Genomic DNA, 144179 nt, shown 5'->3' with positions numbered 1-144179 from the left:
CAGAAACACTCCATGGCCAGTTCGCTGGCCACAAACGGCCTTCCGGACAGTACAGAAAACAAAGAGACAAACTCACCACAAGGACATAGCAAAACAGCCAGGTAGTCTAAGTTTGCCATTATATCTCATTAGGGCTGCAACTAACGATTATTTTGATAATCGATTAATCGGACGATTATTTTTTCGATTAATCGATTAATTGGATAGAAATTAAATTAGATTTTTTTTTATTATAACTAAATAAAACCGTAAATCAGGGTATTTATGTGTAAAAGTGTACTTTAAAAAGTGCAAAAGCCACACATTGAGTTTTACTAATATCAATATTTGCATTGTTTTTAATGATAATTGCTGATGGCAAGTTGACAAACATGATTATTGTTAAAAAAATGATATCCAACATATTATGTTTTAACACAATTTTTGTTAAAACAAATTTACACAGACATGCTGTTCAGATGTGAATAACTGAACTAAAAACAAACTAAAACATCTAAAATATATAATTCATTTAATTTTTATTTAAAATTAATTATATATAAGGAATATAAGGATAAAGAATATAATATATATTATATATAATATATAAAAGAATAATATAAGGATAAATTGATTAAATAAATATAGAAAGACTGAAAACAATTGTGTGAATGTAGAGCCGCAGTAGATCGCGTTTGAAAAACAATTAAAACTTAGTAGACAAATGCTATAAAAAGAGCACGGAATGGAGGTAACGTTACCCAGCAAGCTAACAGGCTTGAGTAAAGGACAGGAGAAATTATGCATTAGTGCACAAGCATTCGCTGAAAACCATTGAGTACAGTGACTAAAAAACAATATTTTACTGCTGCTGTTATTAACTGCCTTTATATTTAGTGCTTCGCTTTGTAAAGACCGTTTTAATTTAACCTATTTCTGCGGTAGCGCTATTTTAATCCATCACTTACGTTGCGAGCGAACTGATTGCACAACCTGATGCTCGAGACAAAATACAGACATCCCAAGATCCCGGAAGTCCCGGGAGTCTTCCCGCATATTGATTGCGGCTCCCTGATGCCCGCGAATTAGTTCAAACTCCCGAAATCTAGAGCGCGCAAGCAAGAGCGCGCATGCGAGACATAAGAGACTGCTCCAAACCGTGTAGCGCGCGCGCTCGGCAGAGCGCCTGAGGGAGAGAGACCTTGCGTGTGTGTGCGTACCAGTAAACGCTCCCCGTGACGTAAGCAGACCAACTAATCGATAATGACATTCGTTGACAACGATTTTCATAATCGATTATAATCGATTTTATCGATTAGTTGTTGCAGCCCTATATCTCATCTTTCATGATTTTGTTTGTGTAAAATGCTGATGGTTAAATCAATGAACATGTTCACTTATCTCTCACATGATGAATAATTAAACGGCTTGAGCTTCAGCAGCCCAAAATTTCCTTTACATTAGAGAAATGCATAATATATCTTTGTGTTTCAGTGATGCATCTGTATCAGGCAATGGTGGGCCTCTCAGCAGCTCTGTTAAAAACAAACACTTAGATGATGAGGAAGATGAGGGAATGGAGGAGGAGGAACATGAAGTAAAGAGACTCAAATTCAACGAGGATGGCAATGAAGAAGATGAAGATGTAGACGAGCAGGTTGTCGAGAAACCCAGATCTACGTCGTCTAAAAGCTCCTCAGATAAGTCGGAGGATGCCGAATCACCGTCATCCATGTTGCAGGAGGGGAGTGAAGAAGAGGAGGAAAGTAAACCTCATGTTTCAGTTGAAGGCTCTGAGGACCAAGGTAGTGTAATCTGTTTCTCCACTTTTTGGGTTTTAACACTCTAAACAATGCTCTAATGTATTCTATTCTTTGCTAACATAGAGCCTTCCAGCACACAGCCTGAGTGTCCCGCCGCAGATTCCAGAGAGGCTTTTACTGAGAGAGAGGTTCCTTGTGGCTCAGATGACTCCTCAGAAGAGCCCAGTGATATGGACCAATCAGAGCAGAGAGCCCCGGCGGGTGTGGCCTCTAGCCCTGAGGTGAGAGAAGGGGAGGAGTCAAGCGAGCAGGTCAGCAGCAGTAGCACTGATGAAAATGCCTCTGGACCCACATCCAGCAGCAGTAGCGTAGAGTCACCCACAGAGGGCGACTCAGGGTCAGGGGCCCTGGACTCAGAGAGCGCAGAGGAGGAGCCTATGGAGCAGGACTAAAAGCCTGCAGACTACCGCCCTAAACAATAACTGCGTTCTTTTGTGGAGATTAAAACGGCACACACTTAAGTGGCCTTCCACAAAGGCCATCAGAAGCAACACCCAATCTACCACCATGCGCCTTTTGGTCGAGAGTCCACCTAACTTCTCCAACCTTCCCAAACGGACACTTTATGCAGATGTACATATGATTTTATTGCTGAAGTCAAGGTTTTAAACTTTTTTTTTTTTTTTTTTTTTACAGTTTCTTTCCTTTAATTTCATCCATGTCATCGGTTTCTGCCAGTCTGTCAAAGCGGTTTGACTGAAGTTCTTTGGTGTCCTGTAATCACACTGTCAATTCTGACCACTAAACGGCTAATTAAAATAATATTCATGGCCAAATACAAGTTGAAGTCTATTGACAAAGCTGTTGGATTGTTACTACAGGAAATAATTCCGACTCATTGTTCAGTAAGAAAAAGGATGTCGCTTGTCCATAGACTTCTATAATAAATGCGATTCAGAGACAAAATATTTTGTTGTAAATGACAGCATGTCTCAGCTGTTGTTAAAGCTTAACTTGTATTTAACCATATTTGTAGTCTTTGTTAAGGGGAGTTTAGGATACCTGCTAGGACGTGTCGTCTCTGCATTGGTGTATTAATATTTTAGTCACAGTGTCAAACATCAGGGCAGTGGAGTTTATCATCTTGCTCTCTGAAGAACCATTACTGGCTGCTTTTACAGTTATGTTCAAAGCAAATACAAGCCATAGCTATCTTTGTTCTGTTAAATGATTCGAGCCTAGCATAACATAATTTCTTTCTGGTCCTTTGTGTGTAACTGACAGGATGTAAAATCTCTTTTCTCACACGCTACCACCTTTGCTTTTGTATTATTGTGCAGTCTGCGCAGCATTGAAAGTAAGTGGTTTATGTCAGGTACATTTACCTCTTGATTTAAACTGATTTCATGATTCACGTTAATTTATACCAACATTTCGATCTTCTGTTTTATGAGAAGTTGTTTTCATTTGTTGTTTGGCAGGTGGTTATTGACTGCTCCAACTAGCTCAATTACAATGTCATTCGTGACAGTCCAACCCTGAGCTGTCCCACCGATAACAGCTGGCTGCCGTTTTGCAGCTGTGATTTTTGATATTTAGAATTTTTAAATTTCTGTAAAGTAGTGTTTTGTAGAGCATTGTGTTCACTGCCTTTAGTGCATCCATGTATAATTTTTTTGGTGTATTACTGAATGCGTGTGATTTCAATACAGTATTCAGATGAAGCAATAAATGTTATTGTTTTAAATGTTTGGAAGACCCTTTAATTTCTTTGTCAATGTAATTTTCATCAATGTAAGTTTGTGGGCTTTTTTTCACCTGTTTTATTGACATCAAAAGATAGAGAAAAATAACACGCCTCTCATCAACAAGCCACACAATTTGATGCAGCCATGTTCACAGTTTGTGCTACTGGCAAGTTCTACAACAAAGTTAAATACTTGGTAAGCACCACAAACTAGTAGGGATGTTGTTCATAGGAGGATTATCGTTACATAACGTCTCTTATTCTTTCATCCAGGCCTTTTCATAATCCTTAATCATGTTCCTCAAATGAATGCATGCTAATTCATTTTGCTGTTATTAAGCTCTTGCACAAATTTTTCTGCTTCATTTCCCAAATACAAGTTTCCTTTTCTTGTAGCAGTCATATGCCTCTTACAAGCTCATGCTGACTCAGAATAGAACAGAACTCACTTACCTGTGCTCGTATTGACTGGATAATTTCAGAGGTCGTATGAGTGTGTGCTACTGAAATTTACCCAGCCCTCTCGGAGGAAATAAAAAGTGGATTTTCTAAATCCTGCCATGATGCGCAGTGAGAGGTTACGTTTAACTGACGTATTTGAACGCCCGTCTCTTGGGAAATAACCCTGCACGCTGTGGGAATAGAAACTAGTATTAAGTAAATGAATTGTAATTTGATCCATGAGACCAGGACCCCTGCTTATTAATAATGAAGTCGAGGGACTTTAAGACATTTCTTGTGTTTTGTGTACTCGAGGAGCTCAGCTAAAAGATACTACTGCATGGCTGTATGTCCAGGTCATCTTTAACCCAAAATCAAAAGAAAAATATTTAAATAAAAATTAAGCCTATCTTTCAGACTACACTATTAAAATGGCATCGCTGTAAAAAAAAAAAAACACTTTTGGAACCTTTATTTTTTAGTGTTTTTTTTCTTATTGACATTTAACATAATGCATACCATAAATTAAGAATGAATTTGTACCATTAAGTATGAACATCAAAATGTGGGTAGTAAAAATTTGCCTAACTGTTATTAGGATAAGCATACTAAAAATAGGCTTCATTCTCTTTTCTAAGCAATGTTTTCAATTTAAAGGATGTTTCACTAAACAGGAGGACGTTCAAATAATCAATCCAATTAACTTGTCATCAACAATCATCATGACTATCCCATCAGCATGAGAGGAAGCATATATAGGCACTCAGTCGACTCACCTACATTCCTTGACCGTTTTTCAGCATCCTGACACCTCACTCTCGGCTTGTGCCTTCCACAGCCAGGAAAACAGGTGGAGTACTCTGGGTTCAGGCCAAATACCGAGCCTTGAGCCCTCTCCTCAGACAGCACATTGCATACCAAATGTGCATAACATTTATTCTATCTGACTTATTTGTAAGAGTGAACTTGTGAAATATGTACTGGGTATGTTCTTGTCAGGATTCATGAAATTATAGATTGAAATGATATGACATGAAGTGATGGGTACCCTAAAGCTGTATCATATTCTGTCATAGCAGCATATGACAATTAACATCAACCCTTGTGTGCTGACTCCCAGTCTCATTACTTGAGGTGGATAAAGGGATAAGAGTGTAAACAACCACAATAATGTCAGATTTGCGTGAGAAAACAAAACCATATGCTAAACATGATCTAAAACACAAAATTTTATAGTAATTGTTGGTCTGCCCCCATGTTATAACTCGAAATGAGATTTAATAACCCGTGTAGTGCCTGTTATTTACAAAGCTCAAGTAAAAGACAGATGTCAGTCATAATGTTATTGTCAATGGGTGGCAGCTGATGCACAGTGACAGGATATTGGTGGCCAGACACTGGATCTTGATTTTAAGCCTTCCTTACAATGCACCTCTGTAGAGTAACATCTAAGGTGAAACAACTTATGTGAAGTTCAACATTAAAAAAAAGTTGACCCCAATGCAAACCCGAATAATTTGGCGAAACTCAAATTTGAGGTAATCAGATACATACATTTTTTTAAGTTAAGAAATTCAAAGTTTAAGAATTTTATTTTGTACTCAAATATTACAAGTTAAGAGCAATTATAATGTATGAGTAAGCAAATTCATAAATTTTACTTAAAATTATGTAATCTCACTTAAATAGTTTTAGTTGAGGAAACTTGGCTAGCTTTAACTAGCTAATTCAGTAAATGCTAACTTGCAAATTGGTAACACAATGCTTTAATACTCATCCAGCAATTGCTATGCTTTTCTAATGCTAAGGCGATATAGAATATTTAGAATGTTATCAAACCAAACTCATCACCATGATGATAACCACTGAAAAAAGCCCATAACAGAAACTCTTCTAAATTATCATAGCAAAACATTAAACAGTACTAAATCTCCCACTTCACATTAATTTTAGCATTACCTCTCCCTTTAGAGTGCCATGGCAAAGCATGCTGGGAAATAGGAATCCCAGCCTAGTTTCAGTTCAATTTTAGTTTGTCTAAATTAAAAGAAACAAGTTCATACAACTCGAAACAATTCAGATTACTTAAAATGTGTACATTTTGAGAACTTGAAAGAAAAATAAAGCTCTAAATACTTCTAAAAGTTAATTAGTTTAATTTAAGTTAACCCTACTGAAACCAATTGATTATTTTGAGCATTAGGGTTTACAGCCCTTAATAATTCACACACTGGTGTCTTCTGTATTGAAGTAACCAAAGAGAGACCGTCTTTGATCCTTCTGCATAACCAATCCAGCCAAGTCATAATTTGCAGTTACCATGTGGGCTTTATAAGAGGCATGTCTAATTTTTTATCCCCAACAGAGGACGTGTTAAAAGAGTCTGAGACTCAGAGAAGACGAAAAGTATTCAAAAGTTCGAAACAGGTCATTGTGGTGAAGGGGTCCTGCACATCTCATATTCTAAAGCAGAAGCCATTATCCAGTAATGAGGACCAAAGAATAAATGCAAAATCATGAATGAATCGGGCTGTTAGTTGGTGTCCACAGTTCTTTGTAACGAGGTTAGATGTTATGGGAAGGAGTAGGGAACCGACGAATATTCAACAGATTTTAATATCAAAAATACAAAAAATACAAAATGAAAGTAAAAGACAGCAGCCCCTCACGGACGACTGTTGTCACAAACCAAAAACAACACAAGTCCAGGCCTGGCCTCTCTCTATATTCACTGTCGTCGCTCCTCCTTTTATGCTTCCGCTCCTCCATGAGAGATACGAGACCGGTGCAGTAATGACACCACTGGCCTCGTGCCCCTCTCTCACGGCCCTCGGCCTAGTCCTGCTCGCCACATCCTTTATGTTAAATATTTGCTTTCTTAAAGCAGGTTTTTGGTCTAATTGTGAACAATTCATCAGGGCATGTTATTGCAAATAAATCAAAAAAAAGTTGTCTTCAATAGAGATGAATTCTGGTTGATTGGGGCACTTTTTCCCAGTGATCTCACTGGGAAAAAGTGTCCCAATTAACCTGACAAATGTAATGTATATATTCATTGGCTTAGCAAAATCAAATTTAGACTGGACTGCTATGCCTAATTCACGATCCAGTTAATTCAGGATAGATAAAATCAAGTGCCAATTGTTCCCTTTCGTTCAGTCACTCCTACGTCAGTGAATGACGAAATGAAGGTGATAAGCCTCTAAGCGAAACCCCCGAGTTTTAGAAAACAAGCCAATGGCATGAAAATGCCTTGGGTCTCCGGAATTTGCATGCTGCGACTCCGCCCCACGGCGTGGGTATAAAATGAGGAGCGCTGGCAATCTCGCATTATGTTTTTGCTTTGGAGCCAAGAGCATCTCTTCACTCCTCTGCAAGCCTTTTTCTGAGATCTTAGATACAACAAGATGAGCGGCTCTCCAGTGTGTTGGTGTAACGGCGCGTTCCAGCGAGATCACATTGCCTGCTGCTGGTCTGTACAGTGATCTGCCATCAGTGTGTGTGCTTCTCCCTCTCACAAAAAAGAGCTTGCGCGTGGCAAAACTTTTTAAAGATGTCTCGCCCGTACACTTCTGGGTATGGTCGATTTGTTTTGTCATCTAATGGGCACAATCGCTGCCTTGCGTGTTTGGACTTAGATCATGCCCATTCTATCCCCTCCGTGAGAGGCGATACTTTGGCTGGTGGCCAGGGTGACCTAAGGGTTATGGTGTGGAACAGAGCCCCGACGATTCCTCCTCGGGCCACACCCCCCTCTTGTGCACTACAACCCTCGAACCTGCAGGATGAGATTGCCGGCCGGTCTTCGGACCCCTCCTGCGTCTCATTCGGCGCTCCAGATGATGAGACGATGTTGATCGCCACATCACAAGGTGGGCTGCAGTCTTCCGGAGATGAAGATGAAGATGATGCCTTCGGGTGTGCCAGTATTTGATAGCCATGCTTTCCCGGGCAGCCGCAAGCATCGGGCTAGAATGGATTCCTCCACCCTGTCCCGAGCGGATGATTGGTTTTTGGGGGCGTCAGCACCCGCCCCCAATACCTTTCTTCCCGGAGGTGCATGAGGAGTTCATGAGATCGAGGAAGTCTCCTTTGACTTCTCGCAAATACTCAGCGGCCTCTTCCGCCTTCTTTGCCTTCGATGAGGCCGCGGCCAAATGGTATACTGGGGTTCCCCCCGTGGAGTGTTCTGTGGCAACACAACTGTGTCCCCACAGCGCATCCACCTGGCATGGCGACCCTAAGCACCCCTCCAAAGCCTTAGGTCTTTGTCTACTCTGGTGGCAGAGACCTATAAAGCTGCGGGGCAGGCTGCCGCCTCACTGCATGCTATGGCCATCCTTCAAGTCTACCAGGCCAGGGTGCTCATTGAAATGCACGAGGGAAGGGCTGATCCAGGGCTCATGGATGAGCTACGTGCCACCACCGACCTCGCTCTAAGGGCGACGAAGGTGGCCAAACGCTGCCTGGGTCACGTGATGCCCCCATGCTTGGTCCAGGAAAGATACCTCTGGCTTAACCTGGTTGATATGTGCAAGGCTGAGCGAACCTGCTTCCTCAACTTCCCCATATCCCAGGCTGGCCCCTTCGGCAGCGTTGTCGAGGACTCTGCCCAACAGTTCTCGACCGCCCACAAGCAGACTGAGGCAATCAAACATGATCTGACCCCACGGCCAGCTGCTGCCACCCAGCCGCCGGCTCAGACACCTCAGTCCACTCGCCGCCGAGGGCGCCGTCCTGCGACTTCCGCCCCTCCCGCCCGGCCCCAGCAGCAGCCTTCACCCGGGCTGCGCCGCGGAGTAAGTCGCAGGAAGGCACCCGAGCCCTTACCATCCCTGCAGCCTGCCGAACACTAGGCGATGCGGTGCTTCCGTTACGGGCAGCTCAGAGATGGGTTGCTGTTCTTTCCAGGAAGTGGTTGCAGGGCCACTCCCTCCCCTGGTGGAGGGCCGGGGGACAACCTCTTCCTGCAAAGAACTGACATTCCCATCTCTGAGCCCTCAGAGGCCGTGGATGGCAGTGTGCGCCCGCTTACGAGCCTCAGCAGTCTCGTCCCGCTCTGTCGCCAGAACCCTATTAGAGCAGGCCCCAGTGTAACGTACGTCCTTCCCAGGATGCGGCTTATGACCGTGCCCCCACACCGGGACGCTCCGCCTTCCACGTCCGGGCCGGTCAATCCGCCCCGCTACCCCATTGTGGGTACGTATGTGGTTCGCATGACCCCGCTGGTTCAGTTTTTGGAGCTTCCCAATCTGTCCCACTGGCTCGCGAGAACCATACGATCCAACGATTCAGTTCGCACGGTCTCCTCCTCGCCTCCGGGGAATCCGCTATACCGTGGTGGGTGGCAATGCCCGTCATGCATGCGGAGGTCGCCACCCTACTGGCGAAGGGTAGGATCGATACCGCCCTTCCACCACAGCGGCAGCCCTGCTCGGACTGCTTCATATGAGACCGCTTCAGCACTGGCTTTGCGATCAAATCCCGAGATGGGCATGGCAACCAGGCACGCTCCGAGTACCACTTACTCGTGCCTGCCGTCAGACCTTCTCCCCGTGGCTGACCTCTCCTTTCTATGGACACGAGTACCCTTAGAACAAGTCTCCAGGCATGTTGTTGTCTCAACAGATGCCTCCACCATGGGCTGGGGTGCCATGTGCAAGCGACATGCTGCTGCGGGCTCCTGGACAGGACCCCAGCGCCTCTGGCATGTCAATTGCCTTGAGTTGCTGGCAGTACGCTTGACTCTGCACCGCCTCCGGGGGTTACTCAAGGACCAACACGTACTAGTCCGTTCAGACAACACGGCCACAGTAGCATACACCAACCGACAACGTGGTCTACGTTCCGGCCGTGTGTCGCAACTCGCCTGCCATCTCCTCCAATGGAGTCAAAAGCATCTGAGGTCGTTTCGAGCCATTCAATTCCTAGGAGACCTGAACCGTGCAGCCGACGAGCTATCACGGTTTCAGCCACTTCCGGGGGAATGGAGACTCCATCCCAACTCGGTTCAGTTGATTTGGGAACAGTTCGCCGATGCACAGGTAGATCTGTTTGCCTACCACAACTTTTCCCATTGCCACCTGTTTTACTCCCTGACCGAGAGGACACTCGGCACGGATGCACTGGCGCACAGCTGGCTGGGGTGCCTCCGCAAGTATGCGTTTCCTCCAGTGAGCCTTCTTGCACAGACATTGTGCAAGATCAGGGAGGACGAGGAGGTTCTTTTGGTTGCGCCTGTGTTAAGTAGGAGTCCTTCGTCCGTGCTAGTCTCACGTCAGGGAGCTCAGACATACACAGGGCACTGGAAGACACCCGATGTGGTGTGATTAGATTGGGACCGATAGATTGTGATTAGATTGAGATTCACTGACGTAACTCACAGTGACTGAACGAAAGGGAACGTCTCGGTTACGTATGTAACCCTCGTTCCCTGAGGAGGGAACGGAGACGTTACGTCCCTCTGCCACAACCGCTGTACCACTGGAACGGCCTGGAGTTCAGTCTCGGCTCCTCAGCAGGAAAACATAATGCGAGATTGCCAGCGCTCCTCCTTTTATACCCACGAGGTGGGGTGGAGTCGCAGCAGGCAAATTCCGGAGACCCAAGGCATTTTCACGCCATTGACTCGTTTTCTAAAACTCGAAGGTGAATGGCTTCTAAGCGAAACCCCCATTTCGTCATTCACTGACGTATAGGGCTAGGCGATAAATCGATTTTATCGATTAACTCGAATGTGTAGTCTACGCCGATTTTTTTGAATGAAAATCGGTTTTCTCTTTAACAACCGCCGACGCTCCCATCTGGGCTCCCGTAGTTCCGACCGGGCTCAGCGCTTGCCATGATAGAGATACACAAACAACATGGGAAATTAGCAAGACCGCGGCAGCAGATCACACCCGCCGAAAACATTTAGGCTACAAGCTGAAAATGCAGGGCCGCCAACTCTCACGAGTTCACTGTGAGAGACGCAATTCTGTAACTTTTTACACGCTCTCACGCCACACTTCCATTTTCTCACGCAGAGAAAAAATCGCGAAGCAAAGAGGACACTGACACCGACAGAAAAGACAGAGCAGGTTACTATCGATATGAAACAGATTCTCAGCTCTCAGATTCTGTCAATTTTATTTCAAAATTCAAACAATAAACACCGTTTTGGCGCTTGTAAATGTGACGTGAAAGAACGCTGACAGATCTCAGTTCAAGCGGCACGTGAACTGTTACTCTTTACTACAAACTTACCGAGATGTAATAAAATCGATCGATCAGTGTTTTTCAACCGCGGAAAGATGTCCATAAAACAGCTGGAGAACAACATATGTCACGTAACGTTACATTTACCTCAGGATGGCTTTTATTGACCCATATAGCACGCATGTTAGTTAGAAGCATTATAAAATAAAAAACGCATTATATTTAATTTGAGTTAGTTTTAACCTTTAATAATACCAGCTGACAGGGCTTTCTGTATGTTTACAGCATTAGGTGATTTTTTTTTTTTTGGGAGAACAATTAACACATTAACGTATCTACTGTACCTATTTATCCAAAGGAATTTATAGTGAATCAAGATCAGAATCAAATCACAAGAATTGAATTGAAATTATGAAATTTGTGTTAAGCAATAATAAAAACAGTAGCATACCAGTAAACTTAATAAAATTATGTTTAGTTACCAAACAATTTGACAATCACAATACACTTATTGTGATGCAAGTTTTTTTTTTTTTTTTTACACATCCCCCCCAATCCCAATCCACCCATTTTATTTTGTTACATTTTCATTGTTTTCAAAGACAGGGCCTGTCCTCTCGTCTTTTTGGCTTGTTGTTTCTGATTGCACTTTAATGGAGATCAAATCCCAGAAGGGAATATTAAAACAAAATAAAGTTAAAACTGGTTTTGAACAATTTCTTTGTCATCTGCAGATTGATTTTAAGTAGGGAGAGAAAAAAATCGATTTAAATCGTAAATCAGATTTTTTGTGAAAAAATCAGGGATTTTTTTTTTAGGCCATATCGCCCAGACCTACTGACGTAACAGTTTTTTTCTCATCATATAGCCTGTATCACTAAGAAATGTCAACTTCTGCACGTAAAACTGCAAAAAAAAAAAACAAGAACTTGATTTAAGCAAACAAGTTTGAAGAATTCTAAACCCATCCTGTATAATTTCATTCCAAAATGAAAAGTAGCTTATGTCCTTCATGCGCATTATCACATTTTGGATTGACTTGGATCGGATTAGATTGGAAGTTCACTGCTTCTCATTGCTGTAAACCTTACCATGGTTCAAGTGAGGGTCAAGCCTCACCATGCACAATCTCTTTGTCACCCAATAGAGGGTAGTGTTTAGTCTCCCAGCCAGGCCTAACAGGTTTACCCCTCCCCAGAATGAGGAGACCGACTGACAGCCCCGGGGCTGTAGATATGGGATGCCATCGTCCCCTGTTCCGCATCCCCTTTATCCTTCTCCCTGGCATGAAGTCTCGATGACTGCTCAAATGCTGTGGGCACCGTGTCCAATGCAACCGTCAGCTGAGACTCCCACGTGGCCATCAGCTTAAAGAGCTGTTTAAAGTATGTGAAAGCTGAAATGATGGAGCAATTGAAAACTCTTTTTTGAACTTGGTTAAAGGATAAAGTGTGTGTAGCCAGACTTTAGACTAAGTAAAGTCTGTTCCACTTTCCAATTGATCCTGGACAGAAAACACCAATTAAATAGCAAGAGACTGTTTGCGCAGCATGCAAAGTGACCAGTCAAAGAATGGTCAGTTATATAGTACATTTTTACATTACATTTAATATTGATGAATGGGATTTTTTTAAATGTGTGTCATATTCAGCACATGAATGACAATTTTGGCAAAGGGCAGGTGGATAGTGGAGAGAAATGTGTTTGCATTTGGCGGTTCTAGCATTTATGTGATATAGACATTTTAACCTCTTGCTAAATATTAATTTGTAAGCATCATTCTTTTTTATACCGTGTGGAGTGATGAGTTGTCAAGTGCAGTTCCCCAACAAAGCTTGAAGTCTTTGAATTGCCAGACTGTTGAAGAGGTGTGATGGAAAAAATACCCTTTCTCAGGTAAATGTTATTTGAACTACCACTGACTTGTCAGACAGGCATTGACCAAGACCAGGGTTCTCATGTTTTATCAAAAAGCTTGGAGTGAGATCACATGTGGTTAGCCCAATTTTACCCATTGTTCATGATTAACCAGCACAAATTGAAATTATAACAATTGGTAAATCTGATAAATGACAGAGCAATTCATCACATCAAATATACTCTTTAATGTTATATTTCAAAATTACAAAATATACAAAAATATAACAAATTGCTCCAAACAGTTTGGAAAAACAAATCTTTTGCATTTTGAATGTGTTGAATGATAAAATATCTTTTTGCTTTTTCCCTGACATCTTTGAAAAATACAAATGCAATGGCAATGATTAATGTAGCCTATGTTTTGACAGGATATACAATATTACCCAGAGCACTCTGCTTTAATACATGTAGCCTAAAGTTAGCCTTAATGTAACTAGAAATACTAGTAATATAGTAGGCCTATAATATATAATTTAAAATAAAATGAAGAAATACATCTTCATTCCTTCCCATACCCACTAACATTTCCCTTAGTTTCAGATAACGTAAGCTAGCCAAACTGAGCCAAAGCTTCTGGCCTGGTTGCAAAGTAGTTGTGGAGTTTTTGACTGCATCAATAATAATGTATACGATGGGCTATATATTAAATGTTCTAGGCTAAAAATGCTAGACGAGCTTTCTTCCAACTTAGCTTCTCCATCACGAGGTGTGTTCGCGCGATGTTGTTGGTAACCTAGTAACGAACGTACGGTGGCCGAGAATGTTCCGTCAACTTCCGTGTGTTCGCGCATCTATCAACTAGTAACGAAAGGTGCTGCCGAGATTAATTAGGTGCTGGCGGCAGGAAACTTCACATGTGCCTGCGCCTCGTATACAACGTTATAAAGCTTGCAGGACAACTTGGTTGGCATTGCCTTTTCAGCGTGAGAAATACACGGTGTGTAGGCTACTGGTTAAATTGCGGGAACCCTGCAAGACCGTTCTGAACTTCATATAAGCTTTTAGTATCTAAAGATATATCATTAAATGGGAAAATAATTTACAAATCTTCCCACGTGTGCTATTTGTAATTTGAGACCTGAAATGAAGCTTGGCGAGAGATAAAAGCTACAAGAAAATTACGGCTTTCATATTGCAAAATGCATCCGACTCCGACATCTGCTTTTTGCCATCTGTTTTCTTCACATAAACAGGTGAGGGAACATATTGAAAACAGTCTGCCAAGCCCATTTCCTTGCTCAACTCTGTACAGGCCAGGGTAGTTACGAGATGGAATCGGTGGCAAAATGCCTGTCAGGTAAAGTCCCCTGCCTATTATGCATGGTCCGATTGTATAAACCCTTACAAAAATGTACTATTGTAACCATCGTTTCTGGCTAAATAAATAAATGAACGGTATCTTCCACAAATAGAATGTTTCAGAATCTTTCTGTCATTATTTTTTGTCGATAATAAGTTGTTTTACAGTTATACCAGATAACTGTAGTGACTTATTTTGACAGAAGCTTGTTACCATAAGTTACTTGCAGTACTTTTTGTATTTACAAGTGCAATCTCACACTTGGATGGAATTATTCTTTAAGGGAAAACCAATTTTAGCAAATAAATATGAGTCTCTATGCACAGGGCTTTAAACAGTTCTATACAATGCATTTCAGACTTTTATCAGTATTTATCAGGGCACAATCTATTGGGGTTTGACTCTCACAAAGCAAACTGTCATTTGGCAACACTAGGACACTTAGCTAAATCTATACAGTTAACTTAACGTGTATGTATTTTGGCAGATTTTTTACAAAAGCAACTGTCATTGCATTTGTTGTGTGTATTATTAATTATTAAGTGATAAATGAGAAGACTTGTCATGTTTTTTGTTTGTTTGTACTGGCCTGATACGGTTTGCAACAGAAATTGTTTGTGGTGTAGCTAATGGTTACATCAGGTGAATGGGATATCTTGACATTAATATCCATTTAGCATCTGATAAAAATTCACACTATAACTTGTATACAAAGTTCTGTCATGAAACTCTAGATGACACAGGCTGATAGGTCCTTTCAATCACATCGTTCTCTGTTGGTTCCTGCTGTATCAGTAGCTACTTCATTTCACTATAAAAACATATATATTTCAAGTTTGTTTTATGAATTATACAGTATACTATATATATGTATATATATATATATATATATATATATATATATATATATATATATATATGTATATACACATATATTTTAAGTATACTTTATGTAGTAAGTATATTAATATCAATGTGATAGCAGGACACCTGTACTGTTTCAATGCTTGGGACCAAATTGGCGCCCATTTCAGTGTAAAAACAGTGCAACAGTAAGATTAAACAATTAGTTTACAACGTTTTCATTTGTACTGCCGCTATACTACAAGTGAATTTATAAATGCTAATAGTTTTCTAGTTAAATACTTGTAGCACATTTTTTAGTTTATGAAAGTACACTTTGAAGTACACTCTCATTAAACTACTAGTTTCTAGTTTAGTAGTTTTATACTGCAAGTATACTAGTAAGTTTTGTTACGTGAACCTAGCATCATAGTTTACTAATATATATATATATATATATATATATATATATATATGTATATGTATAATTTTTTTTTCACTTTATGTATACTACTATGTTCCTTTTTAGGTATTCATTTTTATACTTGATTTATACCTTTAAATGTACTATTTGTCCTCTTTACCCTGTAGCATTTTTTAAAAGTTGCCAGCCAGTGCTTTTGATCATATTCACAAAACTTTTATGGTCCCCAGAATAATTTGTTTAAAGCCCATCTTTCAAGTTGAAGATCCCTGTGAATAGACGTGTAGATAAATACTGTAGGAACTCAGTATTCCGATGTGTAACTCAGTCCTTTTGTCAGCCAGCAGGTCGTGAGTGTTCGTACGAGTCCCCCAGTCCTTCTCTCTCTCTCGCTCTCTTGCACCAGCCAGCTTATATGCGGTCTCCCCACGCCAATTACTGCAATCAGAGACAGGTGTTCGTCATTTTGCACACCACTTCCCCGTGCACACACCTCACCTTAACCATGCGGCTATTATCCAATGCCCCAGGTTGAAACAGATTTTGATGGATGGAGGTTTGGTTACAGCCTGAATTCACCAAAGCCTGAAAAGTACCCCCCTTTATCCTCACCGGTATTTGGTACAACCCAGCTCGATCGGGGGCGGCCTGCGGTGTGTCAGGGACCCTGATCAGAGTCCCCACCTCCATCACTGGACACTGATCGATAAAATGACCAGGGTCCCCGCAACGCCAACAGGCCGGCCCATTGGAGTGGCGGGAAGCGGGTCAAATGGTTGGCGTGGGTAGAGGGCGGGTGCCGGTATCGGAGGGAGACCGGACGGGGAGGTTGTTCCCCTAGACGGCGCTCTGGGTGCGGGGACAGGCTTGGCTCCGGTGCCAGTCCTCCAACGGGGCGCCGGTCTAGGAGGGAAGTTTCCCCGGGACCTAGGGAGAGGGACAGGGCGAGAAGAAACAGAGGGAGGGGGAAGAGGGAGAGAGAGAGAGAGAGAGAGAGAGAGAGAAGCTGCTGGAAGGGGTTCGCCGACCCCTGGGCACGCCACCATCTGGTCCTCCGCCAACTGGATGGCCTGGTTCAGCGACGTCAGACGGTGGCACTGGACCCACTGCGCGGTCCTCCGGGGGAGCCGCGCCACGAACTGCTCCAGTACCACCTGGTCGATGATTGCCTTGACGTCACATTCGTCGGCCATCAGCCATTTGCGGCACGCGTCCCGGAGCTGTTGCGCGAAGACGAAGGGCCGACCAGACTCCCCGAGCTCAAGGGTCCGGAAGCGCTGTCTGCTTTGCTCAGGGGTCCGGCCGACCCGCTGTAAAATGGCGCGCTTGAGGTCTCGATAGACCAGGAGGTTCGGGACTGGCAGCTGTTGTGCGGCGATCTGTGCCTCTCCGGACAACAGCGGGATCAACCGCACTGGCCAGTCCCCGGGCGGCCAGCCCCAGGCCTCGGCCGTCCTCTCAAAAAGGTCGAGGAAGGCTTCCGGGTCATCCTGCGGACCCATTTTGTGCAGGGGGATGGTCTGGGCCGAGGCTGAAGCTGGCGTTGATGGTCTGGCCCGTTCCTCCCGGTCCATCCAGCTCCGGAACAGCTGGGCTCGGCCTCGAACCGGCGCTCCTGTTCCTCCTTCACGGCCAGCAGGGCACGATGTTGTTCTTGGTGTAGACCCGCGAGCGCGTGGATGACATCCGCAAACGGGGACGGAGGCTGTCTGGCGGCGGCTTCTTCTTCCATCCCGGGTTTCGGCACCAGTGTAAAGATGGTTCTTTGTGTGGGATGAAAGAAGACAAGGGTCGGCGTAACGGGGACTCGTACAATTTATTAATAACAAAAACAAAACAAAGAAAAGGTGCGCCACATGCGCGTTCACCGTAGTAAAACTGCAGCACAATACAAAGACACTCTTTCCCACTGGACTCAGCTCTCAGTTCAGTTTTATCAAACTCTTCCCGATGTTTAAACTCAGTCCATTCATAAAAACTCTTTCCGATGTTTAACTCAGTCCTTTTGTCAGCCAGCAGGTCGTGAGTGTTCGTACGAGTCCCCCAGTCCTTCTCTCTCTCGCTCTCTTGCACCAGCCAAGACCCAAGCTTATATGCGGTCTCCCCACGCCAATTACTGCAATCAGAGACAGGTGTTCGTCATTTTGCACTTGACCCACTTACTTACCGCTCGGCTCCTCCCTCATTCTCTCGCTGCAGACTCCGCAAAACTACGCCCCCCTCATCACAATGATCAAAATGTAATTAGGTCCCAATCTCCACCACAGGCAGTTCCGATACACAGCATACAGGCAGGTTGTCCGCTGGGCGTACGGTATACTAGGCAGGGACATTAGGAAAGCCATACCTTCATGTGTTGTGTCAGCAATAAGGAGGCAGTTTGCAGAGGAGGGACAAACGTACAAAGGTATCCAGTGGCCCCACTTGGAAGACGATTAATAAATTCATAGTGAAACAAACTGTATTGGTCAAAGTTATCTTTTATTACATGTTAAAACGCGAGTGTCGTGCGAGATGGAGGCTGAATGCCTCATCCTTGGGAACCTTCTGGAGGGAATTGGTGAGGGGGGCGGGGCAGCAGAGGACAAGACAGCACTGCTTTCTTGTAGGGCCTGTGGTGACTTGGAGTATTCCTCTACAAGAGAGACCATAAGATTTGTTGTGTATCCTTGAGGAGAGATGTTTAGAACACATTTAATAACATGGTTGATTCACATTAAAAAAGATATAGAGAAACTAAGTGAAACTACTAACCGTAAGAAGGTTTCTCCTTGATGGGGTGGACTACCCAGCCACCTTTCCGAAACCGCGGGTAGCGAACGGCGTAGCGTGCCTCACCCTCACTGGTTCGAGCTACATCTCTGTTGCCATTACTATTGAAATGTAGGGCTGCCAAGAGAAGTCTGTAGGAGATAAGTAGATAGAACATTAGGTCTCCAAAGCTAACCCAATGCAGGTGAAATGCAACAGAAATACATGACATTAATGTTTTCAGTTCAAATGGGTCTAAGACAATGACTAAACTTTGCAATTATTTTTTTGCAAACAATATGTAATGCTGTTATCAATCAATAACATTTTGGTCCGCTATACAAGACTGCATTAGTTTTTAGCCATATTCATTTACCTGCTACAAAAGTATTGCAATATCCTGAATTTTTTTTTTTTTTACTGGGCAACGATTAATCGCATCCAAAATAAAAGTTTGTGTTTAGATAATATTGGTGTGTGTACTGTGTATAATAATTTTTTATAAATAAATATACACATATGCATGTATATTTAAGAAACATGTGCATGTATATACTGTATATATATTTATACATAATATTATACATAAATATAATGTTTTATATATAAATAACATATTTTCTTAAATATATACATGCGTATGTGTGTATTTATATACATAAAAAATAATTATACACAGTACACACACATATTATGTAAACAAACTTTTATTTTGGATGCGATTAATCGTTGCCCAGCACTAACAAAAATACCTATTTTTTTTAGTATCGATACTTAAGTGATAACACTACCTACTGTACATCCCAAGAAAAGAAAAGCCAGTGTGTTTGGGAGCAAAGTGCAGAATGAGGGAATGGTAGGCCTCCAGGGAGAATGTCTGATGCTGAGGCGACAATTGTCGAATATCCTTTACCAGTGCTTTCCTGGCAGCTACACTCTCCAGTTTAGTGGCTGCTGGTGATCCTGAATAAAACATATTCTGTCATATAGTCTGTTGCATTTCATAACACAAGTAATTATTAGTACACATGGGGTTACGTATTGATAAAACCAACCTAAACTTAACAAGCACTGAAAAAAGTTTAGCCTCAAAACATTTGACATCTTTTAACATAGGCTACTATGTTGTACCTGGTTCAAACCACTCCTTGTTTCTTGCCTCTCCTTGGTGGATGTGGATGTGCGCAGCTGGTAAATGCAGGAGTGCTGTGTTCATGTATGTCCTGTACATGATTTATCATACTCTGACATTTTGCCTGCATCTCATCTGGATCTCCTGTAGGGGTGGAAGCTGCGGTCCAGTCGAGATGGTTGATAATGGCTGGCCTCCACAGCTTCAGATCCTCACAGTCCCTCTCTTTTGCAGCAGCATCCAGTGCTTTCTGTACACCTGTTCCAGAGCAGAAAAACAGAGGAGAGCAAACTAATTATTAGGAAAGTGAACTTAACTACAAAAAACAAGTCTGTTATAGAACTACCAACATCACAATACATACTTTCCCCAATATTCCAGATGTCAAAGAAATGCCTTGTTCCTTCTGAACACATTTTCTCACGTACCCACTTGGCCACCTAAAACAAAGAACACACAAATTGATTTTATAGAATTTAGAATTTATTTTGAGTGATACTGTTCATGTCAATACTGTTCAGCTTTAGATCTCTCCTAGCATCATTACCTGCCGATTTCTGTCTGTTATCAGAACAGACACTTGCATGTCTTGGTCCATCAGGAACTGCATACTCCGCTTTAGACCCTCTAGCTCACACCAAGAGCTGCTTGGGACTTCTGAGCTCTGTAAAACCAATTAATTATTACTGAGCAGTAGCAGTAATATCAGTAACTAAACCAGACACAAGATTTCTGTGTGACATCAACTTACTTGGACAAGTTGAACATCCAAAACTTTGTTAATGCGATCCTCAATCAAGGAGTACTACCATATTTGACTTTGTCCAGGAGAATCTGATCTAAGAACGTCAAAAACAGTTACATTTAGAGGTTAATGCAAAAACACACTGACCTGTTCTACATCAGTGACGTGAGCTGGATCATTCTACCTGCAGTCACCAGACAGGATCAATCCACCTCCAGTCTCCTTCAACTCCCTGATGATCCCCCTCTGCTCATTCCTCCAGGCCTGCACGATAGTAGGTATAGTGTAATAGCGCTGATGGCAGAAAAAAGTGCCGGGACTTATGCACTGCAGTCCAAACAGCTTCAGCATCCTGTTGGTCTGAGTAGCCATGCAACCTGAGAAGTGGATGGCACCGCTGAGTAAAAGGTTGCAGGCAGGCATGTTTCAATGCACCTTTTCTTGGTTTTGCCAGTAACGCTCATAACCACAAGTTCCGCAGGCCTGAAAGATGAGAGAAGATTCAAGACTCAAGCAGCTTTAAGATGAGGCAGTGAAATGCCTATATAGTTAAGACACAAATAATTAATATACATACTGTACATTCACAAGACAATTAAGACATTACCTGGTTAACTTTTATGAAGGTTCCTTCTGGGTGCATTATGTGTCCCTGGGTTTCCCCACAGCATGCAGGGCAAACCGTGAACAAGGACAGCAGCTGCCTCTGGCAAACAATGAACTTGTCAACAGCACTGAAAACAAGAAAAGGAAAAAACACATTAATTCTGACTATGACAGTTTTGATACACAATCAGAAACAGTTTCCATTAATAAAAAGGTTTTTACTTTGGGTCACTGAGAGATTCCAGCTCTTCTGGTTCCTCCTCAGAGGACTCACTCAACATCTCCCCTGGACTCCATGACATATCACCAGAATGGTTGATGATATCAGAAAATGACCATTCATCATTACTTTGTTCAGGACTGGCCAGTGGAGTAGATCTGCGATGCTCACAGCCACCATCTGAGGCTTTACCTGAACAGCTTAGATGAAAGAGATTAATCTTAATAATTGTTCACCATAGTGCATGTGTTGTTACCAATGAATGTACAATCTAATGCAACCCAGTACAAAATATCTTTTTCTAACATTATGAAGTTCATAATTTTTAATGTTTACTTTCTGAAAAGTGTAAATTACAAAATTGTAACCATGGAGATCATGAAAAATGTTGACATGTAATCCTTATTTGTGATTGTATATGGCATGTATGGTGAATGCTAGATATAAGCTAACTACCTAATGAATGATGTAAACATCTTATGTTGTACTGTGATCCACGATGGACCACTACTGGCTCAGGGTCCATTGTAGAGATGTCTCCATCTCCATCATCTTCAGGATCTGAAGTGGCAGTTGCACCCGCCCTGTCTTTGCTGGCAACACTCTCTCCCAAAATCTGAAAACAGACCAAAATTACAACTTTGAACTTTAAAAAATGTAGTCACTTCATGAAAATCCCCCATTCGTGTATTATTTAAAAGACTACTAATCTTTTCAAAATAGTCCCGAGCTGCATCCCCTCGCATGTGCCCTGTTGATACCAGCTTTGATTAGTCAAAGAAAACCAAGGCAACTTCGATGTAACTAAGAAAACCAGAAAACTAATATTGTTAAGCATTACTTGGATGCGTTTCCAAAAAGATTATCTTATTAACTCAATAAAATAAGTGTCAGGAGGTAACTTAGAGTCCTGTGCTCCCGCCCGCCGAATTTCTGACCATTACCACCTGTTCCTGCCGGCGCCCGCCGAATTTCTGACCATTACCACCTGTTCCCGCCCGCGCCCGGCGAATTTCTGACCATTACCACCCGGTCCCGCCCGGCGAATTTCTGACCATTACCACCCGTTCCCGCAACAAATGTGTTACACTCCCGCCCGCAAATTTATTCGTGCTACATTTCGATGCAACATGTAAGGCATTAGAAGACTTACTGTGCAAAGCTCCCGTTTTCGACGCGCAGATTCTCTGCTAGTGCTAAAGTTAACGTTAGACTCTTCACTCCCGCCAGATTTTGCTGGTGGACTTGCATGCACCGATGGCACAGCTCCCTTTGCCAGCCTAACCCACTCTCTTCGTCGAAATCCCATGCGAAATTCCATAAGATCTCCTTGGTTGTAGCCGGTGTGAAGTGTTTTTCACATACCACCGTGTGTCTTGTCACCGAGGAGGCAGCGAAATTGCTTCTCTTTGCCTGGGCGAAACGTATCCAAGCACGGAAATCTTTGTGTTTCTTGTTTGGAAATCGGTGGACCCGATGACCAGAGAAGTTGGAGTGGTTGCATCCAAAACAAACACAAGAATTCACCATTGTGACAATTCAAACCAACTCAACTATAACGATAACTACAAGCTCTATTTTATGTTACCACCTCTCAGACTACGTAAACCCACACTGAGAACCAGGGCAGCAACGTCTACTTGTTTGCCTGTCGTTACGTCATATGAAGCGTTCTCTGGAAAAGGGCGTTTTTTTTTAGCCTAGCTTAGAATAGGTACACTTTTTTCTTAATTTCTGCCTATGGGTGTTGTAAAACATATGTATTCTTATGTATGTCTTTTTAAATTGACATTTTCATACAAGATTCTGTATAAATTAAGTTATACAATTAAATTGAAAGATGAATATCTGAACATGCAATATATAAAAAAATATCTTCGTTCAGAAGATTCACATGTTTGCAATGAACAAATAGAACAAATGCTATTGAAATAGCTCATCACAACAAATGTTTCAAGTGGTTTCCCCAAATCCAACTGAAAATGCAACTTTTAATGACTTTTTTGTAGTCTCAAAATGATATAACCCCCTGAATAGAACCCCTTACAACAGCACAAATCTGCAAAACAGCTGTTATCTCAAGCACACCTGGTGCAACTAATCAAGGGGTTCATTAGTTGCACCAGGTGTGCTTGAGCTAGAACACATGAAATATCTGAACTGGCTAGGTTGGTGAGTGTCACGTTTGACTGCATATTAGAAATATAGTCAAAAGAATGGTCCAAAAAGTGAAGATATCATCGCCCTTTGAAAGTTAAAGGAACAGTGGTTACACTACCTGGACGGGGCAGAAAAAGTAAGCTATCATCGGCTGCAACCAGATTTCTGAGAAGGCAAGTTCAGAAAAAGCCTTGAGTGACTGCAAAAGACCTGCAGCAAGACTTGGTGGTAACAGGCATTGAGGTTTCAGCTTGCATTGTAAGGTGAGTACTAAACACATGCCAGAACTCCAAGACGTACACCACTACTGACCCAAAAGCACAAGAAAAGTCGGCTCCAATTTGCTCAAAAAAACCATATAAATAATTCACAGATGAAATAAGTCACAGATGTTTTGGGATTCTGTTATGTGGAGCGATGAACTACTCGGCCCTCTGGATCAGCGGTATGCCTGGAGAAAGAAGAATGAAGCATATGCTGAAAAGAACACTGTCTACAGTTAAGCATGTTGTGGCTCAGTGATGCTCTGGGATGCTCTGAGACTGCTTTGCATCCTCTGGCACCGGAAAACTGCCGCATATGGATTCATTGAAGTATCAGGAAATCCTAGGAGAACACGTCATGCCATCAGTAAGGAAGCTGAAGTTTGAATAATTTTGAGACTGCAGAAGTTGCATTTTCAGTTGAATTTGGGGAAACCACTTGAAACATTTCTCTTGAGCCATTTCAATTACTTTTGTTTGATTTGATCAAACAGCTGAAATTGCCAATAAACCTGATTTGCAATGGGGGTTAAATCATTTTTAGTACAACTGTAATTCAAGTATACATAAGTGTAATTTTAAGTACATTTCTGAGAAGTACATAAAAACTAGACTGAAAGTATACTTTCCTATTTTAGTCTATAAGCAGGCTATAGGCTAATAGCACACTTGAATAAACTTCTTTTTTGTGAGGGTTTAGCCTTCGCATAATCTGACACTACCTTTCAAACATAACACTCACTTCATATTTTGCCATACTTTCTGGCTCATTATTCATCTTAGCATTAAGATCTAGCCCTGCTTCAGACAGCTGGTGGCTAATTCTGAGTAATACACACATTGATTGGCATCATTACTGGGTTCATGGGCCTGTGGCCTCTGTTGGAGTATTGCAGTCTAATGAAGTGCTTTAATTGACTCGTGTGGAGGATGTTCCATCATCGCTCCATTTATAGATGTACCCTCGGCCTCTCAGGCTAATAGCAGCTGAGGGCCTGGTTTACTACACAGCTAGGCTTTTAGCAGCCATTTTGTGCAGGGAATGCTGCTTTTTGCAAAATGCTGTTAAAAGTGTAAATGGGAGACTAATAAAGGGGCAATTTGAGCAATTTTGCCCCTGATATAACAGGAAAAAAGGTGCATGAGGACTTGAGAAATGGTGGGGAACATTGTGTTTTGTGTTTGTGCAACATACAACATATCATATGTTACATATGTAATAGATATGTAAAAAATTGATTTTTAAAGTCAAAATCTCTATGATATTCCGTGTCCCACCATTAATGCACATTTAGTTTTTTTGTCTGTTTTTTAAGTCCAATATCTTACAAACAACAAACCTCTCAGTAACACACTTGGCATGAAAACTGTGTGTTGTAATTTCGCAATGGAGAAATGAAACCCCATACTGTCAAGGTACAAAACAGGTCAATCGACTGATCTTGACATCCAATTTGAGCATGTGCAATAGTTAGAGCTGATTATTGCAGCGAGTGCACAATCATGTGGACAAGTCTTTGAATCCCTCATGCATTCAATCAATTTCCCAGTGTGATTGCATAGCGGCTCATACTGTGACTAAACAAGCTACATATAAGCAGAAGTTACTATATGATGTAATCATCACCATTACAGCTATATGTGAAATAGCAGATTCATCATAATAGAGGTTGGCAGGTATTAAATGACCTGACAAGTGAAAACCAATAAACTCAATAACGTCTAAATGCAGTGAGTGAATTGATTTTGAGAAAGCTAGCAGATTGTGCTGCTGTTAAGCTGGTCTTTGAACCGCTGTGTTGCCATCAGCACTGCATCATCCCCCGAGGGAGCTATTATTAGTTCTGATGGTCAATAAACCAAATCTCCCATGACATATAATGTTGAGTGACTCACTGTCGCTACACTGATCCAGGCCACCAAATGCGAAAGTCTCTAGTGTAAAGATATTTCTTAATAACATTAAATAAATAACTCTAAGATATTTTAGTAAAAAAAAAAATGTTACCCCCCGTTTAACAGACAAAGCTTTAGCCTAGTCCCAGACTAAAATGCAGTCTTGAGCTGTTTTAACTGAAAGCAACTTGCACTGGCATTTCTTAAAATATTTGAATAAAGTGCAAAAACAAAATCTAGGTTTTAGCAAACAGCACGAAATCATCCAGTAGCAAGTGCTCAAACTGATCTTGCCCTTTCAAAGGCACAACATTCCACTGAATCCTTAGAATTCCATTCTTTCCCAACTCACTCAAAGGCAGTAAATCTACAACACTTTTACTCTAACGTACGAAAAGAGGGGTAGTAAATTAAATGAGATGCAATACCACATTGTTACACTGTCAAAGACCTTTTAACATAAGCCACTTGTTTGTAGCAGTAAGGGCATTAAGCATGTTTCATTTAAAGCATCTAAATGTATCGATTTAAAACATTTGGCAACTTTGGAAACTTCATGCTAGTGATTTTTTTCTGCCAAATTATTTTGGATTCCATTACCCATGTTACCAATTTAAATTACCAACTTAAAAATTAATAGATTGGGTAAATAATTACTCAAATTTATTTGGCATCATCATATAATATGTTGGCTTGCTGATTTGCTTAACAAAACTGAAATTTGTTTGGGACAGCTCATCAAAACTCAATTATGGCCCACCAAGGCGTGCATAAGTCATTTGCAATGGGGACAAAGAACATCTGAAGGATCTACAATAGAATTCTCATAGCAACACAAAGGAAATGCATATTAAGCACTGTGCCTTTGAGGTTCAACATGATGTTTTGCTTCTCAAAGAGAGGGAGAATGCTGAAGAAACGGGTCTTGGATCGATGCCTCGAGGTACTCAGGGTAAACATGATGGAACAGCGCCGTACAGTTGGTACTGCCAGGGGAGAGCAGAGCGACTCTCACCACATTGACAGTTCCGACACAACAGTGCCTATGGCAGACAACAGTGACAGGAACACCAGGAGGTTGAGGGTAATGTTTACATTGCACAGCACTTGTTTCACCACTGCTCTCGCTTCCAATATTTTGATATTGACCAACAGGTGTTGAAAAGTGTAAATGCAAATAGAATATCAAGGGCTGAAATTCTCTCTCTCTCTCTCTCTCTCTCTCTCTCTCTCTATATATATATATATATATATATATTTTTTTTTTTTTAATGATCTGTGAACTATCATGAACATTTTTTTTATTAACTAACATTAACTAAGATTAATAAATGCTGTAAAAATTTTGTTCATTGTTGTTTACATTAACTAATGTTAACAAATAAGACCTTATCGTAAAGTGTCACTAGCATTTTTTTTTTTCCTGAATGATGTGCTCATTTAATAGGCCTTTTTAATGATGGGATCATGGGAATAGAGCTCTTCTGAAGCCCTATAGGTAAAAATGCACTATGAGTTACTGCAATACTAAGCCATAAACAACGTAGCTAAACAGACCTTTGAACCTAACAAGTCCGTGCTAAGTTCAAGGGTCAGGTGACTAGTGAGGGTAAATTTTGCTTGCGGTCATGCACAGGGTCAAGGCCATTCTTCACCATTTGTGTGTTCACAAAACAAATGCATGAATTGCATATTTTCTGACTTGGCCTCATTTTAATTTAGGACTGATGTGAAAGTCTCAACAGCATTTGAGATACAGGCTAATATATTGCAACAAAACCATCATCCACCAGGCAAACAAAAAAATGACCTGTGATGCTTGCGTTTATTTCTTACTTTTGAAACCACTGCCATTCATTCCCTGTAGTCAAATGGGAGAAAGCTGCTGAAAAATTATTGCAGAAATGCAAAGCATCACTATTGAGCGCAATTCCCCAAAGTCAAACAATGCTAAATGAATTGGTGGCAGGCATGTTTCTTCAAAATGAGAATCAAAGTGATTCAATCATCTTTTTCAAAATCTGTCATCATAGTCAATAGATCTAGAAACAAACACCAGATCTCACTTTTTGTTGGATGTGTTGCTAGGCTACAGCTGTCCTCCACACTTCCTACTGTTCAAATCACTGGTCCAATTGCGTCTACTTTCCAGAGGCTGAAGGATAATGGTGTGAGCTGTGTGAGGAATGTGTGGATAAGGAAAAGGTCAGTGTGACTGAAGTGTGAGTTTTTTTTCAGCTGATGGGAGAGTGACAGATCTGTGTTTAAAGACAGAAAGATTTCTACTATTTCTACAGTTTGGCAGAACTAGTGAACATCACACCATAACTAGAGAACAGAATAGAATGATTGAGACTATGGGTGGCAGTCCTATGCAGTGATGACTTTTAGTTCAATTCTTGAACGAATCATTCTTTTAAGCCTGTAACCTGTCGAGCCGGTTCACAGAATCGAACTGAATCAAACTTTAGTTCCGAGTTGATGACTCAAGATGCACATTCTCCTTGTGCAGCACCGAATGAGCCAGTGAGCATGTCCAGAAGGGTTATCCAACCAAAGAACAGGTTTGAAATGAACAAATCAAACCTACAGGCAGTTGAAAGTCAGCTTTTCGGTCATGTCCGATTCAAAAAGAACAATCAGATGGTTCTAACTGTTGAAGTTTTCATAGGTTATCCATGGAAAACTTCTGACAGAACCAGCTCATTTGTTTCTTTTTGAGTCTGTTTTTTTTGTATTGGTTCATTCTGAATCAGTTCTTTGTTTCAATAACCCATCTAGGCTACATTGGCTCATTCAGTCCTACTTCGAATGTGCGTCTTGCACCATCAACCCAGAACTAAAGTTCGATTCAGTGAATTATTCTTATCAAATAAACATTTTTTTTTTATCCCCAAGCACACCAAGTCAGTGTATCAGAAATCTATTAAAACTATGGAAGAATGGGTGCTCATAAAAAATAAATATATTTTTTTAAAAACCTCTCATAAGAGAAATTTGAATGTGTGACCTATTATTCTCTGTTCCTTTGAACTGAGACGCTGATATTGTCACTTGCATTCCTATACTCTTCTACCAATGCACTTTGGAAATTACACAAACTCTTACTGCACATTTCAACTGATTGAAGTGTTTCAGTACATTGACAGCTGAATATTGATTGCTTTTTTAATAAACTACATCTTAAAAATAATGAGATGTCTCTATTCAGAATTCATGGATCTAGTGAAACGGACAGCCCAGCTGAGGAGGTTTAATTGAATTGGGCGGATACTTCATGTTTTCTCTGACATCATCTAGTTGGATCGTCTGTGGGAGTTTTATATAGTAAATGATGAGATGGGAGTCTACATTCCTGCTATCAGTCATTGTTATGTCTGATGCCATTTCACCTGCATAATATGAGAAATGATATACAGTTTATGGCATCATATACTTACATACATGTTTTTATTTTCTTTCTTCTGATATGCCTGGTCCATTGTGCTGTTTTGGGGACATGACAGTGATGTTGTCTTCAATGTATATTTGCCAACAAAGAAATGTAAGATAGCAATAATCACATAATTAACAACAGACAATAAAAACCCAAACATGACACAAGTGCAGTTGCCTAGGGCAATGTTAAAATGAGTAGGCTTAAGTTAATTAACATTCACTACGTTTTCACATTTTCATCTTGTATCGTGACCTTTTTGGGACTTGGATAAGTGTGAAACAGAAAACCTACGGGGTTTGAAACGTGAACAAACTATTCATTTTGTTGAAAGTTGAATGTTTTTTAATTGATAGCCTATATATTATAAAAAGGATAGTTCTGACTTTTTGATAAGACCAACCATGTTTGAAGCAGTTGTGAATAAACATGACAGCATACATGGCACTATCAAGTTGATGTTGCTTGTTAACCTTGAATAATGTATAGTAGGCTACTATACATGACTACCATAAAGTCAATATTCAATGACAAGTGTGCATTTTGTCTGTTCAGTCTTTTTTTTAGTCTATGGTCCAGTGTGTTAAATGGGGTGGCAAGACGCAATAAATAACAAAGAGCCAATTAGAATAATTCTCTCCGTTTGCGCGGTCTAGCTCTCGCAATGCTCTACATCTGTGACCGGTTGCATAATCTGCTTAGACTAGTCTTACAAGTTAGTCAAATCATTTTTTTTCTTCAAGACTGGTCATAACTTTTTTAAGTCAGTAACATAAAAGGTAGATCGGTTTATTTTTATTGGTTAATTTGAATCTGAAAAGTAAGTGATTATAGATGGAGTGATTTTCACCTCAAGACCTTGTCTTACAGTGAGTTTACCACAGTTAATAGTGGTAAAACAAAAACAAAACAATAAGCTCACTATTGCCGATCTCCCAAGCGGAGGAGGCCCACCGGGGTTCATTCTCATTCTTAACACTAAACCCATCCCGCCAGACGGTTTCCTCTCACAAAGCTGAACAAGAGCCAAGGACGCAAACAGTGGTCTTATCGGTCAACGGACGATTTACTCTAGAGCTTCTCCTTTTCTTTTGCCGTGGCATTTAGACAAATGAGAGGAGCTCCAAAACTACCATCGGAGGACGGCCGGCCGTATCACACGCTGCCCACCTTCATTCATTACCAATATAAAAACAAACCAGAGAGTGTGATCAAAGCAATCTCCACTTCGCCCCTCTTCCTGGCCCGGGAAGGGAACAACTCAGAATTGATTGCTGTTGCTTCTTTTTGTTTGTCTTTGCATAGAACGCTGTTATCTCCTATTAAAAGTGTGTGTGTGTGTGTGTGTGTGAAGAGATCTCTGTGGACATAAATCACATAAGCAGTCCTCCTTTAGGCAAGCAGAAAGGCAATCAATTATATACAAGCAGACAGAGAGGAGGAGGGTGACAGCATGTTCCTTCTCCTCCCTTATTAACATAATTATTCCCTTAACGTTTGCACAAAGACACACAATGGTATGGGCCTTTTTTTTGTAGATTATAAATATTTATAGCCTACTGTATATAACAAAGAGACAAATAAGTGGCTTTGATACTTTATACCTTCATAACTGTGGTTGTGTGTTATTTTTGAGGTATTTGGAGAGAGGATGTCAAGGGAAGAAACAGGTATTTTCAGTTACATTTGTATTGACAAAGTCTTTAGATAATACAGTGGTAAATTTGCTTCAAACACACTGACTTCACAAAGTATACACTTAAGCCATATTTAAAAATGAATGAATGTTATTGTAATAGACATGTATGCGTCACTTATAGATGGCACACCTTTCATGCCAAAGAAATTCAAGCCAAACACACACACACACACACACACACACACACACACACACACACACACACACACACACACACACACACACACACACACACACACACACACACACACACACACACACACACACACACACACACACACACACACACACACACAAACTTTCTGGTTGTCAAACCTTGTGGAACATGTTCAATATAGTTAATTTATATAATATAAATTCTGAACTTCATCCCTCCACTAAAAAGACTTTGACAACAGTTGGTTAAAACAAACTACAAAATTAACTAAGAAAAAATTTCTGGGAAAAGTTTGAGCATCATTTGTTTGCACTCGATTTGATATTTTGTTATCAAATACAAAATTGACCAGAAAAAGATTGAGCTAGTAAGTGTGTTGGGAACAGAAGTCTGCGCCGCTCACTGCAGCTGTGGCATCGCAGACCTTTCAGTGTGATTGTAATGAGATAGAGGTCTGTTCACTGACCTGAGCTCTATGTTTCAGAGCTACACACAGCTGGGGACAGATAAGCAGAAACAGGGGCTTGGCTGGGTCAGTGGCCCTGAGGTCGAGTGGTCATTGAAGTGTGGACATCATCCACCCATAACCCCCCTAAAAGACTTAGACACTAACAGAAACTCACACACAGTCATTTCAATTGGTTTGAAGAAAAACCCAACTTATTGTGGCTGCAAACTGAAACCTCTTTTTAGTAAAAAAAAGATTTCAGTTTGCGATCTGTTTGCAAACACAGATCGCGTGCGATCTGTGTTTGTGTTTGGAGCTCCGTCGAATTGATTCATTAATCGCTGATTTTCTTCTTTACCACTCATTTATAAACAAGCACTTTCTATTTTTATATCATGTGAACTTATCCTCGACACTATTCCTTATAAAAAACAATCGGATTGCTTTGATATCGCTACTTAGATCCAACTTTCCGAATCTCGGCTACTAGCCTTTAGCCCGCTAGCATTTCACGCGTGGCCTCGCGCCTATCGACCCTCTCATTTTACACCCGTTTGACTGAAAGGATACGTGTTATATCCATCATTTCAGTCCTAAATTAGTAGTGATATTGGTAGTATCACTACTAATTTACTGTTCATCTGTTATAATGGCGAACATATCGGATGTGTGTCTAACGTTACCTCTGAGTGCAGGTGAGGACACATTCGAGCTGGTTTCGGTACGATTGGAGCTGGAGTCGGTGGAGAAACAGATCCGCGTTCTGCTGGTGAAGCAAGCCGAGCTGCGAGATCGGCGATCAACGCTCGAAACATCACGCGCCGATGCTCACAAGTCAGTGGTTAGTAACTTTTTGACTCCGACTTCGTCTACTCCGTGCGTTTCTCTGCCCAGGAGGACGCGATCATCTCTGCCTTCATTCACTCCGGCACCGAGGCAACACCACGGACCCTGGGTGATCCCACAGCGGAAGACACGAGCCAGGACCAGACCAAGGACTTCCCCCCCCCCTCCCGGTCTTCGAGATCTCCACCCGGAACCGCTTCTCCCCTCTTCGCGAGCCGGAACGTGACGCCGCCGTGATCATCGGCACTTCCATGGTCCGTCATGTCCGTGCTACCTCAGGTAAGCGTAAGGTGCGCACTCACTGTTTTCCTGGTGCTCGTGTTCTTGATGTCGCCGCACAGATTCCCGAGATCCTGAACGGTGACGAGCGCGTCGGAGCTGTGGTCCTACACGCCGGGACGAACGACATCAGGCTGCGGCAGACGGAGGTTCTGAAGAAGGACTACAGAAGCCTGATCGAGACGGTTCGCAGCACATCGCCTGAAGCAACTATCATCGTGTCTGGACCGCTTCCCACGTACCGACTAGGACAAGAAAGGTTCAGTAGATTATTTGCTCTAAATGAATGGTTAATGTCATGGTGTAATGAACAGAAACTGCTCTTTGTAAATAATTGGAATCTGTTCTGGGAGCGACCTAGGCTCTACCGTGCTGATGGCCTGCACCCCAGCAGAATCGGAGCGGCTGTTCTGTCCGACAACATCTCCAAGACGTTACACACCATATGACTAGTAAGTCAAAGTCCAAATCACAGTCTTTGCTGTCCCAACTTAATTGATATAAGTAGTGTAGAACATTATATAGAAACTGTGTCTATTCCTCGCTTAGTGAGGCCAAACAATAAATCTAGTGTAGGATCTAGCAAAAATCTTATTGTAATTAAACCAGAAAATCTAAATATCAGTGAACAAAAACAATTTCTAAAGCTAGGTCTTCTAAACATTAGATCGCTCACACCTAAGGCGGTTATTGTAAATGAAATGGTCACAGATAATAGTTTCGATGTACTTTGCCTTACTGAAACCTGGCTTAAACCAAATGATTATTTCGGTCTAAATGAGTCCACTCCACCAGGATACTGTTATAAGCATGAGCCCCGTCTGATCGGTCGTGGCGGCGGGGTTGCAACAATCTATAGAGATATTCTTAATGTTACTCAGAAAACAGGTCACAGGTTTAATTCGTTTGAAGTACTTGTGCTAAATGTTACGCTCTTAGATGCAAGAAACAAATCCATATTATCTCTAGCCTTGGCTACCCTATATAGACCTCCAGGGCCCTATGCTGATTTCCTAAAAGAGTTTGCATACTTTCTCTCAGATCTATTGGTCAATGTCGATAAAGCAATAATTGTTGGAGACTTTAACATACACGTAGATAATACAAATGATGCGTTAGGGACTGCGTTTACAGATTTATTAAACTCCTTTGGGGTCACGCAAAACGTCAGCGGTCCCACTCATCGTCTAAATCATACACTAGATTTAATTATATCATATGGAACCAATCCAACTGATATAAATATTATACCGCAAAGTGATGATCTCACTGATCATTACATGGTAACTTGTATAATACGTACTGCTGAAATTTGTCACGTTGCGCAACGTTATCGACCAGGCAGAACAATCCTTCCAACCACTATAGATAGATTCTCAAATAGCTTACCTGATCTATCTCAGCTGCGCAGTGCACCCAAACAAACAGATGAACTAGAGGAAATGACTAGCAGTTTGAGCACCATGTTCTCTAGTACACTAGATATTGTTGCACCAATTAGATTAAAAAAGGTAAGAGAGAAAACTAAAGCACCATGGTACAACAGTGCTACGCATGCAATCAAGAGAGAAACTCGTAACTTAGAGCGTAAATGGAAACAAACTAATTTAGAGGTCTTTAGAATCGCGTGGAAAGACAGTATGTCACGTTATAAAAAGGCTCTAAAAGCAGCAAGGGCTGAGCATCTCCGCAAACTAATAGAAAATAACCAAAATAATCCAAGGTTTTTATTCAACACCGTGGCTAGACTAACAAATAAACAAACATCACCAGAGCAAAATATTCCATTACAATATAGTAGTAATGATTTTATGAATTACTTCAATGAGAAAATAGAAAGCATCCGAAACACAATTGTAAATATACAATCCTCTATGATGTCTTATGATTCAGCCTCAATTATGGCCCCTCTAGAACAACTACACCGATTTACAACTATAGGACAGGAAGAGCTAAATAAACTTATCATTGCATCGAAACCAACAACATGTTTATTAGATCCAATACCCACTAAACTACTGAAAGAAGTGTTACCTGTAGTCGAAGAGCCTCTTCTTAATATTATTAACTCGTCTTTATTTTTAGGTCATGTTCCAAAAATATTCAAGCTGGCAGTAATAAAACCTCTCATTAAGAAACCGCAATTAGATCCAAATAACTTAGCAAATTACAGACCCATCTCAAATCTTCCATTTATGTCTAAAATACTAGAAAAAATTGTGTCCGCTCAATTGTGCTCTTTCTTACAAGAAAATGATATCTATGAAAAATTCCAGTCGGGATTCAGACCGCATCATAGCACAGAAACTGCGCTAGTTAAAATTACAAATGATTTACTTTTAGCTTCTGACCAAGGCTGTATCTCAATACTAGTTCTACTCGATCTAAGCGCTGCGTTCGACACTATCGATCATAAAATACTCCTGGATCGACTACAAAACTACACTGGTGTTCAGGGACAGGCATTAAGCTGGTTTAGATCTTACTTATCAGACCGTTACCATTTTGTCTGTCTAAATGGGGAAAAATCAAAGATAACGTCAGTAGACTATGGAGTGCCGCAAGGATCGGTGTTAGGCCCTCTGCTATTCTCAATATATATGCTGCCACTTGGTAATATTATAAGAAAACATGGAATTAATTTCCACTGTTATGCTGATGACACTCAATTATATATCTCATCACGACCAGATGAAAACACTAACTTATCTAAATTGACAGAGTGTCTAAATGATATAAAATGCTGGATGACGTGTAATTTCCTGCTATTAAATTCAGATAAAACGGAGGTACTACTTATTGGTCCAAAAAACTACCCACAAAATCCCTTACAATACAACTTTAATTTAGAAGGATGTCCTGTTACTTTGTCCACTACAGTAAAAGACCTGGGTGTTATACTAGACCGCAACTTGACTTTCGAAAATCATATTTCATATATTACAAGAACAGCCTTTTTCCACCTTAGAAACATTGCTAAGCTACGCAACATGCTATCTGTTTCTGATGCAGAAAAGTTAGTTCATACTTTCATGACCTCGAGACTAGATTACTGTAATGCTTTATTAGCTGGCTGTCCTACATCCTCAATTAACAAGCTACAGTTAGTGCAAAATGCAGCTGCTAGAGTTCTTACTAGATCAAGAAAATATGATCATATAACACCTATTTTATCATCTCTACACTGGTTACCTATTAAGTTACGTATCAATTACAAAGTATTCCTACTGACCTATAAAGCCCTAAATGGTTTAGCTCCTGTGTATTTAACAGACCTTCTATCGCCATACAATCCATCGCGCTCTTTAAGATCACTAAATTCGAGGCTTCTGGTCATTCCTAGGATATCTAAGTCCACTAAAGGAGGGAGGGCGTTCTCGCATTTAGCTCCTAAACTCTGGAATAGCCTTCCTGATATTGTACGAGCCTCAGACTCGCTGTCCCAGTTTAAAACTAGATTAAAGACGCATCTCTTTAACCAAGCATTCACTTAATGCTTAACCTTTGATACTGCTGAATCGGTTCGAATGCATTAACATTATGAACATCAGCTATGCTAATTATTTCCCATCTGCCTTTCTGCTGTTATCTCGGGACGCTAGTCCCGAGGTAAATAGCGTTCGTCAGCTCCAGTTTGTATCCAGCCTCTCACGGAGACTTCAGATGCCCCAACGCCTGTGAAGAGACGACTCGACGCCTGTGAAGAGACGACTCAAAGCCGGCGATATGTTATGCCATAAATTAATACTTGATTAACTAACTGTATTTTTCTATGTACATTTCCGAAATGCAATTTCTGTAAAGCTGCTTTGAGACAATGTGTATTGTGAAAAGCGCTATACAAATAAATTTGAATTGAATTGAATTGAATTAAAAATGTACTGAAAATAAATTAAAAAAGTTCACAACAATATTTTGAAAGCTCATCAAATATAAAACAATAATTTATTATTTCTCTCATTTTACAAGACATCAAATTGTATTTCTAACTAATGATTTGTTAAACTTTATTATCCTGCTGTAATAGAATGAAAACCTATACAAAAGGCTTTTTGTCTACAACAAACATTGATATCAACAATAATATGAACAGATTTAGATTTTAATAAATGGTTTCACTTTGATGCATGTCTAATGTAACAGTAGCTGAGTGAAGTATGAACTTAAGGAATAACAGCACCTTTTCTTTCAAATCTGCAAAGCAAAGTTATGGTTTATGTTGTAAAACCCTGTCATAATGACTGCAAAGTATATAATGACACATGCCAAATATTCTGTGATGACCATGAAGCTAAATATCTGCATTACTTTAATAAGCAATATGTATGCATAAAGTACAATACTGCTGACAGTTAGTTACTTGGAAGAAAATAAAAATGCTGATGGTTGTTTATGGTTTTTGTATTGTTTTCCAAAACTTTTAAAGAGACTGAATGGTCATGAATCAGTTCCTTAATATAATATTTCAAACCACAAGCTCAATATAGAAATGGACAGAGCAAATAAGAAATCATTTGTATAAATCCATCGTCCTATTCAATCTCTGAGACTCTCATTGTACCTACTCTTGGCAAATGGCAAAGTTCCTTCAGACAAGGCATTCATATTTCCTATTTACAAATGTTGCCGCATGGAACGAGGCAGGATTGTCTACCCCAATCGGTAGTGTCCTATATACAGAACGTTACAGAGCCTACACCGTGGTCACTGACAGTAGGGAGTTGTACACTCGTGTCCCATCGGGGGACTTTGTACCGTGGGTCAACAGTTCCTGGATAGTCATCCAATTGTCGAAGATTTTCTTGTTCCGCTTCTTCATCATCTTTTTGTGACTCAGTTCAATGATATTGAGCTCCTTCTTGTCTTCAGCGCTGCCTCCTTGCTCCTTCAGACAGTCAATACGGCTCTGCTTCATAAACTCCCTGCGCTGGCGCTGCTCTTTGGCACGAACGGCGTGTTGCTTGCGCTCCTCTTTGCTCCAGTAGCGACCCATCTTCATTTCGCTGATGGCATCGTCATCTGTAGTCATCCCGCTGCGCTCCTCTCGGATCCGTAGGGCTCGCTCTTTCAGGAGCTTGTCCCGGACGGGCCGCTTGGTAATGTAGCGTGTACCATCACTCCGGATCTTCACTTTCCATTCCATCTTGGGTCCTAAGTCAGCAGAAGCGACGGGGTCCCGGCACATGCTGACTAGGCTCATCTGGCTTTGGGCGTACTCCACTGATTTTTGCTGGATCAGTTGCATGTAGCTCTGGTAGTGCTGGGCGTGGGCCGGGATGTGTGCGTGTTTGTAGGGCGATTGGGGCTGGGCATGGCGACCTACTTTGCGCTCTCGGACTTCAGGCTGGATTCCAGCTTCCGACTCTTTCAACAAGGTTGGGCAACCCCTGCTGGGGCTACAAGCCTCTTGGACGGGCGATAGCAGAGGTTTAAGAATTCTGCTGCCCCCCGATGTACCGCTACTTGCCCCTGCCTCCGCCTGGTTATCATTTCCACGCCGCAAGGAGTTGTCCGGGGAGAGCTCTAGAGTGAGTGGCGTGCTACGGCAACTTTCTCCTGTGTTGTACGCGCTGGAGCTATCCTTGTCGGACTTTTCTGGGAGTTCGCTGATGTCCGTCAGCTCGTGGCGTCTTGCATCCACGCTCGTGTTGTAGTTGCGGAAGCCGCTGTTGTGCAGCATCCAGGACTGTTCACGGCACTGCTCACGCAATTGCTGCATGCGGTGCGCTCGGACTATGCTCAGGCACTCAAGCTCAATGCTGCGGAGCTCCTCGTTCAGAAGCTCCAGCTCTTTGTCGACGCCCTCCTCGCCGACGCCACCCAGTCCTCCACCTACACTGCCACTGGGCCAAAACAAGCTCTGCTCTGGTGTGCCACTGCTGCCCGTGCTCTGTATCTGGCATTTGAGCTCCAAAAGCTCACGAAACCGTTCACATTCGTCAGCAGGAAAGTCACCCAAGAAGTCTGCGTCCCCATAGTCTGCGGAAATGAAAGACTCGCTGCTGAAGGGGAGGTCGCCACTACCTAGGGTGTCTTGACTGTAGGCGAGCCTGCGCCGGCTGCCTAGCGTGGTGGAGGCGCTGGTTTGGTCGTCTGCAAGATTCTCCTGCTCAGAACTCTCATCGTTACGAGTGCTGTCATCAGTGCGGCCCACTCCACTGTCCTTCTCATGGTGGTGGGAGAGCAGCGTGGCAGTGTCTGTTGTACCTCCATCTTCCTCGCGCTTCTTCTGAAAGAAAACAAGTCAGGGAATGCCATTACCCTGATTTGTGTAACTACATACTGCAAATTTGATGTCAGTCAGCTTCATATTAATATTAAATACTAATAATTATTAGTTATCATATCAAATATATCCATATTGGTCCATCTCCATCAAAATATATTGTGTACATACACTGCCCGGCCCCCAAAAAAAGTCAGTGTTTGGATTTAAATAGGCAAATCCTTAAGAGTCAATGATTGGATAATTATTGCAGTGATTATTATGTTTCTAGCATTTTATATGTTTGGCAACAGTTCTTCAAAACCTAATTGATGGAGTGTGTAGCTTTTCATTTCTAAAACAACCATGTATGAAGACACATAATTGCCATATTCCAGGATGACAATGCCATGATTCATCATGCTCAAATTTAGAAAGAATGGTTTAGAGGGAGCATTAAGAATCATTTTCACACATGAATTGGCACCTCTGAGTCCAGACCTTAAACTCATTAAAAGTCTTAGGGATATGCTAGAGTAGAATTTAAAGAGTGCTGGACTCTTGCATTGTCAATACAAGATCTTGACCAAATATGGATGCAACTTTGGATGGAAAGAACATCACAACATTTATTTCCACCAAGAGATGAATCAATTTTTGATCAAGATCTACAGTTATGTACAGGATGTTTTTTGGAAGCCTTAGGCGAACTGGCAAAGTTTCTAGTTTTGGCATACATATTATAAGAGTAAGCAAGAGTAAAAAATAATTCATTACTGTTTGGGATGAATCAGTACACATTAGTGCTTACATTACAAAATTTAAAGCAGCCTTATGAGATCTGACACCTCTACATTGGTCAAGATGCATTTGACCCTGTTTACACATGTAAATTGCACGGTCAACTTCAGATCGAATCACCTGAAACGGATGTTAATACCAGGTCTAAATGGGGCCTAAAATATTTAAACCAAAGTTCTGGCTTGCCTGCTTTATCTCCTGCTCAGTGACGGACACAGAATTTATGATTCATATGTTAGATGTTATGCAATGACAGGCTGAGATATGATTGACTGATATGCCTCCTGACGGACTCCACAAGTGACTTTGTGATGGATTTACTGTACCTGCTGAAGCATGCTTGCGGTGAACTGCATCGCCTGATGGTGTTGTTGCTCCAACATATCCATGTGGAGGTCATCCAGGTAGTCGTTTCTGTCATCGTCCATCCAGCCTTCATCCAGCTAAAACAACAAGGGCAGGAGAAAAGCTATAAGCTGTCCTTCAAAGTTGGTGAACAGCATCCATGTCTGTAGAGTAGCTTGGGTCTCTGACCTGTATCTCTGGTCGAGCCAATAGCAGGCACACATTTGGGTGTTCTTCACTGGTTAAAAGAGCCACTGCTTCCTCACGGTTCTGGATCTCAATGCCATTGATCTGAATTGTGAAGTGGAGATTTTTTTAGATAATGCCTGAATATGATGGAATAAGACGAATGACATAAATGAAATAAAGCAAACCTGGATGATTCGATCTCCCTCTCGGATTCGTCCATCTCTTGCAGCAATGCTGTTCGGATCAATCTGCACATTGAGGAAAATTGGTGACCAAGAATATAAACCCGATAAAAAAAAAAAAAGTGATTCACAATTGAAACCACAGGTGTTTTAAAGAACGTGCCTCAGACATTCACAATCAAAAATAAGGCTATTTTCATGATACAACTCACCTCACTCACATATATCCCCGTCTCATCCTCATCATCGGTCCTGTAGCACACAGTAAACCCCAATTTATCCTGGACATTAGTTCTGTATAAATCCACTTCCTGAAAGAAGAGAGTGATATTTTAATGCATAGAAAAATAGAAGTCATTTGTAAGTTGACTTGCCGAACAGTGTAAACAAAGCAGTTTAATCAGAAAAATTTACACAATCTGTTGTCTTGATCTACACATTTGAATAATTTGCCCAGATTAAAGAGTGCTGCGACAGAACGACATACTGCCACAAACATGTACATGAACAGAGACTCGTTCATCTTGTGTCAACCCTTGTAATCTACAAGATACAAATGGAGATCACAGCTCTCATGGGGCTGGTATCACAGCAGACATGAAGGAAGAGGGTGAATGAAGCTGTTATCGAGAAATCAAATAGTTCACTACAAAAAATCCCCTGTAATCTACTACACCAACCAACAAATGCTCCACCATCAGTCTTCGTCAATGTAAATAGGTGACTCACATGAATACATGCCGAGGCAAGGAAACATATGAATATGCTACTGTTCAAAAATTTAGTGTTGGTAAGAATTTTGTTTTTTTAAAGTTAGTTTTTTTTTTTTCATATGATAGTAGCCTACTGAGAATAAGCCTTTTTTGTATTGTGGTAATGAGAATAGTTGGTAGAAATGTCACAATGTAAAAACATCTTCATGGTCCTAAACATAGACTTAATTAGTTTTTAAATATAACTGAAAAAAATATAATTCCTTATTATTTCCTATGGGTTTGGAGTGAAATATAATAGTAACATTCTTGACAAGTTTCATGAGATTTGGCCAAGCCATAATTGTCCATTATAAATCTCTCAGACTTTAAAAAAAAAAAAAAAAAAAAAAAATTTTCTTTGAGCATGGATTTGGAGCATGGATCTCCGCAAACTAATAGAAAATAACCAAAATAATCCAAGGTTTTTATTCAACACCGTGGCTAGACTAACAAATAAACAAACATCACCAGAGCAAAATATTCCATTACAATATAGTAGTAATGATTTTATGAATTACTTCAATGAGAAAATAGAAAGCATCCGAAACACAATTGTAAATATACAATCCTCTATGATGTCTTATGATTCAGCCTCAATTATGGCCGCTCTAGAACAACTACACCGCTTTACAACTATAGGACAGGAAGAGCTAAATAAACTTATCATTGCATCTAAACCAACAACATGTTTATTAGATCCAATACCCACTAAACTACTGAAAGAAGTGTTACCTGTAGTCGAAGAGCCTCTTCTTAATATTATTAACTCGTCTTTATTTTTAGGTCATGTTCCAAAAATATTCAAGCTGGCAGTAATAAAACCTCTCATTAAGAAACCGCAATTAGATCCAAATAACTTAGCAAATTACAGACCCATCTCAAATCTTCCATTTATGTCTAAAATACTAGAAAAAATTGTGTCCGCTCAATTGTGCTCTTTCTTACAAGAAAATGATATCTATGAAAAATTCCAGTCGGGATTCAGACCGCATCATAGCACAGAAACTGCGCTAGTTAAAATTACAAATGATTTACTTTTAGCTTCTGACCAAGGCTGTATCTCAATACTAGTTCTACTCGATCTTAGTGCTGCGTTCGATACTATCGATCATAAAATACTCTTGGATCGACTACAAATCTACACTGGTGTTCAGGGACAGGCATTAAGCTGGTTTAGATCGTACTTATCAGACCGTTACCATTTTGTCTGTTTAAATGGGGAAAAATCAAAGATAACGTCAGTAGACTATGGAGTGCCGCAAGGATCGGTGTTAGGCCCTCTGCTATTCTCAATATATATGCTGCCACTTGGTAATATTATAAGAAAACATGGAATTAATTTCCACTGTTATGCTGATGACACTCAATTATATATCTCATCACGACCAGATGAAAACACTAACTTATCTAAATTGACAGAGTGTCTAAATGATATAAAATGCTGGATGATGTGTAATTTCCTGCTATTAAATTCAGATAAAACGGAGGTACTACTTATTGGTCCAAAAAACTACCCACAAAATCCCTTACAATACAACTTTAATTTAGAAGGATGTCCTGTTACTTTATCCACTACAGTAAAAGACCTGGGTGTTATACTAGACCGCAACTTGACTTTCGAAAATCATATTTCATATATTACAAGAACAGCCTTTTTCCACCTTAGAAACATTGCTAAGCTACGCAACATGCTATCTGTTTCTGATGCAGAAAAGTTAGTTCATGCATTCATGACCTCGAGACTAGATTACTGTAATGCTTTATTAGCTGGTTGTCCTGCATCCTCAATCAACAAGCTACAGTTAGTGCAAAATGCAGCTGCTAGAGTTCTTACTAGATCAAGAAAATATGATCATATAACACCTATTTTATCATCTCTACACTGGTTACCTATTAAGTTACGTATCAATTACAAAGTATTCCTACTGACCTATAAAGCCCTAAATGGTTTAGCTCCTGTGTATTTAACAGACCTTCTATCGCCATACAATCCATCGCGCTCTTTAAGATCATTAAATTCGAGGCTTCTGGTCATTCCTAGGATATCTAAGTCCACTAAAGGAGGGAGGGCGTTCTCGCATTTAGCTCCTAAACTCTGGAATAGCCTTCCTGATATTGTACGAGACTCAGACTCGCTGTCCCAGTTTAAAACTAGATTAAAGACGCATCTCTTTAACCAAGCATTCACTTAATCCTTAACCTTTGATACTACTGCTGAATCAGTTCGAATGCATTAACATTATGAACATCAGCTATGCTAATTATTTCCCATCTGCCTTTCTGCTGTTATCTCGGGACGCTAGTCCCGAGGTAAATAGCGTTCGTCAGCTCCAGTTTGTATCCAGCCTCTCACGGAGACTTCAGATGCCCCAACGCCTGTGAAGAGACGACTCGACGCCTGTGAAGAGACGACTCAAAGCCGGCGATATGTTATGCCATAAATTAATACTTGATTAACTAACTGTATTTTTCTATGTACATTTCCGAAATGCAATTTCTGTAAAGCTGCTTTGAGACAATGTGTATTGTGAAAAGCGCTATACAAATAAATTTGAATTGAATTGAATTGAATTTGCTTGTGACCATGCTGATTAAGTATTTGATAAGCTGGTTAGTTCATTACATAACATGATTACAAATGTTTGCCACCACTACACTATGGTATGAAAAGACCTCAAAACACTGTGTATTATTGCATTTCTATCTCACAGCATCTGAAACTCTCTTTCCTTTGTCCTTCAAGTGCAATGGAGAGCATTAATCAAGGTAAACAAGGCAGGAGGGTGGTGGTGTTGTTGTTTGGGCATTCAGATTGGCCCCATCCTGGTCATTGATCTCTGTCTGCTGGGCCCCCAGTGCCGCACCTGGAGGCCCTCAGAGGCCAATGAGAGGTCGTTGAGAGGGCTACGTGCAGAGCATCTGCTGTTATAAGTCTCTGAACTTCATCTCTTTATGAACTCACTCGTGACCCCTCATGACTCACTGCCTTACCACTCTCATTACAGTGTAATCTGTCTATGCTCATTGCACATTCAGATCAATCACACCAGTCTAATCACAGATATATAAGTCAATGACACAAGTAAATAATGATATCCTTGTCTTGCATCTGTTCAAGGGAACAAGGCTAAAAAGGCTACTTGATATCGGTACAGCTGACCACTTCAGTGTCAGTGTGAGGTTATGTAGGGCATGGTTAGTCAATTCACCAATAGATCAGTGGAGACAGTTTGCTTCAGGCCTGGCGTCAGCATGTCTTAATTCATGTTTCAGGGACGAGTAAATAGAGAGATTCTGTGGCATCACCTCATATTCTAGCTCCTCTCTTTCCATCTCATGCTGCATTCCCTCGAGGAAATCATTGGGGTCGAAGTATTCATGAGCAGGAGAGTGACTAGAAAACACAAAACCAAAACCATATCATACTGTAAAGAACAATAATATAGAGGCACATTATTTATCAAATTAACTAGGGATGCACCGATACCACTTTTTAAGGGTCGAGTACGAGTACCGATATTTTTTTCCTGGTACTCGCCGATACCGATACCGATGCCTGTTGTACTGGGGGGTTTTCTCGTTTTATGTGGCAATTTTCTAAGAACAACACAATGAGACTAATGAACAAATCAGCATCTTTATTTTCAAAAACTTAAATAAACTTAAAAAAATAAATCATTCTTATTGTGCTTATCACAAATTTTCAAAGCCCAAATTTCACAGTGTCCAATAACCTCCAAAGGGCAAAACCAAGGACATAATGAATGTAATTTTTACCTGCCTGTCACAAAGTTGTCAAAGTTCTAAAGAAATCACAGACAACAAGACAATCAAATTTGTCATAAAGTGCCAAAGAAATCACAGAACAAATGTTTAACATAACACTGAGTAACAATGTAATCACAGCCGAAAGTGTAAAGTGAAATATTAGAGTGTACTATTAAATCTAGCAACACTATAACTGCAGGAAGAGTGCTCATAAGAATTAAGAAATATAAGCTAAGGATATACGTGAGGTATCGGTCTTTGGTATCGGGGTATTTTTACGAGTACGAGTACAAGTACATGAGCTTGGTATCGGGCCCGATACCGATACTGGTATCGGTGCATCCCTAAAATTAACCCTGTATTCAAATTTTAGATGGTTGATTAATACATACGTTTTATGAAATGCTAAAAGGCTGGCTGAGGTGCCAATTTCACATCTCACATCTAAGGGATTTTACTCTTAGTAAATCGCTGGAATATTGTCACAGTGTCTGGTTGTGTTTCCCTGGGTTATCACTAGAGGTCCTCGTTCTCACGGTGTCATTCACATTAGACTACAATTCCCAGCATTCTGTTCTGTCACTTATCTGATTATTGCACTCAGCTGTTTCCCATCACCTTGTTAGTTCTGTGTGTATATATTCCCTGTCTGTGTTAGTGTTTGTTACGGAGTCCTTGGTTTATGTCACCTCACTTTCTAGTCTGTATCTGCCCGTTTCTTGTTTTTGTCTTGTGTTTTGGATTGCCTTATTGGATTTTGACACCTGCCTGGATGACTACGAGTTTGGATTGCCCTTTAATTAAAAACTACTGCTCTTGGATTTTCTGCCTCCTGTGTGTGTTCCGTGACAGAAGGACTCCATCACACCTAATCCAGCGGTCTGTTTTGTAACATCTCTTCCCCAGCCACCGAGCGGGAGAGAAGGGAGTTTTTTAAAGGGACCCGATTGGTCAAGTTTCGCGGGACCCGTGGAGGTCTTAGTGGAGGAGGTGGTCGAGAGACTGTTCAGGTTCCGTCTGCCCAGTCAGAGACTGTTCACGTCATGTCTGCTCAGCCAGAGACTGTCCACGCCATGTCTACCCGGTCAGAGACGGATCAGGAGATGCCCATTCGCGAGGGCACGGATGGACTATTTGGAGCATCTAATTCGGATCCTAGACATGCCTGTGCCTGCTGTTCCAGAGCTGGAGCCAGTGTCCGTTCCAGAGCCTGAGCCAGTGTCCGCTGTTCCTGAGCCGGTGTCCGCTATTCCTGAGCCGGAGCCGGTGTCTGCTGTTCCTGAGCCGGAGCCGGTGTCTGCTGTTCCTGAGCCGGAGCTGGTGTCTGCTGTTCCAGAGCTGGAGCCAGTGTCTGTTCCAGAGCCAGAGACAGATCAGGAGATACCCATTCTCGCAGCCGGGGGAATAGCGAGCAACTATCTGGAGCGTCTGGCACGGATCCTGGAAGGACCCTTCAGACCTTTTGTCTCCCTGGTTCCAGAGCCGGAACCAGTTTCTGTTCCTGAGCCGGAGCTCGTGTCTGCTGTTCCTGAGCCGGAGCCAGTGTCTGTTCCTGAGCCGGAGCCAGTGTCTGTTCCTGAGCCGGAGCCAGTGTCTGTTCCTGAGCCGGAGCCAGTGTCTGTTCCTGAGCCGGAGCCAGTGTCTGTTCCTGAGCCGGAGCCAGTGTCTGTTCCTGAGCCGGAGCCAGTGTCTGTTCCTGTGTTTGTGTCTGTTCCTGTGTTTGTGTCTGTTCCTGAGCCGGTGTCTGTTCCTGAGCCGGTGTCTGTTCCTGAGCCGGTGTCTGTTCCTGAGCCGGTGTCTGTTCCTGAGCCGGTGTCTGTTCCTGTGCCGTGGCCGCCCGAGGGGTCGTCTCCGCCCTGGTCGTCACCGCACTGGCCGGCCGAGGGTTCTTCACCGCACTGGCCGGCCAAGGGTTCTTCACCGCCCTGGCCGGCCGAGGGTTCTTCACCGCCCTGGCCGGCCGAGGGTTCTTCAACGCCCTGGCCGCCCGAGGGTTCTTCACCGCCCTGGCCGCCCGAGGGGTCTTCACCGCCCTGGCCGCCCGAGGGGTCTTCACCGCCCTGGCCGCCCGAGGGGTCTTCACCGCCCTGGCCGCCCGAGGGGTCTTCACCGCCCTGGCCGCCCGAGGGTTCTTCACCGCCCTGGCCGCCCGAGGGTTCTTCACCGCCCTGGCCGCCCGAGGGTTCTTCACCGCCCTGGCCGCCCGAGGGGTCATCACCGCCCTGGCCGCCCGAGGGTTCTTCACCGCCCTGGCCGCCCGAGGGGTCATCACCGCCCTGGCCGCCCGAGGGTTCTTCACCGCCCTGGCCGCCCGAGGCTTCTTCACCGCCCTGGCCGCCCGAGGGTTCTTCACCGCCCTGGCCGCCCGAGGGGTCATCACCGCCCTGGCCGCCCGAGGGTTCTTCACCGCCCTGGCCGGCCGAGGGTTCTTCACCGCCCTGGCCGCCCGAGGGTTCTTCACCGCCCTGGCCGCCCGATGGGTCGTCTGCTTCGCCCTGGCCGCCCGATGGGTCGTCTGCTTCGCCCTGGCCGCCCGATGGACAGTCTGCTTCGCCCTGGCCGCCGGATGGACAGTCTGCTTCGCCCTGGCCGCCCGATGGACTGTCTGCTTCGCCCTGGCCGCCCGATGGACTGTCTGCTTCGCCCTGGCCGCCCGATGGACTGTCTGCTTCGCCCTGGCCGCCCGATGGACTGTCTGCTTCGCCCTGGCCGCCCGATGGACTGTCTGCTTCGCCCTGGCCGCCCGATGGACTGTCTGCTTCGCCCTGGCCGCCCGATGGACTGTCTGCTTCGCCCTGGCCGCCCGATGGACTGTCTGCTTCGCCCTGGCCGCCCGATGGACTGTCTGCTTCGCCCTGGCCGCCCGATGGACTGTCTGCTTCGCCCTGGCCGCCCGATGGACTGTCTGCTTCGCCCTGGCCGCCCGATGGACTGTCTGCTTCGCCCTGGCCGCCCGATGGACTGTCTGCTTCGCCCTGGCCGCCCGATGGACTGTCTGCTTCGCCCTGGCCGCCCGATGGGCTGTCTGCTTCGCCCTGGCCGCCCGATGGGCTGTCTGCTTCGCCCTGGCCGCCCGATGGACTGTCTGCTTCGCCCTGGCCGCCCGATGGACTGTCTGCTTCGCCCTGGCCGCCCGATGGACTGTCTGCTTCGCCCTGGCCGCCCGATGGACTGTCTGCTTCGCCCTGGCCGCCCGATGGACTGTCTGCTTCGCCCTGGCCGCCCGATGGACTGTCTGCTTCGCCCTGGCCGCCCGATGGACTGTCTGCTTCGCCCTGGCCGCCCGATGGACTGTCTGCTTCGCCCTGGCCGCCCGATGGACTGTCTGCTTCGCCCTGGCCGCCCGATGGACTGTCTGCTTCGCCCTGGCCGCCCGATGGACTGTCTGCTTCGCCCTGGCCGCCCGATGGACTGTCTGCTTCGCCCTGGTCGCCGGCTGAGCCATCACCCCCTGTTCTTGTTCCCCTTCATGGTCCTGGCCCTCCCATCCCTCCCTTGGATTTCCCACCTTCCTCTTGGACTCTTGTGTTGTCTTGTGTACTGTCATGGAGCGTCTGGTAGCCGCTCCGTAGAGGTGAGGTTCTGTCACAGTGTCTGGTTGTGTTTCCCTGGGTTATCACTAGAGGTCCTCGTTCTCACGGTGTCATTCACATTAGACTACAATTCCCAGCATTCTGTTCTGTCACTTATCTGATTATTGCACTCAGCTGTTTCCCATCACCTTGTTAGTTCTGTGTGTATATATTCCCTGTCTGTGTTAGTGTTTGTTACGGAGTGCTTGGTTTATGTCACCTCACTTTCTAGTCTGTATCTGCCCGTTTCTTGTTTTTGTCTTGTGTTTTGGATTGCCTTATTGGATTTTGACACCTGCCTGGATGACTACGAGTTTGGATTGCCCTTTAATTAAAAACTACTGCTCTTGGATTTTCTGCCTCCTGTGTGTGTTCCGTGACAAATATGTGGTTTCTTGTGGATAATTGCTTCATAAAACAACCTAAATCGTGATAAAAATAGCAATGTTCAATTAACATTTTAATTTAGTAATAATAATAAGGATAAAAACATTCTTTAGACAAATAAAAAAATAAAAATGGCTCATCTAATCGATTTTAGATCTGTAACTATCAATTTTATAAAATTATGTTGAACAACACCGATCATAATCTATTTTGACAACTCAACCCAAATCTTTTAATAGTAAAATAATTAATAAGATAAAAAGAAGTATCTGCAGAAATTAGATATCAGCAGGTTCTTTTTAATTTTGATGTGTTGGGAAAAAATAAATTAAATTATTTTCTCTTGGCTACCAAGTTCCTGTCAGTAACACGTGAGAGACAAACCCAGAGGACAGATGCAGGGAGATGTGAGAGGACAATGCAAATCCAAATAAATGAGAGCAACTTAATTTCATCTTGTGCCCTTGGCCACAACACTGTTAGTATGACAAGTATATTAAACTCTAGTTGGGTTGGTTGAGCAACTTCTGAATTATGTGCAATGGCACGTAAATGCTACATTTCCAATTCGGCTCAGCACTCTCTTTGCTATAAACAGCACCATCTTCACTACTTAGGAGTCAGTCATAACTGAAATCTGTGATATGCATTCTGATTGGTCCAGAGAGTTGTCACTCACCCCTTTGGGAGCAGGTACTGTTCAAGTACATCTCCAGGTGGGGAGGACGTAGGCAGCTTACTGAGGGCCATGATATGTTGGAAGGTGATGTCCGTCTGGGTGCTGATGTCCACTACCTGCGCTTCCCCAGTTGGGCCTGTAGGTTTGGGCCTGGGAGCACGGCGTAGCACCTGGACCATAATAGGCTCTTTAGCCATACGGAAGGCCTCCACTGCCTGGTCATGTGTCGCCTTGGACAAGTCCTTTCCATTGACCTGTTGAAACGGACAAACATAACAGCGTTAAAAATCGTTTAAGCATTAATGTGTTTTGCATATGACTGAGCAGGCTGCATAACACAAACTACTCCATTATAAACAGTAGAGCTTCACTGAGATGACAAATTCAAGTTAGCAAAGCAATAAAAACAATCGTTACAACAGAACAAAGCATCTGTAGTGCCTCTCGCAGCTCTCGGGGGTCAAAGATAGACTCAGCAAAACAACAACATAAATTAGAAAGCTCTCTATAGCTAATTAATCAGGGTCATTAAATAAACTTAACCAGGGGAAACAAATTTAGCTAAGTAATTTGAAGACGAGGGCCTCCCTGGAAGATGATGTGGGAGCTGTACATGAGGAAATGAATGCAAGCTTCAGGGCCAAAGCATGACATACCAATCAAGAGCAGAGCTCTGCTGATGAGGGCTGAAAAAGAAATGAGGTAGAAGAGGTTCAAAGCAATCTTTTAGTGCAGAGAACCAAGGCCAGATGGGGTCTGAGCTGCACGCATAAAGGGACATTTCAGAACGGATTTGTACAGTACTGAAGTTGCATTTATAAAATTGCAATTGTTGCTACCCTTACAAAGAAGCAATTTGGAGGCAACATAGTGATGCTATAGTACTTTGATGTATACCATTGTAAAGAGTTATTACCATATTATTTGAATAATTTCCCATGCAGATATGAACAAAATATATAAAGTGTATATAACTGAGAACAAATTAATTGTTTAAATCAAATGACAAACACATGTCCAAAAACATGCTTTTAAGTAGTAAAAAGTATATATTTTTTGCTGTTGTTTTGCACAATTTATTTCCAAAAAATGTTCTGTATAGGCTGATGTCAAGCTAAACCGAACAGCTAGCGCACCCTCATTAGGTTGCAAAAGCATGACAGTTTCTGTTAGTGTGTTTGCTAACAGGGTGTTTGACCTTGGGTGGAACCATCTTTCTTATCTCAGAGCTTATAGAGATTTTCCCCATGTTCCCGTCTCAACAAACACAGTATTCCCATTTGTTCATTCTTGATTTCTAGACGAGAGACAGCTTTGATAGGATCTTTGCTTGAGGCATTCACAGCCTCCAATGCAAACCTGCACTCACACACACACACACACACACACACACACACACACACACACACACACACACACACACACACACACACACACACACACACACACACACACACACACACACAGACACAGACACAGACACAGACACACATACACATACACACACACACACACACGATGTAATTCAAGGGAAAAAAACACAAGAAATTGGATGATGCAATGCTTGAGAATGCACAGACATCTTATTAGTGCACACAAAGAGAATATCTCCAAATGCGTGCACACATATTTTTACATACAAATATTCAAATAATGGTTTAGTCTTCATTTTCTGAGACATGGCTGGATTTCTCAAGTTGTATGCCACATTCTTTTATATCAAACATTTCTGCAACTTGTCCGCAGGATCACACCTCTCACACAGCTTTTAGAAATGTATCCACTGAAATCCACTGTGCATTCTATTTCCTTTATAAACAAATAAATCACTTGTGAGAAATATATAGAGTCTAATTCACAAGCTGCTGGATCCAATTCTCGGATTTTCAAACAGGCAGGACCGGAGCACTTCAGCTGTGAAGTGGGAATATGTTAACTAATAACCAAGAGGATTAAAACTAATCCCAGCTAGAGGGATAATTGGAACATCCAATATGAATCCAAACTCGGAAACTTCCGAAACAGAAAAAAAACAAAGATTTACCATCTTCATACATGAACATTAAAAAAGCCTTTTCATTTTTTTTTAACCAATATTCAATATTAACTATAAAAAGTATGGAGGTTTAATAGTACAGTGAGGTGTATAAGATGGTACTGTAAAACCATGGTACATTTATATTACAGATAGTATGGTCCTGAATGATTACCATATTTACATACCATGGTATTTACAGTTTGTGGTACTTCCAACATTATATAAATCCTTACAATTTTTTTTTTCAAAGGTATGTTTTATTGGACATGATAACATGGTACTACCATTATAAATTAATTTCAGTACCAAAGTATATTTCAAAGTACCACAACATAATCTCATACCATGGTACATTTCAAAACCACATGGGTTTTATGGTGGTATATACCACTCGGTATATATTTGAAAATGAACTAATTAGTAAATGCTAACCTAGAAATAAAATTGTGTCAGTACAATGTCGGAAAAAACACACCAAGGTACCTTTTTTTTCTACTTTACTGCTGCTACTGAAGATGGCAATTCTTTCATTTTCTTTATTTTACCTTACAACTCTTAACTCCTTGTATTCAATTCTGAATAGATTTTCTTTTCCTCTCTCTTTCTCCATCAGCTAGGTCAATAACACAATCATCCCTTTTTGTGTGTCCGTCTGGTTCACAGTAAGACTTAAGTGTTTAGGAATCCCTCTCCTCCTCAAAGCCCACGACCCCGAGACAAAGCCTCAACCCTGGAAACGTTCTGCTTCACTGCCCCTTCAGCAAAGGGAAGGGGGGAACCGGGACCCCCATTCACAAAGCTCACCTCTGACACCGTCTCACTGAGGAATACACACCAGAATAGTGCAAACTGAGCCTCCTCACCCTCTGTTTAACACAGACCCAGTGGAACGACCACTCACGGATGACATGCTGTTGCATTAGACAATTAACAGAAAGAATATTCATACTGACACAATATGAAAAGTTAAATCTAAAATATAAACTTCACATGCAGCTTAATATTTTTGTTTATATCTTACTGACCCCAAAGTTTTGAATGGTAGTGTAGCTAAACATATCCTTAGTCTTGATCTAGATCTGGGTCTTGGCTTATGGCCTTAAACAAGACTGCAGTCTATTTCTAATTTACTAAATGCCCTACTAACCTAAATCACAAGGTTGCGGGGTATATTTACCATTCTAGGAAATTCACAAGGAATTCAAGGTTCTGAATGAATTCATGTCATCACTCCAACTCTGGTTCTTACCAGAATTATAAAAAAAGTAAATCCTTTCTGATGTGAGGTGGATTGGAATTTTTCCCCGCTACTTAACAATAAACTAATTGAAATGTCAAAATTAAACATTCATTGGGAAACACTACTCAACAAAACAGAAATATCAGATGCAAAACTAGATCAGGAGCATTTCACCTAGAAAACAATTCCAACTTCATCAGCAATGTCTGCTTCCCAAATACCTAATCAAATCCTGATTTTCCCATGATATAGTTTTCTCTAGGTAGATGTTTTACTATCTTCACATTATCCCCTGGTTTCACAGACAAGGTTTAAGCCTAGTCTCAGACTAAAATAAATGTTTAAGCTGTTTTAACAGAAAGCAAATTGCTCTGACGTATCTTAAAATATGCCAGTGACATTGTTTTGTCCTAACATAGCTACTTAAATTTCCTAATTGAACTAAGGCCTAATCCTGGCTTTATCTAAGCCCTGTCTGTGAAACCAGTTGTATGAGTTTAAGAACATCATAAAACATGTGACAGAAGTTTAAGCTTAAAGGGTTCACCCAAAAATGAAAATTCTGTCATCAATTACTCACCCTTCATGTTGTTCCAAACCTGTAAGACTTTTGTTCATCTTCGGAACACAAGTGAAGATCTTTTTAATGAAATCTGAACGATTTCTGTCCCTCCATTGACAGCTAGGAAACTACCATTTTGATGCTTCAAAAAGTTCATAAAGAGATTGTAAAACTAATCTAAATGAACTGAGCAGTTTAGTCCAAATTTTCTGAAGAGACACGATCGCTTTATATGGTGAACAGATTTAATTTAGGCTTTTTATTCACATATAAACATTGATTAGCGAACATAAACAGAAGCTCAATCGATTCTGCTTGACGTGTGAGAATGAAATTCATTGGTTCTTGCTGAAGCTCAAATGTGATGCATAACACACAGGAATGAAGCTCATTGGTTCTTGCATGTCAAGAGTACATGCTTGAGCTTGCGTTTACCACAACTGAGGTGTGAGTTGATAAATGTTTATATGTAAATAAATGCCTAAATTCTATCTGTTCATCATGTAAAGCGATCGAGTCTCTTCAGAAAATTTGTTTAGTTTTACGATCTCTTTATGAACTTTGTGAAATGTCAAAGTGGCAGTTGAGTGGATTGTCAACAGAGGGACAGAAATCTCCCCGATTTCATTAAACATATTTACATTTGTTTTCTGAAGATGAACGAAAGTCTTACGAGTTTGGAACGACATGAGGGTGAGTAAATTATGACAGAATTTTCATTTTTTGGGTGAACGAACACTTTAAGGCTTTATTCCCAGAATCCCTTAAAGAACATTCTCACCATGTCTTAGTTCTGTCCAGAGACTTAATTCCTCTTTTCATCCAAACATAAGAGTCCTAAAGAAAAAATGGGGGAGGGGGGGGTTTGCAATTTGCCAGGGTTTGATATGGTCTAGAAGATGTGTGTCTGTGTGTGTTATTTCATTCAGAATGAGGAAACCTCCTTACAGTTCTGGCTGACTTGAAACACAGCAACCTTTATACGCTGCGGCATGCCATCTCAGTGTGGATTAAGCAGCAAACAGAGGGAAACTAATGCCCCTGATAAGCATGGACGCCTGCTAAAAGACGCCGCTGTTTACTTTCTTTTAATCCTGTTTAAGCATAAGACCTTCTGTTATCCACAGAGGATCAATAGTAGGAAGCTAAATCACTTCCTTCAAGCTTCCTGTGTCCTTGTTTTCCTCCTATAATGAGTTGTCTGTTACTTTCAATTTAAGGAAATACAGTTTCCCAAACTCTACCACCTATTTCCTTACCTTACTAGCAGTTTGAGGTTATTACCAGGCTCACATGAAATCATCTCCCACTGAACATTCTCCAGAATTTAAGGCCATATTTTGGGTACTTGGATATGCTTGCAGAATAATGCAATTGTCCCCAATAAAATCAGTGCAAAAAATGTGACAAAAATCCAGATCCCATCTAGGCCTGGTCCCAACCTGGTCTGGTAAACGAGAAATTAATCCCTATGGGAAAATACAGTATAGACATATAGAAGTGTTTTGTTTCAGCATCCAGAATTAGTGAGAATGGAAAGTGGTGGAGATGAAGTTAAAGTTGGTTTACATGGAGCAAAGAAGAAGTGAAGAACCGAGAACTTCAGAAACATCTGCCAGGCTCTCTGTGGCACCTGCATGGACTCATCTTCTGTTAATGTCAATTACTGTCAAAGAGTACACCTGTAAATAATTAGTTACTGCCTTCTAATCACTGTTGTGTAGTTTCCTTTCACTCTTGAGCCTGTGCTCATCTAGAACCAATCTGTAGATAATCCTGTTTATACAAGAAACATGTAACCAAATGTATGCGATCAGTGAGTAATTGTTCATGGCACACGGATATGGATAACCACTAATCTGAATATTGAAATTTACTCAATGTCCAAGGAGGTTACAACCAAGGTTTGAACTTATTTTATGCCATTCACATAAAATTTATCAGACCAAGAAGTTGCAGTGGTACAGAGTAGTTGTGGAGCAATATGTTTTTTTTTTATTAATGGGTGCAAGAATAAAAATAAAATAAATAATAAAATAAAATAAATAATAGCATCACTGCGACCCTACATGGGAAAATCAGTTTGGAATAAAATGATTAAAATATAAAATAAAATAATAATATCATGCAGGCAATTGAGATGTATGCAAATTTGTTGACACTCTAACACACTTATGTTCTATAGTTAAATATTATCTGTGGGGATTGAGTGGAATATATAATGTTACAAAATATATATTTGACAAATGATGATATACCATATAAAAAGCCATGTGGGCAAAGAGATCTACCACTAGAAATGCTGACAATACCATCTTCACGCTCTTGCAGAACAAGCCTTTAGTACCCATGAATGTGTGAAGTACTTCTTTAAGACACAACAGCCCCAGCATTTTTTTAAAGCTAGCCGCACAGCAAGCAATATTTAGCCAGTATGAGAGTGCTCATTCTGAATATAAATGAGATATAATAGCTCCATCATCAGCATTCAAAATCAGCCAACTGCACTAGCCTAGAGAGTTCAAACTTCTCTGTTAGCATGTTTTATTCATGACTCAGCATGGACACCAGGGAAGCATGTCACCATTCACCCCCCATCATGCATGCACTCGATTTTATGCTGTTAAATTGTGTCTTATCACATTCTAAAGAATAACAAGTCTCTGGAGTGGAAGTCTGTTCTCTGATGATAGAAATGCTAATGGCAGTTTAGCTTCTCAGAATTGGATCTATTAATATAAATGATTCAGAATCAAGACATTTCTTTGGTTAGAATGGATAAAGGTTGACATGCTTTGCTTTTAATATTTCCTTGTATGTAATTATAAAATAGACAGAAAAAATATTTAACCTCTAGCATTAGACAGAGCAAATGGCAGACATAATATCACAAGTGAAAACAAAGACAGTTGGGACACTTAATCTGGTCATATTTCTTTTTAATTGCAAAGAATCTGATGCATCTGTGCAAATAAAGCTGTCCATAAAAACGCGTGGGCACACCTGTGTTTGTCTATCATCATGCATAATCACATCTGCGCCAGACTTTTGGAGACTAATGACAAAACAATGCTCATCTATTCATATTCTCCACTTAGAATCTCCTGCAATCTATGAACCACTTTGTTTTTTATTTTTATTTGATAAATAGACAGCAAAAATAGTAATATTAAGACGCATTGAACAAAAAGATTGTGAACAGTGAAAAGAAAATATAAATTTAATTTTTAAATAATACAAATCATTATTTAATACTAAAATGAAAAAAAAACAAACACACATTCTATCTGATAATTGTGTTTGTTATTATTTTTTTTCTGGTAAGAATTGCATTTGTTTGAAAGCATTTGCGTATATTAATTATATTACAGCAATATATTCAAACTTGTTTATTATTAGGATAAACCCCTTGAGATGTATCTTGTATATTATATAATTATATTACAGCAAACTCTAGTACAGTTTATTTTCTTATTAGTGTTTTGCCTGGTTTACATTGCAAACAAGATGATAAAACAAGATGCACATGCTACTGTGTTAGTTAATAAAAATTTTCAGAGAGTTTGCATTATCTTGAATTAAGTTCCTTCTAAACCCAATTGGCAAAGCTTTTTTTGCCTCACAAAATTTTGTGCTTAAGAAAAAATACTCGGTTACTAACGTAACCTCGGTTCTCTCTAGAGAGGGAACGAGTACTGCGTAATATCTTACTCTATGGGGAAAACCTCTTTTCCACGAGATATTGAAGCCAAAAATTATCCTTAATTTGGAATTAATGTAAAACGCTATGCGGCAGCGTGCAGACATAGGCAAGACGGCTCGCGCGCCTATTGGCTGCCCTGCGGCAACATCATCAGCCTATCGAGAGAGGCCCTGCGTGACATGATACCCAATGGGGGCGCTTCGTGCCCATTTCGTCACGTCCCGCCAGAATAGACGGCAAGATACGCAGTACTCGTTCCCTCTCTAGAGAGAACCGAGGTTACGTTAGTAACCGAGTACGTTCTCTTACGAGAGTATCTCTCGTACTGCCTAATATCTTACGCTATGGGGAACACAATGCAACACGCCGTGCGTACTGGGATCCGACACCAAAGTCCCAAAGGCAGTAGCCCGGGGCTTATATAGTGCATAATCACCATAGACTCACAGAGAGTCGGAGATGAGAGGCTACAAGCATCATTCCCCAAGAAATAGCAACCCACAGGAGCTAGTTATGTTAACAGCATTTCACGCAGACAGGGTGAACGTGTTCAGCCTGAACTTGGTATAAGTACGGGTTATTCAACACCCATGGAGCTGTTCTATCGATCAGTGAGCGATGCACAAGCAAAACTCAGCATTCTGCGCTGGCGCTCAGCATTCCGCGCAGATAGTACTGAATTCTAGACCGACAGCAGCTTGGCCTGTAAGGCGGGAACCTCTAGGTTATAAAACCTTGTAAATGTAGACGGCGAGGCACAGCCTGCCGCCATACAGATATCTTGCAAGGAAATCCCGTTAGACCACGCCCACGATGAGGCCACGCCCCTCGTGGAGTGCGCTCTGACACCCAAAGGACACTGCAGGCACTTGTAAGCCAGCGCTATGGCATCGACTATCCATCTGGATAGGCTCTGTTTTGATGCGACCAGTCCCTTGGAGCGTCCGCCAAACAAAACGAATAGCTCCTCAGTCTGTCTGAAGACCTACGAACGGGACACATAAGCTCTCAGTGCCCTGACAGGGCAGAGGAGACTCGCATCCTCCTCCTCATCATGAACCGGGAGGGCGCACAGGGAAATAACCTGTGACATAAACACTCTGTTTACAGTGTGCGAGGCGGGAGGCGCGCCGATCACGGCGGGCAGCCTGGTCGCGCTCGAATTCTCTATTACAGATTGTAGAGAGAGAGCGAGCGGGACAAACCCCATGGGGTTGAGCGTGTCTGTGAGGGAATGTGGGCGCGGGACAGCAGGCACACTCACTGCACTGAAAACACCATCGGCTTGTGCTGACTGAATGTGTGTCGGTTTTGTTTTTACAGAAACCGAGGGACACGTATCGTGTAGTATTTGTGGGCACTGTGTCGTGAGTCATGAGTCGATTTTATTTGTGCTAGCCCTGAACTGTGGCGGGCTGTGTCTGTGTGTGGGAATGGGCACTGAGACGTGGGCATTCTTACAACACTCATAACATCATCAGCCGTGGCCGAAATACCAGAAAATAGACTATTTTTTGGGATTTATCTGGGTCGCCGTAAAAAATGGCGTTTGTGTTCAGGCAAGCGGGCTGTGGTACCAGCTTGTTTACTGCGAAATACACTGGAACAGTCACATTGTTTGGAACTGAACGAGAGAGAAGTTTCAGTGGAGTCTGGCCGCGGCGAGACTTAAACACCATGGGTCTTAGCTGACTGTATGTGTGTTGGTTTCGTTTTACAGAAACCGTGGTACATGCAGTGTTTAGTGTTTGTGGGCACTGGGTTGTGGGCACATTCACTATATTTAATGCACAATTGACATGAGTCGACCTCATTTGTGCGAGCCCTGCACTGTGGCGGGCTGTGTTTGTGTGTAGAAATGAACACTGGGCTGTGGCCATTTTTATTACACTCATAACACCATCGTCTGTGGCCGGAATACCAGAAAATACACTGCTTATATGATTTTTCTGGGTCACCATGGAAACGGTATTTGTGTGCAGGCAAGCGGGCCATGCTACCGGCTTGTTTACTGCAAAATACACTGGAACAGTCGCATTTTCTGGAACTGAAAGAGCGGAAGTTCGGTGGAAGTCTGGCCGCGGCGAGACTTTTTTTTAAAATTTATTTATTTTTTATTTTATTTTATTTTTTTATCTGCTGCGAGAGCTGGGATCGAACACGGGTCTCTCGTGCAGATAAGAGAGCGTCATTACAGTTTTGTGTGTGTGTTGGCATTTGTTTGCAGGCGTGCGTGTTATACAACAGGCTCATTGCTGCAATATTGACATTTTCAGCCGCTCAGACTACGAGGAGCTGAGAAATGTTTGAGAAATGGAGATTGGTCCGGCCTCGGCGGGACAAAAACACACTCTTTCCTCATTTCGCCGGTGACGCGTGCCCACGGGTTGAAAGCGACATCACAGTTTTGTGTGTTTTGGCGTTTGTTTGCAGGCGTGCGTGTTATACAATAGGCTCATTCCCGCGATATTGACATTTTCAGCCGCTCAGACTACGAGGAGCTGAGAAATGTTTGAGAAATGGAGATTGGTACGGCCTCGGCGGGACCAAAACACACTCTTTCCTCATTTCGCCGGTGACGCATGTCCACGGGGGGCGGGGTAGCTTTCTTGTAACGTAAAGAAAGCTAGCCGCGCCGCGGTTTTGATGCTGGCCCGTTTCCCTGACGACTCGCGGGAGGAGGGGGGAGGTCCACAGAGCTCGCCCAATCCTCACTGTCCGACGCCAGGATAGAACAGCTGGATGAAAATCAGTTTGCATCAGCCTGTCGAGCGTATTTATAGGCCAAGGCCACGCCTATTCTGGCGGGACGTGACGAAATGGGCGCGAATCGCCCCCATTGGGTATCATGTCACGCAGGGCCTCTCTTGATAGGCTGCTGCTGTTGCCGCAGGGCAGCCAATGGGAGCGCGAGCCGTCTTGCCTATGTCTGCATGCTGCCGCACAGCGTTTTACATTAATTCAAAATTAAGGATAATTTTTAAAATTAAGGAGTATTTCAAATCAGTCATTTATGAGGTTACAATTCAGTTAGGCTACGGTCTAAGAAGGCAGCTTCCTATAGGCAGTAGACAGCAAGGCACGTCACTAAGCTTTCAAACAGAACTTCTGTTTCTTCATGCTGAATATGTTTTGTCGGTACCTTAACATGTTTAGTCAAACTGGGTCTGTGAGCAGCTTAAACAGTTCATGTTAAGTCCTTACTTTGCTATGGTAAATTAATATTGTCTACTACAGCACTGTCAATGACATGTCAATATTGACATGTTATGTCTGTATTTCATCTGCCCATTTGTCTCATTCCATCTGTTTCATGTCACTTTGTGTGTGTCTTTGTCAGTTTCTGTCCATGCTTTGTCTACCCATCAATGCCAGTAGAGGAAAGTGTTAGCATGTAAGCCTGCAGACTGTCGGCCACCTGCTACAGCGTGAAGCAGCTGTGGAAGCGCTGTGGGGAGGACCTGTCCCTGATTAAGATAACTAGACTATGCTCAGTCCATTTCCCCACAGCAACGAGCGTTTTTCCATCCCGTCACTGTAAAGGATAATTAGGGGAAGAGGGGGATAGCGAGAAGGATTGTGATGGAAGCAGTTTGGAAAAGACGACGCAACTAAATAACACAAACATGTAAAAATATTTGCAGTAAAACCTTTGTACCAGAATTATTAAAGACTGATGCCAAACTTTTAATTTGGTATGGATAGATGGATGTTCTGAATTTGAAATCCATCCATCCATCCATCCATCCATCCATCCATCCATCCATCCATCCATCCATCCATCCATCCATCCATCCATCCATCCATCCATCCATTCACATACAGATGGATGAATGGCATGATATATTTAATTAATATTTAATATAGCCTATATAATGTAAATCAATATTTATATTGTTTGATCTCAGTGACAATAAAACAGTATTATTTGGCATGAATATACATATTTTAACATTACATAACATTATCCCCCGGTTAAAATGCATGTTTGAGCGGTTTTAACTGAAAGCAACTTGCTCTGACATATATTAAAATATGTCAGTGCCATTGGTTTGTATCAAGATTCACACCAATAAGGTTTTTTTTTTTTCAAGGGCACATTTACAAAAACTACTTAAATGTCCTATTTGAACTAAGGCCTAACCCCGGCTTAAATCTAAGCCCTGTCTGTAAAAACAGGCTTATAAATAAAAGTTCATATTCACAAATTCATCATGACTTTCTTAGAGATGTTTATGCATAGAGTTGTCTAATTTCTTCTTATTTTATTTTTATGTTTTTTAAATTATTAGAATGTTATTTTTGATTTTATTTCTTAATTATCCGGTATGATTATTTTGAATTCCTTTTTATGTAGAGCACTTTGAATTACCATTGTGTATGAAATGTGCTATATAAATAAACATGCCATGCTTTGGGGGACGTTTAATTTCTGCAAACGTTTTGAAGAATGTGTAAAGTCTGCCAAAGTGTGTACAGCTACTAGCAAAAATACATTAGCTATAGCACTCATCCAATACAAACCTAATCTGTGTCCGAGCTTCAACAGTCTGACTGTTTTGATACTTTAATTAAAACGAAGGACTTACACGAGGTGCAGACAGGCGCCATGGCCATTACAGGCCACTTCTAGGGAGATTAGGAGCCACAGAGCTGTCACACACAGTCTCCACCAACATGATGGGCCAACATGCGCCCATCAGGGACAAAGGAGACTAGATCTCCACATGGTGCATACCTTTCCTGTTTGAAGCACTGAGTTCAGCACAGTAAGAGAGAGATCAAGTTTAGACCGGGACGGCGAGGCAAGCTCGCTTCGTCCTCTCTCGGTTCTAATTATCTTAACTGAAGGGGAAAGTGACCTTCTCTCAACCTGCAGCTTCACAGGGACTAATTCTCTTTTCCTGTGAGCGGTTTTGTTAAATGGGGCCGCTACACTGAAATCAATAGGCCAACTGAACCTCTGTTTTTAAACACAAAATTTTGGCAAATGTTGCCAGAATACAACATAAAAACACAGTGGAAGCTAAGCTGCTCTTCCAAGGTAAATGCTTGCCACTAAAAAGCTGAAATGGATTAAAAGCACGCTACCATTCAAATGTTAAGATTTTGTAATGTTTTTTTTGGGAAATAGTTCCCCAGTTGATTGATTACATTAAGAATTGCAAACATTTTGTTGTATTACAAGTTACTTATATGTAGATATTAATTATTTACATATCATCTAATTAAATATACATCAATTTGCAAACATTTCCAGAACAGAAATCTGAACACCGGATTAAGCCAGGTTCAAAAGTTGTGTTTCATTTTGTTGACATATTACAGTTAAATATTTTTACAGAGGGGATTTTGGAAATTGATTAAATAAGCAAATAAATCACATATGTCAATACTTGCACTTGGACAAAGCTTTATGCTTGAATTGCTACCATGATATCAGAATTCCTTCTTACAGAATTTACATACAGGTTGAAGAGCATGACTAACCCTCTGGGGTTGACGAAGATGTCGGTAGTTTTGGAGGATTACATTTTTTTTTTTTACATAGCGGAAAAATGGACTTACAATACTCCGTCATTTATGGTCATACAGATAAAAGCAATGCTTGTGTTAATTTTAGATTCCCATGTCTAGAGTTATTTGTAGTGTATCCTGGAGCACATGGCCTGTGAAAATATTTCTGGTTGCCCATGAATCTCTCTCTAGGTGAGTATGTGAGGAGGAGGCATCCCTCTCTATCAGTTAGCCTCTGGGGAGCTCTAAAAGAGAGAGAGAGAGAGAGAGAGAGAGAGAGAGAGAGAGAGAGAGAGAGAGAGAGAGAGAGAGAGAGAGAGAGAGAGAGAGAGAGAGAGAGAGAGAGAGAGAGAGAGAGAGAGAGAGAGAGCAAGAGGAAGAGTGCCAGACACCCTAATGAAGAGGATCTGTGTGTATTATCTGGGGATGGGCCCAGTCAGAAGCCTTATCTATAGCCTATATGCCATCAAAATGAACTACACACATTCTGACAAATCTCCAGATCTCCCCAATAGCATCTAATTTTCAGAAAAGCTGTTTAAATCCCCAAGACCAATATCAATCCATTGCAATAATGCAATTCCATGTCACAATCTACAACACACGTGTGTTTACACACATGCTTGGAGAGGTCAGCATAGTCCAGCTGGACACATGGGTAAGCGGGCGCCTGGGAAAGGATGAGTCAACAGATCGCTTTCACACTTCAAATGAGTCTTTCACTCTATTCATTAAAGCCCAGCGACATCCTGCCGCCACTCACATGCCTTAATTGTGAGTGACCCCGACGCCAGCCAAAAGCACTCTCAACATTACCCCACGAAACAACAACCCCCTCTGCCACATACTCATCCAGGCACCTAGTGTCTGTGTGTGACGGACCGATCGGACATCACAAAGACTCAATTATCTGTCTGTGGTATTCTTTTGCAGTATACATGAACAATATACTTTCCCATCACGATTGTTGATTTTATAATATTAAAACACACAGGCATAATTTACTGTATGTATATAAATAGAATAATATATAATACCATAACATACAGAACATATACTTTTTAATGATGTCATGCTGTTCGCGGTTGCTGCACTTTCTGAACAAAGTTATATGATTTGCCATGACCTTTTTAAGTTGATTTCTGGAAAAGGATTAGAAATTTCAAGGTTATTTCCAGGTTACAAACTGATAATTTATATATACAATTTTTTTTTTTAATATACTATAAATATATAAATTGTATTAAAATTAATATCATCATCATCATTATCCATGTTCATAATGCATGTTTTTTCTTGTTGTGTAATGTTTATTATTGTTGTAAAAACTCAGCAATAATTATTAATCGGTATAACAGTTATACAAACTATATTAGTCCTGGAAAGCCTGGAATAGAGATTGAACGATTCAGCGGTGCTCTGTCTACCTGGTTTTAAACGTGTTAGAAACAAACAAACACGTCCTATGCTGTTGCTTTCAGGGACGTCTTCTCTCTTCTGAAATTTGATGCTTGTTTTGGTAAAAGTCAACTGCTCATGTCTAATTTCAGCAATGTCACTGTCTCATTCAGCACAGAAAAATGGTGTCTGTCTTTGACGTATTACCCAGACAAAAATGGGAAAAACAGTGGCAACATCTACAACCAGTACAGATAACAGTAATATCAAATCTTCTCAGATGACACATCAATATTATGTGAGGTGTAGCGAACGCCATCTGATGTTAAACATGGAAGAGCATCTTTGTCTGACAAATCTTTTCTCAGGCATGTGATGATCCGGCTTCGAGTAACTGGAAAAATGAAAGTACCAATAGAGAAACCAGCATGGTTCTCTTAACTAACAGCCTGTCAATCAAAAGTAATTGACTGCAGCATGACAGATGCTGTCGAATGGAGGAGTGGGTCGAATAAAGAGCTCATATGATGGGCCCAATATGTCTTTGTCTCTTTTCTAGTTTCATTAAGTTTTTTGGGTTTTTTTTTTTTCAACAGGGAGTGATTTGAAAAGGCTAAAGCTTCTTTTGAAGCCCAACATCGGCTGTTGGGTTGTTAACAAACAGAGACCATTTATTGTTGTAGAGCTCACACAAATACACATATATATTCGCTCAGCCCTTAGCGGGAGAAAAAGCTTTTAGTCCCGCTTTCACACAGTCTGCACGATCAAAGCGAAGTCTTTCACAATAGTGACTGCTCTGTCATCAACAACTAATGCAGAGAAACAGCCACTGTGGAATATAGTGAAAGGAGAAGACGAAGTGGCCACTCATTACATTTACTGAAAGCACCTTCCACACACCATACAAACACCAAGTATACATCCCTTAGTAGGCGAGGAAGTGCTAAAAACGTGGTTGTACAATCTTCCTGAATGCTTTCAAGCCTGAGATCCACAAGAAGTAGCGATTCTAGGGTTCTTTTATCAGGAATTTAATAAATTAACATGTTTTAGTTTGTGTGAGCTTTTTAAATCAACAAGAAGCCCCCATTTTGGAACATACAATTCAGGTTACAATTTGTTGATAACACTCAATTCTGTCATAATGTGTTTATGGGTGCTTATTTATAAAAGTATAAGTAAGAGCATGTGCTCTGCCGTGTTCTGCGAGGCCCCCTACTGGTTTTCATCTACAGCCTCCCGGCGATATTGTGTCAGACATCCTAAAGCTGTAAGCGTCAGGATCAAAAAACCCACAGGAAATTAAATCAGAGCTGACAACAATGTCAAACAGTCACACACTGCTCACAAGGACACAGTTCATACATGATGCACCTCATGGCACAGGTTCAGAAATATCTGACGAATAGAAACCAAAATGTGTGTCAAACAAAATTACAAATAAATAATTTATTTATTTGAATATATGTATAAAAAAATACATAAAAAAATAAAAATATATATGCATGTATGTTAATGAGCTCACCAATAAATAAAAAATAAAAATAAATATATATATATATATATATATATGCGTGTATCAACAATCTGCCAATAACCCACTTTATACAAACCACCAGTGTAGCTTCAGAACTTATTATACCAAACACATAACAAGAAACAAAAGCAACAGTCATTTTTGCATTTGGCACAAATCTAACCACGCCAAATAGATGGTCAGCGATTTACAAACAACAGTGACAATCAGCGCAAGAATGGAAAAGTTAGCTGCTTTAAATAGAGAAGATGGACTGAGATCTATCCACACATCAACCCTGAAACATGACGAATCATAAACTGTCTGTCACACTTAATTCAAGCTATCCCAACCACAGTCACATAACTCAAGAAAATGGACTACACAGTGCCACAACATCACTCTTCATTTTGTCAGAAAATACTACCATAAATATGAATGAATTAAATGTTTGTATATTATTAAAAATGATTGATAATCAAAAAACAACTCAACATGACCATGAAATAAAAGTCCACTAAGATTCATGCATGGGGCCACCTTGAAGTTATCATACAATATTCATAAAAAGATTGAGATAAATTCCAACGAACAACTTCCTGTGAGAGAAAAAAAGCAATCAGTTACCTGGCATACTTCATACAGGAGTTTGTATTGCTCTTGAGGCTTCTGTAGAGTACAGACTCTGCACCCCATCATGGACAGATCAGACCATCTAGTTTTTCTCTTGGAGGAGAGCAGGAACTCAGTGTGCTTCCTCCCTCTGGCTCTCTCTCTCTTTCTCTGTCACATGTGGCTGCCCTCTTGACCATACACCTTGTCTTTTCTCTTCCTCCTCCTTCGTCAGTGTTTCTCACTTCCTTTGTTCTGTAAGATTTGCACAAGCTCTCCAGCAACATCGGCAACACTCTACTACTTATGCACGCCCACTCATGCATATTAAGGACCACCCCATTGAATATTCATTAGGGGGCTGTCCTACAGTGCTGCTATGTGTAAATGGTGATATGGGTGCATTTAAGTCTGCTCAAGATTAATTTATGACTCGTTCCACCTGATGTGTAAACGCAAAGGCGTTATGCCAACAACAACGACTGTCGAATGGGGTCTGATAATTATGCAAATTGAAATAATTGTTAATGCAACAAAAGAGAAGCACTCAAGTAAGATTTTCTTTTCTCCACTAATAGATTTTTTTCAATAAATAATAAAAACAATGAGCAGAGTAAACATTCAGTTTTGTCTTTATTTCTGTGACCTTTGGTATACATCATGCATGAGTTCTTTAAAATAATAATCGGGGCAATCCTTGGGGGTTATTAATAAGTGGGCTAACGGCCAAGCAAACAAATCTAAAGACCGAATGTTTCCTTTCACCTCAACGACCAGGCTGAGGTGACTGATAGAAAACGACACAGTGCTTTTGGTTCCACGCTAATGTGCGAGTTGCCCTTTACGGCACCTTAGCTGACAATAGGGCAGTGTAGACCTGGCATCGGCCATGTCCAACACTGTGGTGCCACTCAACCAACCAACCATAAGTGCCAATTAGAAGAATGTTGAACTCTGCTGGGGCAGTGTTCCTTATTCACGCATTTCATTTACTAATGGGGCATTGCTGTACTATAGGTTGCTAGTAGGCACTCTTACTCGACAAAGAGATAATTTGCATAAAGTTAAACTCAACTCAACTTTGTCAATCATGTTGCCAATTCTGATTGAAAACAAATGACTACTGCCAAGTGCGCTCCTTAATCCAAAAACACAAACCGATCTATACAAAATAAACAAATAATTCATTTTAAAATAATACAAGTGAATTTAGGCATTTCAACATTATAATGTACAGCATGATTTGATAAAGATTTAATTTATCAGTGTTATTAACTTACTGTTTAAATAAATTAAATTTAAGCAATGACACAATGATCATCTAAATGCATTTGCACTATTAAATATCCAATATCATTCAACATTGGCCGATGTATTGTGCATCTCTAGTGGTAATCCAACATAGAAGTTAAAACAACAAGAGTTTATATCAATGGGTATTTCAAATCAGAATCAGAATCAGAATCAGAATCAGAAAGAGCTTTATTGCCAAGTGTGCTTGCACACACAAGGAATTTGTTTTGGTATTGAGGCTTCCAGTGGACATATACAAATACAAATACAACATGAAACATAATACTACAAATTATAAGAATAAAAAATAAAAATATAAATATATGAGAATAAAATAAAACTGCAATATATAGAGGAATAAATAGATCATGTTACTATATGGCATGACAGCTGAATGTCTGTCCACATTCCATATGTGTCTTTGTATTTTCATAAACACATTTTGCAGGCCAAAGATATCAAAAATGGCTTGCCTTGTTGTATATTCAGGGTAATCAGATAAGAAAATATTATTTCAGACGTGAGTTTAAGCTGCCTCTGCCCTGTTTGAGCTATCAACTCATTGACCGGGAATGTCATGAGGGAGCAGCACAGGAAGGTAGTTGGCATGGACCATCCTTTCCTACCAGTCTCTGAGAGAGGAACTAGGATGAGAACTGAAGTGTTTCTATGTATGTTTATGTTTAATCTGGTGGTAGTGGTGGGAATTCCTCCGACCAGATGTTTCCATATGATACTTAACTCTCCCAGTTTCCTGCCATTTCACAGTCTAGCTCCATAGGATTATTCCACTTCCAATGTTTTCATCATTCCTGGACCGTCCTGTTGTCCTCTCTCAATGCAAGCATAATCCCTTTCCAACATCTCTGGTTTTGGAATGATTGACAGCCCTGAACGTTTGAGATCAAATGATATGTTATAAAAGCTCCTGGAGAAAACAAAGGACTGCAAGAAGCATCATGCCGAGCTGATGATAAGGGTTTGGTTTATTTGAAGGCACTGTACCATAATTTGGATGTCATTCTTTCTTTTTATCATCTTCATTTCTCTATCTTCCATCCCTAGAGGTATTATTTGGCCTTGATAGGAGTGTGTATGGATTAGCCTCTGACCTGCTTAAGGCTGAAATGATCTAAGAGATTTACAGACTCTCGTATGATCTCACTACCAGCAAGAAGATTGCAATATAGGCACGACTCTCATACATTCAAACTTATACACTTGCACGCACAGAATTACGCCATATATATATATATATACACCTTTTAATATTTAAATATTTTACATCATTAAATTAATTTTACTCAGTTAACACATTTACTGATTCCGAATTTGTTGAAATTAAATTAATATGTTGTTATTTTAATGCCGACAAGATTGCTTGATTAATTGTGATTCATTATTCTAATCTACCGACCACTCAACTACATACAAATGAATACGTTGCAAATATATTTGTCATGATAATAGTTTGCTGTTGTGCTAGCAGAACACCTCGCCTCCTCGACTTTTGATCTTTAATTCTGTAAGAAAAGAAGAAATAAAATGTATATAAAAAAAAGACAAAACAAAGATTTTTTTTTAAATGGCCATTAGTGAAAGTAGGACTCCTGTTGCCTGAGCCAAACAAAAGAGGCAGCCCAAGTCACAGATAATGATGTTTCTCGGGGTGTCATGAGCCACATGGGAGGTGGAGGAAGGGCCAGAGAGGAGGTGAGTTGACAGGAGGGGGCGGCGGCTACATCACCCCCACTTTAATTAAGACAACACCGGCACTGGGAGAGCACTGCCGTCCTGCCCGCGGTTTAAGCTCTGATGCAAACATTTATATTCATCCACTGTTCCTCCAGATGTCTCGCTGTGGCCCCATTGGACCCGGTTTAACAGTTGTCTCTGTTGATGTTTTAACAGCCACAACAGGGGGGCAAGGATTCTTTGTTTAAAAAAACACACTTTGAATCCAACTCTAAGGAGGTACTTGCATTCCTTTCAGGTTGAATTTTTACATCAGTCATTGTATTCTTTTTTTTATATAGTTTTATATGACATTTAAAATATAGAGAACTCTTCAATATTTTTATATACATCTTTATATAGTTATATCGGTATAAATAACAGCAAAACAATATCATATAACTGTAATCACCAGGGCTGGGTTAAAAATACAGATTACTCGACTTTAATCTTTATTTAATCAGATTAAATTACTTTAATCATTTCTCATTTTGAAGAACGGATATCGATTCTTAAATCCCAAAAATCAATCTTTCAGTCTATGTGGTTTCAGTTGATGAATGAACAAAATTGTAGATATTAGTAAGCTTTGTGCTTTTTTATGATATGTCTGATATGAAACAAATTTAAAATTCTCTCAATTTTGTTACAAATTTCAAACAATAAATCCAATTTTGGCGCTCTTTAATGTGGCATGACCGATCGCTGATCAAGCAAATCGGCAGCACGAAGCACACGTGAACCGATAATCTCTTTCCCTTTCCCAAAATAAACTTCAAAGAACACCAGAAGGTATGTTGAAAGATAAAGTATTTACCATACACTGCCGAAAGACATCAATAAAAAAGCTTGTAAAAAAAAGTCATGTCATGTTACATTTACCTCAGAAAAGCCATTTAAATCTCATTAGTCAGCTAGAATTTAATTAAGAAAAAAGTAGAAAAATTATTTTTGCTAAATAAAGTGCTTAATTCCTATAGAGACAGGCAGATTTTTATTTTTAAAGGCCAGTTATTTCATGGATCCAGGATACTATGCATCCTGATAAAGTTCCCTTGGCCTTTGGAATTAAAATAGCCCCACATCATCACATACCCTTCACTGCACCTAGAGATTGGCATGGGGTACTTTCCATAAGATCATCTCTCAATGCAAAATCAAACCAGCTATTAGCCAAACTGAAATAAAACCATGCCAATCTCTATGTATGGTGAAGGGTATGTGATGATGTGTTGATATTTTAATTCCTAATTTTTTCCTAATTTTTTAAATTAAGGCATTAAGATCAATTTCCAAAAGATTAATTTGTATTCCTCTTTTTAGTCAACTTTAGCATGGGTGTGTTCACTTATGCTAAGCACTGTATATACACTTTAATGCACATTTATTTTATCTTAAACCTTAACCTGCTCTTAAATTTTCCTTGAGGAAATTTGCCATGTACTGTACCTGATAGGCCCCAATTAATCAATATTGAATCCATCTGAAATGAACCGAATTCTGAAAGTTGTGTCAATGCCCAGCCCTAGTAACTATATAATTTCCTGGAATGTAACATAATTTGCATGCTGTTGACTCTCAAACCCTTAAAAAATCAGCAAAAATGTTCAATTTGGAATTGTTCACACTCTATTAGACTAATGGGGGAATTGGAAAATATTGTTGGTCTAACATGTCTGGAACACCCCTTGTTTCTCAGTGACAATACATGGCAAGCTGTATCTCCCTGCAACTTGAGTTGGAGATCAGAGTTCAGCCCATGGTTAGGTTGGGAGTTAATGGAGCCGTGCCCCAGCATTTCTGACGTACCACTAGGCTAAATGTCACACTATCACTCTCCCTACCGGACAGTTTAAGCTCTGCGAGGAAGAGAGGGAGATTCAAAGGTGCTCATCACACTTTTATAGCGGGGTAGAGTTTAAAGAGCAAAATACTGTTAGACATGGTTGGGGAGGAGAGGACACTGCAGTGATGGACCGACACAAGATAAGAAGAACACGATAAAAATGGAAGAGAAATCTCAGCACAAAATCACTCAGGGAGCAGTTTTAACAGTTTCTGAAAGTTTGAATGACACAAGCTTGTGTTTCAATGATGCAGAATAAAGTATCTTTTTATATATAAATTAATTATATTTCGGTATCCTCAAGTACCAGCCGGTCATTATCGGAAAATAAACCTCGACCAAAAAAAAAATAATAATAATAATAATAATTGCACAAAAACTATTATTTTAAGATAATATGACATTGAACTGAGACTTCTACCTTGAATGAAGTAGCCTACCTCATGCAGTTTTGGTAGTCTTTGGCTGCGTTTACACTTGGCATTAACATGCAACCTGTATCCGGATGTTGCTAATATACACATTGAAAAGACAAGTGTAAATGCGCTTCTGATCGGAATGTTATCTGATCAGCGTGTCCAGGTTCGGAGGTAGTCGAGGACGCATTGTGATCGGATCTCAGTGTAATGTAAACGCAATCCAGCCATCGCGTCTGCATTCACAGGTGGACGTGACACAAACCCCGCTCACTGTCATTATTCCCCCTCCTCTCTCCAGGAATTGCTGCACGTGTGGTTTTGCGATACAGTAGAGTGCGAAGTACATCGCAAATATACTGAAATGTTTGCCTTCACGCCCGAAAGTTGCAGAACCATTAATTTTCTGTAAAGAACGCGCATTTTTCCTCACCACAGCTGGCCATGTTCTCGGACCCATGCGTTTCTCTGTATCGTTTCCATTGCAGCATCTATTAGTACTTGCAGCCTTCTTCATCCTCCTCATTTTGCGAGATTTGTAAAATGTCCCCGGACATTTTTTTTACAATGAAAAATGTTTTAAAAAGAAAACCCAACACTTCAGGTCGACTTTTCACCGGAGCCATCCTTTTTTTTTTTTTTTATCCAGTTACAGAAGCCACTTGATGCGGACAGGTGTAATTATGATTGGATGTGTCCTGATTGGATTATGATCCGATCTGCTTGATTGGATCACGGTGATGGCATGTTAAAGGGGACCTATTATGCCCCTTTTCACAAGATGTCAAATAAGTCTCTGATGTCCCCAGAGTGTGTATGTGAAGTTTTAGCTCAAAATACCCAACAGATAATTTTTTACAGCATGTTTAAATTGTCACTTTTTGAGGCTCAGAAAAACGCACCGTTTTAGTGTGTATCCCTTTAAATGCAAATGAGCACAAAATGATAATATCAAAACATAAACTCTCAGTAGCCGTGTTCATTTCGACCCGGAGTCGGACAATAATGCCCACAGAGCCAGATGATATATGCTCTATGGAGATTGAACAGGTATAGTCTAGTTTAATTACGGTTATAACTTGTTTTTGCATCTTTCTTTTATCCACTATTAGTACAAGCCTGTTGTAGCGGACCACGTGTGAATGTTGTAAAAATATACTGATGAGTTCAATGAAGTTTATTGTTCATCACACAAAAGATGAAGCGTCAAATTCACTCTAGAAAATCACTGTAAGAGCTGAATAAACACTGTATCAGAAGTCGGCATTAAAGTCTTATCCATAAACTCTCTCCCTCTCCCTTTCATTATTATCAACATACACAGCGAAGAAAAAAAAACACTCGTTACAACTAACAGTAAACAAATATTATACACACCTTTTCAGGGGGTGCTTAATAAACTGGTTAACTGTATATCCGTAAAACAACTCCTATGAACTGTAACGTAATAAAGTGCGCTCTCTCACTTTCATTACTGCCATGATCAATAATGTTAGGCCTATCTCTCCATAAATAGAGCTATGTGGATTAATACATCCAGCTACACAACACCGACAACGCTTGGGAGACATTCTCGTCAGTGCAGCAATGGTGGATGTGTACAACTCTCAACTCACTGTGAACTCGATCAGAGTTTCTATGTTAGAACGGCAGTGTCTGTCAACACTCGTGGGCGGCGCCTGTGGCTTTAGTGACGTCACTAAAGCCAAATTCTGAAAACAGGTCGTTGGGAGACACTGCTTATGATTTATGGGGATTAATAAAAAAGGAGTGGATGGATTTGTATCACTGCTGGGTGGTTGTGTACACACACTGCCATCAAACATTTATGTCCAAACACCATGCAAAAGTGAATTTTGCATAATAGGTCCCCTTTAATGCATAGTGTAAACGCAGCCTTAGTATAGAATCTGTCATCGAATCAGAGTCAACACCGTCTTAAATAGCCTGTGCTTAGCACCTCAGTTTTAATAACATGAGAATTTGGCCAAATGACAGACAAAACAGAGCCCACATAGCTATAATAAACTTAATAACCTGCAAGTTGATGAAAACGTACAAAATTCTCCTCATAACTCCATTTGAGCTTGATTTAGGTCAAATGTTAATAATCTGATGACACATGCAAGTGTCTGACTATATACAGTATAAAGCCTTAAGATAAACTTTGACAACACTGTTTAATTATTTAAAAAATGCAGTGTTTTTTCATGAAAACTAGCATTTTTGAAGATACAAGGTGACGATATTTTTGCTTTTTTATTAAGTTAATGAGGGTATTTATTTATTTTTATAAATTTTTGCTTTTTCTAAAAAAAATTAAATTTTATTTTACAACAAAACTACACAGCTTTAAATGTAATTCCATACATTCATAAAAAACATAGCAATTCAAAACTGATTGATTGATGGATGATGGATTTGTACCTTAACACATTCTCGCTGATGCTTTTATCAAAAGTGTCTTTAGTAATTCTGATAAAACAATGTCTATAACAACGTTAACAATTGTTGCAAAATTTGCTGATGATCACCAAGATGATGTAGAAAAAAATACAGAATATATACACACACCCATAAAAAGAGAGAGAGAGAGAGAGAGAGAGAGAGAGAGAGAGAGAGAGAGAGAGAGAGAGAGAGAGAGAGATACTATCTTCAGAAGCCATCAAGATATCTCACAACCGAGGCATAGAAGCACACACCTGAAACTATTAAGACACCTTGAACCATTTGGAAGGATTTTTCCAGTGACAAAGCCAGAAAAAGTCCTAAAATGGGGTTGAGGACTCATAATAAATGAAGAACTGATAGTGAAAAGCTGTCAGACTCCACGCTGAAAGGATAAAAACGGATTTAGATGTGAATAAATTGGCAGAGGTGATGACAGAGGTGGGACTTAACTGAGGTAAGTTCTCAGCCTCTGACTGGCACATCTAATATGTCTTCGGCCATGGCTGGATTCCAGCGAGCAGTCATTCGCACTCGCCGGTACAAAGCGGAATTAACGACTATAATAAGGGCATTAAAAACAGGGTCTAACCTTTGCCAGAATAAAACCTCCTCTCTTGCAAACCCAACCCTAATAAAACAATATTTACGGTTCATTATCTAAATGCCATGACATTCCTAACTCCCAGTGCTTGTCACCACCACCATTAGACAGGATATTAAAAGATTTGATATTCAGCTTAATGCGCTGGGAGCGAATTTTATCAAGCATTTCACAAAACCAACGTTGCTTCTCGATCAGTTTTGCAGTATTTTAGTCACTTAATCTGATTATACGGCAGAATCAACAACATCTAATCTTAAATTAGCACAGGCATGATCTGTAGTTGTTGAATGAGGTGATTTATGAATTTAGAACTTGGCACGAAAATCAGTGGTCCTCAGATAGAATCTGCTATCTTCATTTAACATGCGTTTTAAAACCAAAGTGGCTTAAATAAGCAAAAACACAAGCAATTTATCATTAAGTTATAAATAATTGTTTAAATATTCCAAACAGGACAGCAGGGGCAATTGAGGTTACACAAAAACCTTGTCAACATCTGAAAAAAACAACAACAACAACAACAACAACAACCCAGTCAGTGATGATTACAAGACTAAACAGATTATTTTCTTCACTGCAAGCCGATCAGGGATTTTTTAGGAGATATGTCCTCTACTACAGGCTTTTGGGATTACCTCTGACATGCCCTGTACATTTCTATTCTGATTACTTATTTAAAGGATCAAAAAAATAATAATTCAAATGACTGCCAGATGTTTTCTTTTATGAGCTCTATGGGTCATTTTATGTATGACAGCTACTAGTTGCTAGCCAGAACATTAATTTGAATCTAATTTTTTGAAGTTTCATTTTTAATTAATTAGAAAATCATTTTCTTTTGTCTGTGACGCAAAACTCAATCGAAGCCAATCAAATCATTTCATGTTAAATGTTAGCGGACTACTTCTAAAGACACCATGACATCAAAATAGACACATTTTATTTTTAATGGTATATTGCAGTGTTTATTATAAATGATTTATCTGTGCACATTTTCTTTTAAAGGAATTCATGTGCTCTCGGGATCTTTAATCAAAAACATTAACTTCTCCTCCCCCTTGCAACATCATCTCTTCTCTGATACGGTGTGCACTGACTCAAGGGCTGACCAATAATCCTTTCTCTCCAGCAAGCTGTCACTCACATGAGATCGTAGCAATTGGCAAATGGAATAAAAAATTGGATTTAAATAGGCAAATGCTTAAGAGTCAATGATTGGATCATTATTGCAGTGATTTTATGTTTCTTGCATATTATATGTTTGGCAACAGTTTTAACCCTAACTGATGGAGTGTGTAGCTTTTCATTTCTTAAACAACCATTTATGAAGACACATCATGGTTATATTCCAGGATGACAATGTCAAAATTCATCAGGCTCAAATTGTGAAAGAATGGCACTGTACGTCACAATAGAAAAAAAAGATGATCACAATATCAAATTCATACTGAACATAAATGCTCCAAAAATGTCCGCTCACTTTGTGCTATGGCACTTCCTGTTTGTATTTTCTCCAGACACATCCCCTTCAGACAATACAAATCTTGTTAGAGAGTCATTTCAAATTAGATAACATGTCAAAGTGTAATCAGATAACAATCAAAGTGCAATTTATCAAATCTTCACCCCGGATTTGCCACTCCGCATTGAAACACAGCCGTAGGGGTTTAGACTGCAGTCTCTAATCATTTTAGCATTCATGAAAAATTCATTTGTAACAATTTCCATTATTTAATGTCTTATTTTCCAAAACGTTAGCCAATATTGACTTCTGAAGAACATGCATGAAAAAGGGGAAAAAAGGATAATGATTTTTGATGAGTCAAATGTATTGTAAATCATCACTAGATTTTTGTTTAAAAAAAAACTTTCAGATTAAACAGCCTCACTAATTCACGAGTGCTAATGGTGCAAAACTGTAAAAGCTAACAAGTGCTTTAAAGACGTTTTCAAAAGCAGAAGAACAGTGACAAAAGCTAATCAATACTGTCATTTGGGAGCTTTTGAGTGTATTTGTTGTTTCTTTCAAATGTCATTAAGAAAAACCACTAGCAACAAAGCGCCGGTTTCCCCATTAGCGAACGCCGCAGTGTTCCCTTACTCCAGGGTTATTAGCGTGGCTCTAATTCCCCAAGAGCTGTTGTCCCTATACAGAGCTGCCTGTTTGTTTGAAGATAATTTTACCCTAGTCTTCACATAGCCCCTCTTTCCTGTCTGAGATTGGGGGTGGGGGGGAATTGTATGAGGCTTTTAAAAAGACCCCAGGTCCTATAATTTTCATCCAATTCAAACTTCATTTGTGCTGAAGTACTCTGCAAATGCCGTCATTATGGCATACAATACTATGGCTCAGTTAGAGGGGCATCAGACTCCATTAAGCAGGAGAACAGAGGACTGTCTTAACCTTCGGCTGTCAGACAAAGAATGAGTGAGCGAGTGAGCAAAAGAGTGAGAGAGAGTGTGTTTTGCAAATAGAAAAATGAGCATCTCCACCAGCCAATATGTGCCACACAGTAGCTAACACATACACAAACAGTTCAATGCCTAAGGTGAGACACCTTTCTCTGTGTGTGTGCAAACAAACTGATACCTCCTAATGAGTGTTAAGACATTAGCCTATAGATAGGACCGTTTTTATGTTGTCTGAAGAATCACAGGGAACAGTTTATGTGAAATATAGGTTTATGCACAATGAACTCCTCTAACACACGAACACTAGAGAAGAGGGTAGACATTTACCTCAAGAATTCAATAGCTGTTAAATTCAGTAAACGATCAAAAGAAAGACACAAGAGAGGAGACAAAACAATTCATTACATTTATATTTTACACACACACACACACACACACACACACACACACACACACACACACACACACACACACACACACACACACACACACACACACACACACACACACACTTACTTTAACAATTAAATTAATAAAAACCATTAATAGCACATAACATTATCAAATTTCATTTTGCCATATGCTATAGGCTACATATATATCTAAAAGTCATTCTAAACAAATATAAACATTAATCAATTCAATAATAAAAAGAAAATATACATTAAAATAAATCTGAATAAATGTAATAATGTTATATAATATAATAATGTAATATATTTAAATTAAAATAGATCTTAATATATATTATATTAATTTCTTACATAAAGTATTATATTATTAATAAAGGTAATGTATTATCATATTTAACATTATTATTTATTTAATCATCATTAAAGGAGCAATGTGTAATATTTCTGAGGATCTATTGACAGAAATGCACTATAAGATCCATAACTATGTTTTCACTGTTGTATAAAGACGTTGCATAATGAACCGTTATGTTTTTATTACCTTAGAATGAGACATTTATATCTCCATAACCACAGGCACCCCATTCTATGGAGGTCGACATATTGTGACTTCATGTTTCTACCGCAGCGCTAAACGGACAAACCCATTTCGTTACTATGTTGCTCTTCGTGCAAGGAAGCAAGCTTAGTTCAGCGAATAAAACACAATGATGAACAAGTAACAATAATATTCGCAATAACATAGTTTTACTGAATAATTAAGTAAACATAATTTCTTAATTTATCCTTGTAAAGAAACCTCATTGCTGAATTGGCTACTCTCTGCTGTCTCAGACGATGACATATTTTCCTGTCGGCCACCGTAACTTTTGTTGGTTGCAAATCGTAACATCACCACTAGATGCCGCTAAAAAAAAAATCACACACTGCACCTTTAAAGGACAATGGAAAAATAAAATAATAACATTTATTGTATTATTTTATTTTACGTTCTAAATCCATTTACAGTATTTTGCCATGTTTTTTTCTATAAACATCTTGTTGCAAATTTGCAAAACATTGGGAATGCGAATATAAAGTCTTTTTTTAAAATAATATTAACAAAATGGACTGAAAGGGGTAAGAGAGACAGAGAAACAGACGGAGAGAAAAATTTAACGTAGCGTACCACACTCAACTTTTACCCATAAGCCATCAAACACTTTCAGTTCAAGGCATGTTTAAGACCGAACCTCATACACAGAGAGGATTCCTCACGCAACCCAGTCTCTATGGAATATAAATCACTGCTTCTCTCTCTGAATTTGCCTTTTCTAATGGAGTCATAGTCAGTGAGGCATATCCTCTCTCTCCTGACTGCTTTTTCTGTCACATGTTTTCAATTACTATTGCCAGAACACACAAAGAGAACCAGTGCCATAATTCAATAAGGACACAAAGGGAAGAGGGCAGGAGGAGCCCCCCTCATTGTCACCGTAACGGGTGAGTGACAGTGGTCGTTCTGCATCTTTCTCCCAGAAACCATAACAATGAATTCTAACTTTGTACCCGCCATTCAAATGTTGACACTGGGACCTCACAGGGCCTTCAGGGGTTGTGTTATATGCGAGGGTGTGTGTATAGATGTGTGATGGGGCGGAGAGAAAAGGGTCTTTGACCGTGGCCCTCTAAAACAGTCGCCTTTTAAAAAAAGACACACTTGGCAGCTGATCCACAGCTCTCACATATACTGAAGCAGAACAGCACACAAAATACAATAATTGATGTATAACATATATTAAATAAAGCTCTACACTTTAAATAATTCATATCTCATGCCAAAATGCCCCAATCAAATTTGTTCCTACATGTATATTTAGCTCCAGGGTGCATTTATGAATTAAAGCTATATTAGTGAACCAATTCTTTAACTGTAGTGTGCAGGCCATGCAGGTCACATCTTGTTTGATGCAACCAAACAATGCAAAATTATAAAATATTTGCCTATTTTTTTTTTTTGCAACTACTACGTACTATTCATGGCAAATATGATCTGTCCAAATATAAAACAAAACAACAAAAAACCCAGAAAAACTGTTCGGCATTAAAACAAAAGTATTTGATTCTTGATTAGTTTCTGAATTGTCATAGTATGTAATATACAGTATGAAAGCGTTTTTAGACACTTCAAAATAAAGGTTCTTTATTGACATCCATAGTTCCATGAACAACCTTTAACATAAATGAAAACTTTCATTCTTTATAGTGGAAAAAGGTTCTTTATAATATTAATATTCTCCACACTGTGGCATTGCTGTGAAAACCCACTTTTGGAACCTTTATTTTTAAGAATAGAACCAGCTTAAGGTGCTAGCCAGTTTTATATAGTTTCTAACTGGTCAAATCAGGTCCTTAATGGTCTTTATTTGGTCTGAAGTTGTTGATCAGCGAGACTACATGTACCATAGGTGGACCTGGTAGACAATATTGATGAAGTATATCACTTTGGATGAGAAAACAGCTACCATGTAACAAAAAACAGCTTAAATTATGGTCTAAATTATCCAGCAGAGGTATGAATGGTGCAGAAATATGAACAAAGTAAACGGTTCAAATCATAATGCCAAAGAATCAATGAAAAAACAAACAAAACATGCTTCTATGGCTAAGGATATTGTGTTTACAAATCTCCTAAACCAACCTGGTCCATTTGCTTCATCAAATTCCCTCACCCTCTCTTTCTTTCTTTGTTTTTTCTCAGTGGGGAGTGAGGAGTGCTGTTCTGTTCAGTTGTATTAGTGTCTCGGGCATGATGGAGATTCATTACTAAGAACTGTACTTTGAAGTTTCTTCACAGCTCACCAAACACCAGCCCCCTAATGTGACAAACAGGTGAGCAGTGATCTCTCTCTCCACACACACACACAAAACCACAAAACATACCTCTAACCTAAATAAAATAAAAAAAACTCTAACCTAACTAAAAGAAAGTCTTGTTGCTGCTGTGGTCTTTATGCAAGTCAGAGCTGAGCAGGCAGAGAGAGAGAGAGAGAGAGCGAGAGAGAGAGAGAGAGAGAGAGAGAGAGAGAGAGAGAGAGAGAGAGAGAGAGAGAGAGAGAGAGAGAGAGAGAGAGAGAGAGCGAGAGAGAGAGAGAGAGAGAGAGCGAGAGAGAGAGAGAGAGAGAGAGAGAGAGAGAGAGAGAGAGAGAGAGAGAGCTCAAGTGAAGTGGGCCTTTGTCTGTGATGCGATTATCATGACTGCTTCACTGTAGAACCAGGTTAGGCAAAATGGCAGGTTCAGCCATGAACTGACCAGTGTGTCAGCAAAAGAAGAGGTTCAGCTGAACAACAGAGATTAAATCAAGATTATGTCACAAATTCAATCGGATGACCTGTGATTTAATGCTCTGTCTGTACTGCAGTTTTAGAACGTTGTGATGCATACAACTTAAGAATTGACTTGTTAAATGTCCAAGTTGCAATCTCTCCCTAGCAAAAATCTTGGTTCCACACTCAATGAACATTCACATATGATGAACTAATGCAAAAAAGATGAATGGGGATGTCATTATCAATAGTTATATATGTATTGTCAATGTAAACAGCTATTGCAATTCATATAATTTTAGTTCATAAACAAATTAATGATCAATATATCACTTTAAAGTGTTAAGATTAGAGCTTTATAGATGGTAATGATAGAATAATTTATTTTTGAAGTTTTAGCTCCCCCTATAGGTAGCAAGCTTTAGCAAGCAAGCACCACAAACAGTGGTGTGACCAAATATCCATGATTGGAAAGTTAAAAGTCATTACAAACACATTTGATTGACCACTATAGTGAACATTAGGGCGACTACAACCTCAATAGTAAAAAATGGGGAGGGGAAAAAATTCTAAATTTGTTCATATTTACAAAATACAATTATGCTGGTCAGTGAAAACATTGGAAAACGTTTCTTTGTACTTTTGTCAGTTAATAAAAGGTTAAATAGAGTGAACAAATCACAGATTATTGATTTTATTGCATTTTACAAAATGTCCCAACTTTTTCTGATTTGGGATTGTAGACCTCTATATAAATTGAATCAATAATGAATTGTAAATGTGTTTAGAAAATCTGAAAACATTTGTTACAGAATGCTGGACTATTTTCAGCCGTAAAGTGAGCAGGATATATTAATTTAGCGTATGGCTTCGGCAGGCATGTATCATGATACTAGCGAGGATACTAGCGGGTGCCTGAGTGTTCAGTGATTAGAATATAATGTATAATATGTTTATAATAAACTGCCACTAAGACCCAGAATCTGCCCTCCTAAACTTATGGTCAGGAGCTGCTACTGCTACCAGGTATCGCTGATCGCTGATAAGTTTCGACCAGCTAAAGACCATTAAGGACCTGATTTGACCATTTAAAAAACTAGCACCTAAATCCAGTTCATTTTGGCAGTGATGCCATAGAAGAACCTTTTTCAATATAGCCTAAACAATGCTTCTTGTGGCAAAAGATATTTGATTAAACCTCCTCTAACCAAGGCGATTCATAGGTGTGAATATGTTGAGTGTGAAAGAGGGAGAAAAATGTATGTCTGTGAAAAGAGAGTGGAAAGTTGACAGTGTCCTAGCAAACCTAGAATCTGTGCAAATAGTTTCAACAAGAGAGCAAATCCCAGACATAGAAAGACAGATCGAGAGAGAGAGAGAGAGAGAGAGAGAGAAAAAGAAAGAGAGAGCAGGTGGAGGAGTTCTACTGTTTGCTTGCTACATTCAACAGCATCTCATAAATCTTCTCCGCACTCATCACAACACACACAACACTCCTCAGGATGTCTGTCATTTCCTGCTCTCCCATGTGATTCCCTCTCTATCTTCATTTTAGGTTATTTCTTTACCTGTCTCGAAGTCTGTGATCTTTTTGTCTTTCTCACAATCTTTCTTTCTATGCTGTTCTGTTCTCGCCCCTCGCTATAGGATTTTTCTCATCTCTACTCACTCCACTCCCTCTGAATCTCTCTCAGATTTCGTTCTCATGAACCCCCTCTGAGTCCATCTGGACATCCAGTGTGTGAATCATCCAGTGTTTACACACTCTGCTCCCAGAAGATGTCAGACCACCAAATATCCCAACAGGTCTTCCTCTCATTAACACTCCAAAAGCTACTGTACCTCTCTCAGTAAGAACAATAAGAATCTGTATGTGTGTTTGTGTGTCTGCAAACACAGAATCTCTTCATACGGTAAACTGCTGTGTCATCAGCATTTACAGTCAAAAAGTATAAAAATCAATTAAAATAATATTGGATTGTGCTAAATATGGAGTAAGAGAGGTTTGTTCATAAAAAGAAAAACCTCGAATCACCTTAAACATGATTATATTTAAAATGATATCAGGAATAAATCAGAATATTCTCCCTTGTTCTAAAACTTCACGGAGAAACAATTGTAAAACCATATCACTGCTGCCTGCATTCTTCTCAAACATCTTTAGACAAAGACAAATGGGCTCCTCTCCTCAAAACCATGGCTGATCTTTCTCTTAACTGTGTGTTGAGTTAAACACAGCCCTTGAGGCAAGCAAAAGAGCATTCTGTGATGTCTGTTGGTTGTTTGGGGTCAGATACAGAACAAATGTCAGTGTCTGCTCTGAGCTTGACCCTCAGATTCCTCAAGCCATACAATAGTACATTAAACTTAACAGACACTGTAAGAAACCGCAACAGTCTGCCTGACGATTCAAGCTCTTCAAACACAGACAGACCCTATATCAAACACAATGACTCTCAGAAAAGAAAGTCAGCGACTAGAGAGCTAAAAGCCCTGTGAATCATGCAGAGTAAAGCCACTACAATGACAGCTGCACTAAACTGTTCTGTTTTTCTCCCCCAAGTATGATGAGCTTTGTTATTGTTGAACTGAATTGTTAAGGGCCGTTCTCACCAAGAACGATAACTATAACGATAACTATATTAGCGTCTACACCGGCGGATGAAGTTAGTAGTGACCTTTACAAAATGTAATGTGCTGATTTCATAAGACGATGGTATCATCATGATATACTGCACATTCATATGCAATGGTATTTATATGGTACTCCAATGTAATTCAAAAGAATACCATGGTATCACTCGAAAAACATGGCAATACCACAGTAATTGATTGGAAAGCGATCATAAGTGTTGGGAAAAGCAAACCAGTGGCAATTTGCAAAAGAGTCAAATTAGTAAGAGTAAATACAAATGTAAGGTCTTACATCTTTTAAACACTCACTTAAATAAATAAATGGTTGGTCTTAAATTTTGTAAACACTTTCTAAAATAGATATATATTAAAATAATACATATTAGAAAGTTACTATGGTAACTTACTACTACAAGTTTGTTTTATGCAAATGGTAATGGTAATTTTTTAAACAAATATTTTTAAGAATCATACATTTTTATAACTCTACTTTTTTACAATATGGTTATCCAACCGAAAATCTGTCATTAAACTACAATTCAGGTAAATAATTTCTCCCCAAATAAAATTTATTCTGCAAGTACTGGTGCTGTGAGTGTTTGAGGTTGCTAAAAAACTGAATTGTCCACTAGAGGGATCTCCTCTCCTCCGGTCTAATTCATCTCCAGTGGAATGGTTGAATCCAGCCAGCCTCTTGGCAAAAGGCAGGGCAAACAACATCACATTCTCCCAGTCTCTTAAAAACAAGACATTGTAACAGGTCAACGGAGACCTGCCTCAACAGACAACAGCCCAACCTAAACGCCAAAGCACATTTTTCAGTGAGCCCATAAATATTTTACAGTAACGGCACACCTGGCACCTGACAGCCTTTAAATCCTCTCGTTCTGACAGAAACAGTTGTGTAATGTACAGTTGGGTCCACTTTGTTGGAAAATACACATGGTAATGCAATATTTGCCACCATAATGCTTAAACTAAGTAGTGTTCGTGTTGTGGCACATATGAGCCAAAAAGACCTGATATGAATGAAGCATGAGCATTTTTGACTGAAGTTTTATAGCTGTGTTCAAGGATACACAAATTCTTTGAGCAGTTTAAAACCTTGAACCCAGGCACATAAGCTTGTGACAAGTCTGATGTTACTGATTTGACAACATATGGAAAGTGAGAGAAAAAGAGCTCTCAAATGTCATTCAAAGTTTGTTCAATTCAAAACATTCAATCAGGTTGTCAAACCATTATTAACTTGATAAACAACTAACATTTCTGTCTGTTCTACATAAAATAGTCACATGGTTTAAGAATAATTGGAAAAGACTTGGAGATCAAGCAATAGCACAGAATATTAAAGAATTTACACTACCGCTCAAAAGTTTGGGTTTGTAAAGATGTTTATTGTTTTTAATAAGTCTCTTATGCTCACTTTTGAACAAAAATTACGGATACAGTAAAAAACTGTAATTTTATGAAATGTTATGTATAATTATACAATATATTATAAATGACTATATTACATAATTTAGAAAAAAAAATGTATTCATGTGATGGAAAAAAAATCAGCAAACATTACTCCAGTCTTCAGTGTCACATGATCCTTCAGAAATCATTCTCATCAACAGTTATGCTGCTTAATATTTTAGTGGAAACTGATAATATTTTTGTAGGATTCTTTGATAAATAGAAAGTTAAAAAGAACAGCATTTATTGGAAATAAATTTTTTTTGTAAGATTATAAATGTCTTTACAGTCCCTTCTGATCAATTTAATGTGTCCTTGCAAGAAAAAGTAGTAATATCTTTTTCGGGAAAAGAATAATCTTACTGACCCCAAACTTTAAATATGAATATTGAATGTATCCAAGAGAGATGGGAGACTACAAATATCCTTATATCTCAGTTCATTTCAGGTTTATTACATTCTTACTTAAGACTAGAGCAGCTGGGTGCAGGGGCTCTAGCAGGAATGCAGCTGCAATGTTTGCGTGTATGTGTAGTTACCATCGCACACCACACAAACATCTCTCTCCCATCATGCAGCACAGAGACAGCTCTGTCTCCTATGGAGCATATCATATATAGAGCAGTTTGTGTGTTTGCATGTGCATGCAAACACACATTTAAGCAAGAAGACAAATTTAAAGGAATTATAATTTATTAGAATCTCCAAAATTGGGCTAGAGTTCAAAACCTGCAAGCCAATGAAAAAAGAGAATTTTACTCAAGCGAATTTGAAAAAAACATATTGCTACAACAACATCAGACATAAAACATTCCCATGTCCGCCCACATTCAGATGTTAGAAACACCTATTCAGTGTTTAAAAACTTGGCCTGCAGTCTTTCTACGGTAAAGGGATAGTTCACCCAAAAAACAAAGATCCTGTCATCATTTACTCACCATCATGTCATTCCAAACCTGTATGACTTTTTTACAGAACACAAAAAATATATTTTTTGAAGAATGCTGGCAACCAATGCTGCATATGTGAGCCGTGCAGGAAAAATGAGTCGGAAATGCGCATATAGGCAAATTACGAGCTACAGCCAAAACAAGGGAAAATGTCGAATTTGAGGTTCACACAAAAATTTGTTCCTTAAGCCCTCATCTAGTGATCCCAATACTCCAAATAGCAATTAAACAACGACAACTGGCGTTTTCCCTCACCACAAGTTCGGTATTGTTTTAAAGTGCAGCATTACAACTTTGTAAATATTCATAGCGAATTCTCAACTTTGAACCAATGAAATGGGATTTTCAAACTAATGCTGATGTAAACAAAATGATTTAACGTGCGCTGACTGACAGAGACGAAGCGTGCGCACAAAGACGGATCAGACGTGCGATCCTGATATACACAAATACACAGAATTACAGTATTTCAAAATATCTGTCTTGGCGAGTATTCACGCAAAAATACGTCTGTTATGCCAAGTACAGTAGGTCTTAGGGCTGTCTGTCTCATTCACGTTAATTGAACAATTGTGGTATCATAGGGAATAGAAAGTTGAATATAGATTTTTCCTATAGATATTTGGGTTTGACTTGATGTGTGCCAAATTTGGTGTCATTACAAGGGATTTTATGGTATGGTTGCTAGGTGATTTTGTTTTGGAACCTTCAGACAACTTTAAATACATTTTTCTCAAAACTGACTTTGCTGTCTGTATCAACTTCAAACAGGTGTAGCTCATTTATTTTTTATTTGATTCCAACAAATCATGCATCATTTGAGAATGTGAAAATAACAATAACTCATTTTTGATAATTTGCTCATTGCGACTCATTTTGTCATTATAGGTCACATGTGTTCCATATAAGAAACCGTGTCATTCATTTTTTGCAACAACATGAGGGTGAGAAAATGAAGACAGTATTTTCATTTGCGGGTGAACTATCCCTTTAAGGAAGAAGTAGGATAGATACTATTATTTGTAATTATAAGTAAATAAGAAAAGTCCAGCAACGATGTGCTCTCAAGTCTCATTCACGCTTACATTCATTTCAAAACATTCAAACAACATCAGTCACAAGTACCGATGAAGTTTCAGGCACCATCTTTAAATATGCACAAACCAAATTTGAGAGCTACAGAGGGAAGGCTTTTCAGTCAGATATTTTGTCCATTTTCCTCTATTCCACACACAGCCAAAGTAAGCGTCAAAAGACTTGAACTATTGGCTCGCAAAAACTAAAAAATGAAAAAAATAAATTAATACAGGTCTAGAATGACATGAGGGCGAGTAAATTATAACACAATTTTCATTTCTGGGTGTACTATTCCTTTAATAGGCTGAAATGCCATGATCCCTGTTTTTCTTCTGTCTCTGTGCGGCATTAGACCTCAGTTTCTGCTGTTACTAGTCTGCACAAGTGTGGGTCTATGAATAAGTGTGTCCTACTTGCCGTATGGTGTGTGGCTTGGCCTCACAGAGACAGGAAAGGGAACCAAATGTGGCCACGGCAGCACGGAGTCCAGCAGCCTACAGTAAACAACTCTTTCCCAAACAGTCCTGTAGAATAAGTATAAAAGACTTAGCTTTGCTAAACTTCTCTTTCTTGGAAGAGAGTTCGGTACCACAGTCTCTGAAAATACCCCTCATGTGTGAGGCACTCGGATGAAGCCAAGTGCTGTAAAGACCGTTTGGAAAAACTGTTTTCTTTACAAAATAAAGTCCACACAGTGACATCACTACCTTCTTTGAGAAAACTTTATTATTGGTGCGTGATATTGCCATTCTTCATAGATATGGTTTGAGGTATGTACAAATCTCTAATCCTAAGAATTAAAGTTGTGATGTAGAAGTGATAGTTCTATTCATTGGCTGTTGATTAGATGAAAGCAGATCCAATCAAACTGTGAGTTTGCAGTCGATTGTAAAAAGGGGAAGGGTTTAAGCAGAACTGAACTATTGGAGAAGTCCAAAATACATCACCTGATAGAAGTTTCCTTTCACCAGAATAAAGAGTTTTGAGTTTTTTAAAAATTCAGTCAGTTTCTTTTTTTCACCCCATGAACATTTGAATGGGGAAACAAATCAGTCTCAGACACTGAAGAATGAGACCATAATATCACAGAGACTTGGGCAACCACCTCACAACAAACTGCATTGACAACCACTTACACCACCCTAGTATCATTGTGTGTGATTTTGCAATGGCAAACACCACATTTTCTTCATAAAATGTAAAGATCTACTTCATTATTTTAGCCTCAAACAATAAGACTTTGTATACCATATGCAAGGCAATATATTCTCTGCAGTTTACCTATATGTTTTGCTTTGGACTAAGTTACATTTTAACTTGGAATAATAACTTCACTAACTAGAAAGGCTCTGATGTTAGTCATTACGCACAGTGATGGAGGTTAATACAGGCAGCTCATGCAGTCAGACAACAGAGCTCCCTCAAAACTTGAAGAAAGCCATAAAATGCAAGAAATCAACCAATAGTGATGGCTTTTTATTTGGATAACAAAAAAAAAAACCATAAAACAATAAATAAAACAAAATTCTGTCAACTTCACTCAGCTTGATGCGAGTTCAGTAAGACACATTCTTGGTAAAGTCAAGAATTCATGAGCCAAAAGTTTCTCAAAGGGAAACACTTTTCACTTGCTGCGTTGATTGATTAACATTGAATAGTTCAATAATCACAAACCTTCAGCTCTTGCAGTGTTCACCTCAAATACATGTCCATCAGCTTTGAGTGATTATATTGCCCCTTGCTGGCATGGGTCAAAGGTTGGCGTGGATCATTACATGTGTGAGCACATATAAGTGTAACGAGCAGGAGGCAAAGATCAATGTCTGATCCAGATCAGTCTGTTAAGTCTTAACACAAGATTACGCCCAGTGCGCCTGCTGCGGTGAAGAGAGTGCAGATCTAAATCACCCCAGAGACACGAAACAGGAAATGTGTGGACACTAATGATTCTAGTTATGCAGGCCAAATGGTCAGTCACGTGAGAAACAGACAAAAAAAAAACTTTGTGAACATCTCAAAATTATTGGACACATTAAAAAGTTACACAAAAGCATATAAGAGCTAGCATGAAAGGCATACTTGATGAATTCAAGCTAGACGAGTTTCACACTGAAGGTTCGTTTTTATATTTAGGGATTAAAAAAAATTCTTATGTAAACGCAACAGTTACAGCTAGGGATGTATGCATATAGTAATTTTGGATAATATAAAGTGATAATTAAAGATATCTTGAAGCCAATAAATAACCAATACGATGGTTGATATTTGATCTCTTAAAAAACAAAACAATGATTCTTGTTAAAAGTATGTATGTGCTTCAAAAATATATAAAAAATGATATTTACATATGAGGCTCTGAATAATCAAATTGAATAATATAAAACAAAATTAATAAACAGATTAATGGTCAAATTTGTCTGCCGATACCAAAACTTGCTTTTATATCATGCATTCCTGCAAAGAGCTGCAATGTGAAAGAACAAGTGAGGTAACCCTTCTATCTGTGTAATGCCCAGTAGATAACTTTTGAAAATGATACTTTAATACTGTACTTATCAGCATCTTACAATGCTACTTATCCGTTCTCCTCTCCCTAATTCCCCATGTGTCCAATTAACAAATTAACCGCTTTGCACCTTGATCTCTGATCAGGTCTTGAGCGCAGTTAGTGCTGTGACCTCTGCAATCACAGTAATCCCCCTTTACACCCATACTACAGCCGCTTCCCATCCGGCAGTGCAGGGGGAACGTCAGGTGTGCTCCAGCAGATTAGCGCTAATCTGCTTTCTAATGAAAGCTGGGGTATACAGCAGGGGTGGACCACGGGCCTCATGCTGCCTTTGAAGTCAGATCAGTGGGGTGGAATAAAAGGCATTCCCACTGATGGAGGAGATCCAGGGGGGCTGGAGCCTGACTCTAGACCTGACTCAAGGGCTGATAAGGCACGTCTGGGATTAGCGGGTCCTTTTGCACCCCCTGCAACTCTTAATTTCGCCGTCTCGGTTTGCCCGTTCCCTCTACCTCGGCTTTTAATTGAATTAATGTTAGAACATCTTAAGATCTTTGATGTGCCCATAAAGGAATTTCTGAATGAAGATTTTTTCTTGGATGACATCCAACTTCTTTTATAAAGGTCAGTGAGAAAAAGAAAGGCTAAAGTAGAGAGAGAACATATAAGGAGGAGGGAAATATCAGAAAGCCTAAACAGAGCCCAGAGCTAGCACAGAAGATCATAATAGTACAAAAACAGAAGGAAACTCAAGACTCTACAGAGACCACCGTAATTGAACAGACCCCATAACCAGAAGTATATCACTGGAAATGTAAATTGTAACACTAGCACACCATCTTAAATAACCTTAAACAATCCACCAGGGATTCCAAAGAAAATTCTGAAAAATTCCATCCCCTGTTCGTTCTCTGCAAAGCGTACTTGTCTTGGACGCAGCGCACACACAGGCAGATTTGTGCTGCGTTAATGCATAGATGACTGCATTGGCCATATGCCTCGACCACTCGGTCTGCTGAAGAGGTCAAGCATCACATCCGCCACCTAAAAAAGTAATCTCATTCACCTTCATGCATGTCTAAAATTAAATTTCCCTTAGCTGTTCTGTGCCATTTTTACATTTTCTTCTTCCTAAAAACACCCCAAACTTACCTACAGCTTACCTACAGTTATCTACAACTCAAGAATTTTGAAGAAACTTTGAATATTCACTATAAACTGTCATTTTATTGAAAAAGCATCAGATTAAGGTTAATGTTAGGTTAATATTAAAAGGTTAAAGGTTAAATTAAGTTTAATATTGTTTAAGGTTAATATTCAACAATATTATTGATCTGCCTGCATTGACACCATTATACAGGATGAGAACTGAACTGAGCTGGACGATGACATCACTGTTTTCTCCAGAGTGGCTGTATAGACAAAATGAACTAAATTAATCACTTTTTTACAACAACAGAAATTACAACAGAAATGAATCAACCCTGAACTTAAGCTGGACAATGACACTTTTCTTCTAGATCTGCTGTATAGCCGAAACAAACTCTGTTGCATTATTTTCCAGTTATCACGGTAAAGCTGCTTTGAAACAATCAGTATTGTAAAAAGAGCTATATAAATAAAGGTGACTTGAGTTGGGCTGTCAAGCTCAAAAGAATACCATAAAAGCACAATAAAGAAGTCTAAATTATATTTTGTACTTTAGTCTTCTAAAGTTGTTCTGAGAAAAAAAAAAATATGTGACTGGTTTAAGTCACTCAGTATGCAGCTCTCAAGTCAAATATTGCACGTGTTGTACTTATGGTTTGACATCATGACGTTTGGTCACAAGACAGCAATAACTTGATGTTGTAGACATGTTTCTTTTGTTTCTTTAAATTCTTGAATTTATTCAATGTAAAAAAAAATAGCATACAGGTTTGAAATTACATGAGATTGAGAAAACAATGACAGATGAACTGTCCCATTAACTTGAGGGATTCCAATGCCACAGTTCAGGGTTGATTCCTCAAACATGATAGAAGGACAGATAAAGTTAAATATAGGGAGCAATTAGAGCTCAGCCAAAGACATCAAGAGCCTCTCCAATGTCGTTCCACTCAACCAATGCTATCCTTGGTTTCTGTGTTTCTCTTTGCATTTACAATCTTCAATCCACACGCTCCTGTACACAGTAAATTACCATCTTTGTACAGAAATAGAACAGGATGGATGCTAAGGACTCGCTCTTGAAAATCAGAAGTGCTGGTCTGAGCAGAGCTTGATTGAGGGCACAGTGAAAAAAACCTAAGGAAAACCAGCTGATTTAAGTTTCATGTCAATCAGAGAAGAAACTGTCCATGAACGCTGCCCAAGCCAGCTACAGTAAAAGGGTAAAAATATTACCTGATCTGAGGCATATACTTACTTGTAAAAGAACTAAGTTTTTATTTCAAGGGAGGACTGAAATAAACGTTTTATATGATATATGCAGCACATCAGGAATTCTATTTTTTACATACTGTATATATATAATTATTTTATTATTTTTACTTCTAAAAATTGCAGTGCTCCATCTTAGAATTGGAGTTTGACTTGGTTTTATTTGGAGTTTATTTGTCTTTGATGTGGTGCAACAATACGTAGGTCTGTATTGATGTCTGTTGTGGCAATTAAAGGGTTAGTTCACCCAAAAATTTAAATTCTTACATAACTGACTCACCCTCATGCCATCCCAGGTGTATATGACTTTCTTCTTCCAGCCAAACACAATCAGAGTTATATTAAAACATATCCTGGCTCTTCCAAGCTTTATAATGGGAGTGAATAAGAGTTTTTGAAGCTCCAAAAAGCAAATCCATCCATCATAAGCGATGTGTTTTTGTTAGAAAAATATCCATATTTATAACTTTACAAACTATAATCACTGGCTTCCGGTAATGGCCATAGGCAATTCCAGTTTCCTCGGAAGAGTGACGTTAAGTGAATTTGGGTGAACTAATTAACCCTTAAAGCAGACAGTAGATCTCAACCTTTTTGACTTCATGTAATGACTGCTGAAAAAAATCAGCTTTGAAATAATAATAAGTTGCACTTTAAAAAATATATCACAATAGAAAACGTCTCAGGTTACAGTCATAACCTGAGACGTTCCCTTTCAAGGGAACTCGAGCTGCGTCAAGACGCTGTGGGAACACTATACCCATGACACCATAGTAACAAGTGCCTATCCGTGTGAAATCTCTGCGCACGAAGGCACGAAAGCGAAAGCACCTGCGCCCCTGGAGTGGAGCCGAGGTCAAGGTATAAAAACCTCACTAATGTGTGCGGCGAGGCAAGATCCTGCCACATCACAAAAATATTGGAGGGAAACTCCTGACAATAATGTTTAGAAGCAGCCATGCTCCTAGTATCTTGGTCTGACGCCTCACAGTGCCACGAAGGAAACATTAATAGTCTCCCCAAGGATACACCACTTAAAGGGACGTGGTACTTAAAAGGCCGCCATGTACACCTTTAGTGTGGAGGGGGATAGACCTGCGGAGAAACGCTCCAGCAGGAACTTCAGCACTGCAAACCATACTCAGGCCTGCAAAAACGGGGCTATTAACAGAAGATGGGCCCCGTCCCGGCGAACTCTCTCCAGGACTCCCTGGAGCAGAGAGATCGGGGGAAATGCGTACAGACGTGACCTTGGCCACGTCTGCATCTTAGCGTCCAGCCCCAGAGGAGCTGGCTGACAGAGTGAGAACCACAGTGGACAGTGGTACACTTCGCCACCGAAAGCGAACCTCAGGGACTTCCTGTGATGAGGACAGATGGCTACATGGAAGGACGTGTCCTTTAAATCTATCGTGACAAACCATTCCTCAGACTGAATCTGTGACACCATTGTTCCAAAGAAGAATGGAGGCTTACATCCAGACAGATTAAGTAACAGCTGTAAACCCCCGACTCCCTACTGGGAGGAGGAACCCTTTCTATAGCTTCCTTTCGCAGAAGAGTCTGTACTTCTTGCTCCATAACCAGAGCCTGCTCTAGGGAGGATCCCTAGAAAAATGGGCAGAAGAAACAAACTGAATTCTGTAACCCTTTCTATCGTGAGCAGGTCTCAATGAGATATATTTGGCAGTAGCTTACACGCTGCCAGAAAAACTACTAAGGGGACCAGTCTCTCCAGACTGGCCTCTGGTATTGGTCGAACAGCCACTTCGGTGCCCTGTAACGGCGAACCGGCAGGGAACAACCGAACTGACTTTTCTATGACCCCCCTTCGGAGGATCGCTGGGAAATGCAGGCACCTCGGTGCCCTGAAGTGGCGAACCGGTAGGGAACAACCGAACTGACTGCGTCACGATGCGCCTCAGAGGATCATTAGAGTACGCTGACACCTCGGTGCCCTGAAGCTGCGAACCGGCAGGGAACCACGGAACTGACAGCGCTGCGACCCTCCTCAGAGAGTCGCTTCCCAGAGGGTGCCGAGGACAAACGGGCACCGTATTTTGATGAGGTGGAAACCGTTTCTCCTCGGAGGGGACTGGACTCAGAAGTCTGATGGCCTCAGCATCAGGACGACTTCTTAGTCGAAGCCTTCTTCGAGATAACGACTGTCCTCAGATATGTCTTATCCCAAGACGACTACGGCTGAGACTACTAAAGGAACCAGCCTCTCGAGACTGTTCTCCAGCATAGCTTGAGAAGTCAATCCAGCGTCCTGAAACGGATGACCGACAGGAGATAACCGAACTGACCCCTCTTAAACCCTTCTTCTGCGAGTAAGACACTGAGACTAGAATTTGCTGGAGGCCACCGAAGGGAAATGGGCACCATATAATGAGGTGTTATCCACCCCCCCCCCCCCCCCCCCGGAAATTCACCATTTATTTCCTCGGAATTAAATGACTCCTCAAAGATCAGATGAGTATGTATTTAATTTCCTCAATTAAATATAGCCAAATATCTACTAGACAAGTAAACACGGTCTCGATGAAAAAGCTGAATAGTATATTAATACAGACATCTAACTCCTCAAAGATAAGATGAGTACATATTTAATTTTCTCAAAAATTAAATGCAGCCAAATAAAAAACAGACAAATAAACACGGTTTGGATGAAAAAGCTGAATATTATATTAATACAGACATTTAACTCCTCAAAGATCAGATGAGTACATATTTAATTTTATCAAAAATTATATGCAGCCAAATATCAACGAGAGAAGTAGAAATGGTCTAGGTGAAAGGCTGAATATATAGACTTCATAGTATTATCTCAAACAAGAATACATTATTAGTTTGCACATAATCATAAGAGAACGAGAGAAAGGGAAATTCCCATCTGCTCAGTTTCCTGCGCATATTATACCTCCCCCAGCAAGCCCGCAATCTGAGCCAATAGGTTCTTATTGTAGAGATGCAGACCCAAAATCTATGTGGTGCCTCGGCAAACGCGAGATCTAAGCCACTGGATTCTTATTGCAAACCCATTATCTATGCGGTGCCTCGGCAAACGCAAGATCTGAGCCACTAGACTCTTATGCAGCCCCGTAATCTGTGCATCGGCACACGCGAGATCCGAGATTGAGTCACAGAATATTGAAGAACCATAATCTACTGTACGCACTGCCTCAGCAAACGCGAGATCCGAGCCAAATAATCTTTACTGACTTTCTTCCCTCGAGAAGAAAGCCAACAGGAGCAGAACTAAAACTCTCGATAGTGCATATGTTACACATCGGGAATTGATGAATAAATACGGTCAGCCCCCTTTCACTAGAGCTGACAGTGCATGCTCCACTTCCAAAAAAACAACACATGAATCATGTGTGTCCTCACTTGTAATGAAACGAGGGCAGGGACGAACACACGATCCAAAGCTGTTTGCTCGACATACTCCTGTCTAAATATATAATTTATACTTGTGGACAAACAACAATTAATAGACAGAGACAGATTCACACAGAGCGCTTGCTGAAGGCACAGAATCTAGCGCGGTCTGTTTTCAGGTGTGCTTTATAGTTTCTTGGTCGATGACGTCACCCGCCTATGACGTCTCGTCTCTCCATTGGACTGATTATACACGTGCTTTACGACGCAATAACGCAGGGGCGTTACCGCAGCGTCCCGACGCAGCTCGAGTTCCCTTGGAGGGGAACAGTTATTTTGAATTGTAATAATATGTCACAATATTACTGAATATACGTCCGACTATACTGGCCCATCACTACTGCACTACATTGACAAAAAAAAAGAGAAAGAGGATGAGAAAATTTGAAGTTCATATGAGCCAACCATGGCAGCAGATGGCTATGGACGGAGTGAGTTAACGTAATTATCTTCACTATGTGCACCAGTAGGCTTCTTATTCAATCTCTTCTCACTATATACAAATATAGTCTCACATCTGCTATCCTGCTGATTCCTCTTGTTTTGGCCTTTTGCCTGGAGCTTTGAAACTCCACTGAAGTTTGCAGGGTCGTTTGTTTGCCCCATGAATTGTTATTTTCACCCTCAAGTTCTTTGAGTTCTCTTAATAAACCCAACCCAATCCATCATAATTCTACACAAAGCTTCAGACACATCCTTCTGTTTGTCTCGACCTAGAGTACTGAAAGTTCAACGCCACATCTAGAGAAGCATGCAAGCAGGAAGTCCACATGCTGCCTGACACGCATGTCATTCATGCACTCTCCCATAAACCCCTGCTCTCTGAGAAAACAAGACCAGTTCCAAAAACTACTGCTCAGCTGCCACTAGTTATCTTACATCATTAGAGCTCTTGCTCGGCCATTCTATTTTATTTTTTACATATAATTCTCACTGTCAAGGCCCAGACCAAACATTATAAACACAATTAAGTGAGGTGACCATCTGTTCTGTTTTTACTCTGTGAGGATATTTATGCCAAACTGGCTGACCGGGACTATTCTCAGAACATTTAGTTAAACAAATAATCTAAAATGTCTCTAAATACTGTGGGATGAATTGCTCCATTTGAGAAAACTCACAAGGGTTGACTGCATTAAATTATACAATTATATTAAAAAACAAATAAACTAACAAAAAACATATAAATAAATAAATAAATAAATAAATATAAATAATGAAGTACAGCTTTCCTGAAGCCTACAGTGACCTAAACAAGTAGGACACATTTCTGGATCAACATCTTTGTTGGTCCTAGAACAACATTAATCAATTTAGAGTTTAGGGTTAGGTTTTATGGTTGGAGTTAGGGTTAAGGCTGAGGTTTGGGCTTCAACAACATTCTTATCAACCTATCATTTGGTATAAAGAGTAGTTATTGGGTAAAGAGTAGTTATTGGTTATGGTTAGGACTATGTTTGTTTGACAGGAATGTAGTTCCAGAACTAACAAAAGGAGCACATTCTACTTGGCAAAATCAAAGATAGGATTTTATGGTTAAAATCAACATTAAATGGCATTCAAACCCATTTTACTTCCACTGTGCTAATGCATTTAAAAGAAAGATATTCAAAAAAAAAAAAAGAGAGAGAGAGAGAGAGAGATTTATAGATAGATCAATAGATAGATAGATGGATAGACTATCTATAGATAAATAAAAGAGACTTGATTTTATCCATTGGAAATTGAATTGAACCGTGCAAGTGGTCTACACGATAGTTATAGGGTTTCCAAAGTGGATTCAAGATGAAAATGTTCTAAACAAAATGTAAACATACAATTTATATATATATATAAAATAACCGATCACAGTAATGGAAAGGAATGTGCATTAAAAAGTAAATATGGTTGATTTTTATTTCATGTTGACCAAAAAGTAACTGCACTAGTAAATAACAAAGAGAAATTTTAGATCATTAAGTCTCTTTCACTCAATCACCACCTTCCTTTCTTTCTTCTGTCCACCTCCAGACAGCAGCACAGTGTGTGTTTTTTGTCCTCCCTGTTCTGAAGGCCTCTTATCTCTCTTGCTTCCCAGCCAAGCATGTCTTCCCAGGTAGCGTCTGGTTGAGATAACGTTAGCCAGGCCGTGAGCGCGTGTGCAGCTGCATGCGGAGGCAAGGGTCTTTGAGTCTGAGGTTAAGTGCTCAACATAATGCTCCTCGTGACCTGTTTCTCGCACACAACTAGTGCTTTCACTCTCTCTCTCTTCTGGCCCTAGAAACGAGAAGTGCACTTACCCTCTCAAAGCCACGACTAAAAGGCCTGCTCTCGTTCTTTTATCCCTCAATCCTGACACATCATTTTCATTGAGCCTGAGTATTCCCCTGACAAATTACCTCCAACGTATCACTTTGACAGCAATAAAAAAAACAAAAAAAAACTTAGGAAGTTGCTTTTTAACCGTCGATTAGGCAAACGAGATGGTCAACACAGGTTGAGGATCTATTATGACTATGCCAGTGGTGGTCGGGAAAGATTGCAAGTGGTTAAATGGCTCCTTTTTGCAAAAAGCAGAGGAACAGAGAGAAAAGATGGTATCAACTCACGTCCGCAAAGGGCTTTGTTTGCCTGACAGCAGGATTACAAGATAGTGGAGAGGTGGGAGGGAAAGCTTAGCTCCCAATGTTTCAAAAGACAAAACTGCTCAAGGGTTTGTCAAAACAACATAATCCAGGGTATATTACACATCTGCAGGGTGAATAAAGTGCAACAGAAACTCAATTGCTACTTACATGGAGGATTGCACACTTTATAGGTGAGAAGATTCAGATTTCAAGTCTTACCTGGGGAGAGAAAAACAAAAAGAGAGAGGAAAAAAGAGATTAATAAACAAATGGCAATGCATTACCACATTTTGTATCACAGCACTATTGAATGCTTAATTCTGATTGGCTGACAAACTGTAAAAGTTCCAAGTCTGGTGACCGCACAAATCTGAAATTACATTACTCTAAAACCACCTGTCCTCGATATAAGAATGCAATATTTCACTTAGATTAAAATGTACATTACAATATGAAAAACAGAAATATACAAAGTAACACTACTACTACATTCTGGCAAATAGAAAATGTTTATTTAACAAGGTCAACAAGGTCACACATACTCTAGTGAGTTTCACAGTTTTTATTATTTTTATTTATCGGAGTATTTTTAAGTATAACTAATTATAGATTAGCATGAGTCAACACCAAAAAAATGTCTTCTGCATTTAATACATGTGCAAATGGAGCTGAATGTCAATTTTAAATCACCTAGTAGTCTCAAATCTAGCCTTCACTTGGGGAGTCTTCCCAAAATCTCACAATCTTATAATAAACAATCACGATCCACGATCTGAATCGCGATCTTTCCAATGTTGAGATGTACTATCAAGAATATCCAGACTGGAACAAGCCAATGGACATTTTTGGACTATTTGCACAATTTAAAACACAGTATTTGCACAATTTAAAACAAAACAAAACAACAATCAGTTGCCAAAACAATCATTAAACCCAGAGTCAAACTTTAAAACACAGCATAGTCACTGTATGAATTAAATATACATTGATTCTTATTAAAACTTATTATGTTATTATGTCAAGAGCAGTGACTGATTTTGTCTTTTGTTTGACATTAATGACACAGACAGCAGCAGGTATTTGCATTAGGCTTTGAGACCTAATGCATGGATCTAATATAATGACACACATCCAAATTTTTTTTTTTAAACGACTGATTTGGATGGTAAATTTAGGCTTTTAAGGAGGGGCGAAATCAAACCACTTTAAAAGAAAGAAACGGGATGAGGCACAATGATCCTTTTATCACGTTTTAATGATTGTTGGAAGCTAAAATCGAAACCGAAACTAAAATTTGATTCATCTCACAGCCATACCGCTTTTGAATTGTTTTTCAAATGCTTCACAACACATGAAAGACACATGATAGAGACACGTGATATAACTTGGCCAGTCAGCATAGCCATCTAGTTGGCAGTCATTGCTGTATTTTAACATTATTGCAAGTACATAAAAGATTTCAATCTCTACGATTCGCTTGAAAAGTAAATCATGGACTTCTTCAAGATCGATCACGATCTAAAATAGTCAGATCGCCCACCCCTACTTTCATTTCATTGAATGAATGGCAATATTTATGAAGAATTTGTTACAAACCTTCAAACCCTTAATTTAACTTAACTTAAGTATGTGCAATAATAATAGTTAATCTTGCCACCTTAGCCAAACAGCACTACTGATAGCACTTTTCTCTTGAGGAAGTTTGACTGTAAAGCATTACAGTGCTGCAGTATTTGGAGGGTCTGTTTTAATGCTGGTGTTAAATGCACGCTTGTTGGCAGTACAGCAGGGGGCTGGAAGAGTATGAAGGGCACAGTGTTTGCCTTATTTGGGGATGACTGGCTGTGTTTAATGAAGGACACTGGCCTTTACAGAGTTGGCAGAGGGAAACTGAAAGGCATGTGCATACATACAGAGGTTTTCGGGTTTTCTATTTGGCAATTGTAAATCTTACACTGAAATGCCTACATGCTCTTTGCTTGCTCTCACAGCACAATATAAAATATACATGCTGTAAAAAATCCCAAAGGAAAAAAAAAATAACAAAAAATCAAGAGATCTTTTTAATGTCCCAACTATGTCTCCGGAGACATTTAGAGCAAACAGAGGCTTTGCTCAAGTATCCTGCAACTCAGACGTGAGAAAAAGACGCCTTAACGTTTCAGAGGAGATTTCAAACTGTGCTCAGATTGGTCAAGATAAAGTCTGTAAAAGTCAGATATTTTCATTTATATATTTAATATACTGTATAAAAGACCAAATTATTGGAGCTATGCGGTCTAAATTTAATTTCTAGCTCTATACTCAAACTTCATGTCAACAATTGCCTGAACTATGCATATTTTTATTTCTCCTGAAGAATTTTAGAAGAAACATCTGAGGCAAATACGGTACTTAGGAAAAAACAATGATGCTCATTGTTTTTCTGAGTCTCTTTAGTCTTGAAAGCACAACATCTGAGCCACACAACTTTGCTCTGGGAATCAACACTGTTTAACAACACGCAATGTAGAATCTTATATTAATTTGCAGGTCTACTTTTAGCATTCCAGTGTACACACTCACACCGAGGCAGGTGACTGCACATGTAATGGAGTGTGTCAGCAGATGTCACATTAACAGCTAACTCGATGAGGACGATAAAAGCACTGGAACACTCTTGGTTCGGGTCAATGCGGTGATTGCAGATTACTATTGAGCTTTTTGTTTAACAGACATTAGGTCACCAGTACTCTCTTAAACCGTTGTGTCCTTTGTTAGTAAAATACAGTTTTTCCAAAGTCAAATAATGCACAAAGAGACTGTAAAGGATTTTTTCTTTTAAATGTGAAGTGTTCAAAGTCACCAATATTTTTTTTTTCATTTCAAGTTTTCAAACACACTAACTATACTATGTCTTCCATTGTTTGGGAAAGGATACAATAGAAGTATTTTAATATTTAAAAAAGTCAAACTTCACATTTAAGTAATGTTTTTCAAAAGAGAAAGGGGGACAATTTCAAGTCTGTTGAATCAGAACCACAGGAAAAACATAAAACCTGAGAATAGTAAATGAATAGTGTCCAGTAAATGTAGCGTTTCGTGAAGCTCACTTTTAAAAGCTACACACACACACGCACACGCACACGCACACACGCACGCACACACGCACACATACGCACGCACACACACACACCAGTGACTGATGTTATAACAACAGGGTTCTGTTTTAATCCCTGCCGTCATCTTCAAAGACAGATTAGGGGTCTCGTAATGAAGAGGCAGAGACAGAGAGTAAAAGAGATGGAGACTGAGACAAAGAAATGCCGATGAGCGGTTCATGTTCTCTAGTTATACTATGACTGAACTCTTCTGAACTATGACTGAACTAACTTTCAACACTATTCCACACGTGAGAAAATAGTTCACCTATGGTAGAAGTACAATAAGTATGATAGTAAATGACTCCAAACTGTTGAAGTACTGAAAAATATTTTACTTTTGATTAGCCGATAATGAATAATTCTATTTTGGACTAAAATATAACTATAAAAATGCACAGCCACAAATAATTATGTAATAATTCTATTTAGTAATATGATTCTATTTAAAATAGAAATTAGAAAACATAATATATATTTAATATATAATAAAAATTAATATTAATATAATATATACTTTTTAAAAATGTTTTTAAATCACTTTATAGGAACAGCACTACTTTATAGGAACAGCACTAATAAAAGGCCAATTCAAGTTTTTAGAGTAAAATATCACTAGAAAAATATATATGCATTATATACAAATGTATTCAATATAATATAATATAATATAATATAATATAATATAATATAATATAATATAATATAATATAATATAATATAATATAATATTACACTTAATATGCAATAACATGCAAAAAGAATCATTAGAAAACAGTAGACGTGCCAATATATGGTAATTCGATATTTCACAATAATGAACATGCACAGTATTGTTATCGTGGGCACTTCGAAATACTTTGAATTATTCTTTAATACAAACTATTTAGATTTTAAGAGCAAGAATAATAGCTGTTTATTTTCAAACTTAAACATTTTTACACTTTAATATGGACTAAAACATCATTTTTCTTTGTAGTTATTTTGTTCTGTGAAACATTTGTTTACTCTGAACATACAATACAATAAAACAATACACAAAAATGTATAAAGTCTTTTTGATATAAGAAAAAAAGCTATTAAACCAATTAGGAGGGCAACACTTTTTATGTAACTCAATTTAATATCATGATAATATGCTTCAGCAATTATCGTAATGTGAACATTTTATACTGTGACAGTTTGATACTATAATGAATTTATTTATTTATTTATTTTTATTACTTATAAATATACTTTTTAAAATTATAATTTTCAACCCCATCTCTCTTCTCAGACATTTCTCCCCTACTTCACTTATGCTCTGCACAGGTCCGGGAACACAAAAAGTTGTAATAACTAATTGTAAGCACATACGTACTCTAACTGAGAGCAAAATAACCTTTAACTTGCTGTAATATTACACAAAGCAACATACCATAAGACTATAGAAATGTACAGAGTCACATAGTGAGCTGAGAGTGTAATGGAGACATGCACCGCTGGCGCGCCATGTCTGTCCACGGGTTTAAATTTAGCCTGGATCAGTCTATCTCAGACGTTTGAAAGGAGTATTATCATCTCCACTGGACGAAACGCTACTGGACAAATTATACTTCAAACATTGCCTTTGCAAAAGAGAAGAAATCCAGTTATTATGTCCAGACATGAAGTGAACATTTTGAATGGCAAAGAAAGCTTCAGCTAAATTTAAAAATTGTGTATAATCATGCCATCATGCCTGCCAAGTGATAACGTCTTTTCACATGAGAAATCCACGTCAGTTTTAACGAGTTTTACATCAAAGTACACTCTCCGAAGTGTTTGTTTAATAGCCATTTCTTATTTCCTGCGGCACCATCCCGTTGTCAGTGTGCCTCTATCTCTATCTTGTACATTATTATATAGATGAGATAAAGGTGAGTGAAGTTGCGAAGCTGCCTCTGGCGTTAACATTTAGACGTGATTTTCCCCTCTTATCTAAGCTTTGCTGGTTGCTCTCTTTTCACTCTCTCTCATGGTCTCGCAGCATGTGAGCGTGTGTGTTTTGGAGCGCACAGGGGACCTGGCTCTAGCCTGGCCTTAACAGACTCAGTGGAGTCATTGCAGCTGTTTCGGGCCGGCCACAAAGGGGAGCATTTAATTGGTACTGAATGCAGGGACAGAGGCTTTCAATTTGGTCAGGGCTGTAGAGACACACACTCTGCTTACTGTGTGCGTGTGTTTTGTTTTGTTACGTTTGTCCTACCTTCTCATATAACACACTACAACCCCCCACAAAGCCTTGAGAGCCCCACACCCCCCACATACAGAAAGCTATTGCAGTCATGCACAACAAAACAGCAACAGCTTCAACGGTGCAGCGGTTAATAATTGTGCTGGGTGTGTTAAGGATTGTAAAAGGAGGGCTGTTAAAGTCAAACCGGACAGCTGCACATCCAACGACTGTTTCTGGTTTTCTATCCATTCAAAATATCTTTGTTTTGTCTGTAATTTGGGATTGGGAATGTGGTCTGCAAATAGTTTTGCAAGGTTTTGTTGTCTAATTATAAATGGACATAATAGTATAATCACTCAATCGGGTGGGGTGGGGGTGGGGGGTAAATGGATAATGTGAGGTTATATTAAACCTACATCCCCCATGACATCTCTGTTTAAAACCAACTCTCGGAAAACAATGGAAAACTTTTCATGAGTATGACAGAAAGTAAAATGCTGGTGCAATTTTTATGACTCTGTAACGTCGTCAAACATCATATGGAGTTAATTTGAGGCTCTGCCGTAGGTAAGAGAAGAAGAGATACCCAGTGATGTGATAAAAAGTCTTTTTAGGAGCTTAGTGGCATTTTAGTAGAATACAAACACATAAGTCTCTCTTTCCTAAAATAGTCTCCTGTGGGACAGTTAAACTGTCCTGATGAGCTCAGTCTGATTTAATGGCCCCTCCTCATGAGAAAGTAAGAAACACATACATACTTACACTTCCATAGTCCTTAGTGTCAATAAGGCACCCATAGTGTGAGACACTGACAAGACAACTACAGACAGAGCATTTTTTATGGCCCTGCAAACACAGAGGTGGTCATTTTTCCTAGCCAGAGGCTGAAAGGGGGCCACTGGTATGCAAACTGCTGTTTGCAATGCAATGCAATGCAAAAAAAAAAAAAAAAAAAAAGAAAAGAAAAGAAAAAGAAACTGGCAAAAAATATCGGATTTGCTTAAACATTTTTACTGGTACAAATCAAGGATAAAGCATATAGGCTACCTGTACTGTATATACCTGGAGAAAGCTATCATTTAGAATTCTGTTTCATTTAAATGGAAGTTGTTGACAAATAACTACTAAAACGAATAAAGGTTTGAAATCTGCCATTTTTGTTCATGGGAACCATATGATTGTCATCTGATTCGTAAAAAAAAAACACAAAAATACAAAAACAGGATGAGCTATATTATAATGGAATTATTAAATGTATATAAAATATAAATAAATTAAAAAATATATATATATAAAACCATGATTTACTAATTAATATTAATATAATAAATGTATTATAAAATTATATTATAATTACATTATATTATATTACAATATAATATAATACATAATATAATATACAGAATATAACAGAATCTACAGAATCTTTTTTTTTATAAACAGATGGTGTAGTTACAGCAGCTACCATTAGGGGATAATGGGGCCATGCTGGTTAGTAAACCCCTTTGTTTAAGCTAAAGACGCTTCTATGCTTACATAAGTAACATCCAAAAATTGCCTTAACAATGAGGTAAATAAACTAGGGAGAATGAAAATATTACAGTGTTTTTAGGTTATGGTGAATATTTGTGAGCAAACTGTATTCCTTTGGGTCCTGTATCTAAATAACAAAACACATCAAGATAACTGCCAACAGAGAACGAAGAAAGATCTCACAAGTCTCAGCAGCCGATGTTCAAAAAAACGAGAGCGTGAAACCGCAAAGCCTCCAGCTAACGTTTGAGCCACTTTATTTTTGAATTGCATCTGGAGATGTTTAAATGTTATTAAAATGTGTGCAGTGTGAGGACAGATCAGGTTACATCCACACACAAAAAAAACTGGTGAGAGAGTACAGGGGATGCTGTTTCTTTCAAACGAATGAGAAAAACGGAGGTGGGTGAGGAGGAGACAGCGATGAAAAAGAGGAAAGGGAGAAAGAGAAAACGAGAGGTGAAGACTCTGACAGCAGTTCTCTGTGAGCGTCTCTGCATGGCTCGTGCCAAGAAAAACAAGGCCCGAGCAAGGTTGGGAATCTGATTTCAGCCGAGAGCTGCGGCAGGAAACGTTGTTCCTCTGGGGGGAGGGGTGCAGATCCACAGCCATGGAGCACTCCCAAAATCTTTTCTCCCCAAAACACCTCTGTTTCTTCTTCTCTCAAAGGCGTCTATGTATCTCCTACAGACCCATTTTGACCTCCAGGTCAGGACCACAGTTTTTCATCCGGTCTCTGTATCTTCTCAGACTTTCCAGGTTATTCTAGTGTTCAGGACAAAAAAGCTTTGTCTGGGAGGTATCACATTTCACACTTGCGCTTGCTTACAGGGTGAAGGGCAATGAAAACCAGGTCCCACATGTCACAAGAAGGTTGTGTTGGTTAAATCTAGCATTGCTAGCAAAGGGCCAGTATCTCCATATGGATCTCACAACCAGCACGGTTGACTACAGAACGAAGGGTTAGAAATGATCAAGCTGTTCTGATGGATACAAGAGAGTTAGATTCACACAATGGCAAACGGAGCAATCTCAAAGGGATGTCCGCTTTTTGTGGTCTAAATGTGGACATAATGATGCTAGATGTGGCCAATCAAGACTGTGGACCAAAATATCCAATTCGGACAATGGATTTGAGTAAAATGCGGCCATTAAGGTGACTTATGGGCACTCTGGATCTGCAGATTTGGTGGGGAGGGATTATGCTGATCCCTTTTGCAGACTACAGGGAAATGGAGCTATAAAACTAACCTGTCTCTGATTAGCACCATTCCAAAGCAGGACACAAAACCTAAAAACAGTGTGACATTGATGAGGTGAAGACGACATCTATCCGAAAGGAAACGGATCAAATGTCCCCAGAAAGAATCCCGTTGACACTTGTAAATATCTCATCGCACAGCATATCATGGGCAATATTGTATGTGGATTGAATGTCCAGCACATTTGGTCCACATGCATTGTGTCCTTTGGCTGGTCTTTTGAGATTTTAAAAGGTATGAGATATAGTAGTTTAGGTGGAAAACCGGGAACTGTTTTTCAGATCAAGTCACCTTTATTTATATTGTGCTCTACACAACAGATTGTTTCAAAGCAGCTTTACAGAGACCACTGAAAAACTTTGTCTTTCTCACCTCTACACTCTCATTAAAAATGTGCAATAATTGTACCTTAAGGGGTACAGCTTGTCACTTGGGTAATACCCTCAAAGGGACTTCTTTATACCTTATCTTATTTACCCCTAAGAGATTCATGGTAGTACTTTAAGAGTACATTTTACTACTCTAGGGGAACAAATATGCACCTTGTAGGGGTAGATAAGGTACAAAGTTGTCCCTTTGAGGGTACTGCCACAGTGACAAGCTGGTGTACCAATAAAGCTAAAATTGCACCTTTTTTGACAGTGTAAGACAATGTCCTTAGCAGAAAACTCTCTTAACTCTTAGTCCGAGACATTTCTAACATTTTTTTACCCAAGACAGCAAACACGCTCACACAGGGCCGCACAAGAGTCTCTCTGTTCAGAGCCTCTGTAAGGAGCTAGGATCTGCTAGGCTCCAGGCTAGCATGAATGTGGACATTTAAAAAAAAAAAAAAACATTCACAGACTTGGCCATAATTAAAACCCCATGTCACAAGCAGCAGGCTAGGGGTTTGCAACAGCCTGTTGCTGGTGAGGAACACATGTTGTAAACAAACACAAGAACCCGAGTCAAAAAGCCATTGAGCTAGGGTCTGCTAACCACATAGAATGAAGCTAAGAGTTCAGAAAAGTGACAGATGCAACATGTGGACGCTCTGCTCTTCGCATTATACCATCGTTGAGCCTTTCCCAGAAGATTGCACTTTTGTAAACTTTCCGAAAACAGCTGGAAGCATTTGTGCAGATGCATTCCAATTCAATGCGATTTACTAGAACAACAGGATGGCGATTTTTTAGACATGTCAAAAGCACAGGCCCACCGAAGACATGCCAGTAACCGAGGTCAGCTTACAATAAAATCTGTTAATGAGCAGTCAGCAAGCTTCTCAGATGTTCACTAGCATCAGCCATGCCAAAAGACTGAACCGTGTCATTGGTGGTTATCAGCATAAATCTACAAAGTAAGGCATGCATGTAGATAATATTACACAGCGTGCCAGTGTGCCCTCTTCAAACGTATTGGCTTTCTAGTGTTGGTGACTGCAACTGGGAGAAGGTAAAGTAGCTTGTTTCCCATGACAAGACCTGAAGCCTAATAAATTACACATCTCAGAACCTTGATATGTTAATGTGGATGAAATAGTGCACATGCCAGCTGGGGTTTCAAAGAACATGACAGCACTCAGAAATCTACTGTGATGGATCACAGGTTAGATCGAACAAATATCGAGCTCTGTCTGAACATGGATACTCATGAGAACTGAGCCTTGCAAGTTAGCCTTATATCCACACATCAAACCATAGTAAATCTCTTAAAATAAAGATATTCCAAGGCACTGACTCGAATAATGTTGAAAAAGTTAAAAAGCCTTTATTTCATCATGGCTTTATCATTTAAAAAACTGGTGACAAGTAAACACCTAAGCGTTGTGGCTTACAAGCCTTCGTCAGGGTGTGTCAACATGTTAATATTTTGTTAAATCTAAAAAGGGATTTACTGCGTGGACTAAAAAGTAGTTCTAGTAGTTAATAAAAATTACACATCTAAAACTAAATCTAAAATGTGATGTTTTGAAAGATAGGAACATTGCTTTTATGAGTTGACAATCATGTCAAGGCTAGTAAGTGACAAATGAACTCTCTGTCATCTATTTACAATGGACACTGCTGAATGTTTGAAATGCAGCAGCAACAAGAGAAAACGCAATGGAAGAAACGTCTATAAAACATTGACCTGTGGGCCCACCTTGTAACCTCAGTGCAAATGTCATCTCTATTTAAACATCTCAAGATCATGACAGTCAAGAAATTAGGCCTTGTTCAGACAGGCAACACATTTTTTTTTTCTCCCTTAAATCTGTTAAGTTTACATGTAGTATGAATACAATGCGAATCCAATGTTCTCAAATCCAGGTTCACAGTGGTTAATATATTTAATCTAATAAAGTATTTAAATAAAAATTGATTCCAAACATCCATCTATCTTTCCACCTATACATACATCTGTCTATCCAGATACAGTCCTTTTTTCATATTCCTGCAAACAAGAAGCCAGCATTCATAGTAGGTCTTGACAAACTTTGTTTTTTTAGTTAAAAATGTGTCATGAATTCCATAGTATTTCAATTAATTTTAATTCTACTGAATACAACTGTTTTAATAGTATTCTGTTTAATTCTGAATGGTTCACAATTTCAGATTTGCATACTGCCCACATGAAAAACATGTTCAATGTCTATGATCATGATCAAGTCTCACAAATGTGGAACGTGTGCTAGCAAAAGTGACTAAAAGTAACAAAAAAAAGATCTGATCATACGTAACTTATATTTAAAAAAAAAGAAAGAAAGAAAAATAAATCTAATTTAGGGAAGAAAAAGAAAAGTCACCAGATTCGCCCTGCAGCTGTAAACTCAACCAAATGAACTGTAAGTGTCCATGAATGTAGGTCAAGAAACAGAGCAACAATAACACAAAAGGGATTTCATGGATAATATGCAACACATCCTCTGACTTAAGTTAAGTTTAGATAGCATGTAATTCATTTAAAACAAGTTGCTGGGTGGAGTGATCGTCAGTTTCTAGGTGTTCAAGATGACTTGGCTTCAAACACAGAGGCCACACACCAGAAAAAGCTTAAAACTAGTCTGGAATAAATGATGTTAATGTACCTTCAGCAAAGCCAAAAATAAGATCATCTGCTTCTCCTATTAAAAATGACTCGTCAAAGAGCCGTCTTAGCTCCAGCTGGACGTAAACTATTGCGCTCATAACTCAGGCCTTCCACTGAGCCTGGCAAAGTCAGACCACATGAGAGGTCAACTCCGCAGATACGTAAATCAAAAGAGTAAAAATTGTTAAATGAGAGAGAGAAAAAAGTCAGAATATTTCATTTACATGTTATGTTTCCAGTCCATGCTGTGACTGCCGGCAACAGACGGAGCGGAGGCTGGTCTGCTAATGAAATTAAAGGCAGTAATCTGTGCGTGTGAAGTAGTCGATGCTTCATGTTCTTTTCCTCACACTGATGGCTGGGCTGTTCAGCAAGATTTATGGGTTCCTGATGGGGCGAATGGGTGAACTTTTGCGTGAATCTAAATCATGACTGCAGCAAGTTGCTAATTGAGAAAACAAAAATGGATGTAATTTTTCTTAACTGTGTACAGCTTTGTGGTCACTAATGTAGGCTGAAGGTCCCAAACATTATGCCAAATGCGGAGGAATTGCACATTGGAGATGACTGTACTATTCTCATCTGGGCCATTAACAGATCCAAATAACAGTGAGCTGTACTCTTAACAGAACCTTTTTTTAATTATTTTTTTATTTTTTACATTTTCTTCACATCTTGGTGTTTTCATCCAGCATATTTAATGGGATATCCCAAAATTCACATACAAATATTTGGACTGATTTTTTTCTTTAAAATAAAAATGAGAAGTGTATACTTAGAGGAAATATTGTCTAAAATGCAAGACACAAGTAAACTCACAAACTCTTGTTTGTTAACTCAATACTTCTAGGCCTACTTCAGGGCTGAACCAACATGGAAATCACACTTTTACAGTCCAATTACTTTATGGTCTCTTACAGTCTTCTGTGTGACTTACAGCCACTTGCTTGGGTCCCAGCTCCAGCACTAAGTGAGCAGCATGTGTTGGTAATTTGCAGGCAGTTGATGTTGATTAGTGCAGGCATGACATCTCTGGACCTCAGCTGTTATTGTGTACAAGGAGAGAAGCCCCTCTCAATTAGCTGCAGCATGTTAGCAAATCAGGGTTTACAAGACCTCTAGGAACACCTAAGCCTTTGGCGAGAATAAGGGGGTAGAGAATTTTAATAAACTTGAAGAATCTGAAAGTACATGATCTTCTGAAAAGAAGCTGCTTTTACAACTTAAAATAAATAAATTACACAAAAATGGATAAATAACCATAAAATAACTATATTAGATATTTAATTATATGTAGAATTATATGTACAATATAGGTAGTAATTATATTATACTTCAATAATATCTGAAATCATGAAGCTGAAATAATGACTAATTTCTTCTCTCCTATGTAAAATTCCCATGCTGTTTTCATTGCTCTATGTTTAAATCCCTTGAAAGGGAATGAGGTTTGATTCCTAAGAGAGATAGACAGTCTACATGAAAGCTCAGTTACCACTCCCACTGTTTAGATGTGATAACGTTACAATAAGTCATTTGGAGCCGAGCCCCTCAGCTTTGTAAATGTAGGGTGATGCATAATGCTTTTTTTTGCTCTATTTGCATGGAGAAAAGAGTCTGATTTAATAAACCGGACTTGACATGCTGGGCGCTTATGTGGAAGTTTTACGCTTGATGGCTCGAAACATTTCCGTTTGCTTTATTTTCCATCCAGCTGTTTGCGTTAGTGTGCTTGCAGCAAGGCTCATAAGAACCTGCATTTGTGGCAGAACATCAAACGGACTTGCTACGTCCATTGGGGCCAGGCTTGTCTCTGAAGTGGACCCAGCCCAACTAGGCTTTCCCTTCCCCTCAAACCACTTCCTCTTTGGCTTGGAGAACCTCTGCCCAGTCTATAGGGACAAGTCTCAATGACATCTCCATGCCTAATGCCCAAGAGTTTTCTTTACATCAGTAACATTCAGCCTTTCTCCTTGTTCCTAGTCTTTGTGACCAGCTCACGGCTGGGATACGAGTAAGACTTCATCCCCCAACCTCCCTCCCTCCGTCACTGGCACTCAGACCTCTTCTGATAGACAGATAGCTTGAAGGTCATCCTCAGAGAACAGAGGCTCCGGGCAAGAATGCAAAGTATGACCCTTTTTCGAGCTGTTGGACAGAAAGGCTATCTGTGAATCAACACATGGCTGGTACAAGGGCCTATGTGTCTGACCTGTCATGCATCTGAGGTGCTGAAGACATCTGATGTGGTGTAGGGGGCCCACTATCTTCCACAGAGTTTTCAGTTAGGGACATGTGATGCGAGTCTTATTTTCCACAATTTGGTCTGAGCCATTTATGTAAGCGAGATATTTTTGTAAGGAAATGTGTTGTGTTCCCTGACTATAAACAAGCTGTTTAGCTATCTTTTTTGACCAAAAATGTAAGTGGAGCTTACCCATGCAAAACAGCACAATGCTAGGGTGTTGACTTTGAGGGTGGAGGTCGGGTTGTTCTAAATGGATAGTTGCTACTTGCTAGGGTAAAAATACTATATTCATTACTTCATGCTTTCCATATGGAATACTCAAGGCACCAAATGACAATCTCATATTGGCTTTACCTTACAACAATTTAAAAACAAACCCTTGTTAGGCTATATGAGAAGCACAGCTGTGAGGGGAATTGTTAGCAGTGTGCCAGTTGTCCCTATGCCAAGTAATGGGGAAAAAACAGCAAACCACCATTATCCTTTATAGGAGACAAATTAGTAATAAAAACATAAAATTCGTTAAGAATGAATTGCACCTGCTGATAGTGTCATTTATATTTGCACACATTTTCTACATGTTAAGAGTGCCAGATTCACTAGAAATAATGAAAAACATCTAAAGGTGCAAATACCGTATCAACAACGGCAATTTAAACATCTGAACTGGGTCTTTAAAAAGCTGAAAATGCATGTGTTCTCCATATTTTGACTATCATTTCATGAATTTCTGCCATTATCACTACATAACATCACACATAAACATAAATTTTAAACAAAATTATGTCTACTGCCTGTTTGCTCCAGGCAACTGGTGATGAGTTTTGAGAAAGAGGAGTAATCTATTATTAGCATATAAACATAGAAAAGAGGGATGTTTGCGATGAAACGGAAAAAAACCCTCATGATTCAGCGTCAAACTGGTTTCAGGTGTTTGCATTGAAATGCTGCTGTTTAGTAAACTAAAGAAACAACTCTACAAACAACAAACAAATTAATGCATGGCTGAACTTCAGCTTGTACGAGTAACATTCAACCAAATATGTTAGTTTTAGCAAGAGTGGGTATCAGCAGGTCAGAGTAATGGACGTGCCGAAAGGTGTTAGTGAAGAGCGGCTCTGTGATCAGTAGTAAATGCTGCTCCATCTCTGAAAGCACTGCGAGTTTGAGTCACTTATAACTTGCATTTGAAAAAGCAACACGCGTCAATCATCTTCCCAAACTTGTAATGCAAAGCGTTTATAAACCTGTTGTCCAACAATAGACAAAATTTAATAACACGTATATATTCCAAACTGACTTCATAACATTAGACGAGTGTTTGAAATAACTTTCTTTTTGTGAGCTGATGTGGCATCTAATCATAGAATGAGGCAGACAATATATTTTATAGTATTCTATACAGTGATGAAGGCTATGTTGATTAGCATTGGGTTTAGCATTGGGATTAGCTCAGGGACACATAGGTGTCTCACAGTGGATTCGAACTCGGGTCTCTCACACCAAAGGCATGTGTCTTATCCACTGCGCCATCACCACCCCACGTAATGTATAATGCATTATCATGAAAATACACAAGGCTTGAAGAACACAGATAAACCCTAAATTGTCGCAGTTTTTTATTTTGGTGATTATTGTCTTCATGTTTAATCAGTCAGCATTTCTATCTTCTTTTCATTCAGCTACTCGCTGTAGCATGATGCCATTTCTCCATATTAGGGATTTCCTGGAATGTTAAAAGTTATATTACTTCTGTGAGGCATTTTTGGATTTTCAGCGTACGGGCACCCTCCGGCTTCCAGTATGAATGAAACAGACGTGTTTAGCGCTCAGTAATGCTCACTCCATCCTATTTTCGGTAAAAATAGGAAAAATAATACTACTCTCTAAAGAAATTTGAAGTAAACATATGATAATCCATATGTTTTCTCCAGTGTAGAGAGGTGTACAACCTCTCTTGTTTTTTCACAGTGGATGCATATTTAATATTTCACATTAAAGATATGGACATTGATTTTGCATACCTCCTGACAAAAATTAAGACATTATTATCTCACATTTTTTTTATCATAATAATATAATATTTTATAATAAATCCATAAACCTTTCTAATTATTTACAGTCATAGGCTGCCTGCATGTTAACAGGTAACACTGCAGTTTTTCGTAAAATAAGTTTTCTGTAAAATAATCGTATATATATAATCGTATCATTATATTGTTATATTTATTCTTAAATACTTTTATTTTTAATAATGAAAGTGTTATTACAATAGTAATATTTATTATTTTGTTTAATATTGTTAATCATAATCATAATTATTATTATAATAATATATATGTATACGCACAATATTTTGGGCCAAGTTGTGCAGCCCTACAAACCAGCACAACAAACCTGGTGTTTGTTGTTTATTTGTTTCAAAAATCACATTTTAAATTGAAAATTGCTATTTTAACACGAAAAATATTATTAGATTGTTTCCCTGAATTGTGCAGCCCTATGTTAGGGTGTGGGGTAGGGCTAGGGGTTAGTTTCTTCTGTAGCATTGTGTACCTTTCGACATTCCCATTACTCCAATCTGCAGCCACCCCAGGCTCTGATTTACTACAATTATTTATCCCATCAAATGGAAATGCTGTAAATCCAATAGCAACAAACAATCCTTCAAACACTTTATCTTCTGTCTGTCGGAACAACAAGCTGGCAGTGAGTTGGGCATCTTTCCTCATCACTGGTGGGTCTAATGTGCTGCGTTTCAATGTGGTAACCGTGGACCACACAGTCAGCTGAATAGCAGCTGAGCTTGGCTTCAAGTGAGCAGCGATTCAAAACTGAATCCGATATGAGCAGATAAGCAAAGCACAGAGAGTTTGGCCGGGCTGAGTGGAACAGCTGAGAAGAACGCTGGGCTGGTGTTCAGTAGAGGCTGGATCAGGACATCTGTTGTGATTATGATGATTTATCCCTTTCTGAGCAGTTTTAACCTCACTGTGACTCAATCACAATCATTGTGTTCCATTATAAGGTTCAATGTGCTCCATTTTGATGTGGATTTTTGCATGTGGTGATGCAGATAAACATCTGACAGTAATCAAACAACTGGAGTGAAATCCTTGTACTTCACAAAAAGCTGAAGGACAAAGGCATATTTAGAACATGATTAACAGTTGAAACAAAGACAGAGAGAGAAAGTTCATGTTAAAAGACAACTGTATGGTTTTTAGTCTATGCTTACACTTTCTATGTACCAGACAGCTGTGTGCAACCAAACCAAAACCTTAACAATTGATATTTTTAAAATTATAAACAAACGGATGGGAGAAATAACACTTGATATGGCGCTCTATATAGAAGTCCCGCCTTCCTAAAAAAGCCAATTAGCTTGCTAAAAGAGATTAGTTTACTGTAAAATGAGCATGCACATTAACTGGACCCAGCTGCAAATTATATTACTGTTTTATATAATACTGAAAAAGAGTTTTGGAGATTTCAGTCTTTCCCCATTTAATTACATACTGTACCAAGTTGTACATTACCCATTAGTTACAAAGAAAATGCCCAGAAGCATTCCCAAGATCACCACCATGAGGAATGACTTGCCTTACAGGAACTTTGGCCTTACCCTATGCCCTTCTTCACTGTCTCCAAACTTAAAACTTGAAAAGTAACTATGAAATTTGCTTTTTGCTTTTCCTTTCCCTCTTTCTCCTCTATTCTTGTGGTTCTCCTCCATCCGCTTAAAAAAAAAAAAAAAGTTGCCATGTTGGCAGTTTGACTCATCATTTACCCAGTGATGGAGGAAGTATTTCCAGTGACTTTTCCCAGCATTTAGTTTGAATTCCTGATTGATTTTCACATCAACAATGTTTCATCAATCACATCAATGATCAATCAGGGAATTTGAGCGAGAAAAAAATGGACACTTGGGTCTTGAGATGCATTTTCAAAAGTTCAAAATGTTTTTAGTAAATATCTGATATTCTACCGTAATTTATTCCTGTGATGCCAATACTGAATTTATAAAGCCATTACTTCAGTCTTCAGTGACACATGATCCTTAGTGCAGAACACAAGCTCAACATTTATTTGCACTGACCCACTGTCAATTTTATAAATAACTATTTTGATTGTTATTAGTAAAACATTCAAATCATCAGAATATGGGATGAGAAAGAAAAAAAGAAAAATTAAAAGAGACAAAGAAGTTGTTTCAGTGTTGCATATCTTAACACTTGCATCATCCAATCCTCTAAATCCCGTAAAAAAGCTAATAAACATCCTCATTTTCTAGTTAACATTCCTCCAGTATAATTGTCTTTAAATAAGTATATTACACACGATTTCACCTTCTTCCACCGTGGGGAAAGCACAGGACAGATTTCCGATTAAGTTTAATGTACTGAACTAATCACTAGCAGTGGTTATGGGGCTTTAAGAAGCTTTGCTTTGTCTCATTGTTAAAGCTGGGGAATATTCTGCCTCATTAGGCACAAGTCTATGCCTTAGGTGCTTCACAATCGAGAGAAAGTGTACTTGTGTTTTCGTGTGTGTGATGTATTGTAAATCTGTTTAATTAATGAACTCCCTCCAAATGATCCCAATGTCAGGATGTTGTAACTGGTTCACTACCCCTTCTATCCCAAGGGTTTGCTCTCTCCATCTTTGCTTGTTTCCAAACTCATTTTCCCTCTATTTCCAGTCTTGTGTGCACCCAAAGATCAGCAGCTTTGAGACCTATATGTTCATCATACCAAGATCTGTCTATTAGCATGTCTGCATGAACGGGGAATGAAGGGAAGGCATCATGGGGAGGGATATAAAAAGAAGCACTCATAAGGACTTGAGTCAGTGCATCATGTGTTTTCTGACCCTAGCTAGTAAACTCTGGCTAGACAGAAGCATAACAAAAGTTAATAATACAGAGTAAAGAAAAATCTTTTATTTAAGAAGACCTTGCAACTATGCATAAATGTTAGTGCTGGGCAGTATGACAATATATGCTGAAAGAAAGAGGAAATGTGAAAAAAATACAAAAATAATAATAATAATAAAAAACATTTTATATTTACAATATATCAGATATTGTTTTTTTTATCGTATTTTCAAAATTATTTATTAATTATTTATTTTTATTTTATGGCCGAAGAATAAATAGCTAATATTAAAATTTTATAACATTTTGCCTGAATAAATAAAAAATAAAACACCTAAAAAATGTAATTAAACGAAAATCTATCAAGTTAAACGCTACTAGTGAATTAAGGCATCACAACAGTCACAAAGTGCAGTATACAAATTCATGGTAATTTCTAAATCTAAATAATATTTAGCTAGAATTTAACACTTAACAGTGTTAAACTATTACTGTTTTTAAACAATAACTTAAATTGAGAGATGACGGCAAAGGTAATGTAAACGTAGGGGAAATTAGCATGTATGATATTTTATCAAGTAGTTTTTGTATTTAGTTGTGCTGTGATGCTGTTCTACTGCCGTATAAACACCTTGAGAAAAAACATAAAAATAGGAGTCTCTAATAAGCGAGTGAATAAGGATGCACAGTCATCTGGGAACTTAAAAGTGCCACCTGATTTCACAGAAACAACAGCAGTGCCAATGAAAACAGAACCGTCAAATGTGGCCAATCCACGTGCTGTCCTGCTCAGAAGTTACACAACAGACTCACGCCAACACCGACAAGCCCAGATGGGCTGTACGCAGCTGCTGTGAGAACACACAAGCATTCCCGAACATCACACCACAAGCTGACCTGAAAACAGACACAATATCTCCTTGCACAAAAGTTCAGTTATGACAGATATGCCCACTCTGACCCCGAGTACTGCGATCCGTTAAAATCAGAAGTTCAGCCACATGTGAAATCCATCATGTAACATCTCGATGAGCATCTGTAAGCGTAAGTAATTGCATACACTGCAACATGTTCATCCTTGTGGGATTAAAGTACTGTGTACTGATTCCTGTGCTAGGTCAGACAATAATTCTTCAATAAAGTCACATAATTTAGATAAATGGATTGTATGCAGTGAACATGATGCATTGAAGATCTCAAGAAACCCAATTTGAAGTTTTTAGGCTTTTAGTTCATGCCAAATATATGCTCATATACACCATAATAATTATTTCATTGACTGATATTAAAATTCTTAATATATTAACTAAAGTACAATTTGTCTAAATAAATCAAAACTAAAACTAAAAACAATCAATAAAAGTGAGTTTAGCTATCACAATATTATAATGTACAGTGTGAAAAATAGATTAGCTAAAGATTATATTAAACTGTGCTACTTAATTATAAGTGTTTGTAAAGATTGACTATAGATGATGTTGTGAGCATTAGATGATGGTTGAAAAGTATTCTAAAATAGTTTGTTCTTTTAAAATAGTATAACAATAGGGGAAATCATCATGCATAATAAAATATCATATTATTATTATTATACAATGAGTATATATCCGATATCATTCGATTCATTTAAAAAATCCACTTGACAAAAACTAGCAGATATACTTTCTCTTTTGTAACAAAAGACCAACCAACTCGAGATGAATCATGACATTACAAAACAAAGTATTGTCATAACAGAGGTCTTTAAGGTTAGTGTCATTAGTTTCTGTCGACGCAGCATTTAGGTCATTCTGTTTTGGTCTTTTCAATCGCAGAATCTCAAGGTTGCACATTTCCTTCCAGAAACTTACCTCATTAATCAAGACTACAGTTTCCAAAAAGGAAAAAAGAAAGAAAGATATTTTCGGTGAGTCAGTGAATTCTCTGGCCATTTCAGAGGCTGGAATGCAAAGACACACATGGACGCAAAAACAAAAATGTATGGGGAAAAAAGAAGTTTAAATTTGCACTTGCCCCCCTATACGGTTGCAACACACAGCACATGACTGAACTGAGTCCAAACTGGAGTCAGGAGTCTGGATCCCCACAGCTCGTGAATCACGTCATCTCATTCATCGACCGCACGTCACCGCCAGCACCCACATACTACTGTGCGGCCAAAGAGTTAGACTAGAATTACCTAAACGCAAGTATTTGACAAAGAACTGCCTCTCATATTCCTAAATTACAGTCTCTTCTACTTACTAAGCCAGTCTGTGGCCTTCTATCTAATTGACTTCATGATAAATGAGCCTGTCCGACCACAAGCAAAACATTTCCAGGAGTTGCAATAGCATGTTTCACCCTCCTTATGGTTGCCAAACATTTCTAAAGGACTTCAGTGGTCCTCCTAAGCCATTCTATGAAAATATATGACCTGGTGGATTACACATTCTGGAGAGAGACTTTGCCACAATGGAATAAGTGAAGCAATTCGCACACCAACTTGTGGCTTTAAACACGACACACTCCAAGTTTGATAAGATCATATGAGGCACTAAACCTTTGAGAAAATCGCAGGACCCTTTAGCATGAATTTGTAAAAACTGCACATTCATAGCACATTTTTGCTTAACATGAGCCAAAAAGGACAATCCTCTGCTATAAAGTGCATTTCTAGTCAAATAATAGAAACAATAATTTTGAGTTATGCTTAAGGAAAACCCATAAAACATCAAACATCAGCCAACATTTGGGACATGTATGTTTTTAGATTCTAGAAACCTGGCATACAGGCAAGACTGAATTTTTTTTTATTTTTTTTATTCAATCAGAGCTCTATCTGAAAGGCTGGTGATTTGAAGGTCAGTCGCCCACCTTGTCATCTGATTACCCTCAGCTTCGTTAGGGCATCCTATGGAGAGTAGAGTCGTCCGAAGGTCACACATGAAAGAGCCGTTTGATCACACATCAGTCTGCTCATTCCTACTACAAATGCTTACAAAAATTTTGAACAGAAGAGATAGGGATAGTCAGAACATGCAAGATGTTATGGTCTTTGAAAGTGCTGAAAATGATTCTTGAAGAATAGCTGGACTACCTCCAAAACAGCATCTCTCTTCCAAGAAGTCTATCTGAGGTAGTCTACTGTACACTGATGTTTTGTAATAATGGTAGATAAAACAAAACTATGCTCGGAAAACAAACCAGTCATTGACAGATTCCAATCTGCCAAAACAGAGTTGCTATGGATGGACTATGCAAGGTAACAGTTTTATAAAGTCTACTGTTAAAGGGTTAGTTCACCCAAAAATGAAAATTAAGTCATTAATTACTCACCCCCATGCTGTACCAACCCCGTAAGACCTTCGTTCATCTTCGGAACACAAATGAAGATATTTTTGATTAAATCTGAGAGGTGGATCACTGCTACATAGGCTGCCAGAGGGAATGAAACTTGACGGCCCAGAAAGTCATTAAAGAACATGTTTAAATATTCCATGTGCCTACAGTGGCTCAACTATAAGTTTATCAAGCGACGAGACTACTTTTTTCCCGAAAAAAACCCCATAAATAACGACTATTCCTTTTCTTCCTTGTGGGCCTGAGACGAGAGTTCAAGAGATTTCCACGACGCATGCGCGAGAACTGAAAAGAGGACGTTCTTCTTCTAATAGTTCTTGTTCAGTTCTTGCGCATGCGTCGTGGAAATCTCTTTAACTCTCGTCTCATGCCCACAAGGAAGAAAAGGAATAGTCGAATAAAGTCGTTATTTATGGGGTTTTTTTCGGGAAAAAAGTAGTCTCGTCGCTTGATAAACTTATAGTTGAGCCACTGTAGGCACATGGAATATTTAAACATGTTCTTTAATGACTTTCTGGGCCGTCAAGTTTCATTCCCTCTGGCAGCCTATGTAGCAGTGATCCACCTCTCAGATTTAATCAAAAATATCTTCATTTGTGTTTCGAAGATGAACGAAGGTCTTACGGGGTTGGTACAGCATGGGGGTGAGTAATTAATGACTTAATTTTCATTTTTGGGTGAACTAACCCTTTAAACCTTCCAGCACTGACTAAAACACCTTCCAGTTGGCTTTGATTGGCAATGTCACCTCACGTCACGTCACATGACACTGGGTCACATCCTAGGTCACCGCTTGTGGAATGAAAATTTGATTTTGCTGTTAAGACATGAAAGTCAAAGCTCAGACTAGATTATCGTTTCTTCCTTAACCGTCGACATTAAAACCATTACACTAGAAACAAGGGCCTTCAGAGAGGAATGTGGACAAATCTGCTGAGGAAAGGTACAAGTTTGTGAAGAACGAGTGTCTTGGTCTCTCTTTTTCTTTAACACACATAACTTTTTTACCTTCAGAATGTGGCCAAAAATGTGTTTCTCATTTCATAAGCTTAGTAAAAGTGATAATGTTTGAAAATATTAGAGTGATGGATTCCAATCGCATTAAAAATAAAACAGAAAATTTAAGGGGAATTAAATGAGAGGCAAAAGTACAGCCGAGCATTTGTCATATTAACAACGCTAACAAATCAAATGGCTCGTAACCAGTTTACATAAAGTGCTAACGGAAGAAATGTTTAGGGAACTAGCACATTATCTGTAAGATTAAGCAAATTTTAAGATCTATAATAGTAGATTCTGATCTTTCTCAAGGCATTAGAGAAAATTCCAATCCATGGTGCTGTTTCCTGTGCTTTTCTGCTCTGTCTTAGATCCAGAGCAGACGTAGAGCCGGAAGACAGCTGGAAGAGGATTTACATTTTTTTGGCTCCAAATCAAGGAAATTTTTGCAGCAGTTTCACATAGTTTGGTAGCAAGCTTTTCTTAATGTTCACCTGATAAAGTAAAGTCTCATAAAGAACAAGAATACTAACATTAAAAACACTGGAATTTTTGATTTCCAGGCAACAGCAATTGAAAGTTCAAACTCTACCTAGGATAGGATATCTTATAACAATATTAAGAAAGGACACATCAACACACATACTCATCTTGCAAGACAATTTTGTCATGCCTCCTCTCACACTGTTTCATAAAAAAGGGATTTTGCCTTAATTTCTTCTATTGATGTTTATGGTATTCATGGATTAGTTCCACTCTGTCTCATTCTGCATTTAAAGTGGGCATCTCTCAATTTGGATTAGAGAGATTTGTTCTTCTCCTGTTCGTTCCTTAAAATCATATCCCTGCTAATAACCTGCTTGGAAAACAACTGACTATAGGATGTCATAAAAAAATATGAAATACCATGGGAATTTTCAGAATTTCCGTGCAAAAATCAGTTGAACAGCGTCAAAAAGAGCGAAAGAAAGAAAGAAAGAAAGAATGGGATATTGAGGATGAAAAGAGAGGAGAGGAGGAGAAAGGGACAGTGTAGGAGAAAGAGGGGAAGAAAAGGACAGTGGTGCGGAGAGAGTGTGAGTTGAGGGGAGAGAGTCTACAAAGGAGCACTTGTCAAGCGACCCGGCGTGTAAGAAACCTGATGCCATGCTGCAGATGTGGCCGGGTTTATTTAACACCACCTACCTAGTCCAACAGAATCCATTATATCCATTCTCATACTACTCCACCCTAAACCGCCTCTCCTACAGCCACTAAACCCACCATGGCAATCAGCAGCCATTCAATCCATCCATCTATTTCATGTCTGACCTAACGTTTCTTCGACATCTCCAAGGTCCGATATGACTCCCCATCACACTGCCAAACTCCATCACAAAGGCCTGTCTGCAGTGTAAGGCCATACAGCTTTGCCCCAAGAGTACAAGACTTTGACCAAAGCCTCGGTTGTTTGCCTCTCTTTGACCCTCAAAAACCAGTCACAGTGTGTCCAGAAGTTCTCCTGTTCTTTATTCAGTTCCACATCGCTCTGAGGTGCTGCCAAGTCAAACACAGCAATGATTGTTTTCTCACAGTAAGAGTAACAGATGAGGTTGATGACAAATGGAAAAGAAAGAAAATAAAAATGAAATGATTTGGCTAGATTTCTGTTGGAAAACTAATAAATTAAAACTTGCCTGCGGTCAGGTGAAAGTTTAAACTGCGGTCCACAGTGACTCATTGTCTGAAATGGTCTTGGAGGACAGTACTGCCCTTGGGTTGCACATGTTTTAATTTCCAGAACAATCCAAAATGGTTAAAATAACCAGTTCACAAGAAACATGCACTCTGTCACCAGGCTGTACATCTCAATTACGCAGTGTCTGGTATGTTATAAAAAACTGCTTGAACTGGCTTGAACCAACTTGAAATGAAAGCCTTTACCCATCTTATAAGCCACAAGTAATTATGCAAGTTCAAATTCAAGCTATTCTTTCAAGAGATTCATAAAAATTCATCCAGTAATAAAACAAGGGAAGTGTTTACAAACGAGTCATTGAATCATTCATTTAACCCAAGTTTTTTTATTTTTTTATAATTCACATTAATTAAGCATTGTAAATAAACTCCAGCAATTAACATTTTGTCAGAACTTCTAGTAAATTACATGATTTTTTAATTAGTTGTCTGTTGGAAGAATCATGATCTCTGTTTGAAACAAAATTAAATTGTGATTCTCAATTTATCCAGAATCTGATGTCATAACGATGTAAACGATACAATCGTTATTTGAAGTACCAAGTTACTTTCAAAAAGTGGTTTGCTCTATTGTGTTTTTATCCCAGTACTTCTGTGATAATGTGAATATTTGTAAAGCAGAAATGACGATACGGAGTAGTTGAAAAGACTGTTTGTTTAGCGGTTTCATTCATGACAACTCTGGGTCAGTGGCAGTGCCAACACAGATTTGAATGTTCTGGTTTGATTTTGTCAAAGGTTTAATAGACACAGGCAAATCATTGTCATTTAGGAACGAGATGCCGTGGTTGCTTGAATTAAGATCTTTCAACATTTAAATCGCACAGGTCTACTTCATATATTGTTGAATTTCTAAATAAATCAGAACACAATTTATAATGTAAACAAGTACGTTTTGCAATCTCAGTGGAAGGGCCAATATAGAAGGCATTAGTGTAAACCACTAGTTCCAGGATGACTACCATAGGCAAAGCAACAATTGTGCAGAGCATGTTAGTTACAGCTAAACTGTCGACATGTTTATAGCTAGCCAACTGAACCACACATTGTCCAGTTCTGCTCCTGAAGGTCAACTTTTCAGCAGAGTTTATCTTCTGTTCAACTGCCTGGAAGCTTCTAGTAATTCTGTAGACAGAGTAGCTGGTTCAGGCAAGTTTAATACGGGTTAAAGTTAAATTCTTCAGGAAGGTAGCTTTACAGGATCAGGAATGAATGGACACCCCTGTATTTGAAGGTCTATCAGTAAGCAACAAAAGAACACACATCAAGAATACACAACAGGACCATGAACTTGCCCAGGCATCTGATTTCTTGCCTAGTTTCTGACTAAAACTTAGTCAAAATTCAGAGAGTTAATTATTATTATACTTTTGCCATCTTAACTTTGATAGTTGGTCTTGACATAAGAAGCTCAGCTGGTAGTCCATAGCAACTATCTTGATTGTGTTTTCCTCTTGTTAAGCAAACGTTTGAACAGCTATTGAGGATGGAGAACTTGATTGTGCATCTATAATACACAAAAAGAAGGCTACCTATACTGTCACAACAAAATAATATATTGGACTTCTTCCCAGACTTTGTTGCATTATGTCAAAACAAATTTCTCTGTTGACTGCAAGTCTACAATTAAATGGAGAAGGTACGTGTAAAAAGGACTACATCTCTTCAGTGGAACAGGGACACACACAGTAGGTCCACAAGGACAATAACATGACTTAGGAATAGTGTTTTCTACTTGCGCTCATTTGCATGAGAAGGGTGCACAGCGGTTGCTGGTTCCAGTTTGTTTGGTGTGTGAAAGACCGCTTTCTTAAACGACTCTTGAAAAGAAAGTTTGTCAGGCTAGAAACTTAGGAATTCTACACCAAACCATGTTGGCTGGATTTAAAAGGAGTTTGATTAGTGAGGCCAGATAATACAAAGATCTAAACCATCAAATTCAGACCAACCATGTGTCAATTGTAGCGAAAGAGACTCAAATGGACTAATATTGACCTCACTTGTCCATGAGCCAAAACATTAGGCTGGAAACACCCCAAAATGACTAGAGATCTGTTTTTTGAGTTCAGGACAACTCCTGAAATTCTGGAAAAAAACCTTGATGTGAGACATAGGCTACAATATTCACAGTAGAGTATTCTTGGGCCCAAACAAAGCAAGTAAGTGTGTTTTTATCTATGCCAATATAGTTTCACAAAATGTGCCAAAATGCAATTTGTAACACAAAGCAAGTAGATTACATTGCTACATTTCATCATTGCCACAATTGTCTTCTATGATCAGTTTACATGCCAACTACTGCCATGCTGGAAATAGTGTGAAAATAATCATGTTGGGCAAGTTAGTTAAACTGTTGACATATGTATAGCTAGCTACCAGAATAGTACACACCTGGTATAATGTTTAAAGCATTGGAAATCAAATCAATAAGCCCCTACTGGTGACTGTTACTGGTGCAGTAACACAACAATGCACACTATAGGCCACATGTTTGCATTGCACTGGCCAAGTATTCAAGTCTGCATATGTTTTTGGCACCGCAATAGTCATGTTGAGCACAGTAAAACTATACATCTGTTGGGAGGAGGGACAAAGAAGAGTAGTCTTGTACTTTGGTGAGGTATGACAGGAAATATGACGGCTTGGGCTTTGACATGATTACTTTAATCATGGGCTAGCTGCTGAAATATGGTGAAAACCAAGCTTAAATACAGAACAGACATTCAATAAGTACATTTACAAGATCCCTGTGGCTGTATGTCCATAAAAAGAGGGAGTGAGAAGAAAATTACCTTTACATCCAAGACTTAAAACAGGAAGACTGTTTATGTGAACTTATAAAAGTGGATGGATTCATAACTGATCTGACTCCCTAATACCATATTTGGTGAAAATCACAGACGATAAGATGTGTCAACTCAGATACCCAGCCAGCTACTAAAAAAGTACAAGTTTCCTTTTATGCATACATTTAAATGATGATTTGTCCATTCCCATTGATTTACTGTGATATAGGCCTACAGAGCCAAGAGTTGAAAGCCTAGCGAAAGTCAACAAGGGGCCTTACCGCAGAAAGTCTTCTGTGGTAGCATTGTCTTCTTAGATCCCATTTTGAATTGCATGTGGCTGAAACAATCCATAATACAGACATGTTCTTTTTCAACATCCACCACATTTTCCAGACTTGGACAGGCTACATTTTCTTAGGTCCTGCTGGTGGCACTCAAAGTGAGCTGAAATTAACAGGCCCGGGGCCTGGTCTGCATTACTGAGGGCAACTACAAGGAAACGACTGCCTATTACTTCACGACCGAGGGTCTGTTAATCAGCCTATTAGCGTTTAATTGAGGGTAGTTAATTAGAGAGGCTATGGGGGTGGGTGGCTTGCATGGAGGGGGGCTAATGGGGTCTGACTGTGAGAGTAGCTGGCTAGGCAACCTGAGACTATTGTTACTGATATGTTTACACAAGCCTGGTGATTGATTGGAAAGACAATTATCCTTAATTATACCTGCCTATACCCCTCTCCAAAAACATTTTAGATGATATAAATTATATGTATGAACAGAAATCACAACACATTTACAGTAGTGGTGCAACGGATCATCATTGATCCGTGATCCGTTCGGATCAATATCTTAGGTTCGGCACACAAGTGATCCGCGGATTGATTTATGAAAAAAAAAAAAAGTTGTGCGCATGCGGCATGTTCAGTCCACACACAGCGTGGTCATGGCGAGCGGAGGAATAGAGGAGCTTGAACGCCCCGCGCCATTTAAATCCCCTGTATGGGAGCATTTTGGCTTCCCTGTCAAATATAATGATGAAGGAAAGAGGTTAGTGGATAAAACCGTGTGTAGGCACTGTGGCAGCATGGCCACGCATTTGAAGTGACATCGCCCCGATGTTTCACTGACAGGAGTGAAAACATTCGCGCAGCACTACCAGGCTCTCGCTCGTCCCTCTCTCTCTTGCGTGCGCGCTCTCTCTCCCTCATATGAGGCGCAGTCTAGGGCTTAAAAAAATCAAACTTCATTCACGCACACATAAAACACTTGCATACACATAAACTAAGTAGTCAAACATACATGTATACTGCTGAATGCTCAAACAAATGCATATGAATTGCACAAAGACACACCTAAAGTCGCTCTCGCACATAGTTACACGCACACTCTACACACACGAGATGCGCGCACAAACAAACTCTCCACGCACATACTCATATGAGACACGCGCGCGCACACACAAACTCCACGCACCTACTCATATGAGACGCGAGCACACACACACACACAAACTCACGCACAAACTCAATGAGACGCGAGTACACACAAACTCCGCGCACACACTCATATGAGATGCATGCTCACACAGTAGCCTACATGATGCATATGATTCTCAGTGTGAACACATTGGTAAGTGCATTTTTTGTTAACAGAGAATGAGAGTCCATTGCTTTTGTTTTTGGTTGTTTTGTTCATATATTTAAAATGTTTTCAGTGTTAAATAGTCTTTAGAAATAAAAGTTTACTGATCTTTGAAAAGGTGTACCTGCATTATTATGCCATTATCATTATTTTAGATGAAAATGGTCTCAGAACGACAATATTATCGTTTATCATCAATATTATAGTTTAGCGCAATAATTTCTTGGACAATTTATCCTCAAGCAAAATGTGTTATCGTGACAGGCCTAGCTATCATTTGTGTTTATAGGTGCAGACATGAGGCCTTTTTTTTTTTTGCTGATCCGAAAAATGATCCGATCCGTGACTCTGATCCGAGAAACGATCCGAACCCGAGTTTTTTGATCCGTTGCACCCCTAATTTACAGTAGGCTAAGTCAGACTTTCCTTGACAGCAAATATCAATAAGTTCTATATTGGGCTAAAAGGAATGGTAATAGACTGATATCTGACAGTAGGATTAATCTGCCTATTTTTGGGCCAATTTAAAATTAACTGCATTGGACTATGATAAAGTTGATGTTGCCAGTTAACAGATGTTTTAGAAATTGTTACAATACTACAACTAAAACTAATATAATTATCGTTGTTGTTGTTGTTGTTATGCAAGTTATTTGTCATTATAAAGACAGTGTATTTGATTCATGTATTTAAAATACATTTATTTTATGCTAAGTATACTACAAATACATATGTATGTACTTAATATAAATACCCTGCAAGTGTACTTTTGGGTAAACTAAATTGATACATTTAAAGTCTGCTAAATTGGAACAACTAATTTTGTACTTAATGCACTTTAGTTATCCTGAAATAGTGCTGAGGTCCAACTAAAGATATATTTAAGTATATTTGATTGAACTATTGCAAGTATACTTTAGGTGCACATTAAATATCTTCATACATTAACTGTCCTTTTTAATCATGCGCTGCTATTACAGAAGCTGAGACCAGAAGCCTATTCCATTGGATTTAATGTCCTGTAATAGCCAAGTCAGCCATTCCAGTCAACTGGAAAGCAGCTCACCACTGGGACTAACAGTCTTAGTTGCCTATACTCCTTCTCCCTGCTCACTTCCATCTAGAAAAAAGACAGGGGCACAAATTCAATAAAGTCCTTGACAAAGGCTTTCTTCTTGCAATCAGATGCCAAATAACATGTGATACTGCCCACAGTGAACTAACTGCCACTGCTCTGTTGGACTCTGTTGGAGTCAGAAATAACACAAGACCTTGTGACACATTCCAAACTAAAGATGACATGTGCTGTGATATCTTAGTTGTCAGTGGAAGAAAGGTGAAGACTGGAGGTTGCAAGACAGCCCCATGCTGGGTTGACCTGACTTCATGTCCCTGAGGAAACTAAGAACAGGGTCTCCTGATTTAACAATGTCCATACTGGTCATGAAGTCCAGAGTGCGACAGATTAAGGTTAAGGCCTGTTTTAGTGGAGGGTATAATACTGGATGACTTACAGAGGTGTTAAACAAATTACAAAATAGATATTTTTTCAACACAATTTCATTACTGTATTGCATTTGCAAAAAACATTTAGTATTATAGTCTCTAATTTAAGTTCATTTTAATAAAAAAATATTTATTATAAATATTTTGTTTAAATATTGTATTAACTGTACTGAGAATAATCAATAAGTACAGAAGTAAAAAAAAAACTTAAATAAATAAAGTGTTTAGATTAGACTCCAGATGCATTACAATAATGAGAATTGTGTTGGGAAATTTGTTGTGCAGAAGATATACAATATTGCACAATTTAACAAAAAAGTCTTAATGGTACAAAATAGACTTCATTTCTTCAGCAAATATATATATATATATATATATATATATATATATATATATATATATATATATATATATGTATATATATATATATATATATATATATATATATATATATATGTATATATATATATATATATATATATATATATATATATATATAATTTACCAAAAAAAGCACTTCAGAAAGAACTAAGATCAAAGAACGACAGGTGAATTAAGGACAACCACTCCACACAAAAAAAAATCACCACCAAGCCTGCATCATTTGAGGTTGAAATAAATTTTCCCTCAAAGACATCTAAAAAACTCAGTACAGCCCAAATCTCCCTTTTTATATAACCAACTGCACATGTTATACATGTTTTCTTCTTCTGTCCTTCATAACAGCTGTCTGATCTACAAGGTTCTTCTTAATCATCAATGGACAAGAATGCTGACAACCTGAATTCAAAAGGGCTGAGGACTCATCTGCATGCTAGCAATGGGCCCCAGACTCTTAACATATCTATTCAAGCTGCCACTCTTTTCATGTTGCCACTCACCCCTCACACCATTTAACGCCACATCTGACAGCGAGCACACACTAAAATAACTGAAAGCACCATTGGGTGTTAAGTGGTGGACTGTGGGTAACCTTACAGCTATATGGAGACAGAAAAAGATAAGGAACCACTGGTGTTACTAGAAGCCGCTGATATTAAAGTTACATTCACATGCATTATACATATTTGATGCAAAATTATAACAAGACAACAAAGCTGGATAATAAAAACAATGACATGAGAAATCACATTTTCCTTGATCCTTTAATGTAGGATTTTGTACCATTAAAACGTCCCGAAAGTTTCACAGTTTAAAAGTTTGACTGCCTCTAGATCAAGAAATCGACTATAATACATGTTATACATCATCGCACCATATACCCATATGTTGGTGTTCAGTCTTTTAAATTCCACATGCTTGAGAATGTTAGTTTTGACGAATCCTGTTTTAACAGCTTGCAAAAAAAAAGATGTTGAAAGATGAAGCAGCCAACTGTATTGGATTTGGCAAATCATAAGTAAACAATTTCAAAATGCTTTGCCTGTAAAGTATGATTTTTATACGGATACTGTTTTCAAAACACATACATGCAATAGTGAGAGGTTGTTGATACATTTTACTGTACAATGACATTAGCCAATCAAAACAGTGGTCGTTTACAGACATGCCCTAAACGAATAGCTCTTTAAAAAATGTATCATTTCAGAGGATCATAATGAGGGTTGATTTTCCTTTTTTTGTGTGTGTGTGTGTGTGTGTGTGTGTGTGTGTGTGTGTGTGTGCAACCTCAATGAACACATTAAGATAAAAAAAAAATCCATGTCAAGACCGCTTTAAAATTATCTGTCCAAGCACACTCACATTCGTGACAAAGAAGGTAATGCAAAACTAGCTTTCTGGCATGATCTTTAGGAAACATAATAGCTAATTAAAAGTGATATTTAATATATACTGATATACTAATATTATTAACAAAATCATTGCAAATATACCTCAAATCTCCCTAGCCATTCTTAACTCTTATTTAATGAGAACTGCTCTTCTGTTACTGTTGGAGCTCTTGCTTCTTTCAGATGGCAAACACTGGCCTCTCAGTGGAGCTGCTTTTTAAAGTCTGGTTGTTGTTCAACCTCTGACCTTTTTCTGTTTGCAGGCTTTTACAAGGTGACATTTACAACCCGGTCTATCTCCATGACCTCTTCCTACTCCCAACACATCCAATGCTCCTGAAGACAGCCATGATCTACACTTGGATATCAAGACACATGGGTTTTCCATGGTTTTGTGACAAAAACGCATTGAAAGCTGAAGGTACTAATAGCCATGTACTGTGTTTCCAACACCCCTTAGATGAAATTTTTAACTGCGTCAAACAGCATTCTTAAAGGTGGTGCGTGTAATTTGGTTAAGATTAAAATACTTTCTATCCTAGCTAAATGTTTAGAGACAACTATGAGTAAGCCATTTGCGGATTGATTCCCCATATAAGTGTAAACACTGTGACTCTGCAGCACTTTAACACTGCTCTGTTTATTTGAGAGGTCTGCAATGTAAACCTCTGGTTCAACCAATGGCGAGTGGCGCAAGACTACCTGTTTTACCATACAATGGCAGACTGGGCTTCAGTATGGAAAACCAGTTTAAATAGCAGTTGTTTTGTCCCCCACCATTTGGTGACGCATGTGTACAGAAATTATACACTTTATAATTTTTTTTTTTTTAATTCAAAAAAAAAATAGTATCACAAATTATACTACAGATGAAAAATAGCCTCCGTCTAACTCTGGTGCAGTTACTGAAATCTTTATTAATGTGTATTGTCCCTGTTAAAAAAAAAATAATAATACAAAAATAATATAAGATGTTTTTTTTCCAAACACTAGCGCTGTGTTAAATCCAATGCATAAATCAATCTGTCACAGGCAAACTCGGCTACTATGTGTGAAAAATTTCGAACAGTGTGGAGCGCAAACACAGCACCGTTTTTTTCTTCCCTTTTTACATCTTTTTTTATGAGAAAATAAATGTCTCCGGCAAACAAGGCGCTATTCATCCGCTGAATTATCTGAGCCTGTCTCTCTGGTGCTTACCGGGGACATCTGCCGTGATACTCCTCTATCAGATTGCCGTGGGAGATTCTAGATCTTTATGAGCATGTCATGTACGTGCACATAACATCTTTGAAGCTAACATAGCCAAGAGAATATGAAGAGTACAGGGCTATTTTGTGATTTTTCCCAATTCACTCTTAGTAAGACTTAAACAATTAAACATTCTAGTGAAATGTATTACATAAGGGCCAGATGATATGTGCAGTGTGTTCCTGGCTGGAATTTCTCATGATCGCTCAGTGAGTCACCCATCACTGCTGCTGTCAGGAACATGTGCACAAAGCCCGTTGAATACCGTGATGCCCTGCTCGCCCTATGACACAAATTCACACGCTCCGCCTGGATGCTCTCAGCCAAGATGCTGTCGCAACTCAAGAACGCATTGTTCTGATCAGTAGATGCTAGTCACCCAAGAGTCTCTCGCTTGAATGGTAAACAGCATAAAATTGACTTAAAGTGGTTTTGGCGTTTATTTGGGAGACTGGATTTTTACATTTTCTGAAGAGAAACCGAGTAAAATTGCCTCCATGATGCTAAGGCGTGTTTTGAGACTGTTAAGATGTTCTGAGAGATTTTTAAGTGGTTACTTGCCAAAAAAAAAAAAGGGTTACACCTTCTGGCCGATACCTAGCCAATAATTATTTTCATGTCAATGAATGGGTGAAATAAAAATTCGATAGGATTTCATCTAAATAAAATTACAAAATAAGTTTTACATGCTAATAGTAAATGAAGGCATCACAACATTATAATCTACAGTCAAATTTATATAAATGTTTAGATTTGCTTAAATTTAACAGTGTTATTAAGTGATGACATGACAGATAACGGAAAAGGTAATCTGAAATCAAAAATGATGAGAAATTATCATTCACAAATAATTATCCAATACTGATGGATTTAAAAAAAAAATCTAATATTGGCCACTTACCAAGATGACACTGATGTCAAAATGTAACATCAACAACATGCTGCAAGATGCAAATTATTTAAAATTAATTATCTGAAGACAAAAATTAATGCGCCTTTATAATCTTTAATTAAAATAACATCCTCACCCCCTTGCCAAACATCTCTTCTATGATGAGGTGTTTACTGGCGTGAGGGCAGGACAACCTGTCACTCATGTGAGAGGCTCGTAACTCCTGTTTCATGCAGACTTTAAAGCATCTGTGCACAATCGCCAAGGAATACATGTGGATCCAAATGAGCAGGAGGGGGGGGGGGGGGGGGGGGCATAAATGGATAATCCATATGATGGATGAAAAAGTGCTGATGTAGCAAGAGAGACAAAAAAGTGCTGGGACCTGGAGAGTTCCAGAGGCACATATTTTAAACAGCAAACTCCAGCTGACTCTAACTCTCATGGGCTATAAAGGATGGGACTACAGGGTGTGGGTTTAGATACAATTGAAATTACAATGGAAACAAAACTGCTGTAAACCATTTTGCATTAATTCTTCCCCTGTGATTATATTTCTGCAAAAAATCATTTCTCAAGTCAACATAATTAAATATGTGATACCACCTGAGGCGCTGACATAAAGCTAGAATCCATACTTCGATCTCAAAGAGCACAACATTACCTCAGGTGTAGACGATTGCCAGAAAAGCATTATTACACCCTTTTCAAAAGGCAGAAACATTATTAAAAGTATTTTTTAAAGCACAGATGAATCTCCTGAAGGAAGCAGAAAACGTTATTCCCATGTACACATGATCCAAATAGACAGCACAGGGTGGGAACAGCTTTGCATTGTGGGAGAGAGTTTCTGACTATAAATTTTAAAGGTTTACTCAATAGATTGACCTAGGGCTTTGTGCTTCATGTTCCTTATGCATTTACATCCTCTGGCACGCATGCTGTTTCACCTTAATTATTCAAAAGACAAAGACAAAAAGTGACTTTCTAGGTCTATTGCCATCCTAGAGCAAAATATCTTGTTGAAAAAGCTTACTGTACACTACAATGAAAATACTAAACCAGTCACCGATAACCCTTCTCAAATATCTATGTATTGTTAAGTTAATGTCCTTTTAAAAAAAAGAAAAAAGAAAAAGCAGAGATGTAGGTGACATCCACAAAAACCACAAGGAACACTCTCAGATATCACGGCAAAGCAGCAGTTGGCATGCTAAGCACAATCCAAAGCTTTTCCCCTCACCCTGGCCCCTTCCTCCAAGTAAGTCATACTAGCACATTTCCGCCCAACGCATTAACCAATCTGGGACTCATACGCTCCCCTCCCCATCCAAAGCAGGGCCAGTTTAGTGGTCTTAAGTCACCAGGCGCCGACTGCATTACTGTCGCCTTTGGTGGCTCAATCTATCCATTGTCTCAAGGGCTTACGGCATATCTAAACGAACAGGAGAGTTTAAGACACTTACGGCTAGCACACTGCATGTGGTTGCTCTTAAAAGTTAGTATAAGAGCAGACACGACTTCCTATATCCAACATACCACATATACTGACGTCAAGCGCAAATTAATAAATCCTCAAAGCAAAAAGTGATATTGTTACCTAACTCTTGGGGGGGAAAAAATCTTGCGGCGAAAGCTACCATTTTGTTGAATGATGATTCGACTTCACGAAGTGAAAATATTTACATTATCTTAGCTAAACAATTGTACAGACCCAGGCCACAGTTATAACACGCTACAGCGAATTCAATGCATCCGTTGTACCATACTTGTGTTTCATGCCGCTATAAAAGCAACCTTTGTAGGGCTGACTTTCTATGCACCCTCAAAAGTGACCACTGGGAACTTTTGGCCTTTTAAATAGTCCAGATTTTGTTCCAAGGTAAAAGAGAGCCTTCTGACCTAATGCCAGCCAGGAAGGATTCATTTATAAGTTGGTATACAGCGTGTAACAAATTACACTGAAAAACCAAATGCAGACTTTCTGGAATAATCAGGGCTCAAAGATAAAGTTTTAAACAGGAATCTTGTAAAATCGGTTACATTAAAGCCATTTTCAAGGTATAACATGCTTTAAATATTATTTTATTTACGGGTTCAACATAGTTTGTACAACTGTTCCTTTCAGGATGATCTATAATTGGCAAAAAATAGTGTCCTAACATGGCGCAACACAAAAGTTTCTGTCCTAATCAGCCACAATTGCGACATAGGACATGATATGCATTACACATCTCATTGTGTTATGCACAAAACTGTATATGTATATAACTTATTTTATGATTGGCTTTTATTGTGCCTTGGTTAGGCAACAGAATCAGGCTTAAAGCAGAGGCAATTACCTCCATTATCCTGTCATGGATCTGCAAACCTCCTTCTTTATCCGCCGGTCCATTCTCCACAATCTTCGACACAAAGATTCCTTCATTCGAAGTGCCATCTTTATTATCCTGCAATCCAAAAAAACAAGGCAGCAATATTTAGCAAAAAAAAGAATATAAAAAAAGTATTACTAACCAGCAAAACATTTCAGTAAGTATTACAGATACAAAAACATTTTTGCAGCAAAATAAATAAATAAAATGATTAACAAAGACACAGACTCCCTTAAAGACGCATCCAAAACACAAATAATTATTTGGAGGTGTACAAAGCAATGTGCTCCATTGTTCAGCATCTCTGCAAATACACTGTCAAATGAAAAACATATTGCGTTTGTGAGATATTTAAGGTGTTAAGAGATTAATAAAAATATGCTCACCATTCATTATATGAAAATATAACCTGGACAGGAAGGTTATAGCAAGACATCTGCCAAAATCATTGTACCCAACTCCCAACCACATCAAACCACATTACCTCTGTGCCATGTTGTGTGACACTGTGCTGTAATTTTTTCATGGAATACTTAAGAAACCGCAGGAAGTCAAACTGTGAACTCTGCAGTTAATTACTGTAAGCCCTTCCCTCTTCCCCATTACAACAACAAAAACAACATCTTTATTTGCCAGAGGATCCTACATTTCTTATCTTTTCTTTTTTAATAAAATGACAAACTATGTTCCAAATTTAAGTAACAGAACAAAAATAGTTGCTTAACTAAAGATGCAATACTCCAAAAACTATGAAAATATGTAATATTTAAATACAAAATATACTAAATTAAATATACAACAAATACAAATTGCCTCCTCAGTTCAGTGATTAACTAATTAGAATCAGAGAGCCATGTTAAAAAAATACAGTAATAGTCCACACAAATATGGGGTGGCTACTAAAATTTGAAATTTAAAACTACAATTTCTTCACATTATTGACAGAGCTCATTAAAATGCACTCTGGTATCCCAACTCTGCAATGATGCTGCGAAAGATTTTTCGGCCTCAAGCCTTTGCAACTATGACATTTTAAAAATGCAACCAAAATGCCCAGCTAACTAAGTTTTAGAAACAGATCTAAGGTCTTACAAGCAGACAGGATGGCTGGCATGTCAAACATTTGCTATGGAGGGGTCATGGCCACGTTGAAGTAGTTGTGCAGTTGCTAAGAGACGCAGCCATTTGTGTCATTCATTAGTGACCTACCTCTTCCACTTACTTTAGGGTAAACTAACTGTGGTGTATTTTTATAAATAAATAAAGCCTCATCATTGTGACGAGGCTACATCTGGGTCTTAGAAGAAGCCCTGGAAACTTGGCTCTTGTAATAGTTTTCCTCTTTGGAAGGTTTTTCTGCAAAAGTCCAGTTTAGACCAAAGTGCGTCATATTTCAATTTGAGACGAACCACAAACAAACACTTTTTAAAGGGTTTGGTGCTCATTCACACTGATATGGATACCACAACTACCACTTCAGGGTGGACTGACGTACCAAAGTGGCACTGTATACAAAAGATATAATTTATGTCTGTATTTTCCCAGTTGCAATTTCCCATTTAAATTGAGTCATCCAGTGACACACTGAGATTCTGAAATAACCTGACAGATATTGAAGGTGTCTGTGTCATATTTTTTTGTTTTTTTTGTTTATCATTATAATAATTTGTTTTGATTAAGATTAAATCAAGAAACTAATACTGTAGATGTGGCATGATGTAATCTAAGGCCTTAACATATACGTAAAAAAATATTTAAAAATGCATGATCTGGGATTCCCAAAAAGTTTTATTAGGGAAAACCTTTCACAAAACCCCTCTTGATTTACTTTACCAAACCTTGACAATCATGGGCTGAAACAGGAAATACAATGAGCCAGTGACACATAAGACGGAGGTGCAAATCTTTCTGAACTTACCGCACATGGCCTTCCTCCAACGATATTGAAGCCTAAAGATCCAGAATCACGATGGAGTATAGCCATGACACTTTTGGTCTCTCCGCCCTGAAAAAGAAGGAACAGTATAAATGGCCCATTAATTCACACATACGTCTTTAAAACCATGTATTTATTTATATTCGGAAAGTAGAAACATCTGAGCTTCCAAACTAAATATTTCAAATTAGGGATGTGCCTGAAGTCAAATACTACGTTTGGATAGGAAATGACTGGCATTTACAAGATCTGTTGCACACTAAATCCTCCAACATCATCCTGTCAGTCATCTCTCCTTACTATCTTCACGTGATAGGTGAAATCTGATGTACTGTAATGTAACTGACTACCGCAGCAAGCCTAACCATGTCCCTTCAGGGGCTCCGTAGAATGCGTTACTCATTTTCGGTGCCTTTCCAAATTCGGATTTAGGATTCTAGGACATCCCTATTTCAAATATAACCCTTTAGGGTGTGTTTTTATAGCACAAGCTCTTAAATCATCCGTAGGTATCACAATTTACATTTGACTGTGACCAAAAGTGGTGCCTGACCAAACAAGTACAGAAGTGCACCTGTTACAATCATTAAACATCATGCAAAAAACATAAGTCATCTGATCTCAGCTTAAAGCAACTTGGAAAAGGAGCTTTCAAGTGGCCAGCGGCTTTAAGGGTTAAGGCCTTGTTTCCTGCTCATTTGGTCGAGTATATTAATACATTTGCAGCAAACGGCTCTCTCAACAGATGAACGGCGGAACGTGGACAAACAAGTGGAGTCAGCATTTTATTCCTCGCTTAGGGTGCACTGCACAGAATCAGAGACTAAAGCAGCTGTCATTTCAGTGTGCCACAGAATACAGTGTCTAAATATAATACAGACATTAATGGCAGGCATGTACAGTGTCCTCTTTACTATCTTTGCTGAGTGTATGCAATGTACGTCTCCAAATGAGGAATGTATCCCGCTGGACCAGGTCATGGGAATAAGTCCCATAATCCCATGGGAAACAATGTCTGACATCACTTAATATAAATGCACATCACTGTTGTTAAAATGCATATGATAAAAATGTGGAAATAATGTCAGAATATGACACATCTAAAGAACAAATTCTCTTGAATGGCAAAAAAACAAACAAACATATAGAAAGATAATGCATAAATAATGTCGAAATGCTCTAGTGGTGATATGAAAATGATATCTTGTGATATCATTTTTTTCCTCCAGAGCAGCTGGATCAACAGCCCAGCATTCAGCAGACAGGCCCAATCCTGCAAATGTCAGCTCCCCATCATCGCCTTCCTTTCCCAGCCCTGCTTCAACTCACTTGACTGATGAACCATGTGATGGCAGCAAGAAAGACTTCATTCCCCAGCAGGAAGGCAGTCAGTGGCACTAAGGCATCATTCAGAGCCCATAAACATGTTCAATCACTGGGAGGTTGCCTTGGGATCTCATGCTCCTTCATAGAGCGGTCAAGGGAGGTTATCTGTCACAAGTGTAACTCACTGACTTTTTCCATGCTCTGATGGAGTCCCGAGCTGAGGATACATTTTAGCTAATCTGAAGGGCATCACACATGCAAGAAGATGTCATGGTACTTAATTTAAGGCATGGCAAGGACATAAAGCACTAACAAAAAAAAGTGCCATAGTAAGGTCGTTGTTTCATTATTTGGGCATGATGTATCTTTTTAGTGCCTAGACTACACCAAAGTACCTCACTATTACCATCACTTTACCATTGGCATGTACTATACCACTCAAGTACTGATGTAGCCTACTGACAACGTATAAAAATACTGTAATTTTACTTTCAATATGCTACCATTTTAAGTCTATTGTGCAAATATAGTACCTACATTGGAAATTGTATTGAGTATTCCCTCAGTGAAAAGCTGTTTAACTAACCAACTGAAGGACACAAAATGAAATGTAGCTCTTTAAACGCCTAAAAATAATGTAGCACACTATATAACAATTTGTTTTCTATACTATAAAGTTCATACGAAACTAAAAAGTTCCATTAAAACCAATGAAGTCAACATTGCAAGCCAGCTAGTAACTTATCTTTCAGGGTTGGAACTTGGAAGGAATCATAACAACAGCAAACACCCGAAATCAAAAAACTTTATGCACCCCATGTGCATAAAATGCATAAATGCACATCAACAAACAGCCTTGCATTAATATCAACAAGCAATACTAATAATAATTTCATGATATTCCCCAAAGAGTGTTAATAAAAAACTTTTCTAAGGGTACAATTACATAACAACGATGTTCTAAAAACTAAAAGCTTTTCCTTTGCGTTTTTTGTTTTGTTTTTTTTGCAGACAGACAATAATGTCAAAACGATCCCAGTTCACAAGGATCTGTGAAAACTACCAAAATCGCTGTATTCTGCTGCCAGGCCAGTAGTTGGCGATGTCACTTGTAAAGAAACACTACGTGCCTGTATAAACACTATGTACCTTATGCGCCAGAGAAACAAGCATGCAGGCATCTTTGGAATACTGTGTTTGAACTTCTGTTTTTGGGGTAGCTCTGTATACAGGTCCTTCTCAAAAAATTAGCATATTGTGATAAAGTTCATTATTTCCAATAATGTAATGATAAAAATTAAACTTTCATATATGTTAGATTCATTGCACACCAACTGAAATATTTTAGGTCTTTTATTGTTTTAATACTGATGATTTTGGCATACAGCTCATGAAAACCCAAAATTCCTATGTCAAAAAATTATTATTATTATTTCATAATTCATAATTATTATTATTTCATCCGACCAATAAAAGAAGTGTTTTTAATACAAAAAAGTCAACCTTCAAATAATTATGTTCTGCACTTCAATTAAATGCACTTAATACTTGGTCGGGAATCCTTTTGCAGAAATGACTGCTTCAATGCGGCGTGGCATGGAGGCAATCAGCCTGTGGCACTGCTGAGGTGTTATGGAGGCCCAGGATGCTTCGATAGCGGCCTTAAGCTCATCCAGATTGTTGGGTCTTGCCTCTCTCAACTTTCTCCTCACAATATCCCACAGATTCTCTATGGGGTTCAGGTCAGGAGAGTTGGCAGGCCAATTGAGCACAGTAATACCATGGTCAGTAAACCATTTACCAGTGGTTTTGGCACTGTGAGCAGGTGCCAGGTCGTGCTGAAAAATGAAATCTTCATCTCCATAAAGCTTTTCAGCAGATGGAAGAATGAAGTGCTCCAAAATCTCCTGAAAATCTCCTCCACACTTTTTCCTTCCCACAGACTTCCCACTGAGGTGCCTTGATACAGCACTCTGGGAACAGCCTATTTGTTCAGAGATTTCTTTCTGTGTCTTACCCTCTTGCTTGAGGGTGTCAGTAGCTACGTTTACATGGACACAATCGGAATGAAATCAATACGATTGATGAATCCGAACACGGTGTTTACATGAACTATAAATAAAGTAATCGGGTTGATGTGCACGTTTATATGTCACAAGATTCTAATCGGAATTGTTTTTTTGACATGCGCACACTGCACGAATATGCCGCTGTTCGCGCATAACTATTCTCCTTTATTGGTTCTTTATTTTTTTTAAACAGCAGACTTAATATTTATCCGTCTCTGGTCATGATTTGGAGACGATGAGCATGAACCGTTTTGCCGTGCTGCTATTGATCACGCAGTAAAACCACACGCCCAAAACCAGTCGTCCATGGATGATAATCTGAAACAAGCACTGGTGGGACGTTGTCCTGCTCCACTTCACAGACGCTGAGTGAAATGAGAATTTTTTAATGACGGAACACTCATTTAAATTCACTTTATTCAACAGGAAGAACAGCTTGTTCCACGCGTCATACGTCATTACGCTATTTCAACGTCACATGCGCAGTCCTTTAAGTTTCGGTTTTCAATCCGATCAAGTGTTTACATGTTCTCTCGATCGGATTACAAAAGGAGTAAACCACCCCTTTCAATCCGATCGAAATTTCAATCGGATCGAGCTCAATCGGATCGATTAAGGTGTTTACATGAAGGTTTTTTAGTCCGATTGAGCCGTCAATCTGATTATAAGTGTCCATGTAAACGCAGCTACTGATGGCCTTCTGGACAGCAGTCAGGTCGGCAGTCTTACCCATGATTGCGGTTTTGAGTAATGAAACAGGCTGGGAGTTTTTAAAAGCCTCAGGAATCTTTTGCAGGTGTTTAGAGTTAATTAGTTGATTCAGATGATTAGGTTAATAGCTCGTTTAGAGACCCTTTTCATGATATGCTAATTTTTTGAGATAGGAATTTTGGGTTTTCATGAGCTGTATGCCAAAATCATCAGTATTAAAACAATAAAAGACCTGAAATATTTCAGTTGGTGTGCAATAAATCTAAAATATATGAAAGTTTATTTTTTATCATTCCATTATGGAAAATAATGAACTTCATCACAATATGCTATTTTTTTGAGAAGGACCTGTATTTCCATGGCATCGCTGTCAAAGAGTAATTAGCTAGTGAAGTGGATTTACTTATTGCAGAGTTAATGAAAGTTTTCTTGAGCATTGTCATGTTTGAAGCGGATGTCTGACAAATGTCAGTAGACTGGAAAGATTTTAAAATGAGCAGTTCATTTATAAATATGTAAGATCTTACCTTCATGCTGTGGAAATACAAAGAAGCGAAGACAGAAGCGCACCGCTGAAAAGGGGCGGAGCTACATAAGTTCTACAGACTGAACACGTAATGCGCATGACCTTATACTGTTTTCACAAATTAGCATTTTTGTAGTTTACATGGAGAAAATAATGGTATTGTTTTCTAAAATGTGCACTTTGAAGAAGTTTGCGTTTTGTAGAATGAATTGGTTCTATTTGAGGGCTGATGGAAAAACGAACTTTCGCTTCAGTTATAAACATTGTTCCAGGCCAGGGTTTAAGTAGCCTATGCGAGTTGCTTGAAGCTTGGCTTTCCTCGTTTGGAACTTTTTTTGTTGGAGGAGAAGAAATAGACCAAGTCCCTGCCCAATATTGCCTGAGACGTTACAGGTCACTGTCACTGGATATTGTCCAAGCATGTTTCTAAAACAATAAAAGCAATATCACATTCACAATCGACAAGTTATATCAATATGGCCCATGGCTGTAATTAGTTACACAGCTCTTGCATGCCGCCCATTCACAGCTGATTTCGAGTGAGATCACCTACAGTAAATAGAAGTCCATAAAGAGTTTAAATCTAAACAACACAGACTATAAAAGTACTATAAATAAATAGCTGTCCCAACACTTGAAAAGCCTAAACTTGAGTGTGAAAAAAGGAAGGTAAAATATTGATTTTATTTTTCTGAGAGAAAAGTGGACTAAAAATCAGGCTACCAGATAGAGCTCATTTGTTAAGGAAACGGACAGCATTAAAATTTACCATGGTAACAAGTTTCTGCCAAAATATGTAAGCCTATAAAACCGCTATAAATTATTATGAGACTCCATTCACGCAGTGCAAGACGCTTTTAGAATCGTTTCAGACTTTGTGTGTGTTATTTATTAATGGTAGCCAATACTAGGCTACGTTTTACCATAGTTTTATTGTAGTAGTGGATACTATGTTTGCTATAAATATTTATGAGTGTTATTAAAGTGCTGTCATGATTGTTCTCTTACCTTACACGGTGGAGAGAGACTCTTTGACAGCGAGTCAATCCTGGCGCTGTATTCCGTAAATTTCTTCTGATACTTCAGTGCTGTCATCTGAAGCTCGTTATGAACAGCCGACAGTTGCGCCAAAAGTGATTTCTCTCTTTTAGTCGATTTCAGAGCTTGTTTCTTCAGCTCTTTATCCAAGCTGACAACTTTCCCTTGCAGCGCGCCGCTGTGCGTTTTGAGGGCTTTCAAACAGCAGTGGTTGTCCAACTTCTGCTCCTTATGAGTGAGCATCAATCCGCATCCACTCTCGCATATCCCGACCGCTCTGTAATCACACGATTCACGCATGTGAGCATCCATATCTTTAAGGTTCAGCACCTCGCTGCAGCCCTTATTCCTACATTTGGCAGGGGAATAATCGCACATCTCCGCGTGTTCCGCCAGATGCTGAAGTTTGACGATCTTCTCGCAGCCCCGCGCGTGATTGTCACATTTAATGTCCAACTTTAGTATTAAGTTTTTGAGAGGAAGGACGTGGTTGAGCTCTTTGGTGGAGATCCTTTGGCATTTGACCGGGCAGCTGCTCTGCTGAACGACCCAAGGCAGCACACAGCCGGCGCAGAAGACGTGACCGCACGGTGTAGTGAGCGGATCCTCCAAAACTTTATTACACAAGTTGCATTTGAAGTCTGGGTCCACAGCCCCTTTGAAACGATCCAGCTCAAATCCCATTTTTTTATATATATATAAAAGATCCAAAAGCAGAACCGGGGCTCCCACAGAATAGCACAGGGGTGTAAACGCTCTACGGACTAAGTCATTAGAAGAGCTCAGAGAAACTAAGACTAGTACGAGAACTTCTACTGACTGAACTAATTGCCTGAGACTTCCTATGGGGGAGAGAAGTGTTGCAGATTTGGGTACCGTAACTATCTGAAGAACTGCGCACTCAACAAGTTGACTAAGAAGTTGACTCTTAAGCCAAAGTTAAAATTTATGTTGTTCACTTCTTAGATAGGAAAATATCAAGGCAAGTGGCATTTATAGAAAGAAATATAGTGCAAGCACACTTTTCAAATGAAACATTACATAAAGAGTTTTAGGTTTAAATGATTGATTAAACAGTAGGCTAGACCAGAGCTATTTGTCAAACGTTTTACTACAGTAAATATTTTCAGTCAGATTTATTTGAAAGTCATTACATTTATACATGTATAAAGAATACATAAATGGAAGAAAATTGCAAATGACACTAAACTTCTATCTCTAAGGATATACTTGTTCCCAGTAAATTTAACAACAAAAACTAAAACAAAAAGCGGTAACCATCTTTATTGTCGGAAGTACTACAGTTCCTTGTTAAGATAACAGGCAGTATCTAAGACTAGTCAAAGCACAGAGTGCACACCTTTCCTTGATCACAAAGCCCCACTAATCACTAAGTTTTTCAATTTTTACAAATGTCTTGGGTCTATTTGCTAACTTATATCTCAGCTCTACGAGGGGTAACACATCTCAAATATGGGCACTGATTCAGATTTCCACTTCTGTAAAATTGCTAAGATCATGCATAATGAAACAGCCTGTGATACATATTTATTTCCTATACTTGAAGTATCCCCAAAAATGCCCACTTTTGGCTCAGGTGCCAAGTCAATTGTATATGCTTCTGAGAGAAAATTCAAATATATGCTGCCAGAAGGCCACATTTTATGACATGACCAGAAAGCATGAGACAAAGTATACCTTCTGCGATTTTAAATTTGTCACATGTAGAGGATACATTTGGGTAAATCCGATGAAATTTGGTCCTCGAATAATGAAGTCTGTGGATAACTTTAAATTGGATCAAAGCATGTCTAGCATTAAGAGAACATTCATGAATATTATTAAGACAACCTTCCCATGAATAAATCACTAGACACTTCTATAAAAAAGTTCCTTCTCCCATTCTTGCTTAATATGAAGTGTTTGTGTTCACCTTGTCTAGTAATAGAGCATAAAAAAGAAACAGCACCTTGTTGCATGCACCGGACTACGATTACTTACAAGAATTTGATCTATTGAAATGTTTTCAAAGCCAATGAAATGTTTCCTTGTAAAATCCCTAATGTGTAAATACTGGAAAAAATCTGTAGATTAAAAGATATGGTTTTTACAAATTGGGCTGTCCAAATATGTATGTGGAAGATCCAAAAATGATTTAATCCGCTTCCATATTTTAAGGGAATTATTTATTATTAAATTCTTATTATAAGATATTGGAGTCTTTATTGAACTGATTGCAATAGCAAATCACAACAACCAAAAAATCCAGTCAATTCCCGATGGACAAAATCAATCCACTCCACTTTTTTTCCTTCTTCTTCTTGTCACAATTGGGAAGAAAATAATTACTATCGATAAAATACTTCTGTTTCACGCCAACTTTAACTCAACTATTGTGAAGTTATTACCCTTTAAGATCCAATTGAGAAAACACATAACCGGAAAAAAGCATAAATCACTAAATAAAGCTGGCGTTAGATACTCGTTTAGTGTGCTTCTGCAGAACAGCTGAGAAGCTTACAGATTTCAAACTCTAAAACCCCCAAAGTTAAAGATGCTCCCTCACATTCCCTCGGTTTGCATGAGTGGCCAATGATGCCTCGTAGGGGGGAAATAATAATCTGTCTGAACAGTTTTCTGATAAGTAAATGGGAGCTT

The 144179-nt window shown here is 39.3% G+C and overlaps 2 protein-coding genes across 5 annotated transcripts in view; one reads left to right on the top strand and one right to left on the bottom strand.

Moving 5' to 3' along the window:
- The window catches only part of ppp4r2b (protein phosphatase 4, regulatory subunit 2b), an 8241-nt gene extending 4752 nt beyond the window's left edge, over window positions 1–3489 (top strand). The window contains exons 7-9 of the mRNA XM_077198055.1: window positions 1–101; window positions 1474–1784; window positions 1866–3489. The exon at window positions 1–101 is cut by the window's left edge and continues 40 nt beyond it. Coding sequence (XP_077054170.1) covers window positions 1–101; window positions 1474–1784; window positions 1866–2194 — 741 coding nt within the window. The 3' untranslated portion in view covers window positions 2195–3489. The remainder of the gene's footprint in view (window positions 102–1473; window positions 1785–1865) is intronic.
- A 32676-nt stretch (window positions 3490–36165) lies between these two features.
- Window positions 36166–142349, bottom strand: pdzrn3b (PDZ domain containing RING finger 3b). Of its 4 annotated transcripts, none has more exons than XM_077198075.1 (10): window positions 141492–142349; window positions 135834–135920; window positions 133883–133990; window positions 49136–49389; window positions 44036–44123; window positions 40187–40285; window positions 39978–40040; window positions 39793–39894; window positions 39585–39701; window positions 36166–38478 (listed from the first exon to the last, which is right to left on the bottom strand). In XM_077198075.1, exons 1-10 carry the CDS (start codon window positions 142203–142205, stop codon window positions 36946–36948), a joined length of 3165 nt encoding a protein of 1054 aa, XP_077054190.1. In that variant the 5' UTR covers window positions 142206–142349; the 3' UTR covers window positions 36166–36945. The 4 variants fall into 4 exon arrangements, with proteins under 4 accessions (XP_077054190.1, XP_077054191.1, XP_077054192.1 ...); XM_077198076.1 differs by having other exon boundaries at window positions 36166–38481; window positions 141492–142312; XM_077198077.1 differs by lacking the exon at window positions 141492–142349 and adding an exon at window positions 138327–138365 and having other exon boundaries at window positions 36166–38481.
- Between the last annotated feature and the right edge of the window lie 1830 nt (window positions 142350–144179).

This window comes from Siphateles boraxobius, unplaced genomic scaffold, assembly GCF_051911475.1.
Source record: "Siphateles boraxobius isolate OS27281-9 unplaced genomic scaffold, OSU_SipBor_1 41, whole genome shotgun sequence".
Lineage (NCBI taxonomy): Eukaryota > Metazoa > Chordata > Actinopteri > Cypriniformes > Leuciscidae > Siphateles > Siphateles boraxobius.
This window is presented reverse-complemented; position numbering and strand designations above follow the sequence as displayed.

What these genes read in the sequence shown, in the direction of transcription:
- pdzrn3b (XM_077198076.1), bottom strand. Translation starts at nt 142,205, where the DNA reads ATGGGATTTGAGCTGGATCGTTTCAAAGGGGCTGTGGACCCAGACTTC. An exon ending in CAGTACCTGCTCCCAAAGGG is followed by an intron (nt 44,124 to 49,135) that starts GTGAGTGACAAC and finishes TGTGTTTTCTAG; the next exon opens with TCACTCTCCTGCTCATGAAT. An exon ending in TGGCTCGACCAGAGATACAG is followed by an intron (nt 39,702 to 39,792) that starts GTCAGAGACCCA and finishes TTGTTGTTTTAG; the next exon opens with CTGGATGAAGGCTGGATGGA.